This window comes from Lasioglossum baleicum, chromosome 1 (genome assembly GCF_051020765.1).
Source record: "Lasioglossum baleicum chromosome 1, iyLasBale1, whole genome shotgun sequence".
Lineage (NCBI taxonomy): Eukaryota > Metazoa > Arthropoda > Insecta > Hymenoptera > Halictidae > Lasioglossum > Lasioglossum baleicum.
In genome coordinates this window covers 2,069,991-2,209,946 of record NC_134929.1, presented here as the reverse complement: position 1 = coordinate 2,209,946, position 139,956 = coordinate 2,069,991, and the positions used below count along the sequence as shown (strand labels likewise).

The 139,956-nt window shown below is 43.3% G+C and overlaps 3 protein-coding genes and 1 non-coding gene across 4 annotated transcripts; 2 read left to right on the top strand and 2 right to left on the bottom strand.

The window, feature by feature from the left end:
- Positions 1-56,144: 56,144 nt before the first annotated feature.
- On the bottom strand, positions 56,145-56,214 carry Trnar-ucu (transfer RNA arginine (anticodon UCU)). The gene has a single exon. It is a non-coding gene; the product is annotated as a tRNA-Arg (tRNA).
- Positions 56,215-83,788: 27,574 nt separating this feature from the next.
- LOC143211652 (uncharacterized) lies at positions 83,789-87,844 on the top strand. Its single transcript, XM_076429503.1, has 2 exons — positions 83,789-85,184; positions 85,247-87,844. The coding sequence occupies exons 1-2, from the start codon at positions 84,061-84,063 to the stop codon at positions 87,837-87,839; spliced, it is 3,717 nt and encodes a 1,238-aa protein (XP_076285618.1). The 5' UTR covers positions 83,789-84,060; the 3' UTR covers positions 87,840-87,844.
- Positions 87,845-88,728: 884 nt separating this feature from the next.
- LOC143210602 (uncharacterized) lies at positions 88,729-90,702 on the bottom strand. The gene is made up of 4 exons (XM_076427610.1): positions 90,612-90,702; positions 90,016-90,509; positions 89,574-89,850; positions 88,729-88,754 (listed from the first exon to the last, which is right to left on the bottom strand). The coding sequence occupies exons 1-4, from the start codon at positions 90,700-90,702 to the stop codon at positions 88,729-88,731; spliced, it is 888 nt and encodes a 295-aa protein (XP_076283725.1).
- A 10,627-nt stretch (positions 90,703-101,329) lies between these two features.
- LOC143212060 (zinc finger protein 800-like) lies at positions 101,330-105,385 on the top strand. Its single transcript, XM_076430375.1, is given in 4 exon segments — positions 101,330-101,380; positions 101,383-101,788; positions 101,791-102,204; positions 102,207-105,385. Coding segments are annotated over 4 exon segments (1,935 nt in total). The 3' UTR covers positions 103,271-105,385.
- Positions 105,386-139,956: the final 34,571 nt, after the last annotated feature.

Genomic DNA, 139,956 nt, shown 5'->3' with positions numbered 1-139,956 from the left:
GCAACTTTATCCGGTGGTGCACTAGCGTGGTGCGTCCGGCCGTGGAGGAGAATTTCGCCAGCTCCTGCTCCAAAAATTTTTGGAACGGCTCGCGTTCGTCCTCCCTCATTTTCCGGAGTCCCATTTGGAGGCAGGGTTCGGCCAGACAGTTTGCGGCCCAGTTGGCTACCTCTGGAGGCGGTTGGACGGTCACACGGAGCGCGGCGATGGCCTGGATCCCGAGCAGTACGGGTGGGCCCATCTTCGGTAATACGGTGAAGTCTTCGGTGTGGTCGACGTCTCCCACGCGGAATGTTAAACGGATGGTGCCAGACGGGTGCATTTCCGATCCGTCGGCGAGGCAGATCCGTTGATAACCCTCGGCGGTTCGGACCCCTCTTTCCCGGGCCCACTCCAATACTTCCGCGTTGATGCACGAAAGCTGGGCTCCGGTGTCCAGCATGGCATCAATTTCTCGTCCCAGCATGACGATTGGCAGAAGTGGTCGCGGCGTGTAACGGATTGACGGGCCCGAATTTACTAGCGCCGGCTCGGCGATGTCGGGCCCCGCGGTCCGTTTCCCGGTGGATGGCAATCGCGGGTCAACACGTCGTCGCGGCCGCACCGAGAGCAAAACTTTCGGTAAATGTTCCGACACTCAAACCGCTGATGCCCGCGTTGCTTGCATCGCCAGCAGTGTGTGGTCGGGTGATACTGTCCCTCGGGTTGTCCGGAGCGGTCAACTTCGGGCGGAGCGCTGAGTCGCGTGAGTCGCGCCTCGATCGGCTCGGTGACGGCAATGTTCGGTTCGGTGGCCTCCGCGGCGTTGACCGGCACGGCGCGTGACGCGGTCTTCCGTTCGGAGGGAACCTCTTCGGTGTCTTCCTGTTCTATTTGTTGGACGCGTGCCAGGAGGTCTCGAGCACTCTTCACATCTGATCGGTAGATGAGCCTCCTATATTCTGGCCGCATGTTCTCAAATAGCAGATCCGTGCGGTGGTGATCGTCCATGTGTGCGCGTCGCATGAGCATGATGATCGAGCTCATGAACTCGTGGAAGGGCTCGTTGGCGCGCTGTCGACGCATGCGAGCCTCGTTCTCCCGTTGGAATCGTGAGCGATTGGACGCGAATACCTGGGTGAATTCCTCGCAGAACTCTTCCCACGATCTGATCTCGGCCCTACTGTTTCGGTACCATATCTGGGCCGGTCCGCGTAGTAACTCGGGGTCTCCACGTAACAGGTCGGCGTCGGTGAGATCGTACGTCTCCTGGAGCTCGGCCATTCGTTCCAGGAAGGATAGTGGATCCTTTCCATCGGTGATGTTGCCGGATTTGCGTAGTCGGTCGATGCTTCGGTATGGGTCAGCCTTCTCGACGAAGGTTCTTTCGGCGGTCTGGGCTGTAGCAGCCGTTTCGGCGGCGGCCTTGACAGTGACAGCTGTCACTTTCTCGCTGGCGGCCGCCATGTTCCTGGTGCTCACTCCGTCCCTTGGTTCCGTCATTTCGAAGTGCTGCCGTATGTAGTTGGTTAGTCGCTGGCAGAGTTCCTCTGCGGTTCCGTTTGTAGGCAGGTTACTACGTTGTAGTTCGGTAATCAGCTGTTCCTTCGTCAGCCGGATCCGTCTCATTCGGCGGTGGTCCTCGTATAGAAGTCCTGTAGATCACCGCTAGATGGTGGCGTGGTCTCTTGTCACGTCACGCACAATTCACCTTCGCGCCCGTGCGCCCGCGGATTGTTTATAGCACGCGGCGAATTGCGTCTCGGTCAAGGATATCGCGGCAGTCCGTGTAGATTTTCGCCGTTCATCCGTGCCCTGCGCGTGGTCATATTCCGAACCAGTGTATAGGCCTTCCGTTTATCGGCACTAGACGTGCGTCCCCGTCGTTCCGTGGCACTTCGCGCGGTTGCTGGTTGCACTCCGTTTCACTAGATGGCGCGCGGGGCACTGTCTTCACTGTTGAACTTCGGTTGGCGACACTGGAACTCGCGGCGCGCGTGTTTTCGCGGTGAGTTAACCTCCAAGTCCACGTGTCCGGTTAACCTCGAAACTCGCGTCGCGCCACGTGGTTCTTCCGATCGGCACTGTCGCGTGGTTTGTTCGCGGCACTTTTTAGAGTCCCTGTTCGGGCGCCATGTAACGAGTCCGAATCCTCGTCACAACCGGATCTCTCCTTCGTTGCTGAATGGCTCGCCGAGCCAGGGTTCGCGGCGAGGGAAGCGGACGGGAGACGGTAGTTCGGGCGAGGTGTGAAATAAACAGAACACGCGACGTAACTTTTACGTCTCACAGGGCCGCGGGTCGCGAAAATTTCCGATAACGTTCGCGGGTGCACGCACGCGGATTCGCGGTTCGCGGATCTGTCGGTCGACGACGGAAAACGGCCCGTCGCGGCAGGTACGGATTTTCCGCGACGGCTCGTCGACTTACTCGGATACGGGAACCGGCGGCTCGCGGCAACAGGTATTCGGGATCGGTCAGGACGGTTCGTGGGAACGGTGACGGGAACTTCGGCGCGAAGTTAAACGGATTCGTTCGACGGCACGTTGAACGAACGAGGATACAACGGCGCGTTGCAAAAGGTGTCTCGACGGCACGTGGAGACGGCGACGGGAACTTCGGTGCGAAGTTAACGGGTTCGTTCGATGGCACGTGGAACGGGCAAGGATACAACGGCGCGTTGCAAAAGGTGCCTTGACGGCGCGTGGAGACGGCGACGGGAACTTCGGCGCGAAGTTAACGGATTCGTTCGACGGCACGTGGAACGGGCGAGGATACAACGGCGCGTTGCAAAAGGTGTCTCGACGGCACGTGGAGACGGCGACGGGAACTTCGGCGCGAAGTTAACGGATTCGTTCGACGGCACGTGGAACGGGCGAGGATACAACGGCGCGTTGCAAAAGGTGTCTCGACGGCACGTGGAGACGGCGACGGGAACTTCGGCGCGAAGTTGAACGGAAGATTCGTTCGACGGCACGTGGAACGGGCGAGGATACAACGGCGCGTTGCAAAAGGTGTCTCGACGGCACGTGGAGACGGCGACGGGAACTTCGGCGCGAAGTTGAACGGAAGATTCGTTCGACGGCACGTTGAACGGACGGGGATACAACGGCGCGTTGCACGGGGAACAGGAACGGTCGGGATCAGGGTCTTGACGGCTCGTCAGGGTAAGGCGCTTACCAGGGTTCCAGTCGACCAAGCGGCTCGCCTGCTGGACTCGGAAAGAGAGCGTGTCGCCTTCCGCGTTACCTCTTATAGGCAAATTCGGTGATTACTGCGGGGTGCGCGGGTTGCGGTATGTATGCGGCGTCTGTCTCGAGGCGCGAAAACGCGGGAAGGTGCGTAGCGATGTGTCGCGCCTGGTTACGAGGCGTGAAATCGCGCGTTACGGGTTCGGTTTCGGTCGGGATCGTTCGGCGTGCTTCGGCAATACGCGAGTCTTCGCGTTAGTAGCAGAGCTGTACTGAGCCCGCTGTACAGGTCTGCTACAAATTTATTAATTACTGCATCACCTTCATTTTGCAGTATTAAATGTTTTTCAATGAGTTCCTTAATTAATGGTCTTACCATTGAAATTGGAGAGTAACCTCCGCTACAAAAAGGAGGAGTTACAATTTGTAATGGTGTAACAGACCTACATAACGTAGGCCTGTTACGAACAAACCCCTGTCACACCTCCACCGGTTATACACAACGACGCGAATCTAGTAACGTACCACCGGCCTCCTGTCATAACAACAACGCCGCCTGTACCGCACGTACCCCGCACCCAGGCCCATATTCCAACGGGAATCCAAATCAAACTTCCAAAATACCGTTCAGAAGAAGGTATACGTCACCATCAAAATACCGCACCGCACCACCGTCCCTTACCACCGAACCGTTCCTATAAAAGCCGTCGCGAACAGACTAAAATCACCTGAGTCTACCAGTAGCCATCCGGGAATCACCTCGTGCGATATTCCAGTGCTCTGAGTATTCTACCTGTAACCGTTGTCCACGTCTCCGCCGTTATCGGCATCCTGGTTCCGCTGGTACGAGCCGTGCTCTACCTCGAACACCCGGTGCGTCACCGGTCTCTTTCGCTAGGCGCGTCGCCTCCGAGAGTCGACAAACAAGAAGTGGTGTGTCACCCCTTCGGCTTCGTCGAAGAAATCCTGTTGTCCTGTCCGTCCGCTGGTGCGAGCCGTGCTCTACCTCGAACACCCGGTGCGTCACCGGTCACTTTCGCCAGACGCGTCGCCTCCGAGAGCCGACGAACAAGAAGCGGTGCGTCACCCTTTGACTTCGTCGGAGAGCCTCCTGTCCAGTTATCCTGTCGCTCCGCTGGTGCGAGTTGTACTCCACCTCGAACATACCCGGTGCGTCACCGGTATATTTCGTGAGACGCGTCGTCCACGAAAGCGGCCGAACTAGAAGTGGTGCGTCACCCTTCGACGTCGCCTAAGAACCGCCTAGAAAGTCACCCTCGTGAGGCGAGTCGCCCACGAGGCCAGTCGAGCCAGACAAGGTGCGTCACCTTGACCGAACCCCCTGAACGACTGTCCGGAGGAACTTCGATGACTCGTGCGTCACGGACATCGAAGGACCACTACAACCCGGCCTAGGTAGGGAGATCACGACGACAGTCGCGATCTAACCCTACTCCTGTCCATCCTGCCTGCACCCTACGCCTCTTACAGGTAGTACTCTCACGGTCACACGTTTTAAACTCACGGGCACCGTAGCACTATCACCGTGCACTATATCCTGAGGAACCGGATCCTGAGGCACCGTAGCTTACGCGTCCGAAAGGCAGCGAGTATAATTTATTTACCCGCAACCGATTCGTCTCAGTTATTTCACCCGTACCGACTCCGTTCCTCGCGTCGTCACTCCACTTGTCGTTTAGAACCCTGGGTCGGCGAGCTGTTCAACACCAAGGAGCCCGAACGCGAGGAAGCCGAACGACGACGAAACACACCTGTTTCATGGCGCCCGAACAGGGACTGAAGGAAAGGCATCCGCGTCGCGATTAGCGACAATTAGCTTTTCAAAATAAACGATCACCGGTTCAACACGGTAACGCGCGCGTAACCAGAGGACCAGTACGCCGCGTTATATTCCTGAGCCGCGTTGAACCGTGACCGCGCCGGCACACACACGTGTTTCGTACCCCAGACGCCATCTCTGGATGCGCACCGGTATTACCTGCCCCGAGAGTCGAAATTGCGAACACACCGTTGCAAACCCCCGCCGAGGAAATCGGTCAACCACCGGGACTACGGACGAACACCGTCAACAGTGGGCCGATCTGATTAACCTGCAGATCACCGACCTCTTCGACATGACCGAACCGAAGACCCCGCAATTTTTAAACACCATGCAACCAGGCACGTCCCGACAAGCCGACCCAATGGCCGGCACCAGTAGAGCGGCCGCAGAAGAGCAAGAAGACACCGGAAAGAGAATGGACCGGATGCGCAAATGGGGATGCACGACGGACGGCAAGGACCCTTTCCGGTTCCTCGAACGGATAGGGGAACTGGCCCATTCATACCACATCTCCGACGCAGAATTGCTAGAAGGGGTGCCGGAACTTTTGCGAGGAGATGCCCAAGACTGGTACCGGGACAACCGCTACCAGATCAGCACATGGGAGGAATTCACCGCAGACTTCCTGATGATCTACGCCGGTCACAAGACCCCGGTGCAACGAGCACGTGAAGCACGAGCACGCGTACAGAAACCCGGAGAACCGTTCCATGAGTACATGAACGCGCTCACCACTCTCATGAGACGAGCGCTCATCCCGACAGACGAATATTTGGAAACCATATATGAGAACATGTTGCCAGATTACACGGCCATCATCGATCCAGAATCGATTTCCAGCATCCGAGACCTGCTCCGACACGTGCAACGCATCGAGAGAGCCATGGAGCGGAAAAACCAAATGCAACGGACGGCCAGCCGGCCCCTCGCCGCCGCCACCAACGAAAACCGGGACCACACACCAAGCCAGCACCGCACCGAACCAATCGAGGCACGACCAGCCCAAACGAACAACACACCCCGCGGGGAAGGGGACGCCAGCGCAATCCAAGGTGACAATGGCAGCAATTACAGCCGAATGACACACTGCTGGCGGTGTAAACAACGGGGCCACACCCGTTTCGAGTGTAGAAACGCCTACCGGAAATTTTGCTCGCGATGTGGTCGAGACGGAATTCTCACGAAGGAGTGTCATCCACCGGGAAACGACACACGGGGCTCGTCGCGAACGGGCGAACGCCGGCCCCAGACATAAAGTATACGCCCCGCCCCTTCCTACCGATTCGAATATTAGGAAGGGAAATCGACGCCTTGCTCGACACCGGTGCCCAATTGTCTTGTATCAACGCCGAAGCGTACGAATGGGCACTCGAACAAGGCATGCAAGCATCCGAACCAAGCACGCTAATCAGCCTAGCAGACGGCACGAGCATGCAACCCGCCGGCCGCATACGACTATCATTCACCGCACTAGGCACCGAAAACCAGCAGGACTTTACCATACTGCCGAATATGGGTCCGCCAGTATTACTGGGCATTCAAGCTATTGCGGCACTCCGAATGAACCTGAAGCCGCCATACGACATAGCAACCTGGCCCACCGCCTGCTTGTCCGAACCATGCCAGAAAATGGGCCTCCGTGTACCAGATGAAGGTGCCCGCCGACAGTTCGACGACTTCCTACAAGAGGAAATGAAACTGTTTGAAACGGTACCGGGACGAACAAACCTCATCGAGCACCGTATCAAATTACTCGATGAAACACCGCTCAAACAGCGCTACCAACCCAGAAATCCGGCAATGCAAGCGATAATAAACGAGGAAGTTGAGAAAATGCTCAATGACCGAGTAATAGAGCCGTCCAGCAGCCCGTGGAGCTCACCGGTGGTAGTTGTGAAGAAAAAAGACGGAAAGCCCAGGTTCTGCGTCGACTTTCGTCGACTAAACGACCGATCCGAGAAGGACGCGTACCCATTGCCACATATCCAGGCAACTCTCGACAAATTACGAGGGGCGAGGTATTCGACTACCCTCGATCTAAAAAATGGGTATTGGCAGGTCCCACTCGAAGATGCCAGCCGACCGCTCACCGCCTTCACGGTACCGGGAAAGGGTTTATTCCAGTTTCGAGTCATGCCGTTCGGTCTACATTCGGCACCCGCCACATTTCAACGGCTGCTCGACCGAATAATCGGTCCTGAACTCGAACCATACGCGTTCGCATACCTGGATGACATAATCATCGCCAGTAAGACCCTCGAGGAACACCAGCGACATTTACGAGAAGTCTTTCGACGCCTCCGCGCAGCCGGACTCCGCCTGAATCCCGATAAATGTCGGTTCTGCGTTAGCAGCCTCCGCTACCTCGGACACATTGTCGACCAGCAGGGGATACGAACCGACCCAGAGAAAACGAGCGCGATCGCAAAGATAACTGCACCAAAAAACATACGGGAAGTTCGACGTTTTCACGGCATGGCCTCATGGTACTAGCGGTTCGTACCAAACTTTGCGGAAATAGTAGAACCGCTCACGCAGCTTACACGGAAAAACGCAAAGTGGAAATGGACCGAGACCGAGGAGAATGCATTCCAGACACTAAAGGAGAAACTGGTCACCGCACCAGTACTCGCCTGCCCGGATTTCAAACAGCCGTTCACCCTCCAGACCGACGCCAGTGACCACGGCCTGGGAGTCGTGCTCACACAGGGTCCTGCCAACGAGGAAAGAGTTATCGCATATGCCAGCCACACGCTGAGCACCACAGAGCGAAACTACAGCGCAACGGAGAAGGAGTGTCTGGCCGTCGTCTGGGGAATTCGGAAAATGAAACCTTACCTAGAAGGTTACCATTTCACGGTTCTCACAGACCACCAGGCACTTCGTTGGTTGCAACAAATCGACAGTCCAACCGGACGACTGGCGAGATGGGCCCTCGAACTGCAACAGTACGACTTCGACATCCAGTATCGGCCAGGAAAGCTGAACCATGTAGCCGACGCATTATCCCGCATCGAACCTGTACCAGGCGTCAGTCTCCTCCGCACCAAACCGCGTAACGACTCCTGGTACGAGAAGAAGATGGAAACCGTGCAGCACGACCCCGCCTCAGTTCCCGATTTCCGGATTTACGAGGGAAAACTGCAACGACGAATACCGCATCAGCTCGATTACAACGAGCCAGATTCCGGAAACGCATGGAAAATATGCATACCGGCGATCGACCGAGAGGCAGTGCTACGGCAATTTCACGACGACCCCACCGCGGGACATCTAGGAATCGCCAAAACGAGCGTCCGCATTGCCCAGAGGTACCACTGGCCAGGGATGTTCCGAGACATCGCACGACACGTTCGCAGCTGCGTCAGCTGCCAACAATACAAGTCACCGCCTGTACCGCCACCAGGACGCCTCCACGCTAATCCCGGGACACAACCGTGGCACACCGTGTCCGTAGATCTGGTTGGGCCACTGCCGCGATCACGCCGCGGACACATCTGGCTACTCGTCGCACTCGATCGCTTTTCGAAGTGGGTCGAACTTACACCCCTTCGAAAAGCCACCAGCACTGCTGTCGCCGCGGCGATCCAGAAGGATATTATCCTACGTCACGGAGCGCCACAGATCATTATATCCGACAACGGACGCCAATTCATTGGAGAGGCGTTTACCAGTCTACTACAGGCAGCCGGCATCACGCACCGCCGTACACCTCCGTATGCACCACAGTGCAACCCGGTCGAGAGAGCAAACAAAGTCGTGAAAACAATGCTAGCTCAGTACGTCGGGAAAAACCACGACCGCTGGGACGAAAAATTAGACGAGGCAAGGTTTGCCATCAACACCGCATAGCATGAGGCGACCGGATACACGCCGGCATACCTGAACCAAGGCCGAGAGTTAAGAGTACCAGGACAGCAAGCAGCAGACGAGCCAACCGCCACCCCGCACCAACGCTGGAAAAATCTACGAGAAGCCCAGGAACTGGCCAAACTCCACTTAGCGCAAGCCTTCGGCAGACAAGAGAAATATTACAACCTGCGACGCCGCGAGTGGAGACCGGCCATAGGGGATCGCGTTTGGAAAAAGGAACATACACTGTCCGACAAGGGAGCGGGCATAGCTGCTAAGCTAGCCCCAAAATATAGCGGTCCCTATACGGTACAACGCATAATATCGCCAGTTATCGTTGACCTCCAGGACGGAAGGAGAAAATGGATTCGACACATCCATATCCAGGATCTCAAACCGGAACACAGCCCCGAAAACGACGCTCGCCCGGAGAGCACCGAACCGGACGCGCAACCAGATACCCCCGCAGAACAGACCAGGGTACCCGCACCCGCCCCTGCCCCGACGGCTACTCCGGCCCCACGCGGCCGAGGCCGACCCCGGAAAATAATCCAGAGCATTTGTCCAGTTCACAGAACCAGTTCAGTTCACGAGCAGCCAGGCACACACAGCCCAAAGGAGCCGCGAAGCAAGGAACCAGGGAACGAAGGTTTCCCCACACCCACAGACCACCGCGACACACTGACGTCAATACGGTACCAAAGGAAAAACGCGACGTGCCCAACAACGTGGTACCTACTACCAAATGGCCGACGCATTGAGGTACCACTACGGTTGACCACCTCCAAACGCTTCCTGGCGTTTATAGGGGACGAGAGGTGGGTCCTAAAATTCGATCGAGCCGGACGACTGAGGCGATGCCGACAACGAGAGGGGAACAACAACGACGCAGCACCACACTGACACTACATACACACACACCTTTTGTTTCTCTGATACCAACCAGTATTACGAATTTCTTTTGTAACAATGTATACCAAACCTGTTTCTTCTGAATAAATCAGTCTCGCCGCCTTTCGCTCGTCACCCCGAAGAAGGAGGGGGGTGTAACAGACCTACATAACGTAGGCCTGTTACGAACAAACCCCTGTCACACCTCCACCGGTTATACACAACGACGCGAATCTAGTAACGTACCACCGGCCTCCTGTCATAACAACAACACCGCCTGTACCGCACGTACCCCGCACCCAGGCCCATATTCCAACGGGAATCCAAATCAAACTTCCAAAGTACCGTTCAGAAGAAGGTATACGTCACCATCAAAATACCGCACCGCACCACCGTCCCTTACCACCGAACCGTTCCTATAAAAGCCGTCGCGAACAGACTAAAATCACCTGAGTCTACCAGTAGCCATCCGGGAATCACCTCGTGCGATATTCCAGTGCTCTGAGTATTCTACCTGTAACCGTTGTCCACGTCTCCGCCGTTATCGGCATCCTGGTTCCGCTGGTACGAGCCGTGCTCTACCTCGAACACCCGGTGCGTCACCGGTCTCTTTCGCTAGGCGCGTCGCCTCCGAGAGTCGACAAACAAGAAGTGGTGTGTCACCCCTTCGGCTTCGTCGAAGAAATCCTGTTGTCCTGTCCGTCCGCTGGTGCGAGCCGTGCTCCACCTCGAACACCCGGTGCGTCACCGGTCACTTTCGTTAGGCGCGTCGCCTCCGAGAGCCAGCGAACAAGAAGTGGTGCGTCACCCTTTGACTTCGTCGGAGAGCCTCCTGTCCAGTTATCCTGTCGCTCCGCTGGTGCGAGTTGTACTCCACCTCGAACATACCCGGTGCGTCACCGGTATATTTCGTGAGACGCGTCGCCTCCGAGAGCCGACGAACAAGAAGCGGTGCGTCACCCTTTGACTTCGTCGGAGAGCCTCCTGTCCAGTTATCCTGTCGCTCCGCTGGTGCGAGTTGTACTCCACCTCGAACATAACCGGTGCGTCACCGGTATATTTCGTGAGACGCGTCGTCCACGAAATCGGCCGAACTAGAAGTGGTGCGTCACCCTTCGCCGTCGCCTAAGAACCGCCTAGAAAGTCACCCTCGTGAGGCGAGTCGCCCACGAGGCCAGTCGAGCCAGACAAAGTGCGTCACCTTGACCGAACTCCCTGAACGACTGTCCGGAGGAACTTCGATGACCCGTGCGTCACGGACATCGAAGGACCACTACAACCCGGCCTAGGTAGGGAGATCACGACGACAGTCGCGATCTAACCCTACTCCTGTCCATCCTGCCTGCACCCTACGCCTCTTACAGGTAGTACTCTCACGGTCACACGTTTTAAACTCACGGGCACCGTAGCACTATCACCGTGCACTATATCCTGAGGAACCGGATCCTGAGGCACCGTAGCTTACGCGCAACCCGCAACCGACTCGTCTCAGTTATTTCACCCGTACCGACTCCGTTCCTCGCGTCGTCACTCCACTTGTCGTTTAGAACCCTGGGTCGGCGAGCTGTTCAACACCAAGGAGCCCGAACGCGAGGAAGCCGAACGACGACGAAACACACCTGTTTCAATGGTTTCAGGACATTAACTAAAGATTCTATCCCCTTCCACTGACTTTCATTAATTTCTAAACTTTTTGCTATGTTTGTATTAGTGACAGATCGATCTGCAATCGTATTTGAAATAAGGCATCTGTTTATGTATAATCGTTCTAGCATTAAAAAAGTTGAATTCCATCGCGTCGAACAACATTGTAATAAGGTCGACTTTTGCATTTGAAGTTGCTCTTGCTTTTGCTCTAGAGCTTTTTTTGCAACATGCGAATGCTTGAAGTGTCCAACGACTTTACTGCAGTCTCGAATTAGATTTTGAACATTTTCTTCTCTTGGTGCTCTATTAACAGCGAGTTGAAGCGTATGAGCTGCACATGTTATACTGTTTACTTCGACGGTTTCGGATATTACCGAAACTGCATTCACCATGTTTTTTGCGTTGTCTGTAACAATAGTTAAGACTTTTTAAGTTATTCCCCATTCATTAAAAGTGTTTATCAATTCATCAGCAATATTTTTGGATGTGTGTCTTTCCTCCATTTCATGCGTTGTCAATGTATATGATTTTGGACCCCATTCAGAATTAATGATATGTACATTTACTGTAATATACGATTTTTGCTTGATAATGAAGTCCAACAGTCAGTCGAACAAACTACGCTCTTAGACGTACTAAGACTTTCCTTAATTTTTCGATAACCGTAGTTTTTAAAATTCCTAGCCTTTTTTTCATTGCTCCTTCTTGACAAGGTTTATAGCTTGGCTCAACTACACTCATATAATTTCTATAACCGATACTTGAGCAAAATGAAAGGGGGAACTGATTCATTGCTATTAACTTACGAGGAGACTTCGCGTATCGAGAACGCCGGATCGCAACAAGTTTTTGTGTGGACATAGCTTACGCACCCCCATGAACTATCCAATTGGTTTTAGCTGCCAACGCGAACCCGTTTTCGAGAAAATCGATTTTGAAATGCGACATGTGCGTTATATTCCATGAGTGAAAACCTTTTGTCACAGCGGTCGGTGGCCGAGCGGGTTGAGCGAATGTCTGCTACAAGATTGGTCGGCGTTCTTTTTTATTTTTCTACGAGCTCTTCAATTTTTCAAATTTCAATTTCAACATCAATTTCAACTCTTCGATTTCAACTTCAATTTTTCAATTTCATCTTCGACTTCAATTTCCATTTCAACTTTAATTTTTATTATTTTTACAGTGATTTAGTTGCAATTGTTATTTTTATTACACTTTTCATGTCAATTCCACGCGTTCTTCTGATAAAGCTAGGTTTAACTTTGAAAAATTTTAAAAATTGAAGTTGAGATCGAAGAGCTGAAATTGAAAAATTGAAGTAGAAATGGAAATTGGAGTAGAAATTTGAAAAATTGAAGTTAAGATCGAAGAGTTGAAATTGAAGTTGAAATAGAAGAGTAGAAATTGAACTTGAAATTGATGTTGAAATTGAAATTTGAAAAATTGAAGGTTTGAAATTGAAAAATTGAAGTTGAAATTGAAGACTTGAAATTGATGTTGAAATTGAAATTTGAAAAATGGAAGAGCTCGTAGAAAAATAAAAAAGAACGCCGACCAATCTCGTGGCAGATATTCGCTCAACCCGCTCGGCCACCGACCGCTGTGACAAGAGGTTTTCACTCATGGAATATAACGCACATGTCGCATTTCAAAATCGATTTTCTCGAAAACGGGTTCGCGTTGGCGGCTAAAACCAATTGCATAGTTCATGAGGGTGCGTAAGTTATGTCCACACCAAAATGACCGGTTGGTCAAAGTATTTCGGGAGCATGATTGTACATACCGTCTACGTATTCTTGGACATTGCGAATTTCTTGCATCTTCTTCATTACCTTCTTCATTTTGCGTTATTTCATCTCCTGCATTATTGCACTGAATGTTATTCACATCTTTGGCATTTTGTGTGCATTCATTTGAGGGCTTTAAATTATGAATAAATCTTAAATCTTTGCTTATGGATCCGGTAGTTCCACCCATACATGCAAATACACTATTGTCTCGTTCATCACATACGGTACAAATATTAGGTCTATAACTTGAAAACCGGAATTTGACACTAGATGTCGACACTTGTGTATGCGCTGTAGCAAATCATTGACATACACGTCATTTTGAAGCTCTATTCATAACCTACAAAATCAGTCGACAGTGTTTGATTTGCTTGTGCGCATCATATTTTTTTCAATCATGGAAAATTTTGAAAATTGGCGAAAGAAACAGCATTTGCGGGAAGTTTTGCTGAGTCACTTTTTTGCAAAGAAAACTGCAACCGAAAGTCATCGTTTGCTCGTGGAATTGTATGGCGAACATGCTCTTGCGAAAACACAGTGTTTCGAGTGGTTTCAACGCTTTAAAAATGGCGATTTTGACATCAAAGACAAAGAGCGGCCTAGACAGTCGAAAAAGTTTGAAGATGAAGAATTGGAAGCGTTACTCGATCAAGATTCGTGTCGAACACAAGAAGAGCTTGCGGAATCATTGGGCGTGACTCAAGCAGCCATTTCCAAGCGCCTAAAAGCATTGGGACTCATCCAAAAGCAAAGTTATTGGGTGCCATACGAGTTGAAGCCGAGAGACGTGGAAAGGCGATTTTGCATATCTGAAATACTGCTCGAGCGTCATAAAAAGAAGTCGTTTTTGCAACGAATTGTTACTGGCGACGAAAAATGGATTCATTACGACAACCCGAAGCGAAGAAATCGTATGTGAAGACCGGCTAACCAGCTGAGTCGACACCGAAGAAAAATATTCACGCTACCAAGGTACTGCTCTGTATTTGGTGGGACCAGAAGGGAGTTGTGTATTATGAGCTTCTAAAACAGGGTGAAACCATTACTGGAGAGCTGTACCGAAAACAACTAATTCGTTTACAGAGAGCATTGAAGGAAAAACGGCCAGAATGGGAGACCAGACACGAGACATTGATTTTCCAACATGACAATGCTCGGCCACATGTTGCTCAACCCGTTAAAAACTATTTGGAAAATAGCGGATGGGAAGTTGTGCCCCACCCGCCATATAGTCCAGTCTTGGTGCCTTCTGACTACCATTTGTTTCGGTCGATGCAGAATGCACTTTCCGGAATACGCTTCACTTCAGTCCAAGGCATCAAAAATTGGCTTGATTCGTTCTTCGATTCAAAAGATGACCGATTTTTTTGGGATGGCATCCACAAATTGCCAGAAAGATGGGGAAATGTTGTAACTTCCGATGGACAATACTTTGAATAACAGAATTGTACAAGATTTTCTTTAATAAACGCTCAAATTTCCTAAAAAAATTCCGGTTTTCAAGTTATAGACCTAATAGCTTTATCGCCATCACGGTTTGCCTATTGCCACACCCAACTTTTTCTTTTAGACGTTTCTTTAACAATTTGGAATCAATAGGAGCAATACAAGATTGTTCAAATATGAACTGATGCTCGTATATTGACATACGAATATGAACTAAAGTATGCTGTGTTAAACTATTTCCAGAGTGTTACGTCCCGAGTCGGCGATAATCCGACAGAATGCAAGGGGGTGAGGTGGGGACGTAACCGAGTGATTAAACAGGACGATATTCGATCCACGTGGCGCGTACGTCCACGTCTGATCAGGCCCGATACCGGTGTCTGTCGTCGAGAAAAAGGGGGAGGAGACGAAAGTGGAGCGAGACGGACGTCGTCCGTCGCGAACGTCGCGTGTGATTATCGTACAACGCGGCGGCTGTGACAGCTCCCAGCGATCGAAGTATCACTAAGTGGGTGTGTAGTACGGCTCGTCCGAACGCGTGGGTTGTTCGATTCGTGACGGGAAGTTGATCGAGGGGAATTTGTGTTCTCTCGGTACCGAGCACCCTCTGGGCTCAGACGCACGCGATTGAAACACTGACTCAGGGCTGGAGAGAACGATTGTTGGAATATGGGAATATGAGGATTTGATCGGCGAACCGATCGAACACGAACAACCCGATAACGCACCACACACACACACACACGCACTCGCGATCACTTCAACCGGTCACTGGGAGCAGCACTTTAATAATACCACCTTAAAGTAAGAATTCGGCGGGTGGCGTAACGCTCGTAGCGCGGGTCCTCGATACAGATGTCTTCTAACGGAGGGAGACTCGGAACGATTCGGATCGGTATCAATCTCCACGAGGGAGGAGGCGCGGAATCGGTCCGTTCGACGACCATTTCCTCGCGACCCGGAGGGGTTTCGATGCGTTCCGCGTTCACTTGTTCGAGTTGTGGGGGTGTTCCGGTCCTCCGATTATCCGCTATTTTGATCCGACGAAGGAAGGTGACGTCGCGAACGATCCTAGGTCGATTAGCTACTCCGAGCACGGGTTGTACGCGGTGCCCTCGCCTTCGGAGCGGAGCTGTCGCACCAATTTGCCTATCTGATACCTCCTACCGGCGCGACGCGGCATGGATGATATGGAAAAACAGTGTTTTTTCTCCTAGACAAAAAGCTGTGCCACGTATGTTTTCGCCGTGTGTTATTCTTTTAAGATGGGCAAGGACGTCGGTACGGAGTACACTCGTGCTCGCCGGTTGTCATGCCGGCGTCCGCTTGTACCGGTGGCTATCGCGTTGTTACCGTTTTTCTATGTCCGCGCTCGCAGGATATATATATATATATATATATATATATATATATATATATATATATATATATATATATATCCTGCGAGCGCGGACATAGAAAAACGTATATATATTAATATATATATATATACAGGGAGTCCCAAAACCCCTTCGACTTCGGGAAATGGGACGTTCCTTAGGTCATTTGAAGCAACATTTTCCTTTGCACCAATGTCAGCCGGGGCTTTGTTCAGGAGTTATTAACGAAAAACACGGACCAATCAGAGCGCGACCTAGACGGCATCGCGGCGTTACACCACGCTCGTCTCTCGGCGCGCCGCACAGTGTGACGAATGGCCTTTTTAGCTGGACAAAATTCTAAATCGCCTATTTTTCTATATTTATCAATTCATATGTTTACAGTTGTATAAAATATGTATAATTATTAACTTTTTACAACATTTAGTTGGTTTTTGTTAATTAAACAATATATTTTAAGTGATTTATAATTAATTGGTTTAGTATAAGGTTTCAATCTATAAATAATCTGCTGCATATTATTGTTTATTATTTTAATATAATAAAAAATTAAAAATATAATAACAAAAATATAAATAAAACAAAAGAAATAACAGAGATCAAAATGAAAGTATTAAATAGTAGCGTTCGGTTGCTAGAAACTAATAACTTATAAACTAATAACTAAAACTAATAACTTATAAACAAATGTAAATAAAATATATCTAAACGTATTTGTGTTACGACAACTCTTTGGGTTTACAGCAAAATAAAAATAAAAAACAAAATACATAACAGGCAGCAAATATTTTTCACTGTTATAACAGGAGATTGCCTCCTCAGGCAATACATACAACCACATACAACATACATACAACAATATTATACAACTACGTTGTATATTCTTCTTCACAGCTCGAATCTCTATCAGAAGATTCGAGTTCTGATAAAGAATCTGTTTCTGTATCTACATCTTCTATTAATAATTCGAGAACTTCAGGGGACATTGATCTCATTTTTTCTTGTGGGATTCCGCGAAAACTATTTATTAGTGGGTCGGAAGTTATTAAGAGCATTGATATCAAGTCAACATTTGTATTCTCTCTTGACGTTTTTCGTGTATTCTTTTCCCTAAATCTACGACAATCTTTATGTCGCGCTTCTTGCGTCTCCTCTGTCATCTGGCCAATTGGAATAATAAAGGATTTAATTATATCTTCCGCATGATAAAATAATTTGTGTACTGACACCGGCATATTATACCATGAATATAAATTTAGGTATAAATCTTTGGTGGATGAACAAACCTCCGCAAATTTTCCTATATTTATTGCCCGGCCACAGGATAATGTTCGTAATAGTATTCCTAAATTTTTAATTAATCTTCTATCTATTCCGGTTATATCTGAACTTTTTTCAACATGTTTAAAAAATCTTCTGGCTGTATTACCATCGTTGGACGTGCCAAATCCTTGTTTTGGTTTATCTACAATTAAACCCATTTCTTTCCTAAATCTTTGTTGTATTAAACTTTTTCGCTCTTTAAGATCTGCTTTATCCACTTCATTCCTTACTTGCCATTTTTTAATATTTAAACGATAACATATATGTAACAGACATTCGAAAGTACGGATCCATAAATGAAGGGTTGATAACCCAAATTGATAATTTTCAATCTTTATGTTTTCCATTTCAGGCTTATTATTTAAAAATTTCGGTGCCGCTCCGCAGAGGTAACATTTCATGGATGAAGATGTTTCTGTAACAACATTACACACCTTCCCATCTACCATAGTCAGGAAAAATTTATACGTTATTGTTGCTTTCTTTCCATCAATTTCTAATTTTGTTGGGTTTAAATTTTTAATTTTGTAATAGTAGCATACCTATGTATGTACGTATGTGTGTATGTATGCAGGTGTGTAAGAGAGCGCGGGAGTGGAGCCAGAGATTAACGGCTATACACGTGGTCATAAGCCCTCTGTACTAACTTTATATTATATTATATCTATCTTATAATAAAAGTATTAATAAACATTACATGGTGTCAGAAGTGAACGACGTTAACAAAACTAAGAAAAAGTATAATAAGAAGGTCTCGTTAATCGAGGAAAAGAAAGTAAAGAAGAAACATAACCTAAAATATTCAAAGACCACGTGGTAACAATGGATAACTTTAAGCCTCCAGTGGGACTGGATTTGAAAGAAAATGCAGCAAACAACTTAAAGAATTTCAAACAGAGGTTTGAAATATTTATAACAGCAATAAGCGAGAAAGAAATAAAGGAACCTCGCAGAGTGGCAATGCTGTTGAATTGCATTGGAAATGATGCACTGGATGTATTTAACACGTTTGGACTGCAAGCAGATAATCTCACAACTAAATCCATATTTGAAAAGTTTGAAGAATATGTGAAGCCTAGAGTGAACATAGTAATAGAGAGGCATAAATTTCACACAAGGCGTCAACAGGTGAATGAACCATTTGACAGTTTTCTTACTGATCTGAGAAAACTGGGGAAGAGTTGTGAATTTGGAGACCAAGAAGAATCACTCATACGAGACAGAATAGTTATAGCGGTGAGTGATGAGGGTCTACAACAACGTCTCTTAAGAGATCCAAATTTAACATTACTAAAGGCTATAGAAAACTGTAGAGCAGCGGAGATGAGTAAAATACAACAAAAGTCATTAAAGCTTGAATCTACAACAGCAGATGTAGTTAACGTAGATGCTGTTAAAAGGCAGAATACAGTAAATAGTAAATACAAACCTAAAGAAAGTCACCAAAAGAAGCCGTTCAATCAGGAAAGGGTCTATGATTGTAAGAAATGTGGTCGACAACATGCACGAGCCAACTGTCCAGCATATGGCAAGATATGCAAGAAGTGTGGAAAGCAGAATCATTTTGCTGTAGGATGCATGGTCCAGACAAAACCGAGGAACATCAGTGAAGTAACAACGTCAGAGGAAACACAATTCTTTGTGGATTCTATAAACTGTGAGACAGAGACCGGTGTTTGGACTCAACGACTGAAGATAGGTAACACTGTCATAAATTTTAAGTTGGATACAGGAGCGGATTGTAATATTATTCCATGGCGAATATTCAAAGATATACAGTTTAAGGAACAGCCAACCTGGAATCCTGTGATAACGACAGTTGTAAGTTATACCAATGATAAATGTAGGTCATTAGGTACAGTATTAATAGATTGTAAAATAGAGGGTAAGGTATATAAGATTAAGTTTATAGTAATAGATGTCGAAGGCATGTCAATATTAGGCTTGAACACATGTGTAAAGTTACACTTACTCAGTAAAACAGATAATAACAATGTAAGGAAGGTTTGCGATAGAATTCAGCTGATGGAAAATCACAAGACGCGAGAGGAATTTTTGGCGATAAATAAAAAGGCATTCCAAGGAATAGGGAATTATCCAAAAAAGTATGAGATTAATTTAAAAGAAAATGTAAAGCCAGTAGTAAATGCGTGTAGAAGAATACCGTTCAGTATAAAAGATAGGTTAAAAAGTACATTAGATAATCTAGAGAGAAATAGGATTATAGAAAAAGTGAACTATGCAACTGATTGGGTTAATAATGTAGTCATCGTAGAGAAACCAGATGGATCGCTAAGAATTTGTTTAGATCCTATGCAATTAAATAAAAGCATAAAGCAAGAAAAATTTCCAATACCTACAGCTGAGGAACTAAGCAGTAAGTTGACTGGTAAGGAAATTTATACAGTACTAGACATGAAGGATGGGTTCCATCAAATGGTGTTAACAGAAAAGAGTGCAGATATATGTACGTTCATAACACCATTCGGCAAGTATAAATATAAAAGATTACCATTTGGTCTCTCAATAGCACCTGAAGTTTTTCAAAGGGCAAATACTGAAATATTTGGAGATATAGAAAATGTTGGGATCTATATTGATGATTTAATAATAGCAGCAAAAGATGGAAAAGATCATGACAAAATCATGCAACAGGTGCTAGAAAGAGCCAATATGTATAATGTAAAATTTAATGAAAAGAAACTACAATATAGGATGAAAGAGGTTAAGTATTTAGGGTTAGTGTTTAACAAAGAAGGTGTAAGACCTGATAATAGATATGTAGAAGCAATAACTAAGTTGAAAGAACCTAATAATAAGAAGGAATTGTTAAGATTTTTGGGAATGGTTAATTTCTTAGCAAAATTTATTCCCAATGTGTCAGAGATAACAAGTAGACTAAGGGAACTTACAAAGAAAAATATTGACTGGCAATGGGGACAAGAGCATGTTATAGACTTCAACAACATTAAAAGTAAAATTGTAGAAGCACCAACGCTGAAATTGTTTAATAATAAAGTGCCTATAGAAGTACAAGCAGATGCTTCGCAACATGGGTTGGGTGCGTGCCTAATTCAGGAAGGGCAGCCAGTATGTTTTGCATCTAGATGTCTCACTGAGACGGAGCAAAGATACTCACAAATAGAAAAGGAGTGTCTAGCAATCTGTTTTGCAGTGGAAAGGTTTCATCAATTCATATATGGGAACCAAGTTAAAATTCATACAGATCATAAACCTTTGGTATCTATAATAAACAGAAACATACACAAAATAACTCCAAGGTTGCAAAGATTAATTCTCAGGTTGACAAAATATAAAATTGACTTAGAGTACTTGCCTGGAGAAAAAATGTTAATAGCGGATTTATTGTCGAGGTCATATCTAACGGAGACTGAACCAAGCATAGACAGTACCGAAGAGGTGGTACATTCACTAAACACTTACGTTGCAATGAGTAAGTCAAGAATTGAAGAATTTCAAAAGGCTACAATCAATGAGGCCGAGTTAAAAGAAATAATAAACTATTCGTTAAATGGGTGGCCACAGTGCAAACCCAGCTGTAAAATAGTAAGTGATAAGTTTTGGACATTAAGAAATGAGATTACATATCACAAAGGGTTACTATTTCTAAACGATGATAAAATAATAGTTCCTAAGGCACTAAGATTGGAGATGTTAAAGATAGCACATAAACCTCATTTAGGCATTGAAAAAACAAAAAATAGGTTAAGACAAATATTCTATTGGCCCAAGTTAACCCAAGATGTAGGAAATTACATAGCCAAGTGTAGAATATGCGAGAAGTATAGCAGAAATAATATAAAAGAGCCATTAATACCTCATATAGTTCCTACGTTGCCATTTGAGAAAATAGCTATAGATTATTTCAATTATGCAGGAAAAGATTATATTGCACTAATCGATTACTATTCTAAGTGGTTAGAGATAATTAAAACTAAGAGTAAAACGGGGAAAGAGACCATTGAACGACTTAAATGTGTGTTTAGCATGTATGGGATTCCTAGCGAGATAAGATGTGACAATATGCCGTTTAATAGCTGGGATTTTCGACAGTTTGCTAAGGAATGGGGCTTTGAAATTATAACATCTAGTCCATTATATCCAAAATCAAATGGTCTTGCGGAAAAAGCAGTAGGTATAGCTAAAGCATTATTAAAAAAGAGTGAGGAAGAAGGTGATGATATAAACAATGCCTTATTAGAATACAGAAATATGCCAATAGCGGGATTAAGCGTGTCACCAGCGGAGCTTTTGATGTCAAGAAAGTTACGTACTAAGTTGCCAATGGTAAAAAAGTTACTAAAACCAAAGATTCATACTGTAATACATGCGTTAAGAGATAAACAGCGAGTACAAAAAATGTATTATGATCGTGGAGCAAAAGAGAGGAAAAAGTTTAAAATAGGTGATACGGTAATAGTAAGAAATAAGACTGAATGGGAACCAGCGGTGATAACAGAAGTATGCAAAAATCCGAGATCGAACATTTTAAGAAATAAAAGGGGCAATACAATTAGGCGCAATTCGTATTATATTAAAAAGTCTGCAAATAGCGCAATTGATGTCACTGACATTAATATTGAGGACGAGATAACTCTGTGCGAAGGAAAAGACAGCAGTAGTACAAGCGATAATAATAATATAATTACTAGAAGCGGTAGAATTGTAAGAAGACCAGCGTACTTTGGTATTACCTAAGATTAAAGCTAAGGAAGGGAGGTGTAATAGTAGCATACCTATGTATGTACGTATGTGTGTATGTATGCAGGTGTGTAAGAGAGCGCGGGAGTGGAGCCAGAGATTAACGGCTATACACGTGGTCATAAGCCCTCTGTACTAACTTTATATTATATTATATCTATCTTATAATAAAAGTATTAATAAACATTACAAATTTGGTTCTCAAAATGACCTATTTCGCTTTTAATTAAACATTCGCTTTCTTTTTCAAATATAAATTTGTGTGGACGGCAATATCTAGTTGAACCAGGGGTTGGATTGTTCCAGACTGAATGTATTTCATTTGATAATTTGATCGGTACAAAAGATATTAAAAATAAAAATTCGTCATTTCCTTCAGTGGACATAAATTTTTGTTTATAAGCGCTGTGCCCTGCGCTCCCATCACATCCCCATTTACAAACCAACTCTAAATTATCTTCATTTTTGAATATATTTTTATGACAATTTAATAACCGGGTTATCCAAAGATCGAATCCTATTTGTAAGGGAACTTCTGCACTTATTTCCGTTAAAATGATAGTGTTTGCAGGCGGTAGACAATTATTTTTGGCTTCTCGCACTTTAAAATAGGACGGATATATTTTATGTCCGCAACGTAAACTTTTTTTTCTATGTAATCTATATGAAGATACAGTACTTTTTGTATCTATAAAAAATGCTAAAGCCTCTTCCGGGGTCATTGATCGTTGCTCTATATTTTTGTTCCTTAAATATTTTAACTCTTGTGTAATATATGAAGCATTACCTACTACACTTGCAACACTTCTTTCTCCTTCTTTTCGTAAAGCGATTTCAGCAGCAAAAGTTAGTTCACCCGCAGAATTTTCTTTGACGAGTGTCGATATCCTACGCTTTTTAGTTTTATTCGAAGCGTCTTCGAAAGATTTCGTTGGCCTTCCAGAAGAGCTTGAGGTTGAAGGTGTTGCAATGTTTGCATCAAGTACACCTTCAAATAAAATAAAATTTTCCTCCTGAAGCCAGTCCGAATTTTTTTCCAGGAAATATTCTTTTTGTCGCCTACATTTGTTCCAGCGATCTCTTACTCGGCTTACTATTTTAGATATATTATCCCTTATTTTAAGGATAACTGTACTTGATGCATCAACACAGCCAATTTTGTGTAAAATTGTTTGGCACAATTGATCGAAATCATTTCGATTTCGAAAAGATGTCCAAATTTCACAAAATTCCATCCTTGCGATAGTGACTAAAAATAATAATAAAATATACCCATTAGAACTAAAGAATCACTAAATCTCAACCGAAAAATTAACATTAATTGAATTACAGAATGGACTAGAGTATTATACTTTCTAAAAAATAAAACTTGTACAATACGTAATTACCTCGATTCATTTTAACGGTCAAAGTGTCCTTTCAGTTTTTTTCCTTACGTTGTTTATACCAATTTGTTTAGATTAATCTAAAAATTTGTATTTCCTGTTTAAACTTTTAATAATTTTTATAAAGCATAAAATGTTTTGATTCAACGTACCTGATTACATCCAAGTAAGATTTTGGTATAATGTTATCACTTTATAGTGATAACGTAACAAATACAACAATAACAATAAACACAGTAATAATAACAATAACAATAAAAAACAACAACAACAACAATAAAAATAACGAAACTGAAAGATATATGAAACACGCAAGGGAGATGTAGACTGCACGCTGATCGCTCTGAGACTGAAGAAACGAATTTTCATAGGAAGAAAGTTCGGAGGAAAACCTGACGATAGTATCATTGTATATTCCTTAAATATACAATGAACGAAACCAATCCATAGGTTTCAACGAGTAGACTAAACAAACCGCTAAGTGGCGACCGCATCGGCTGCGTTCGGAACGCGCGCCCGGCCCGGGCTGTGATTGTCACGAGCGTGAACGTAAAACGACGTAACTTCATCGTAAAAATTAGTATGCTATAGCAACGCATAGCAATTTTATTTTGGTACTACAATAAACTAGAGAATCTCTACTTTATAATAATGTAAAAATTATCGCGTGGGGCGACGTGGGGCATATACTAATTCATTGACAAAGAGGAGTAACATGGGCGTTTCTGTGGAAAAATAAGTACCGTCTTTGACACTTAATTTACAAAAATAGAGGAATGTTATCGATAATTTGGAATTACTAAAGTGAAAATACATGTTTTGAGATGCTATATCCATTATACATAGGAAATTTAAATACTCCTTCGTACATTTTAACATATTTCTAGCGCGTATGACAATGTGCCCATTCATTTATAGGTTAGGCGTCCGCCTTTGAGGTGAAGTTTACACGCTCTGTAAACATACAACAAAAGAATTGTAAGTTTTAATATTCAAGGGTTTTAATACATGGTTATTTTAGATAATATTGGCACAGTTAGTTTTTGTTTATTTGAAAGTTAATTTTGTCCAGCTAAAAAGGCCATCCGTCACACTGTGCGCCGGGCTGAACGTGCCATCGCGCGTCTAGGTAATGCGCTGATTAGTCCGTGTTTTTCGTTAATAACTCCTAAACAAAGCCCCGGCTGACATTGGTGCAAAGGAAAATGTTGCTTCAAATGACGTAAGGAACCTCCCATTTCCCGGAGTCGAAGGGGTTTTGGGACACCCTGTATATTGTCACGTCGTCTATCGTTTCTTACCGAAACGGTAGCGACACCGGGTATTTACAAGCGATGCCGCTGGGCCACGTTCGGCCGCGCGAAACGTGGTCCATCCGGGACAAAAATTGTACGCAGGCTCGTCGTCTCTCGAGATCTTTCACGTAAAGTTCGGGCGCCAGGCACGGAAGGTGCCACGCTAAATTCGCAAGTGCGAACACTTCGAGAGACAATCGTACGAGCCTGCGACAATCGATATTACACGAAGATGATATGCTACTGGTCGCAGGATTCTACGCGGGTCGAACACGAGGCATTCCCCGCGGCGGGAAGGTTTCTCACGCAATAAACACTCTCGTACGATCTTGGTTAACAAAATTTATTGTTCCGATGTTACACCAACGTTGCCGGCAGCGACCGGCAGCGTTTCGAGGTTAACCGACGCGTAACAGGTGATCGGCAACGACAACTCGTTGTACGTGCGCTTCGACCTTTTCTGGTCCTTTTCTTTACGTTACGAATCCGGCAGCAACGTGATTTTAATGTCGGCGCACGCGATCTTCGCGTTCTACGCCCGGACTCGGGTGGAATACGCGTTATAACACTCTTCTCGTTGGCAGAACGAATCGCGGAAATACGGCGAGAGCACGTGGTGGCGTCGCACCGTGGGTCGACTCGAGGTTAGCGTGAATTCTACAACGACGCACGAATCTCACTAAAAGAATGGTGGCTCGTCTCCACTAACTCCGTCACCGCGCGTGTCGAGGTCCGGAAAGCGCGGATCCCTACATCTGACCTCTCTATTGAGACGGACACCCGCTAAATTTATTTTGTTCGCACGTCCGTTGACCGACGGGTTCCTCCCGTTCGCGAATTGAATCTATTATTCCACAAATACCGGCAGCTACGAAGCCACGTCGGTGATTCGGCGACGCGACCGCGGACACGACACGCTTACCGAGCCAACGCGAGAAAGATCACTTCACGAAATTAGATCTGACAAAAGCTTACCCAGGGCAATGATGGATGTTCGCACGTTCTCGTCCCTCAATCCGGCAGCTCGCTTCGCAGTAACACAAAGTATTTCAGTTATTACGCAACAATTAAGATCTCGAATACGCGACTTGTCTTTAATCAGAGCCAACGAAGAAGTGATCCTTCGCTGTGTGTCTCGGCAGTGATGCCAGAATCATGGGTCGTGGGTTTTTCCCCCTCCGCTCGCTCAGTCGACTCGACCCCCCACTCTGACGCACCGTCGTCGCCAGGTTGCTTCTACTGCGCACGCGCTACACGAACGTATCTCTACTCTGTCCGTGTGAGCAGTGCTTCGATTGAGCCCAACTTTTTTGATACGATGGATGGCCGCTAGAGGCGCTGCACGGAAAAACAGTTACGTATCTACTATTGGGTAACAGAGCGGCCAGAGCCCTGCGGGGCTGCAATATAACTATATTGGCGTAATGTAACGAAATAATCTTACCGGACAAAAAGACTCCAGGACGTGTCCTACGAGTTACAAAATATACACAAATACACTTGTTATACATTCATTTTTCGGAATCAAATCATATAAATTTTTTAAAATTCTGCGGGGTGCTCAAGGAACCCCATTTCATCTACCCAATAGTAGATACGTTACTGTTTTTCCGCGCAGCGCCTCTAGCGGCCATCTATCGTATCAAAAAAGTTGGGCTCAATCGAAGCACTGCGTGTGAGTGCCTGTTCGATTGCACGCGCGCTACAGACACCAGCGTACCTCTACTATGTCCGTATGCGCTGCTTGTGCGCTTGCGCCAGCCACAATCTATGTTTAGCACTCTCCATCCACATCCACGCCTGCTTGACGGAAACGAAACTGATTCTGAAATTCGGCCGTCGAGCCGTCGAGCGTATCAATCGCAATCTGGAGCTAGCCTTCGAGTCCCCGCGAGCAGCGATTTTTATTTTTATTTTTCATTACTTTTTTAATTACATTTTCTAACCTTCCAAAAAGTTTAAATATATATTATATGTATATTCGTAAGTTTGAACCCTTTATCTCAACCAGGAGGGTAGTGAAAGGGTAAAAACTAATTATTGGTTTTTCCCACATTTTCCCTATTTAATGGTATACTTAAAAATTCTAGAAAAATTCTACAAAATTGTAGATATTATTCCTTATGATTGTGAATTTTTTCAGATTTTTTGCAAATAGTAAGTATGAAAAATCGTATAGCCGGATAAGATGGTCAAAAGTGCTCATCCAAATTAATTTTTAATCACACCATGTTCAATAAAAAATTACGAAAAAATTCATGAACATTCTGCCTAATAGCATACACGCGATTGAGACCATTTTCAAACTTTTTGGTTGTAAATAGCCAATTTTATATCGAAGTTTTCAGTTGATCACGTTTATATTATGATGTTAGTGTTTTTCAGATTTTTCGGATTATGCAAACATATGCAAAAAAATTGAAAATCTCCAAACATTCGAAGAAAATGCATACTTCGTATTGAATTTGTAGAGATACCAGTTTTATAAAAATTCAGTAGTCGGATATTATTGAAATAATTGTCCTTATAAATTGTATCGATGTTAAAAAGATCAAAATCAATTTTGTCGATGTTTCAATACTTTTTTGTAGATGTATTATGCAATCTTGCGTAGGGATTTGTGTGTGGTCAATTGTACAGGTTAGGATAGTAACTCTACGTGATATCGGTGGATATCTCTCTCTCTCTCTCTCTCTCTCTCTCTCTCTCTATATATATATATATATATACATATATATATATATATATATACACAGGGTGTCCCAAAATTCGTGAAAATCCCGAAAGGGGGTGGTTCCTGAGACCATTCTAAGAGACATTTTCCTTTGCACCAATGTCAACTGCGGCTTTGTTTAGGAGTTATTAACGAAAAACACGGACCAATCAGAGCGCGCCCTGGCCCGGCGCGCCACGCCGCGCCGGCAAGCGAGTGTCGGTGGTACGCCGCGACATCGCAACGAACAAGAGTTTCTCGATAATGTGAACCCTCTCCGATTTTGATGAGCTTTGGATATGTTGTCAAGACCATGATTCTGAACAACATTTCTCTTTAGACTTTTTGGCGATCGGCTTTAGTTTACGAGATAAGTAACTTGGAATTGTAAATCGATCGATGTACTATCTGAACTATCTCCTCTCCGATTTCGATGCGCTTTGGATACGTTGTCAAGACCATGATTCTGAACAACATTTCTCTTTAGACTTTTTGGCAATCGGCTTTAGTTTACGAGATAATCGTAAAAAAAGAGAAGAAGTAGAAACTGATTGAATTAAAAACTCACGTATTCAGCCGTAAATCCATTTGCTGCTTCGAAATGTGTGTCACTGGGTCACTCGGTGACGAACTGCACAGATGTCTTCAGGTACACGCCAGTACCGAAAGCCAAGGGACGTACGGCCAGGTCGACGAACTGCACAGCCGGTGGTAGAAGGCCTAAGGGATGCGCGGTCAAGTCGACGATCCAGAATTTAACTTTCACTTTCGAATCGATAAATAATTCGTATGTTTATTTTACACAGATGCCTTGAAATTTTTCCACACTCACAATCACTGTTCACATTTGTCAACACATAGTTATGCACTAATAATAATTGCCATATCCCTTGTACTGCTGCACAAATCACAACAATCAGGTAATGCAATCACTAGACTGCGCATTTCATGCATTTGTAGCAAATATGAGTAGGTGCATTTTAATACAGTAGAGAGATTAAAATAATTTCAAAGCACCATAGTATTATTTTCAACTTCTTAAAATGATCACAGTAAGAATCAAATATCTGTCTGGCTCCCCTGTCCCTTGTAATAGCGGCAGCCAACATTCATTTTGCATAAAGATTCGCAGTCTAGTGATTAGTTTAAATATCACTATCAAAAACACAGCTAATAGCAACCGTTAGCTTTGAATTGACAAGTCTTTGGAGATGTTCTCTCTACCGCGGCTCGAACGACACTGATTTTCCTCAAGATTTTTCTAAAGAATTTAGGAAGGGCATTTAGAGTGTCGAAATTCGAAATGCACGCTGTAGCACGAGAACGACGGGACGGTTAGACGAAAAACAGAATGCGAGAAGGACCGCTGTAAGCTTTGTGGCAAACACATGTTTAGTTTTTCCTGCAGGTTGGTACGTAGAGTCGATGGGTAACTGTTCGAAAACGTCATCCGTCCTTTTACCCAGCAAGGGGTAAAAATGTCAGGTCACCGTAGCATCCCTATTGTCCTATACCTTCCTTAAGAAACTTTCTAAAAGAAGGACAGACGACGTTTTCGAACGGTTACCCATCGACTCTGCGTACCAATCTACAGGAAAACCTAAACATGTGATTGCCATAAGTCTTAAAGCGGTCCTTCTCGTATCCTGTTTTTCGTCCAACCATCCCGTCGTTCTCGTGCTACAGCGTGCATTTCGAATTTCGACACTCTAAATGCCCTTCCTAAATTCTTTAGAAAAATCTTGCGGAAAATCAGTGTCGTTCGAGCCGCGGTAGAGAGAACATCTCCAAAGACTTGTAAATTCAAAGCTAACGGTTGCTATTAGCTGTGTTTTTGATAGTGATATTTAAACTAATCACTAGACTGCGAATCTTTATGCAAAATGAATGTTGGCTGCCGCTATTACAAGGGACAGGAGCCAGACAGATATTTGATTCTTACTGTGATCATTTTAAGAATTTGAAAATAATACATTGGTGTTTTGAAATTATTTTAATCTCTCTACTGTATTAAAATGCACCTACTCATGTTTGCTACAAATGCATGAATTCCGCAGTCTAGTGATTGCATTACCTGATTGTTGTGATTTGTGCAGCAGTACAAGGGATATGGCAATTATTATTAGTGCATAACTATGTGTTGACAAATGTGAACAGTGATTGTGAGTGTGGAAAAATTTCAAGGCATCTGTGTAAAATAAACATACGAATTATTTATCGATTCGAAAGTGAAAGTTAAATTCTGGATCGTCGACTTGACCGCGCATCCCTTAGGCCTTCTACCACCGGCTGTGCAGTTCGTCGACCTGGCCGTACGTCCCTTGGCTTTCGGTACTGCCGTGTACCTGAAGACATCTGTGCAGTTCGTCACCGAGTGACCCAGTGACACACATTTCGAAGCAGCAAATGGATTTACGGCTGAATACGTGAGTTTTTAATTCAATCAGTTTCTGCTTCTTCTCTTTTTTTACGATTATCTCGTAAACTAAAACCGATCGCCAAAAAGTCTAAAGAGAAATGTTGTTCAGAATCATGGTCTGGACAACGTATCCAAAGCTCATCGAAATCGGAGAGGATTCACATTATCGAGAAACTCTTGTTCGTTGCGATGTCACGGCGTACCACCGACACTCGCTTACCGGCGCGGCGCGGCGCGGCGGGCCAGGACGCGCTCTGATTGGTCCGTGTTTTTCGTTAATAACTCCTAAACAAAGCCGCAGTTGACATTGGTGCAAAGGAAAATGTCTCTTAGAATGGTCTCAGGGACCACCCCCTTTCGGGATTTTCACGAATTTTGGGACACCCTGTATATATATACAGGGTGTCGCAAGACCCCTTCGACTCCGGGAAATGGGAGGTTCCTTAGGTCATTTGAAGCAACATTTTCCTTTGCACCAATGTCAGCCGGGGCTTTGTTTAGGAGTTATTAACGAAAAACACGGACCAATCAGAGCGCGACCTAGACGCGCGATGGCACGTTCAGCCCGGCGCGCTGGGAGACGAGCGCGGTGTAACGCCGCGATGCCGCAACGAACAAGTTTCTCGAGATTATGTGAATCTTCCCCGATTTGGATGAGCTTTGGATATGTTGTCAAGACCATGATTCTGAACAACATTTCCCTTTACAGTTTTTGTCGGCCGGCTTTAGTTTACGCGATAAATGTAAAAACTTGTAATTGTAAATCGATCGATTGTACTATCTTCTACCCGATTTGGATGAGCTTTGAATATGCTGTCAAGACCATGATTCTGAACAACATTTCCCTTTACAGTTTTTGACGGTCGCGGAAGAACTTTACTTGTCAATTCATATGGGTGGATCTCTTTACCCGACTTACGGCAACGTTACCCGAACGAGAGAAGAAGCAGAAACTGATTGAATTGAAAACTCACTTATTCAGCCGTAAATCCATTTGCTGTCTTCGAAATGTGTGTCACTGGGTCACTCGGTGACGAACTGCACAGATGTCTTCAGGTATACGACAGTACCGAAAGCTAAGGGACGTACGGTCAGGTAAACGAACTGCACAGGTGGTGGTAGATAGCAGGTATACGACAGCCCGAGGGATGTGCGATCAAATCAACGAGATCCGGATTTTTCACTTTCACTTTCACACAGATGCCATGAAATTTTTCCACACTTAATAATTGTTCCAAATAATTGTGAGTGATCAATTCGTCAATTTTGAAGGATTTTAGTGCATCGACTGTCGCCTTGAAATGTTCCCAGTGCTAAAACGTACAGTGAGAAGTGAAAGAAAAATTCGGGATGTTCTTCTTTTAGAAAGTTTACGTTCGCTAGTGATCATGTTATCTGATTGTTGTGATGTGTGCTGCAATACAAATGATATTGCAATTGTTTGTGGAATTGTGGTATTGCAATTAAGTGTGGAAAAATTTCATGGCATCTGTGTGAAAGTGAAAGTGAAAAGTCCGGATCTCGTTGATTTGATCGCACACCCCTCGGGCTGTCGTATACCTGCTATCTACCACCACCTGTGCAGTTCGTTCACCTGACTGTACGTCCCTTAGCTTTCGGTACTGTCGTATACCTGAAGACATCTGTGCAGTTCGTCACCGAGTGACCCAGTGACACACATTTCGAAGCAGCAAATGGATTTACGGCTGAATAAGTGAGTTTTCAATTCAATCAGTTTCTGCTTCTTCTCTCGTTCGGGTAACGTTGCCGTAAGTCGGGTAAAAAGATCCACCCATATGAATTGACAAGTAAAGTTCTTCCGCGACCGTCAAAAACTGTAAAGGGAAATGTTGTTCAGAATCATGGTCTTGACAACATATCCAAAGCTCATCCAAATCGGGTAGAAGATAGTACAATCGATCGATTTACAAGTACAAGTTTTTACATTTATCGCGTAAACTAAAGCCGGCCGACAAAAACTGTAAAGGGAAATGTTGTTCAGAATCATGGTCTTGACAACATATCCAAAGCTCATCCAAATCGGGGAAGATTCACATAATCTCGAGAAACTCTTGTTCGTTGCGGCATCGCGGCGTTACACCGCGCTCGTCTCCCAGCGCGCCGGGCTGAACGTGCCATCGCGCGTCTAGGTCGCGCTCTGATTGGTCCGTGTTTTTCGTTAATAACTACTAAACAAAGCCCCGGCTGACATTGGTGCAAAGGAAAATGTTGCTTCAAATGACCTAAGGAACCTCCCATTTCCCGGAGTCGAAGGGGTCTTGGGATACCCTGTATAAAGATTGCGAATTGAAATATTGTTAAGGAAGCGAGCGAGAAACAGTGAGAGCGAATGAGGAACAGATTGCATACTTTAACAATTCTAATATCTGTATAATAATATATGTAAATAATAATATTTATATAATAATATTTGTAGGATTCTTGAGGAATGGGGTCGGTCTTCCATTAATGCCTTTTAATGGCTAAAATACTATATTTCACTAAATACATAGTTAGACGCTCGCTGTTACGCTATTCACTCTCTAAACGCGCTCGGACCAACTCTGCCTCGCCCGCCGAACTTCCACGCTTTATAACTTTCACCCCCTTGCATTCATCTCGCTTGCACTCATCTCGCTTGCACTCTGTCTCTCACATTCTTCCCTATCGCTCAGTTCTAAACACTTTTCGTTCACGCCTTCTCAGTCACTCGAGTTTTCCAAACATACCGGCACCGGTCCGTCTGCGTCGCAACATGATCCGGTCGCCCGCACGCACGCACAACGAACCATTCATCCTACATATTTTTATTTTAATTGTTAAAGCATACAATCTGTTGCTCATTCTCTCTCACTGTGTTTCTCGCTCACTCGCACTCTTTCTCTCTTTCTATACAATTTCGACTCGCAGTACTCGCTCTGATCCGCGGCCGTGACCTACTTCGCATATATAAACATACGTACGAATCAGCTGCTCAGGGCTCAGATATGCAGTTCGCGGTCTCGCACCTTCGTCTCTTTCTCTCTCTCACACATTCACGCTCTCACTCTTTCGTACACACTCGCTAGGCTAGGGCATTCACCTGTTAGCTGTTTATTGTTTCGGCGATCCGCAAGTAACATCCTATCGTTTAACGGTTTTGCATCCCTACAATTGAATATTGTTATATTCAGAAAAATATTGTTCAGTCTTAATAATGCTGTGAAATTGAGCGTCTTCTCCGTTGTCGAACGTTCGAGACAAAAACATGTAAACAGACAACGGACCGAGGATAGCGAGTGGCGAGCGAATGCGTTGACGGTTTGTTGATGTTTTTTTCGCGCGTACAAATTCGACGCGTGAGTGTGTATGTGTGCGAGTGCGCGGCCGCAGGAGTTTGGTTGAGGCGTCCTAGACGCCAGTCTTACGTTGGTCGAACTCGGCAACGGAACATTTTGATCCTCAATAAAGATTTATCCATATTTGTATTCGTAATAGTATTTTATTTGATAATCCAGTTCATTTTGGTTCTAATTGAACAAATGCAATATGAAATATTTTATTCGGTTCTGTCATTCTGTATTCCGTATTGTGTTCGGCCTTATATATTTATTATTTAAGTAGTTATTTATTGTTATTTATAATTTAAATAATTTCTAAATAAATACATTTTTATAATTTGTTTTTAAATTCATTATTCTAGTTTGGCTAGAGGAAGTTGCTTCGGACGATTCGAAATGCTTCTGTCAAGGCTGCAACAAGATCTTCGATTGCCGGCTTACAGAAATACACAGCATTCGTCCAGGCAGGCTCATCTTATCTTTTTTTCCCAATTATCCTTTAGGTTGTCGGTCGTTGGTTCGCGTTCTCAAAAATTCCACTGCTGCTGGCACACGCGCGATTTGAGACAGTCTTCTGCTTTTCTATAATTAAAAACAAAATATTAACAGACGATTAAATTTATGATTGCAAAGTACGGAATAAAATATTAATGTAACTGCACACTTATCTTTTTTTCCAAATTATCCTTTAGGTTGTCGGTCGTTGGTTCGCGTTCTCAAAAATTCCGCTGCTGCTGGCACACGCACGATTTGAGACAGTCTTGTGCTTTTCTATAATTAAAAAAACAATATTAACAATGTTCTTCGTTCAATGTTCTTTGTTCCTATATTTGAAGAAGAATTAAACATAATAAAAATTGTAATTCTGATTGCATTTTTGGCGATACAATATAGGTATTAACGTTACTTACCTTTTTTATCGGCGTAATATATAAATAAAAATAAACTATATAAATAAAATATATATTAAAATATTATAATTATACTATTATACATTACATTACACAATTATACATTACTATAAATTAAATAACTATAATATAATTATATAAATAAAATGAACTCCTAGTAAATATGAAAACTGGCTGTTTTAATGAGAAAATGTACCCAACAAGGCAGACGAAACTATAAACAATTTTACAAGTCCGTACACGCGTGCAAAGTTAACTGCCGAAAACATTGTGAACGCGACGAACTTGCATACAAATTCTCTCCCGATATCAGTTCTAAATGTCTATCGTCAATAGACATGGTGCGACTAGACTCCTGTCTAGCTTTGAGAGATGTGCGCACCACACAAATGGAATTTAACAGGTCGGTGCCTATTTTATTCCGTTTTTTCGATTTGATGTCGGGAAGCAGAGAAAATACTCTTTCGGCCTCGGCCTTTGAGTGGGGTAGACATCGAACAATATTTAAAATAGAAGACAGAATTGGGAATCGAAGAACTTTGTGGGGGTTTTCTAATTTGACGATGTCTACACCCACATATTGTCGAAGGACAACTTCGCCCATTGGTCCCTCTGCGACCGCGAAGTGCCATAATACAAAAAGTCCCACTCTTTTTGTAATTCGGAGCAATTGAAATTTCCCAATTTATTGGCAACAGCTTCGAGATCTTGAAAAGTAAGATCTCTGTTGCCATTAAAAAGGGAATTACACGGTCTGAATAAAAAAACATCGTCGTGAGGAAGACGATTTTTGATTTCATTGCTTAGGGTGACCAAAAACCCTAAACAATTTTCCCGGAAGGAGTCTACCTCAACTTCCGACATCATCCCCTGAACTATTGCTTCTTCCAAGTCCTCTTCGCATTTCGAACCAAGATACACTTGGTTTAGTGGAACTTGGTTCGTTTTAAGGGAAAAATTAATCTCCCTTATTAAATCGAAGTGCTGCAGAAGAGCAGGTTTTAAAAACCTGCTTAGGAACATTCGAAGCAGCCTTTTCGAATAAGGCTGCAACTCCTGTATCAATGTTCTTCTACCTTGGAAGATGGCACTATATCCATTGAGAATGTGAAGGGCATCTTCCAAAAAATGGAAATACCCTTTTATCTCAGGTTTACCAAGAAGACGAAACAATGTCTTGGCTGTTTCTGAGTTCTCCGAAAAGGAATGCTCATTAAAGAAATTAAATACATCGTCCCAAACATCTAAAAGTCGTGTCACGCTTCGGTGCCTGCAATGCCACCGTGTTTCTGACAACTTTAAGAGCTTCAAAGGACGGTTGTCAAAACTCTCCTGAAATTGCCGAAAAATAGCAGCCCGTCTGGGGCTGCTATTTACAAAAGAAGCGAGGCCTCGAGGTAAATCGTCGCATTCCTTTGGTAACATAGCACAAGCAGCACTGGCCGCCAATGCTAGGGAATGACATACGCACGGCAATGTAACGACTCGGGGATTCTTTTCAAGCAACTTTGACTTGAAGGAAGAAAATTTCCCAGTCATAACGGCAGCATTATCGCAACTAAGAGCCGCGATATTATTCATCGGAATCTGCATCCTCAGCATTTCATTTTTGAAAGCTGCGAAAAGCTTCCCCGCTGAACAGTCGCTGGCACATCTAAATGGATTAGTTGCAATAATTCTGTCGTTACAGTCAAACGACGTGGCTCAACATAGCGAATCGCTAATGTCAACCATTTGTCGTTTGTCGAGTCAGAGGTCTCATCCTCGTGGATCGAAAATTTACAATGTCGTGCGTCGTCGACAATGCGTTGGGTTTTACGAACGCACAGCACATTCGTTATTATCTTACTGCACTTTGTGCGGCCCACTTTCATGCCCTGCAAGACTTCAGGCTCCTTGCCTATATCCTGCATAAGGGCGAGGAGATGAGAGGCGATGGAGAGAGGAACATTATTCTCGGCGAAGAAAGCCGCGTACCTAATTTCGGCGATTTTGATTTTATCGCCGAGCGAAGAACTACCTCCCTCGTCAAACGCTTCGGACTGATCGCATTCTTCGGCAGGCTCCTCAAGATCGACGATATTGTCTTGAGTGACATTATCATGAAGCAATTGCTTCATATTTTCCACATGAGCCTGCCTGGACGAATGCCTGCGTATTTCTGTAAGCCCGCAATCGAAGATCTTGTTGCAGGCTTTACAGAAGCATTTCGAATCGTCCGAAGCAACTTCCTCTAACCAAACCTTCAGTGATTCGTCAGCGTCATACCAATGACGCTGAAACCTCTTTTTGTGCCTTTTAATGGGTACACTTGTCATTATTTACCTAAGTACCTACAGCCAGACTCTTTAAAAACCCTAATATATATACAACTAATGGAATAAAGTATCTAATACACAACACAACACTACACTTATTAAACTAACACTTATTATAAAATTATTAAAATTAACTTATTATAAAACAGTACACACAAAATATCATAAACGTTCGTAGCACGTGGACCGTTCTGACCGTTGATGTGTCAAGATCGCGCGGGATATAGTCACGCCGTCACGCGCAGGGATTCTAACCCGACGCCTAACCCTAACCCAAACCCGGTTAACCAAGGAAGGTTACTGTAATCCGCTGTAACCCATACTATCCTCGAGGGAACGGTTCTCAAATCTTAGAGAGAGCAGGTTAACCCGCTCGGAGCGGGTTACTCACTATTAAATAGAGATTCACGGAATATAACCCGAATCGTAAAGTATTTATAGCTAACGTATTATAAATAAACAGGTTCAGGTAATAATCATATTGAAAAGAGCTTTTTAAATTAGATTATTAGATAATAACAATAATTTTCAAAATTAAAGATCGAATTCGTTTGTCCAAAGTATTATGATGTCATCTATAATGTCACTATTTAAACGTGAACACACAATAAAAACAATCTGAATAAATATAAATGTTTTCAACACAACGTGTGAACACAACGTGTGAAATAAGAATGGGATGGATGGGCAATCCATAACAATAAAAAATCGAAAAACAGTTGATAAATCTTTTCTTCGTTTCGTTTTCCGTTCCGCGTCAAACAATTGCCAACCGACGCTCCAACAACGATACCATAATACCAGGCATTCTTGGCTCATTATTGCCTTATTATATATGTATACATATACGTTCCTTCCGAAACACACAACATTCATACTCTTCATAATTACCTAAAATACAAATTTCTTTACCAAATTTCTTTATCAATAATAAGTTGTCCTCATATTATTTAAAATCGATTCGTAGATAAATTCAACTGATTGGCACCAAAGCATAATTATAAATAAGAAAAGAAGTTCAAACTTTGCGTACTCAAAACCCGCTCTTAGTGTGGGTTACAGTGTTTCATGGGTTACCAAAAACCGAAACCGATTCGGGTTACGGTTTCCAACCGTAACCCGCTCTTACCCGGTTAACCGGGTTACAGTTGGCCATCTAGTAACCGGTTACCGAAGCTACGCGGGTTACAGCGGGTTATTGAGAACCGAATCCGATTCGGGTTAGGTTTTTGATCCCTGGTCACGCGCATCATCGATACGCCACCGATGCACTTGTTTCTTGACGTAGGAGGTTTGTTATACGCAGGTGCATAGAAAAAGGGGCGATGAATAGGATATTTGGCGCATCTAATCGCGCATCTCGTCGGGCACCATATCTGTCGATGACGGACATTGTGTCTCTTATCTCGTTATTTATTGTAATTTATAAACAATTGTAAACAATATTTGTAAACAGTTTTTAAATAAATAAATTTTTATAAGGTATAGAAATTTGTTTCTATATTCATATTATTTTAATTATTATTTCAATAATAATTTATTGTTTAAATAAACATTATTATGGGAATAATAAATGGAATAATGAATATAAAAACAAATTATAAAAATGTATTTATTTAGAAATTATTTAAATTATAAATAACAATAAATGACTACTTAAATAATAAATATATAAGGCCGAACACAATACGGAATACAGAATGACAGAACCGTAACCGATATAATCCAGAACCGATATTGTCCTAACAGTTATAACATCATTTCGGTTCTTCTAATTAACTGTTTCAATCACACCCGATTTATAACAGTTTGAAAAAGTTATTTTCACTTTCACAACCGTTTCAATCCCTGATTTATACACAAGTTCGTCGCGTTCACAAAGTTTTAAACAATTACCTTTGCACGCGTTTACGCGAACTTGTGAGGTCATTTATTCCTCATTTATTACACCTTGGTAGGTACATTTTGCAATTAACCAACAGCCACAAACGTATTTCCAGTTTTCTTTATCGCGTTTCTAACATTTCTTTTATTAGGAATTATATTTATTGATAAAAAAATAAGTATACCTTAATATTTATATTGTGTCCTATAATATTGCAATTAGACTTGAACGTTGGGAGTTATGCTTATATATTGAAATATAACTGAATAAAATATTTCATATTGCATTATTAAGACTGAACAATATTTTTCTGAATATAACAATATTCAATTGTAGGGGGGCAAAACCGTTAAACGATAGGATGTTACTCGCGGATCGCCGAAACAATAAACAGCTAACAGGTGAATGCCCTAGCGAGTGTGTGAGAAAGAGTGAGAGCGTGAATGTGAGAGAGAGAGAAAGAGACGAAGGTGCGAGACCGCGAACTGCATATCTGAGCCCTGAGCAGCTGATTCGTACGTATGTTTATATATGCGAGGTAGGTCACGGCCGCGGATCAGAGCGAGTACTGCGAGTACTGCGAGTCGAGATTGTATAGAAAGAGAGAAAGAGTGCGAGTGAGCGAGAAACACAGTGAGAGAGAATGAGCAACAGATTGTATGCTTTAACAATTAAAATAAAAATATTATTATATAAATATTATTATTTATACAGGGTGTCCCAAAATTCGTGAAAATCCCGAAAGGGGGTGGTCCCTGAGACCATTCTAAGAGACATTTTCCTTTGCACCAATGTCAACTGTGGCTTTGTTTAGGAGTTATTAACGAAAAACACGGACCAATCAGAGCGCGTCCTGGCCCGCCGCGCCGGTAAGCGAGTGTCGGTGGTACGCCGTGACATCCGATGCATTTCCAGAGTCTGTTTCGCAAAATTTATTAGCTGTGGTATATTTTCTAATTTTTGATTGACAAATCGATCTTCTACCCCACAGTGGAAGTTTAATTTATTTATATTGGGTCACGCGGGAATGGGTAGAGGCTAGAGAAAAAGGGGTAAGGGTGATTGTAGGGGGGGATTTTAATGCAAGAACGGGAAGGGAAGGGGGAGAGGTCTTAGAAGAAGGAGGGGGGAGAGGGTTAAGAAGTTCTAAGGACCTAATAGTTAATGGGGATGGGAGGAGACTGTGTAACTACATAGAAGAAAGGGGGTGGGGAATTATGAACGGGAATATAAAGGGGGTTGAGGAAGGGGAGTGGACGTACGTAGGGGCGAGAAGGAACTCGGTGATTGATTACGTGCTGGGGAATGAGGATACAAGGGAAGGTGTGGGAAAGGTAGAGATTGGGGATAAGATAGACTCAGATCATATGCCTGTAATAGTATGGGTAAAGGGGGAGATGGGAGGGAAAAAAGGGAGGAAGGGAGGAGGGAAAAGAAGAATGGTGGGGAGGTGGTCGGAAGAAGCAGGGGAGGAATTTAGGGAAAAATTTGCAGCTAGAGCAAGTGGAGGGGATGGGTCGCAGGAAGACTGGGAAGGGCTGAAAGGGAAAATAATGGAAGTTATAGGGGAAATGGGGAAAAATGAAAAAATAAAGAGAAAAAGATGGTGGGATGAGGAATGTAGAGTAGGAAAAAAGTTAGCGAGGGAGGAGTTAAGAAAGTGGAGAAAGGAAGGAGGGGATGGATTAGCCTTTAGGGAGAAGAAAAGGGAATACCAGAAATTGTGCGAGGAGAGGAAGAAAAAAGAGAGGGAAAAATGGGAAAAAGAAGTAGAGGGGATAAAAACGGAGAGTCAGGTGTGGAAGGTTGTAAATAGGGAAAGAAAAAGAAGATCGAGGATAGACGAAAGAATAAGGATGGAAGAGTGGGAACAATATTTTAGGGATTTGCTGGGAGGGGTAGAAGGGAGGGTGGGAAAGTTAGGAAAAAGTAGAAGAGAGGGGGATGAAGAGAAAGATTTAGAAATAGGGGAAATCATAAGGGTGGTAAAAGGGCTGAAGGATGGGAAAGCGGCGGGTGGAGACGGGATTCCAAATGAGATATGGAAGCATGGGGGATCGGAAGTGCAGGAGGAGCTATGGAGGATCTGCAATTGGGTGTGGAGGGGAGGGGGTTGGCCGGAGGATTGGGCGGAGGGGGTGGTGGTACCAATCGCAAAAAAAGGGGATAGTAGAAAGGTGGGGAACTATAGAGGAGTAACATTGACGCAGACAGCATATAAGATTTACGCGGCAGTATTAGCGGAGAGGGTGAGGGAGGAAGTGGAGAGAAAGGGGCTGTTGCCGACAAGCCAAACAGGATTTAGAAAAGGCCTAGGGTGTATAGATAACATCTATGTGTTAAACTATCTTATAAACAGGCAGGTGAGGAGGAAAGAAAGGAGGATAGTAATTATGTTTGTAGATCTGAAGGCGGCGTTTGACTCGGTAGACAGGGATGTATTATTAGAAGCGATGAGGAAAAGGGGAGTGAGGGAAGGGCTAGTGGAAAGATGTGAGGAGGTTCTGAGAGAAACAAAAAGTAAATTAAGAGTGGGGAAGAAGAAGGGGAATGTTTCTGGACAGAAAGAGGGGTTAGGCAGGGCTGCCCACTAAGCCCCTTGTTATTCACATTAATGCTGGCGGATATAGATGAGGAGCTTGAGAGGGGAGGTTGGGGAGGGATCAAAGTGGGGGGTAGAAAGATTCGTACGCTATCATATGCAGACGATATAGCCATGTTAGCAGAGGAGGAGGACGGGATGAGGGGAATGATGGGGGTATTAGAAAGGTACCTAGAGGGGAAAAAGCTACAGCTTAACGCGGACAAGTCAAAGGTGATGAGGTGTAGGGTGGGAGGGGGGAGATGGAAGAAGGTTTCATGGAGGTGGAATGGGAAGGTAATTGAGGAAGTAGGGGAGTACAATTATTTAGGGTACACGATCACGAGGGATGGGGGGCAGAAGGCGCATGTACAGGATAGACTAAGAAAGGGGGTGGCGGTTATGGGACAGGTCTGGGGGATAGGGAAGAGGAAGTTTGGTAAAGATTGGGGTAGAAGAGTGTGGCTGTTTGACAAACTGGTATGGTCGGTAGTTAGCTACGGAGTAGAAATATGGGGTTGGAAAGAGAGAGAATGAATAGAGAAGCTACAGGAAAGGTATTTGAAATGGGTTTTAGGGGTAGGTAGGTTTACGCCAGGATATATGGTTAGGGAAGAGTTACAAAGGGAATTGTTGAGGGGGAGGGCTGGGTTAAGAGCATGGGGGTATGAGAAGAAGTTAGGGGAGGGTAAAGGGGGGGAGTTAGCACGGTTATGTTGAGAAGAGATAAGGAGAAGGGTTGGGAGGGGAGGGATAAGGAATGGGTGGGAAAGGGAGAGAGAGGAATTTATAAGGGGGCAAGGGTGGTCGTTGGAGGAATGGAATGAAATAGTAGAGGGGAGGAATGAGTCAGTTAGTGGAGAGATAATAAATAGAGAGGGGAAAAGGCAAAGAAAGGATAGGTGGGAGAAAATAGAAAACTCGAAGTCGAACAAGTGGTATGGGTGGGTAAAGGGGGAGGGGCTGCCGGGGTATTTAAAGAAAGGGTGGGGTGAGAGTAGGTGGCAGAGGGTGGCAAGGTACAGGTTAGGGAATGAGATGATGGGTGAGAGATATTGGATGGATGAAGACAGAAGAAAATGTAGAGTGTGTGGATGGGAAAACGAAACGTGGGAGCATGTGTGGGAAGTATGTATGAGGATGGATGACAGTAAAGGATGGCAGGAGAGTATGTGGGAAATGTTGGAAGATGAAGGAGGAGGGGAGGAATGGATGAGGATGATAGATGATTGGAGAATGGGAATGAATGAGAAGAGTGGGAGTGGAAGTGAGCAACCGGGAAAGGGAGTCCACGGCTAGGGAAGGGGGGTTGAGAAGGGCTACGGGAACGAGGTTCTGGGGGAAAAGGGGTGAGTTAGCGGATATGATAGCTCAATGTAAGCGTGTCTCTCTCTCTCTCTCTCTCTCTCTCTCTAGAGTAATTTAGGTTAAGATTAGTTGATAAGTTAGGTTTAAGTAATTAGTAATTAAGTATTAAGTTTGTATGAGCGTTGTTATAATGGAGGCAGTATGTAAATTTGTAACCCCAAGGGGATCAAATAAAGTTATTATTATATTGGGCCACGCTTGCTGGAAGCGTTTAAAAATTGGCACGTTTGGACCCGTAGACTGGGACATCTTCTTCTCAAAAACCGCTCTTCAAACTATTTCGTACATATGGTGTCTGCACGGAAGATATAGCAAGTACCGTCCGATTACGTGCTCTAAAATTACACACTGTTCAATGCCAATGTAGCTAAACTGTCACTTTAGGCTTCTTAAAGTCTTGTTTCAGTACAGGTATAAATAAAATGTAATACATGGAAATGTTTAAATATCTCTGTTATTTGTGATTGTACGAAAAAATGTCAGAGGAGAAATTTGCATTGTTCAATAAGGTAAATATAATGGCAAAATAAAAAATTTGTTGGAAATCATATTTTTGAAATTTCGAGGTCATTGTTATTATTATTTAAAGGAAGTCATATAATTTTTCCATATTCATATTTAGAAAAAAAAGACAAATCCAACGATGTGCCATGTTCCATAGTTGAGGTGAATTTCACAATTTTCAAAATTTTCAGTCGCTTTGAGGCACGTGATCCTTTTTTTCGATCGATCTCAAACTTCGCACAAATTTTTTTCTCACCTAAAGGAACAATTATGGGGGGTGCGGTGCATTTAATTCGTTGGTCAAAAAATATGGACCACCCTAATGCATGACTCTGTAAACTCGTAGTGCGTGTGTATGATATTGTAAATAGTGCTAGAGCGTTTATTCCAGTATACTAAGTACGGTGTTATGAACAATTATAGTACAGGATAAGGATTTGTGGATATTTGTGAGAAGAATTTAAAAGTGAAAGGGCATTGACCCCTTCTACTCGATAATTCCATAGGGCGGATATTAGAAATGCCCTTGTGGATTTTAACAAGTAGGTAGGTTCAATGTCGTCCACCGATTTTTTAAACATTTTCACCTCGCTGGGGCCCCAAATGAGAACCAAGGTATGCATGCGTTTGTCACTTGATACGAGACTGTCGCGCGCCTGTCTGACGTACGCAACGTATACTTTTGTTAGAAGTGTTGCAGCATTTTAGGCGGATTTTTAATTGTTAATAACTAAATAACGAAGCCGAAATCGCAATTTTTTTATTCTTCATTTTCGTCTTATATTATCGTCGAGAACCACCCCTTAAATTTTCTCCCACCTGTAGGTAAACACCCTGTATACACACACACACACACACGTGCGCGCTCATGTGATTATATATGTATATATATATATGTACACATATGTACAAGGTGATTTTGCTTGTTCGCGCGAATCTGGAATGAAACGGCGCACGACTTTAAAATATACCTGAGGATTCGCTTGATTGCGCGAATCAGAATCAAAACGTCGCACGACGTTACAAGAGCATATTTAGAAAACACACGCTCGCATCATAATAAATGAAGACAACAAACACCCGGACACAAGACCGCTGTGCATTTGTTATTATGCACGTAATTATTCAAGCACATTCATTTATTACATTTATTATATTATACAGGTTGTCCCATTTGGGTACAGCCGGATAAGACAGTAAAAAATGCCCTTGAACCGAATTTTATCGACGACGTGCCATTCGATAGAGCACCATGAAAAAACATACTGTGCAAAATTTCAACCCTGTATCTCGATCAGGAGGGTAGTTATGGGGTAAAATCGAAAAATCAGTTTTTGGCCTATTTTCCCTAGTGAATGACGTTTAGAAATTCTGAAAAAAATCAGACACATGTCAAGAACCCAAATACATACTTTGCAATTAGTTTCAGATTTTTAAAATGGAAATCTTGCTCGTAAAAAATCAAAAACCTCAAAAAAATCGAAAAAATGCAGATTTCACATGGAAGTTGTAGAGTGTCCACATTTATATTTTTACAGTAGCAGTATATTGTGATAAGTATTGTTCATGAATTTTTTCAGATTTTTCGGTTTGGTGCGCCGTTGTTAAAAAAAAATAAAAACCGATTTTTTCAACGTTTGTTCCGCGAAGATGTTACGGATGACGAACAGGTGTTCAATATCATCTCTGGCAGGAACCGTCCTAGATAAACGACCCTAGATAAATCTACATAACTGTTTAGGTTAGTTTAGGGCCCAAACGTACGCACGACCAACTGGTCGTTGACAAAATACGAATGTTCACTTGAAGGGTACTGACAAGTACCACCCGTCATTGCAGGGCTATATAAGCCCTTACATTTCTACTCTCGTGGGCTAGTACTGTGGTAATCACGAATAGTGTCGCGTCGTGCTGTATCTCGGAAGTCAACTACCAGTGAGATCGGACGTTCGTTCCTTTTGAATCAAAGTTTAACCGTACAGATTCCGCGAGTTCGGTCTAAAATCTGTTAGGCAGTGACAAGGTTGCTCCGAGTCCCCCGCATTGCCAGTGCGTCAACACCGTGCGTCTTAGCTTAGGTAATATCACCTTCCAATTTCTTTCCTATTCTAAATTCAGGTCATTCGCGACACAAATACACTTGTAGAACGAAACTCTATAGTAAGAATATATTTGTCTTCTTTGATAATTATCTCAAATTCATTAAACCCATAATTATCGTCCAATATCCTAACCAAGTAATTGAACGTCCCCACATGATTCAATCTTACCGCTCGGATTGTATCAATTAAATTATACTAGTTACGAGGCTTACTAATTATCCTAGCAATTCCCTGATTAACCATCAGGTTCTTTCGCGACATTCCTATTGTCCGAACAGAGATTTATCCAACCTAGCGGCTCCCCAGTTTTGCATTGGGTTCGTCCGCATCCTAACAGCTCCCTGATGTCGCATCAGGTTCGTCTGTGCTATTATACAACCTCCTAGCAGCTCCCCGGTTTTGCATCGGGTTCGTCTGCGTTTGACTCCATTCCTAGAGGCTCCCTGACTTCGCGTCAGGTTCGTCCTCGCTGTCAATAATCCTAGCGGCTCCCCAATTTCGCATTGGGTTCGTCCGCGTTCCTTAACTAACAAATTTATATCATATTCCTAGGGTAATAACTAGAGATCTCGATTTCACGTGTATCTGAAATACACGTGTACACGTGTAGTTCGGATGTTCGTGTTGAAGTTCGTGTATATTCGTTACACGTGTACACGTGAATTTTCAATACACGTTCAGATTCGTGATCTCTAGTAATAACCCTTCGCCGGCCACTCGTGCTGCTCGCGGCCCTAGCTCGTAACAAAGAACTAAGCTAACCTTAAAATTGTTACGTTCTATTTATTCTGTAAGTCTATCAGGCTCTGATAAACCTTGAGCATTCTACAGAAGTAATTAAAAAATGAAATCAACTTAATTAATATTTCTACAGTATAAACATTACATTGTAGCCATAGCGGTAGGGATTAACAGGATGTGCTGGACAAATATATTTATTTTGGATTAGGAGTATAGGTACAGGAAGATGAAGTATATATAATAATCCAATTGCTCGAATTACACAGAATATGTAAACTCTCTCTCTCTCATCCTTTCTCTCACAAACGTCTAGAAGATGCTCTGTCCTCTCTCGCTCGACAAGGCGTCCAGGTATTATCGCCGTACTCTCCTTGACGAGACAAGCGGCCAGGAACACACTCTCTCTCTCTCTCTCTCTCTCTCTCTCTCTCTCTCTCTCTCTCAAACGACTATAAGGTGCTCTGTCCTCTCTCGCTCGACAAGGCGTCCAGGTATTATCGCCGTACTCTTCTTGACGAGACGAGCGGCCAGGAACACTCTCTCAACCTCTCTCGCTCAAACGTCCAAAAGGTACTCTGTCCTCTCTCGCTCGACAAGGCGTCCAGGTATTATCGCCGTACTCTCCATGTCGAACGAGCGACCAGGAACAGACTCCCGTCCTCTCCCGTTCTCCCGGCAGGCGTCCAGGTATTATCGCCGTACTCTCCTGCCGGGGCGCTACTGCTAACCAAGAGCGGCCGTGGTCCTTACCTCGTCCTCTCTCTCGGAATAGCAAAATAGGCCGAGTCCCTCCGTGAACCCTCTATTTATATAAATCCGTTACTATCCGCGTACGTGAAATCAACAGCGGCCGTTAAGCGCGATTCGTCTTTTCGCGCGCTCCCCTTACGTCGCTACCTCACGTCGGTCGTCTACAAACTATGCTTCTAGAAGCTTTTAGAAGCTAGTCGATTCTAAATTTCTTCTAGAATATTCTATACATGCTACAATCTCCTCCTCTGGACACGAAATCGCCCCGATGAGTAGTCCAGGATCTTAACAAGTGACGTCGTCGGAACTAGGACCGGCTTCGTCCTCCCTCCTTCGCTTTCGTGGTCGTCCGAGCCTGCGGATGGGTACCACGGGTGCAGGTACCTGGTCCCGTTCTCCAGTGTAAGGGTGTAGTGCTGAGGTGTGATAAACTCCAATTATCACCGGCGTGTCGTCTCTGGTTTGCATCTCGTAACTGCTCGCTCCGATACGCCGCTTCACAGCATACGGTCCGTCTCGTCTCGGCGCCAATTTAGACGAGTAATGATGGTGTCGTTTGCTCAGCGTGTGGGTGGTTACCCAGACAAGGTCACCGGGCTGGTAGTCTGGACCTTCGCGTCGCCGTTGATCCGCATACTGTTTTGGACGATCCTGTCGATCCTCCTGCGTCAGTTGCGCTACTCGCAAGGTATCTGCCAAGGCGAGCAGTTTCGATGTGACTTCTGGCAAGAAGTTTTCTCCGTGAACGATCGCCCTCAGGTCACGACCCGTGTCATCTGGGGTCCTCAACTCTCGTCCAAAGGTGAGATAGGCTGCCGTGTATCCCGTTGTCTCGCATTTCACCGAATTCATGGCGAAACGTATTGCGGGAAGTTTGTCGTCCCAGGATGTGTGATCGTTTCGCACATAGATTCCGAGCTGCGCTTTGAGGTCCCGGTTTTTCCTCTCCACTGGATTTGCCTCCGGATGATATACAGGGATGAAGGATTGTTGGATTCCCAAGCAATGGGAAACTTGCTGCATGACGCCGCTTATAAACTGCGTGCCATTGTCGCTGATAATTCGGCGGGGTAGTCCAAATCGTAAAAACACCTCTGTTGCTTGCTGCAACGGGAATATCTCCACCCATCGGGAAGCGGTGTCTTCGATGATCAGTATCCAGTGGTTGCCCTTCTTCGTAGCTGGTAGAGGTCCGAAAAGGTCCAAGGCCAGTACCTCAAATCGACGTTGCATCATAGGTGTTTGAAGCAAGCCGGCTGGTTTAACGTTACTGGCCTTATAACGTTGACATTCGATGCAGGACCGGACGTATTCTGCGATTTCCTTGGACATCCTTGGCCAGAAGTATCGGCTTATTATTCGGTGTAGAGTGTGTTGGATTCCATAATGTCCGGCAGTGGGGTCATCATGGTAGGACCGCAGGATGCCTTGTCTTTCGTGTACTGGTATGACCAGTTGTGCTTCTTCGGAATCCACGTTCGAGGCGTGCCGGTATAACACACCATCGTGTAGGAGATAGCCTCGAGTGGTCCATTTCCTCATTTCGTCGTCGTTGTCTGTAGATTCCAGGGCCTCGATGATCTCCTTCAGGTTGTCATCCTTGAGCTGCTGATCCCTGGTTTCGGTAGGACTACGTGTTGGCATGTCGACGACGAGGCCGGCAAGATCCGTCCTTTCCTGATCATCCCATGGTTCTGTTGGAAGTCTCGAGAGCATATCTGCCACCACATTGCAGCGCCCGGGAATGTACTCGATTTTCGGACAGTAGGGTTGCAGTAGTAGTGCCCACCGCGCCAATCGTCCGGTTGGTGACTTCAGTGTCATCAACCATTTCAAGGGCTGATGATCGGAGGCGATCGTGACGTTCGTTCCCTCGATGTAGCCACGGAACTTGTCTACTGCCCAAACTACGGCGAGTGCTTCTCGTTCCGTGGTCGAATAATTCTTTTCTGCTGGCGACAGCAAGCGACTGGCATACTCCACTGGATGCTCGGTGTCCATAGCGTAGCTGCTGGCATCAGTTCGAAGTATGTACGGTCTAGTCTCATCAGCCGTCTGCAAAATTGGTGCGTTCGTCAGGGCCCTCTTCAAACCCCTGAACGCCTGCTGCTGTGGTGAAGCCCATTCCCAGGTAACCTTTTTCCGTGTTAATCGTGTAAGTGGCTCTGCGATACTGGCGAAGTTCGGTACAAATCGACGATACCAGGAACAAGTCTGCAAAAATGATATTAGTTGTTTTAGATTCGCCGGCGCCTTCATATCCAGTATGGCTTTCGTTTTGTCGGGATCCGGTTGTATTCCTCGTGATGTAAGGACGTGGCCCAAATATTTGATATTTTGGCAACAGAATCGACACTTCTCACGGTTCATCCGAAGTCCGAATTTCTGGAGCCTGGTGCATACAGCTTTCAGATCCTCTATGTGTTCTTCGAAAGTTGACGAGAGTACCAGTACATCATCCAGGTATACCAGTATGTTTCGGAGTCCGAGACCCGACTTCAAACGATCCATCAGTCGCTGGAACGTTGCTGGGGCATTCTTCAACCCGAAAGGCATGCGTTTGAATCGGTAGACTCCGAACGGAGTTGTGAATGCCGTCTTATCCCGATCCTCGGTCCGTACGCCGATCTGCCAGTAACCTGACTGTAAATCCAGGGCGGACATATAGGCTGTTTTCTTGGCCGCATGTAGTAGATCGTCGATTCTTGGTAGCGGGTACGAATCGCCGACTGTTATGGCGTTTAGGCGTCGATAGTCGACGCATACTCGAATACCACCGTTTTTCTTTGGTACCAAGACGACTGGTGCGGCCCAGGGTGATTCGCATTCCTCAACGATGTCGCCGGCCAGCACCTTATTCAGTTCTTCCTGTAGCAGCTCCCTTTTTGCAGGTGGTAGGCGGTAGGGTGGAACTGCGATCGAGGGATGGTCACCGGTGTCTATCCGGTGAATTGCCTCAGCTGTCGGTGGTCCTGAACCTCGACGCCGGCAATATCTGTTCGAATCGGCTGGCAGTGCCGTAGACATCGTTCGAACAGTCTTTCGATGCCAGACCATTCAGTTTTTGCCTCTGTTCGATTGTGTTTTGGTGGGCGTTTTATCGGACTCAGCAAAGGTGGTGGTGGTGTCAGGAATTCCTCATCTATTTCTTCCAGATACTCTTGCAACCGTTTCGGCTTCTGCGCGGTTGACGGTACAATTTCTGGAGTTGCCCTGTTCTCCAATCCTCCGATTTCGTCCTGAAAATCGAATCCTTCGTCTAGATTTTCTACGAAATGCCAACTTCGTTGTGGGGTGTTGATGACAATTTCCGCGTCTTCCAAGAAATCCATTCCTAATAGTGTGCGGTCGTCCTTGCTGCCGGAGAGGACGATGAACTGAGTCGTGATTTTCCGTCCTTCCAGGTGGACCTCAACTTTAGTGATCATGAATGCATTCGAGGATTTCCATCTGCCAGGGCGACTTGCATGAACTTCTTTTCAAATTTCAACCCCTTCCCTTTTAGAATTGTTACCAGACTCTGGCTGGCTACACAGCATTTCGCTCCGGTATCCAGATAAGCGAGTCCCTTTTCGCCTTCAATAGTCACCGTTACCGTTGGTCGTGGTCTGGGTTGTGTTGTAATGTTGACGGAGCAGAAAGCGGCTGGGGTTGATGTTGTTGCAGTCGTTTTGTTGCATTCAGGACATTTTGCACGTACGACTCCTGGCTTTCCGCTGCCATAGCACTTCAGAGGTGGTCTCGTAGTCGTATATGCTGTTTCCGTATGGTTATGTCTCGCAGGTGCCAAGAACGTCCTGTGTTTGCATTCCTGGCTGTTATGCCCGAATTTACGACAGACCCCGCAGCGTGGCCGTTCTTTCCATCGTGGATCGGGTCCTTCTTTCAAAGATCGGGTTTCCGGATACTTTGGCGACTCTTGTTTTGGGGCTTCTTTCTCCAACGCCTCGACTCTCCGTGCGCGCTTCACGAGGTCCGTGAATGTCTTCACAGAATCTCGTGAAATTCGATCTCGCAGATGAAAGCGCAGGAGCCCATACAACATGTCTATTTGAACCTCCTCTGTTGGTAGCGTCGCACAGTGGGGTATTTCGCTGAAAAACGGGAATAAAATATTGTAGCGTTATCTATGGGCTCACGGTCACAAATAAGTAGGTCGTTGGATTCGTCTTGACGCCAGCTATAAGATTATGAAATAAAAATTGTACTTTAACATTTAAAAAATCAAAATAATTCTTATTTTTTGGCGAAAAAATTTTTTTTTTGAAATTTTAAATATATAATTTTGTACTTGTTTCAATACTGTTCAACTTTTATTGGAACCATTTTCTCGTCAGATTATCCGAACTCTTGAAAAGTTGTGATAATGGAATGCTTTGATTACTATGTACTGAGTTGAGATAGGTGTACAAACTCTTCACAGATTTTATTCTGTTATCATCTAAATTAGTATTGTTATTAATATTTCAACATTACCAATCATTCTGTAAGTTTTTTTTCAATTTCAAAACTTTATTGACGATTTTGGTATACAATTGAGCTGAATTGAGCACTCCTTCTGGTACCATTACATTCTATAAAGCTTTGCAATCATAGTCCAACAAAAAAATCTTCCGAATTTTTCCGAATTCGAGAGTTATAACTAATTTAAGTAGAAATGAGCATGGAAAGTCGCAGCGTACGCGTAGTACACCTGCACCGCAAACTCTCGCGGTCGAACGCGTTCGCCCGATTCTCTTGTTTACATTGTTGCTGCAAAGAAGCCTTCGATTCAATCGTTTCCTTGCAGTATTCAGTCAAAACGGTTTGGAACGCTTCCACCGATAATTACGTTGAAATGGTGTAATTTTTTATTTTAATAATATCAAATATGTTGATCACGTAACTTTTTAATAAGTAAATATATGTTTTAAGAAATTTTTAAACTCTTACTATTAATTTTCTTCAGTAAACATATCCTAAGTTTCTTCTTCAGACGATGATATCTCCTCTTCGGTTTCATCTGCTCGAGATGTATGCACAAGAGGAAGGAGTAAATCCAGAGACTCTTTTAAAAACGGTAATGTTTTTTTTCTTTGACTTGGTCTCATGCTTGATATGAGAGGGTCAGAAGTAAGAAGAAGTCTATTGATGACGTCCGTATTACAAGCTGTTCTTGAGGACAGGCAATCGAAGGCTTCTTTGCAGCAACAATGTAAACAAGAGAATCGGGCGAACGCGTTCGACCGCGAGAGTTTGCGGTGCAGGTGTACTACGCGTACGCTGCGACTTTCCATGCTCATTTCTACTTAAATTAGTTATAACTCTCGAATTCGGAAAAATTCGGAAGATTTTTTTGTTGGACTATGATTGCAAAGCTTTATAGAATGTAATGGTACCAGAAGGAGTGCTCAATTCAGCTCAATTGTATACCAAAATCGTCAATAAAGTTTTGAAATTGAAAAAAAACTTACAGAATGATTGGTAATGTTGAAATATTAATAACAATACTAATTTAGATGATAACAGAATAAAATCTGTGAAGAGTTTGTACACCTATCTCAACTCAGTACATAGTAATCAAAGCATTCAATTATCACTACTTTTCAAGAGTTCGGATAATCTGACGAGAAAATGGTTCCAATAAAAGTTGAACAGTATTGAAACATGTACAAAATTATATATTTAAAATTTCAAAAAAAAATTTTTTTCGCCGAAAAATAAGAATTATTTTGATTTTTTAAATGTTAAAGTACAATTTTTATTTCGTAATCTTATAGCTGGCGTCAAGACGAATCCAACGACCTATTTATTTGTGACCGTGAGCCCATAAATAACGCTACAATATTTTATTCCCGTTTTTCAGCGAAATTCCCCACTGTGCGGCGGTAGTTCTGCAAGGATTGCCCGTTTTTTGCTGATAAATATATCAGTTGCCGTCCTAGCGTCCTGTGGCTCGCGGAATATTTCTCGATATACTTGGTACGCAGGTTTTCGGGGGGCAAAGGTAGCACGGATGAGGTCGGTTGTCTCTTTCCAAGTAGTCACGGTGGTTTTGACACCTCTCCACCATGTGGCTGCATGTCCTTCGAGGAGAAGGGGTAGTCCTCGAATCGCATTTTCATTGGTGATATGTTCGATGTCTTTAAAGATGGAGGCCGTCGATACAAAGTCAACGACTTTTGCATAATCGTGACAACCGTCGAAGCGCGCTGTGCATTTTGCGAAGCTTCTTTCTTTTATAGACTTTGTTTGCTGGATGGTTTCCAGGACTTGGGAGAACTGGGAACCGGACAGCTGGAACGTGGATGATGACAGGTCATCAGGTTGGGATAGGTCGTGGTCCGAGGCCCCACGTTGGGCGCCAAATTTGTAGACATAGCGATAGGGATTAACAGGATATGCTGGACAAATAAATTTATTTTGGATTAGGAATATAGGTACAGGAAGGTGAAGTATATAAAATAATTCAATTGCTCGAATTACACAGAATATGTAAACTCTCTCTCTCTCATCCTTTCTCTCACAAACGTCTAGAAGATGCTCTGTCCTCTCTCGCTCGACAAGGCGTCCAGGTATTATCGCCGTACTCTCCTTGACGAGACAAGCGGCCAGGAACACACTCTCAACCTCTCTCTCTCTCTCTCTCTCTCTCTCTCTCTCTCTCTCTCTCTCTCTCTCTCTCTCTCTCTCTCTCTCTCTCTCTCTCTCAAACGTCCAAAAGGTACTCTGTCCTCTCTCGCTCGACAAGGCGTCCAGGTATTATGGCCGTACTCTCCTTGTCGAGACGAGCGGCCAGGAATACTCTCTCGTTCCCTCTCGGCAGGCGTTCAGGTATTGTCGCCGTACTCTCCTGCCGAGGCCTGGGCGGCCAGGAGTTGACCCGTTCTCTCTCGTTCGACAGGCGTCCAGGTATTATCGCCGTACTCTCCATGTCGAACGAGCGACCAGGAACAGACTCCCGTCCTCTCCCGTTCTCCCGGCAGGCGTCCAGGTATTATCGCCGTACTCTCCTGCCGGGGCGCTACTGCTAACCAAGAGCGGCCGTGGTCCTTATCTCGTCCTCTCTCTCGGAATAGCAAAATAGGCCGAGTCCCTCCGTGAACCCTCTATTTATATAAATCCGTTACTATCCGCGTACGTGAAATCAACAGCGGTCGTTAAGCGCGATTCGTCTTTTCGCGCGCTCCCCTTACGTCGCTACCTCACGTCGGTCGTCTACAAACTATGCTTCTAGAAGCTTTTAGAAGCTTGTCGATTCTAAATTTCTTCTAGAATATTCTATACATGCTACAACATTTTGAAATATCAATCACGTTTCCAACAGTTCAGTTGGCTCAGCGTTCGATTGTGGACCGGCCTATACTGAAATTCTGGAAGCGGCCTTTCGCAGCTATTACCTTGATTTTTCTGTTGAAATTTCGCAACAGATAGTTCGTGCATTCAATTTTCCTCACACGCACCATGTCTCTCCATACTCTCTATCCAGTATCGTTTTGTATACGCTGCTACCGCCATCGGCAACTAATATCGAGTATATTAGGCCGTGCATTTGTACGCTACGTTTAAATCTTTCTACGGTTGCAGCGCTTTCCATCTCTGTCGAATTTTGATGGTGATTCCAATTCTTGAAACAACGATGGTCGCGTGGCTCTTCTTTCTTCTTTGCCTCCGTTTGGCAAATGATGCAGAACTTGTTCTTCACACCGATGTACAGTGGGATATCCAATGATAGCTCCTACTCCAGACAGGGAATTGTAGTATCCGCCACGGTATGATCTCTTCATCCAGCTGCCATCTGCGACTACAGCAATCGTCGGTAGATTACAGCCCGGATCACTGTCGTCTCTTGCAATGTCTAATGCCAGCCAACACCTCGAGTAGAGATGGTAACGGGTTCACTCGATGTACAGTTCTGCACGTTTTGAAGCGTCAGCTCTGCTCGATTATCAAGAAGGTATTTCGAATAAAAATTTTTTAAATCAGCATCTGCTGTCTTCTGACTTTCTGTTCTGCGCTTCTCCTCGAAACGTTTCTTGTCGCGCGCACGATTGCTACGGGACCGTGTAGTGCCCTTTGATGACACAGGCTTCACACTAGTCTCCTCACTCGTGTTGGTAATGGTTTTATTTTCAGTAGACATCTTAAGACGTGACTGAAGCTCTTCGGAAATCCAGAAGAAATTGCACAATGGCTAATGCTTTTTCTTCTTTCCCAGCAGCTTCCATCTCTTGTTGCGCAGCCTCTTCAAAGGCATCGATTATTTCGTCTTCACAGTTTATCTACATCTTCTTAGACATGCACGACACACTATCAATTTCTTCATTATTGTATTCAAAAACTCTTTCGTTTCGTAATTACGTTCATGCCACATTACGTTCATGTCTTCTAGTTGATTGTATCCGCCTCCTGTCAGCATTGTTGCGGCAACTGTGCTGCGGTTGATATCCATGGCGTCATCTTTTTGTGGCAGACATCGTATACGTCCGGCGTGGTTGCACATCTGGCATTGTACCCGATACGTTTTCTCCAAACCGTTCTGTTCATATCCTGCTATCTCGAAATGTTCAGTACCGCAATCCATTATCGAATGTTCTCCAAGCTTTTTTATCTGACGGAAAACATACGAAAAATCGACGATGTCTAGTCCGTGACAAATTCGTCCTTTCACCGGTTGCGGTGCGGGAGTTTCCACCACCCAGGTGTCGTTAAGAATCTGAGAGTCATCTGGACTTCGTCTGCATCGTTGTTTAGTTCCGAACGCATACCTAAACTTGTCAGTAGCCCGTTGTTTCGCTGCCTTGCCAGGTCGTTTTCTCGTGGAGGATCGCGATGTCTGGATCGGCTACTCCTCACTAGTACCTTTTTTTTTGCCGTGTGAAAATGCATTACGCATACGCTGGCACCCTGGGGGGAAACTGGGGTTATGTGGGGCTCCCTCAGGGAGGGGGTTGCCGAGCTGACAAAGCTCGCCGATCCCTTCCCCCAGATACCCACTAAAAACACACGACCACCTAAGCTAATTAGGAGGTGCCCGGATCTAGCGAAAACTCAACGGGTCACCTCCTAGCTTTAAAAAGCATCCCAAGGGGAGGGGTTAGCTCCCCGCATACCTACTCCCTAACCGGACCCCGAGCGGAGGGTTCCGGTGTCCCCATCCCTGGAGCCTTCGAATCGGTCTTCCCGAGCCCCAGCTCGGTCCACCCGCAGCCTCCGTGCCCCGCTCGGAGCGGGGGACCCGTGGGTCCCGGCCCCGGCCAGGGCAAGATGGCGCCGACACCGGCGAGGAAGGGTCGTCGAAGGCGTCTCCGTACGCCCCGACCCTCCCTACCCCACCTCCCACGCGCCATCCATCAGAACACGTCTCCGACGGTGGCCGACACCCCAACGCGTAGACAGATGCCTCGGGGTGTCGGTTCTAACTCGTGGGGACTTTGACTCTCCCCCTAGTGTACACCATAAATAAAATAGTTAACATTATAGTTAACCTATTTCCATTTACTAATTGTAAGTTTTTGGAGGAAGTCTTACCACTTCTGTAGTATCCCATATTTAACTGTGGTCAAACTATGGATAAACTATGGAGTTAATGTTAAAGATGGGTGAGGAAAACAATCTCACAGTGGCTTATTTGCCAACAACACGCGGTGAACCAGGGGCGGCCACCCATCCAAGTGCTGATCACGCTCGACGCCGTTTAACTTCGGTGATCGCACGAGGACCGATTCTTGCGGCGAGGCAATGGCTCCTCGCCAGAATAAATTAGTAAGATGATGGTTGTGAAAAACACCTGCATCCCACACCATAAACCATCCCTTGTGGGGATCGAACCCACGACCTTTGAATTAGAAGTCCAACGCGCTATCCTCTGCGCCAAATCCTCACTAGTACCTGCTTCAGTTTTATCTGTAACTTGAGACGGTTGGAAACAGTTATGATATCGATTCTGGTTCTTGGAACAGTTATGAGAACCGAAAAAATTTTATAACAGTTATGAGAATATCGGCTCTGGCTTATATCACTGCGTCATCTTTTCTTTAAGCTTCTTAAATTGTTCCATCAGTTCTTTGATACCCTCGGCTTTCCTTTTTGTCATTTCTCCCTTAATTACTATTATTTAAATCTCACTCTAATGACGTGTTGCTCCTAGCGAACAGCGAAAATGAATGATAAACGACGGCCGTCCGCAATGCAAATGCAGCGAGCGGCCGGGGTTTTTGTTTTCACTATAAAGGCGCTGTTAATCCTGGGGGCGAAAGGGGGACTACATCCATAATCTCGAGAACGAGGCGAATGAAATATAATTCAATTTGAATAGAGGATCAAAATTAATTTCAACAGTAAATGAATAACCTTGATGTCTATCGCACGGCACGAATTTAAATACAATTAAGTACGTATTTCGTCACGGCCACTGTTGGGCAATTAATAAATAATTATTTAAATAAAAATTTAATAAATAAAAAGTTATTTATTATTTGAGCAAGTCTAAATGAATCATTTAAAATAATACAGTTAACTGCTATTTATGAATACAATTTCAATTATTATTTGTATTGACAAATAATAAATTAAATTGAATGTTTGTATAGGCCGCTAGGCCCGAAGGTTTCACACCATCGCTAGTGAAGATATGGCCTAAATAGGTAATTTCCTTACAGAGGAACCAACACTTATCCGTCTGAAGGTTTAAACCGGCGTTTTGTAATCGTGCTAATAAATTCCGTAATTTTAGGGTGTGTTGCTCGAGGGAGTCGGCATAGATGACAATGTCATCCATGTATACAAAGAGTTCCACTCCCTGCAGGCCGGATAATACTAGATCCATAGTCCTTTGAAACGTGGCCGGAGCGTTTTTTTAACCCAAATGGCATTCTATTAAATTCATAATGACCGAAGGGAGTCGAAAATGCGGCCTCTGCTTTAGCCTTTTCATTAATTGGAATTTGATGCAAACCAGAAGCTAAATCTACTGTACTAAAGTATTTTGCTCCACCAAGTTGATTTAGTATGTCGGTAATGTTAGGAAGCGGGTACGCATCACTGATAGTTTCTTCGTTTAGCTTACGGTAATTAATTACCATGCGCCAACGAGCTTTGCCGGAAGAATCAGGCTTTTTGGGAACGATCCAGACCGGCGAATTATATGGAGACATTGAGGGTTGAATTATTTGATCTTTAAGTAGACTGTCCACCTGTTTAGTTATTTCGTCTTTATGGGCAGGAGGGAACCTATATCGTTTAGTATTAATGGGCTTTTCACGAGCTGTTATTATAGCACGTTCAGCCGCATTAGTGCAACTTAACTTATCCCCAGGGAGATGAAATTGGTATGGGAAATCGCCTATTATTTCTAAGATACTATCCTTTTCTACCTCGTTTAAATGATTTAAATAGAGGCCTTTGAGTAATTCGGCAATTCTTCGAGCATGGGCCCTAGATTTTTCCGTATCGGGGTCTCCTTTCCGAGCAGATCGCGGAGATAGGGACACGATATCGAAATCCTCTAATTCTGCGGGGGGTAATTTAAGGGAAACATGGCCAGGAGTAGTATTGATAGCGAAAATGGACGGGCCCGACCACTGGCGGTATACCTGAAAAGGTTGCTATAGCAGACAAAAACTTATTATTTGATTTCCACCTCAATCCAAACTGGAGGGTTATTGTTGCTCGCTCGCTTCGCTCGCTCGCGAGTAGGGTTGTTTTTGCTCGCTCGCTTCGCGAGCTCGCGGATAGGACTGCTCTTGCGAAAGGGTTAGTGGTACGCATGGCTAGTAGTACCTATAGCTATTAATGTTTTTTTTTTATTTGGTGTGTGACTCTCCACGAGCCACACAGAGAACTTCCCGATTCGTTAGTTGCAGTATATTATTATCATCATTAAGTGTACGTTTTAAGAAGATTATACGTTTTCAGGGAAATTCAATAGTTTTCTACTTATCAAAATGTTTGCTGTATGGCGTCGCATTAAACGAACATCGTAGGCTCGTTGCACGCTTGGTTCCTTGTTATAGCATACTAATGTTGCAAAATAAATTGTCTTAATTAGTTTTTCGCAAACGATACAACTTCTCATTATCCGGGTTTGCAGTATTGATCTTGGTTTTCTTCGATACTGTTAATTGAAATTGTCCCAAAATATATAAACCGCTCAATTTTGAAACTCTGCTCAGTGCTACATACAACATTTGTAAAGTTCGTTTTTGTGATGTTTTAAAATTCAAACATACTTTTCTCGTATGTTTGTCCCTGACTTTTATGAATCGTAATCGCTTCAGCTGGAACCACTGGAAATTGACTACGTGTGATTTGATATTTTTCCTCACTCGACATATTTACTTGATTCGATATTTTTATTATTGGTGTAAAATTTTGATCAATATTGGCATTTTTCATGTAATCACGATAACGAGTTCTTACTTTCACTCCTACTCTGGCCAATTGAAAATCTAACCACAATATAGACGAAATTTTAGTATTTTCTTGAAAAGTAATAAATTTTAATATGCAGCATGTGTGTGTGTGTGTGTGTGTGTGTGTGTGTGTGTGTGCGTGCGTGCGTGCGTGCGTGCGTGCGTGCGTGCGTGTATGTGTGTGTGTGTGTGTGTGCTCCATTAACCAATCCGTTTTCAACATCAATGTTATTAATAATTATCATATAGTTTAAATTAATTTTCAATTTAATCTCTGTTAATGATTCGTTTTGAACTGATTGTTTTTTTAAAGATTGTAATATACAATTTTTTTGTACTTTCATCGATATTCTTTGAAAATGTATTCTTGGGAGTAGTGATGATTAACTCACTCTTGCATTGGGATAATTTTCGATTATTGTAAGCGGAAACATTAGCGTAAGGTACAAAAAAAATTTTTTTAAAGTAAAAAAATTTTTTTAAATTTAAAAAAAATGAAAAAAAATTTTTTTGTGTAATTACGTTTGTTTCTTCGGTGGAAACTTTCCGTTCTCTCGTATAAATTGCATTGTTGAATGAACTCCTTTCGGAAAAAACTAAAAAAACTAAAAAACTACTTGACCAAAATGGACCAAAATCTAATCAGCTCTAAGTTACAGCAGGGCACATCGATTCCATCATTCAAGAATGAATGAATGAAAACGTTAACGAAAAATTTGATACCGTAGAAACAGACGTACGGCGCACGCACACGCGCACGCGCGCGCGCGCACACACACACACACACACACACACACACACACACGAACATTTTGCTGAAAATAGTCTAAAATGACTGCAATGACCATGAAACGTGAAGATCTGCTAAAAAATCGATTTTCGATTTTCGGGGTCATTACAATAACTTCCCTATAAAATCGGGAAGTTAATAAGAAATAATCTTTTATTTGCAAATAAAACTTAATAATTTATTTCAATAAAAAGTTTAGTTATTATTTGCAACTAAAATAACACGTTTATTTATTATTTAAAATAAAATTTGCCCGACACTGGTCACGACGCAGGAGTAAATCCGGATTATGTAGTAGTATATAGATTTATTTTTTGCCTTTCGGCCTCAAAATGGGGTTACATGTGTTTGTGTGTCTGGGTTAGCTTATTGTGGTTTCAATTAGTCTTCCTCCTTCCTCTTGGTCTTCTTCCCTTCTCCTTTTTTCAAGTACCGTACGCATCCACCCGGTTCCTACTTCTTCTCCCTTTAGTATCTCTCTTAACGTTAAGTTTCCTCTTGTCAGCTGTTTGCATTCTCTAATCATGTGGTCCAGCGTTTCTCTTTCCCCTTTACATAATCTGCATACTGTCTCATTTTCTTCCTTCCAGTATTTGTTTCCCCGTTCTTCGTTTCCACATCTGAACCTTGCGATCATGCTTTGGTCTCTTCCTTTGTAATCTTTATTTACATAAATCATCAGGGTGACCAACCCAATTCAATCTATACACTCTTGCTCAAACGACGAACGAACAAACACCCCTTCATCCGCCAACTCGGCTATCGAACGCTTATTATGAACATTCTGTAAACCGGTGAAACCGGCATCAAAAGCTCTTTTTGTGTCACTGAGCGAATTGAACGCTACAGAATGACTCTCCAACCTTCCTCGCTCCATCTTTCTATCCGGCAGATCAAGAGATGTCAAAATCTGCCGCATCCAAGTATCAATCCCCGGGGCATTAAGCCTTATATAGAACTCTTCCGGGAACCGCACCGTTCGCGAGAAGGGGGCCGACCTCCGCATCTCAAAATACGCCGAATGCTCTCTCTCTCTCTCTCTCTCTCTCTCTCTCTCTCTTTCTCTTCCAGTTGAAGGTGTGATGGAAGCTCCTCAATTATACAGTCAAATGGATTTTGAAACATGGAAGCTGTTGTAACTGAAGTATAAGTTCAGAAAATATATCCCGCGCGTATTTTTTTGGGAATGGAGATTTCGCTAATATTCGGAATCCTTTACAGCAGGAAAAATGGTCAAATTTGTTCAATGTTATTTGCGTGTCAAACAATACAAATTTTTGGCGATATGCCTTATGATGGAAATATTACGCATATGGGTGCTGTTTTCCCCTGTAATTTTAAATTAAATTCGTTGAGATATCCCACGACGTCTGTGGCAAGGGCTAACTTCCATAGCCATTCGCTGTTCAATAATGGAGGTTGCGGGCAATTTTTCTCATTTAAAAAAAAATAAAAAAAATGTCTGACTTCTCCCAGTTCGAAAAATCACAACAAAACTTTTCCATTGCTGAGCCATCGAACAGCCATATGATAAGGCAAGTCCGGATATTCAGCTTCGTTCTTCAATAAACATTCACGAAACTGGCGATGGCTAAGTCCACGAGAGCGAATGAAGTTCACTATTGAAACAACTGGTCCAATGACACACGACAGATTGAGGTTCCCCACAAAGAGCTTGCTGGTGAATAATACAATGAATTACCGGTGGTTTTGTACATTTGGCACCTTCAAAAGCTTTAAAAATCTGTCCAACTAACCCTTTCCTCGTTCCACACATATTTTTCTAACAGTTGTTCTCGCCGAAAGACTGACAGATCGAAACACATCTATTTTTCTGGGCACATTTCTTCGGCTGCTACAAGCAAGCATGATTTAATTAATTCACAATCGGTATATGGTTTTCCCTTCGTGGCTAATAAATGAGCTATTCGAAAGCTGACTTTAGCTACTGCTTCACTATCATTTTTTTCTATTTTTACGAATAAATTGCGTTGTGATGACGCACCCTGTTTTAAACTCTCCGAGAGAGCGAGCGGCTCGACAACTCCCTCCTCGGTTCACCCCACCACACGACATAACAAAAGGAAAAAAGGGAAGGGAAGGGGAGAGAAGGAGAAAGGAAAAAAAACCCCCTTCCCCCCGAGGCTCCCACCTGACCCACCGTCGATTTACTCCTCTTTCAAAACTCGGAGAGAGTTATCGAATACGGCCCCCCTCGCCTGCCCCCGAACATTGACCAAGACATTAACATACTTACCTCGAATAGCGAAATAGGAAAAGTAAGGAAAAGGGAAGGGGGTGCGAAAAACAGACACGCCACCTCCCCCCCTAATACGATACATTCACACGGCCCTACACTCATCAAACAAATAACTCCCTGAACCTTCATAGCACACCGTAGCACAAAACTAACACACGCGTGTCCAGCGCTCACCCCCTGCTCGCGTACCGTACGAAACAGAGCTCTGGGATGAATATTGCAATTATCAAAACGTAAGACACCTCCTGTAACAAAAGAAACAGATGGCACACATCACCCATAGACGCGACCTAGACAACGAAACTCTGATACAACATAACGTATAAGAGATAAACGGCAATAAAACAAACGTACATCCACGCGAGATAAGCGACCTTTCGGAGCAAGCGCTCACCACTCCAATAGGAACGCGACCAGGGAGGAGCATACGGGACACGCGATGGCGTATAGAAAATGGACATACAGCACAATCGCAACCGCTACACATAAACATTACAATACACATGAGTCTAACGACACAACATATACGAACAACTCGACTAAACAAAATAATAAGACACAAAATACAGATGCATGCGTAACGCACAGGCATAGAAACAAATACATGAACACGTCTACTCATCACTTCCGAAACATTACATTGCCCGCGCTAGGCAATACGCGAGGATAGGAGGGGGAGGGGGCGGGCAGACAAGCGAACCTAACAATGCAGACTAGAACATCACCTAGCAAATCGCAAACCAATTAGGAACACCCTGATTTAACTAACTCAACAATCTAACACCAACAATAGAGGACAGGTGGGAAACAGACATAGGGATTGCCACAGTTAAAATAAACACAAGAACCAACTAAAACAGTACACGGGTAACCTGGAGGGCAACACCCAAACATATCTACAGGAAAATGATAGGACACAGGACAAATCAAAACAAATTAGCCCTAATCGACAAAACAGAGACCGCTCTTAGCCTACAAGTATACAGGGTGTCTCAAAATTAGGTCCGGAGCCGAAAATGGGAGGTTCCTGGGATCATTTCAAGCGACATTTTCCTTTGAAAAAATGTCGTCCGCGGCTTCGTTAACGAGTTATTAACGAAAAACACGGACCAATCAGAGCGCGAGCTAGACGCGTGCAGCCCGGCGCGCCGGCAGCCGAGTGTCGGTGGCACGCCGCGATGTCGTAACGAACAAAAGTTTCTCGATGATGTGAATCCTCGCCAATTTCGATAAGCTTTGGATATGTTGTCAATACCATGATTCTGAACAACATTTCCCTTTACAGTTTCTGTCGATCGGCTTTAGTTTACGATATTATTGTAAAAATTTGTAATTGTAAATCGATCGATGTACTATTTCCTATCCGATTTCGATAATCTTTGGATATGTTGTCAATACCATGATTCTGAACAACATTTCCCTTTACAGTTTCTGACGATCGGCTTTAGTTTACGATATTATTGCAAAAATTTGTAATCGTAAATCGATTGATGTACTATTTCCTGTCCGATTTCGATAAGCTTTGGATATGTAGTCAAGACCATGATTCTGAACAACATTTCCCTTGACGGTTTTCGTCGGTCGGCTTTAGTTTACGATATTATTGTAAAAATTTGTAATTGTAAATTGATCGATGTACATACTATCTCCTCGCCGATTTCGATGAGCTTTATTTCAAAGGAAAAAGATATTTAAAACATCGAATTTATAACATATTTCAAAGTCATCGAAATCGGTATGAGGACCCACATCATCGGCAACTTTACCCGAACGATAGAAGAAGCACAAACTTATTGAATTAAAAACTCACTTATTCAGCCGTAAATCCATTTGACTACCACATACAACCACCACACTTTTACATAATCTTCGAATCTGTGTTTTCGAGAATCATATGATTCTCGAAAAATCAATGCCATATGATTCTCGAAAAATCAATATCTCCTTGGGAACGATTTCATTTGTTTTAAACGACGCCTTCATCGAATACATTGTACGCTGGGAGAGCACAGTTTCGCGCGGCATCGCGAAGAGCATCGAACTCTTTCCGCGTCGGAGTAAGTAATTTCGTTCGATATCGATACGAGTTATAAAAGTGTGCTACGAGTTCAACAATTATGTAAAAGTGTGATGGTTATATGTGGTAGTCAAATGGATTTACGGCTGAATAAGTGAGTTTTTAATTCAATAAGTTTGTGCTTCTTCTATCGTTCGGGTAAAGTTGCCGATGATGTGGGTCCTCACCGATTTCGATGACTTTGAAATATGTTATAAATTCGATGTTTTAAATATCTTTTTCCTTTGAAATGAAGCTCATCGACATCGGCGAGGAGATAGTATGTACATCGATCAATTTACAATTACAAATTTTTACAATAATATCGTAAACTAAAGCCGACCGACAAAAACCGTCAAGGGAAATGTTGTTCAGAATCATGGTCTTGACAACATATCCAAATATTATCGAAATCGGATAGGAAATAGTACATCGATCGATTTACAATTACAAATTTTTACAATAATATCGTAAACTAAAGCCGATCGACAGAAACCGTCAAGGGAAATGTTGTTCAGAATCATGGTCTTGACAACATATCCAAATATTATCGAAATCGGATAGGAAATAGTACATCGATCGATTTACAATTACAAATTTTTACAATAATGTCGTAAACTAAAGCCGATCGACAGAAACTGTAAAGGGAAATGTTGTTCAGAACCATGGTATTGACAACATATCCAAAGCTTGTCGAAATTGGCGAGGATTCACATCATCGAGAAACTTTTGTTCGTTACGACATCGCGGCGTGCCACCGACACTCGGCTGCCGGCGCGCCGGGCTGCACGCGTCTAGCTCGCGCTCTGATTGGTCCGTGTTTTTCGTTAATAACTCGTTAACGAAGCCGCGGACGACATTTTTTCAAAGGAAAATGTCGCTTGAAATGATCTCAGGAACCTCCCATTTTCGGCTCCGGACCTAATTTTGAGACACCCTGTATATTCCCACATTACAGATGTCAACCCCCATAGAAAACAGTATAACACCCACAGACGAAAATCATAACGAACTAGAGGAACTATTTTCCCTGATAGGCGAAACTAACTCAGAAGAAGAGATAGACCCGATAATATATGAAAAACCGAAGAACACAGACACCCTAGGAATAGTATTAGAAGGATTTCCACACTCGCATCTAAATAAAAGAGCGGTCAACTTCATTCTCAATCTACTAATGGAATGGTCACTAGAATCTAATATAAGAATAGACATAAAATATTGGCAACTCAAAAGAGGAGGTCTTCTGATACAAACACTGGAAGAGGTCACGGGCATAAAAGAATGGGTGACAGAAAGGAAATGGCAGGGGAAACATCTGAGACTCATAGACCCGGAAAAACTGAAAAAGAGACCCACACTCACAGCCTGGTGCTCAAATCAATACGCCAGACCAGAACTCATCAAAAGGCTTCTGATTAGGGAACACCCAAAAGATGACTATGGGTCTTGGGAAACCCTCCACAAAGGCGAACCACAGGAACAGGGCATAGCTTTTCGAATCACTACATCAAACAAATGTCTAAACGCAATAAAAAACAAAGGCATGAGGATCAATATCGGTCTCAAACTAACGGAGATAATATTCACAGTCTCGAGAGAAGAAACTGAATAAAGCATGGAATATGGGCACTGACTTATCAAAGATAAGAGAACCCGGGGGACCGAGTAAAAAAAAAATATATATATATAAAAAAAATTTTTTTCCATACCTTATACTCACAAGACTCATACTCATTCAAAAAAAGAACAAACACGGTTGCGGTCCACGGCACGGGGCGGGGTGGAGCCCCTTGCATCCCCCCAGAAGGGGAAGGACAGGAGCCTGTGTTTCATGCACAAACATCAACGAGTACAAGACATTCCAGTACCCAAAAAGGGGACATGGAAATACAACAGGCAACACGAGTATGTGAGAGGGCAAGCAACAGCCACGCGCACCCACACATATAAATCACGGGACAGCCTATTACGGCACACTCCCTCCCTGCCACCAGCCCGAATACAAAAACGCCACCATCACCAGCCGCTCTATGACAAAGGACGTCCGGGGACAAAGGGGACGAGATAAAAGGGGACCCGAATCCACAGGTGGCTACAGCTACCGAGGCACGCGCTGCCCACGCGACCATACCCCACTCCACCTCCCACTAGGCACAATAAGAACCCCGCGGCAAAGTCACGGGTCGGGAAGAAATCAGAAATCAGATATACAGGGTGTCCCAAAATTCGTGAAAATCCCGAAAGGGGGTGGTCCCTGAGACCATTCTAAGAGACATTTTCCTTTGCACCAATGTCAACTGCGGCTTTGTTTAGGAGTTATTAACGAAAAACACGGACCAATCAGAGCGCGTCCTGGCCCGCCGCGCCGCGCCGCGCCGGTAAGCGAGTGTCGGTGGTACGCCGTGACATCGCAACGAACAAGAGTTTCTCGATAATGTGAATCCTCTCCGATTTCGATGAGCTTTGGATACGTTGTCCAGACCATGATTCTGAACAACATTTCTCTTTAGACTTTTTGGCGATCGGCTTTAGTTTACGAGATAATCGTAAAAAAAGAGAAGAAGCAGAAACTGATTGAATTAAAAACTCACGTATTCAGCCGTAAATCCATTTGTTGCTTCGAAATGTGTGTCACTGGGTCACTCGGTGACGAACTGCACAGATGTCTTCAGGTACACGGCAGTACCGAAAGCCAAGGGACGTACGGCCAGGTCGACGAGCTGCACAGCCGGTGGTAGAAGGCCTAAGGGATGCGCGGTCAAGTCGACGATCCAGAATTTAACTTTCACTTTCGAATCGATAAATAATTCGTATGTTTATTTTACACAGATGCCTTGAAATTTTTCCACACTCACAATCACTGTTCACATTTGTCAACACATAGTTATGCACTAATAATAATTGCCATATCCCTTGTACTGCTGCACAAATCACAACAATCAGGTAATGCAATCACTAGACTGCGGATTTCATGCATTTGTAGCAAATATGAGTAGGTGCATTTTAATACAGTAGAGAGATTAAAATAATTTCAAAGCATCATAGTATTATTTTCAACTTCTTAAAATGATCACAGTAAGAATCAAATATCTGTCTGGCTCCCCTGTCCCTTGTAATAGCGGCAGCCAACATTCATTTTGCATAAAGATTCGCAGTCTAGTGATTAGTTTAAATATCACAGTCAAAAAAACAGCTAATACATAGCAACCGTTAGCTTTGAATTTACAAGTCTTTGGAGATGTTCTCTCTACCGCGGCTCGAACGACACTGATTTTCCGCAAGATTTTTCTAAAGAATTTAGGAAGGGCATTTAGAGTGTCGAAATTCGAAATGCACGCTGTAGCACGAGAACGACGGGACGGTTGGACGAAAAACAGGATACGAGAAGGACCGCTTTAAGACTTATGGCAATCACATGTTTAGGTTTTCCTGTAGATTGGTACGCAGAGTCGATGGGTAACCGTTCGAAAACGTCGTCTGTCCTTCTTTTAGAAAGTTTCTTAAGGAAGGTATAGGACAATAGGGATGCTACGCTGACCTGACATTTTTACCCCTTGCTGGGTAAAAGGACGGATGACGTTTTCGAACAGTTACCCATCGACTCTACGTACCAACCTGCAGGAAAAACTAAACATGTGTTTGCTACAAAGCTTACAGCGGTCCTTCTCGCATCCTGTTTTTCGTCTAACCGTCCCGTCGTTTTCGTTCTTCAGCGTGCATTTCGAATTTCGACACTCTAAATGCCCTTCCTAAATTCTTTAGAAAAATCTTGCGGAAAATCAGAGTCGTTCGAGCCGCGGTAGAGAGAACATCTCCAAAGACTTGTCAATTCAAAGCTAACGGTTGCTATTAGCTGTTTTTTTATAGTGATATTTAAACTAATCACTAGACTGCGAATGTTTATGCAAAATGAATGTTGGCTGCCGCTATTACAAGGGACAGGAGCCAGACAGATATTTGATTCTTACTGTGATCATTTTAAGAATTTGAAAATAATACATTGGTGTTTTGAAATTATTTTAATCTCTCTACTGTCTTAAAATGCACCTACTCATGTTTGCTACAAACGCATAAAATCCGCAGTCTAGTGATTGCATTACCTGATTGTTGTGATTTGTGCAGCAGTACAAGGGATATGGCAATTATTATTAGTGCATCACTATGTGTTGACAAATGTGAACAGTGATTGTGAGTGTGGAAAAATTTTGAGGCATCTGTGTGAAATAAACATACGAATTATTTATCGATTCGAAAGTGAAAGTGAAATTCTGGATCGTCGACTTGACCGCGCATCCCTTAGGCCTTCTACCACCAGCTGTGCAGTTCGTCGACCTGGCCGTACGTCCCTTGGCTTTCGTTACTACCGTGTACCTGAAGACATCTGTGCAGTTCGTCACCGAGTGTCCCAGTGACACACATTTCGAAGCAGCAAATGGATTTACGACTGAATACGTGAGTTTTTAGTTCAATCAGTTTCTGCTTCTTCTCTTTTTTTACGATTATCTCGTAAACTAAAGCCGATCGCCAAAAAGTCTAAAGAGAAATGTTGTTCAGAATCATGGTCTTGACAACGTATCCAAAGCTCATCGAAATCGGAGAGGATTCACATTATCGAGAAACTCTTGTTCGTTGCGATGTCACGGCGTACCACCGACACTCGCTTGCCGGCGTGGCGCGGCGCGGCGGGCCAGGGCGCGCTCTGATTGGTCCGTGTTTTTCGTTAATAACTCCTAAACAAAGCCGCAGTTGACATTGGTGCAAAGGAAAATGTCTCTTAGAATGGTCTCAGGAACCACCCCCTTTCGGGATTTTCACGAATTTTGGGACACCCTGTATAGACAAACCAACGAGAGTTACCAATATTAGTAAAACAATTATAGATCTAGTTTTTGCGAATAAAGAAATAAATGTAGAAGTAAATTACGAACCCAAGATAACGGACCATGCGTGGATAAAAGTCGTCGTAAATACAAACAAGATTGTAGATAAGTATAAAGAATTCAGTGGAAGGGATTACAATAGTTATAATGCGGTTGAATTTGTTAAGCTAGGGGCGAGTAACCTTGAAACAGGGCAAGAGTTAGATATTAATATAAGAGCAAGGAAACTAATCAATAGTATTGTTGATGCGCTAGATATCTCGGCACCTAAGAAAATTTTTAGAATACCGAAAATATGGGAAGGGAAAAAATGGTATTCAAAGGAAATAGAAGAGTTAGCGACTAAAAGAGATGAGGCATATAAAAAAGCACGGTACGATAACACGGAACAAAACTGGCAACAATTTAAAATTGAAAGAAACGCAGTAGTAAATTTAATTAGAACAAAGAAAAAAGAATACTATGAAAGCATGATTGATCATAACAGAGGCAATCCCACAACAATGTGGAAAACATTAAAAGAAATTATTAAAGGAGGACCAATAGGCGCGAAAGATGTAGAAAACATAGATTTTGAGATATTAGACAATAATATGGAGTGCGGTTTAGCTGATAAATTTAATTTATATTATATACAGAGTATTCAAGACGTAATAAAATCTATAGATCGAAATTATACAACAAGCCCAAATAAGAGAACTATTTATTATATTGAAAAGAAGGGAGAGTTGGAAAAACTTGAGCCAATTACGACGGAACAGTTAGGCGCAATCATTAGGGAATTACCAAAAAAGAAACGCACAGAAGAAGGAATAACCAGCGATATATTAAGAACGGCGTTTAGTGCGATAGGTAAAGAATATTGTGATATAATAAATAAGTCTCTGAGTGAGGGTTGTTTTTTGAAAGAGTGGAAAACATCCACGATAATTCCAATACCAAAAGTAGTTAAACCAAAGAGAGCAAGTGACTATAGGCCTATTAATATACTACCAATATATGAAAAGGTATTAGAAATAATAGTGAAAAATCAAATTGATGATTACTTGGAAAGTAATAATATCTTAACGGAACATCAATCGGGCTTCAGAAAAAATTATTCGTGTGAAACAGCAATTCAAACAGTTATAGATGAATGGAAATTGTCTATTAGTGAGCGGCAAATAGTAGGAGTTATTTTTGTAGACCTTAAACGGGCATTCGAGACAATCGATAGAGATAGATTATTAGAGAAACTATATCAGTATGGTATTACAGGAACGGCTCTAGAATGGTTTAGGTCTTACTTAAAAGATAGAATGCAGCAAGTTCGATTGAATAATGGATGGTCTAAGATACTGACAACGGAATATGGAGTGCCACAGGGTTCGGTATTGGGCCCATTGTTGTTTATAATATATATGAATGACCTTGTTAAATTTTGTTCCGAAGTGTGTAATCTAAAAATGTTTGCAGACGATACCCTAATATATGTAACAGGAGAGAGTAGTGCGGAGGTTGAGAGTAAATTGAATATTGCATTTAGCATAGTGGAGTCATGGATGAATACAAATAAACTGAAGTTGAATGCGGGGAAAACGAAATATATGTTAGTTAGAAGTATAAGAAAAGAATTGAGAGGCAATACTATTGTGAGATGCATGGATGGAAAGGAAATTGAGCGAGTAGAAATAATAAAGTACCTAGGTGTAATTATTGATGACAGACTCAGATTCAACGGTCATTGTGATTATATGTTAAAGAAAATAGGGAAAAAAATAAGTTTTTTAAATAGAATAGGGAATGATATCTCGGCTTACACTAGATGTACGATATATAAGACAATTATAGCTCCTCACTTTGAGTACTGTGCGACACTACTAATCGATATGGGAGAGACACAGTTAAGTAGGCTCCAAAAAGCGCAAAACAGAGCAATGAGAGTCATATTGCAGTGTGACAGACGTACAAGGATTAATTGTATGCTCCAAACGCTGCAATTCATGAGTATAAGACAAAGGCTGTACTACAATATGTGCATATTTATTTTTAAGATCTTAAATAATATGATGCCTGTACAATTTAGTAATAGACTTAGAATAGTAGGCGATGAAAGTGCAATACAAACACGACAAGCGGGGAATATTGCGGTTGAATTTCGTAAAACGAGAAGTGCCCAAAAAAGTGTATTCTATGAAGGAATATTAATGTATAATGCACTACCTGACGAAGTAAAATGCTGCGATAATTTAGACGTATTTAAGAGAATGTTAAAGGAATTCGTTACAACAAATGTAATGTAATATCAATGTAATACAAAATAGCTGAGAAAGCTAATAAATAATCAATCAAATCTCTCTCTCTCTCTCTCTCTCTCTCTCTCTCTCTCTCTCTCGCTCCCTCCCTCCCTCCCTCCATCCCTCCCCCCATGGAGAGTGAGCAGACGCTGCTCGTCACCAAAAGGTTGGTACATTTCAGGTCGACCAAACACACACTTAATACAACCGCAATCACATTCATCCTTCGCACAAACGTCACAACTGACACACCGTGACTCACCGATACAAAAGCGAGAGAACTCGTGCTCAAGCTTCACCTCGCTCACACGAGAGTAACGGAAGAAACAAGCGACCTCACCAAAATCGTCAGTCGTACCCAAACACGCACACTTCCACAAGAGAGTTTTGTTGTTATAACAGCGTAAGCAGTAACAATCACACTACCCTCGCGAACAACTCACGCAACGATCACACAGCGACACAGTCTCATTCACTCGGAAAAGACGCAGCAAATCACACTGAATGCACTCGCACAAACAGTGATGTAAACAAACTTAACCTTCGGTTAACACACAAAAAAAAAAGATAAATAGCCAGAATGGATGTCCACTCGATATACTTCAAACAAACGCGCTAGTGGACCATTTTTTCGCAACTCTACTCTACAAAGTGGACATTATACATTTCAAAACAATGCGAGCGGTGCATTATCTATCGTGACGCTAATCTATTTTATTAAAAATGGAGAACTACCGGGCACTTTCGTTTCCTTTTTCGCAACTCAAAATGGAAACGCGATAGTAGCCGATTAAATTTATGGGGAGGAACCAACCCGAATCATTCTTACGCACCGCTAATCTACAAATAATAAATAACACATATCTCGATGAAAACGCGGGCAGTGCATCATTTGTCGCGACGCTAATTTATTCAATTCGGTATAGAAAACGCTCCCGTGCACTTTAATTTCTTTTTACGCAATTCTAAGGGGAAAGCAATGGCTACGAGTGAATACTCAATAGTGGCAGCCACACCGACTGCGAGTAATCAGGAGCAGTCATATCAGGGCGCAGTGCGGCATTTTATTTATCGCAACTTCTAGTATTTGCATATTGGAAAACTTTAACATTAAACGATTCGATTCAATTCTGCGAATTCTCACTGTATACGCGAAAAGGAGACTACACTTTGCGTCTTCGAATTATTCTTCGACAAAATAAATTATTCGGAGATTGAAGCAACCAGTTTTGCATGGCGCGGTGAACTAAATTCATCGACAAAGCTACTGCATGAAACGTAAAGATACCTCGTCTTTTACTTTGCGGACCGACAAGGCGTTCGATACGCTTTACATACACATCGTGTATGTCTACTAACGCGTTTGAACCACTACGTTGTGGGGGATTAGCCCAAAAATATACATTCTGGTGAAACGCATTGGTACGTTCCCTGCATTTAGCGCTCACACACCATTATATGGCTTGTCACGCCGGCTGCTTCTTCGCCAGGCATGCACAGCTCTTTGCTCTCAGAGCAGCTCCCGTGCTCCCAACTTGCTCCCCGTATGCTCTCAGAGCAGATCGGACGTATGGAAGGGGAACCCACTAAGCGTGACTTGTAAACAGAGCACGAGAGAAGACGAGTGGGAGGGGCGTGGGGAAGTGGAGAGCGCGCCTGAGTGGTCAGACTACAACAACGTAGACGCCGCCCCCACTCTCATACGCTCTTCTTCTCGTCTTCTCTCGTGCTCCGTTTACAATTGGTGGGTTCCCCTTCCATACGTCCGAGCAAGGTCACTTCTCCGACCCTGCTCAGGAGCAGGGTCGATTGCTCCTGCTCCCAAATCGTCCACCTGTGCATGCCTGTTCTTCGCGAACGAAAAGGCAGCCGGACAAAGGTCGCGCGAAACGTGGTCCTCCCGGGACAAACAATCACTCGCGGATTCAGAATAGATCTCAATTCTAAAGATAGATAAATTCACGTTGCCGTGCCACGCGAAAACTCTCAAATGCTTAGGAATGACCGCGAAACGAATCCGAATCCGCGAGGACTGCGCAATAGCCAAGGATAGCCGCGAATCGGTCCAGGATTCCACGTGGGAAAAAAGGACGGGGCATTCCCCGTGACGGGAACGATTCTCGCAGGCAGAATAAGCTAGAATCAATTGGGCAAATAATAATCGTTTATTCCGAACGATAGCTGTCGATACAAGCCACCGGTGGAAACCGCCGGCAGTCAAAAGATTTTCCGGCGCGACGGCGATAATATTCGGCGGATGTTCGGCCGGTCGCGCGTAGCCTATTCTAATTCGCGTCGAGCTCGGCAGTCATAGGACTCCGCGTGAAAAATACAAGCCTCGAGGGGACAATTTCTGCCGATCTCCGGTAGAATACGCCTCTCTTTACAGTGGGACTAGGTGAGGACGAACTAGGTCGCGACAAGAAAGAAAGGGGTACGTCGCGTCGGCCCACCGTGGAACGTCTCGACCCACGGCCTGGCGTTCCTCTCGGGAGAGCTCGTCCCGGTCGTGGGACCCGCCACGGACACGTGGTACGCGACACGAGGTTATGGACGCGTCGAATACGCCCCGAGCCAACACTAACAGTTACAGACTTAATGGCGCCATTGCAGGTATAGTAGGCGCAGTCCCATTGAAATACACAGAAGAAACCCATAACGGGGACGGAGCGATGGCGCAGGTAGGCAGTGGAGCCGTCTAGTGGGCAAAGACCTTTAATTGTGCAACAGACCTGTACCACGCAGGCCTGTTACTAAGCGAAACGCGAACCGAACCGAGCCGAAGGAAGCCGAACGGGACCGAGACTATCCGTCTATCACTTCTCGGACCGAACCGCCGTATCCCCGTCACTGCGCCGAGACGGACCGCGCCGCGTTACCCCCGCGCCTAGGAATCAATCCGCGAATCACCGCACCTCGATAACCACTAACCGAGAACTATAAAGGCCGCCACGGCCAGAGCTCACTATGGTTATTATGCTTAAGACACTTACAGGTAAGGATCGCTCCTGTCACTAGCACCATAGTAAGTATATCCACTTTCATACTGGTCCTAGGTTTTTCCCACGCTGTCGACGACGAGCTGACTTCGCGTAGCGAACACCTCGAAGCCGGCCCGTGAGAACCCGATTCCCAGAGCACGGCGCGTCGCCACTCTTACAGCCACGGTGTGTCACCAGCTGTATCCTGTTCCCACAACATGGCGTATCACCACTCTCCTAAACGCTGAATCACTCACACCGCCGAGCACCAAGTCCACGATCGCGGCAGCGACGCGTTCGAATATTATATCGAGATCCACCATGACGATAGAAAGACCGCGAACGTCGTAATCTCACACCTCGCGTCCGGGAATCTCGCGACCGCGATACCGAAAACTTACTGGCAGCGAGCGCGCGTTACCATGAATTGCACGTGTCGTTATTTCAACCCCGACGCACCACGTCCTTCCTCATCCCGATCGTTCTCCTCGCCGTTTTCGAATCCTGGCGCGGCGAGCTAACCAGCAACGGGGAGAATCCGCCGCGATACCGAGCGACACCGGAAACCGGACTTGTTACAATCGAAATAACGAAATCCTGGCCGGCACTTACCAATCGGTAGATGATCTCCTTCCGATTATGGCGGCCGACGCAAAAATACTACATCGTATGAACGCGATTATAGCGGCGGAACGTAACTACGACGCTTGGCATCCTGTTCCTAGTGACCTAATTCGAGCTGGCTCGGGAACGCGGAAGCGAGGCGTCCCCCTATTTCCTAATCTGTCTGCTCTGCCGCGACGCTTGGGCCAGTCGCGTGGTTCCTCGCAGCCGGGACGAATCTAGTAACTTCGGTCCCGGGCCTCCGGTAATTGATCAATTCCCCGGGGCGGCGTTCTATACAGGGTGTCCCAAAATTTGTGAAAATCCCGAAAGGGGGTGGTTCCTGAGACCATTTCAAGCGACATTTTCCTTTGCAAAAATGTTATCCGCGGCTTTGTTTAGGAGTTATTAACGAAAAACACGGACCAATCAGACCGCGACCTAGACGCGAGTTGGCACAGTCGGCCCGCCGCGCCAACTGTCGATTGGCCGACTGTGCCAACTAGCGTCTAGGTCGCGCTCTGATTGGTCCGTGTTTTTCGTTAATAACTCCTAAACAAAGCCGCGGATAACATTTTTGCAAAGGAAAATTTCGCTTGAAATGGTCTCAGGAACCACCCCCTTTCGGGATTTTCACGAATTTTGGGACACCCTGTATAATGCTGCGAGATCGGTAAGGGTGGATCCGAGCCATTCCGGGGTTGTACTCGCGGCATATTGTTGGGATTTTACTGGGATGTATCTGTGGAACAGATGTTGAACACAAAAACTTTATTGTGGTTGGCGAAACAGTTAACAGTACGACGACGACGTGTAACGGACGAAGTATAGTGGTACGAAAATACGAAGTACGTAGTGCGAATTACAAGAGCCGGATGAGAGAGACGCACACGCAAGAACGGAAGAGCTCCGCTAGGCTCAAGGCCTATACACAACGCGTGGCCTCTCTGCGTACGCGCGACGCTCGCGTGACTCACTCACATGAAAACATGGTGAGATGCTTCAGGCATAATTTCGTCTCGAAATTTTCAATACCCTCCCTGCTTGAACATCTCACGTTTTTACATATTCGCGCGCTTGCACATTCCGTGACAATTACAAAGAAAAAGAAAACGGCTTCTCGGAAAAGCGTTCGTGAAAATATCAGCACGCTGTTCCTCTGAGGAAATGTATTGAACAGTCAAATCACCCGCTTCCACTCTTTCTCGAATGTAATGGAATTTTATGTCGATATGCTTGGTGCGTTTGTGAAATTCTGGATTTTTAACTAGTCTAATTGCGCTCTGGTTATCTAAATACAAAATTGTCGGAGAATCCCCAAGACTGCATAAATCCCGCAATACCTTTCTCATCCAAACGGCCTCTTTTGCGGCAGTCGCTGCCGCTACATATTCGGCTTCAGTGGTGCTTAGTGTGACAATTTTTTGTCTCTGGCACGCCCATGTCACCACTCCTCCACATAAAAAGTATGCAAAACCCGAAATAGAACGTCTAGTGTCGACATCGGCCGCGTAATCGGAATCAGAATAACCGACGAAATCCATTTCTTTTCCATTCGCTTGATACAAAATTCCGAGATCAAGAGAACCCGATACATACATGAGTATTCTCTTGACTGCTTGCCAGTGAGAGTTATCATAACCGTTCAAAAACTTACTGACATTGTTCACCGCGAACGCGATATCTGGACGCGACACGACCGTTAAAAACATCCGAGAACCGACCGCCTCGCGAAAAGGCACATCTCGGAGCGTTCGCTTATTCTCGCTCACTGCACACAATCTCGCATTCGGATCCGCAGGTAAACACACAGGCTTCTCACCCTTCATACAAAATTTCTCGACGATCTTTGTCGCATACGCCGTTTGATGAATGAACAATTTCTTTCTTACACGATCTCGCTCGATCTGCACACCAATGAAACAGCATGAATCTCCCACTTTCATTTCAAATGACTCACTCAATGCATTCATTACATGTTTTAGCGCGACTTGTGACTTTGAGGCCACGAGCCCATCATCCACGAAAATCGCAAGAATCACTTCTTCACCGTCAACTGAACCTCGGAAAATACACTTTTCACTTTCACATTGATACAGGCCGAGCTTCAAGAGGACGTCATTAAACTTCTCGTTCCAGCATCGCGCTGCTTGCTTCAGCCCATACCACGACTTCATTAGACGGCACACCACTGGTCCATTCGCTGTGATGTTCAAACCTTCGGGGACCTCCATGAAAATTTCTTCCTTCAGGTCGCTTGAATCGAGAGGTCTCATATCGGAACTTCTTTTCTCAAGTGTCCAGGTTTCGTTAACCTCGTGAGATTTTAGCTCTTCGGCGATGGCTTCCTTCCACTAATCCGAGTCTTGACCCGTAACTGCTTCACGATACGTTAGCGGCACGTAATCAACGAAATTTGCTTGGTATCTTCGCGCTTTAGGAATCGACTCGCGATCTCGGAGACCATATGGGCCAATACGAATCGTGTTGTCCCGCGGTGTTGTCACATCATCTTCTTCCTCTCTTTCCTGAGACTGGACCTCCTCTTGTGCGATGTTCGGAGCATGCGATGGCAGCTCAATCTCGCTATTCACACCATCCGATGCACACTTCGTTTCGGCTACACTCTCGTCGAATGTGACGTCTCTAGACACTGTTACTGATCTCGTTACCAAGTCGAAAATGCGGTAATTTTCGGATGAATCCTGGTACCCGACGAAAATACCCTTCTTTGACTTCGCATCAAATTTTCGACGGAACTGTTTCGGAACATGGACGAACGCTGTGCAACCAAAAACTTTCAAATGTTGCACGTTGGGCTTCACGCCCTCCCATAATTCCAGTGGTGTCTTCTCGGGATTCACTCTCGACACAATCCTATTTTGCAGATAAACTGCCGTGTTAACCGCTTCTGCCCAAAGAAAATTTGGCAATTTCTTTGCTTGTAGCATCGTACGAGCAGCTTCGACGATTGTACGATTCGCTCGTTCTGCTTTCCCGTTTTGCTCGGGTGCGTACGGAGCAGAATTTGTCAAGGTTATTCCTCTGTCCACGAGGAAACTCTTCACGTTTGCATTGACGTACTCGGTACCATTATCACAATGGATTCTCTTAATTGCTCGACCGAACTTGTTCTGCACCAACTTTGCGAATTCCTTAAGTTTTTCGCTCACTTGAGACTTGGATCTGATGAAATAAACAGTTCTGTAATTTGATGCTTTGTCGATGAACGTGAGGAAGTATTTAGCTCCACCCGGTGTTTGCACAGACATTGGTCCGCACACGTCCGAGTGAAAACATTCACCAACTTGCCACGTTTTCTCTCCATTCGAATCTCTCGAAGGCATCCGACGAGACTTTCCAAGTTGACACGCCTCACAGAAAAAATCATCAATGTCTGTGAGTTTCACGCCCGAAACTAACTGTTTTATCACCATGTCTCGAAGAGTTTGCTTATTCACATGCCCGAGTCTCTCGTGCCACAGTCTGAGACTGCGAACTGGCACAGTGACATTTGCTTCGACCACGTCACGGCAGCCTGTTGGAATCACGACGAAAAGCATTCGGTAAACCTTGTTCGATTGTTTGTGTCCTTCAGCAAGGACTCTTCCGTTTTTCGCGAACCACACGCGATCGTTTGAAAACGTAACCTCAAAACCTTTCGCGGTACACATACCGATTGAGAATAAATTCTTCCGGAATTTGGGAACATAAAGCACGCCTTCAATCACTGAAGAATGCCAAACGCCGTTCACAAGTTTTCTTATGTTGATCGAGCCGACACCATGAACGCTGCAAGCACCGTTGTCGCCGAGTATCATTTGTTCCCCAACAGATGGTGTAAAAGACGCGAACCATTCTCGCCTATGCGTGATGTGTCTTGATGCGCCACTGTCAGAGAGCCATACGTCATCCTCGTTCATTTCCATGATTGGCTCCGAACTTATCGGCGGACTCGAATCAACGTCCATCTTGGATGCCACGAACGCACAATCCCCGGATGAATCACTCTTCTTTTCAGTTTCGTCTTCCTTTTTCGGCATTCCTAAGCAAAATGTCCTCTTTTGTGGCAGAAAAAGCACTCCATATTTGCCTTGTTGCCTTTTTCTCTGGCTTGAACTTTGTTCTCCTTCCTCTTGGCGTGAGACTCTCTCTCCTTTGTCGCAGCAGCGGCGAGCGCCGTCACGGCCTCGTCATCCATAGCGTTTCTCGCTTCTTCTTTGATAAGCCATTCCTTCAGATTACTAATCGTTTGCCGTCGAGGATCAACGCTGTCCCACGCAGTCCTGAGAGCATTATATCTTGGGGGAAGACTTGCCAGAATTTTCGCCATTATCGCAATGTCCGAAACTGGTTCACCTATGTCGGCCAGTTGGGCCGCCATGTTCTGAATCCTGGCCACGTGTTGCACGACGGAATCATTTGCCTCCATCTTGCATTCGTGATCTCTCTAAGTCAGGATCAATTTATTTGTCTCTGATTTCTGCTCGTATATCGCGGATAGTTTGTTCCACATTTCACGCGCACTTTTGCATGTTAAGAGGCTTTGCATGTGTGCCGGTTCCAGAGCTGAAGAAATCAGAAACATGGCTTTTGCATCATCCTTGCACCACACTTTCAATTGATCACCGCCGATCGCCGACGGCTTGATTCGCACCCCATTTACAACGTCGTCGATACCGCACGCGATGAATATCGCATTCATCTGAAATTTCTAGATCAGGAAATTCTTTCCGTTGAACTTCTCAACGTTTCGCGTGGAGAACGCCTCCGACATTTTATCGCGAACGAATAGAAAGTTCTGAAACGCACTGATTTCTGATATACCGAATCACACGGTTTTTCGAATCGCACGGTTTTCTGAATCGCACGGTTTACCGAAACGCACGGTTTGCCGAATCACACGGTTTTAACGCCACCCGTACACGTGTTCCTAACGTGTGTGCCTCGCGCGCGTACACGTTTTAATCTCAGTCCACAGAAATTGCGTTTTCTGGGCCCATAACCTGTTGGGATTTTACTGGGATGTATCTGTGGAACAGATGTTGAACACAAAAACTTTATTGTGGTTGGCGAAACAGTTAACAGTACGACGACGACGTGTAACGGACGAAGTATAGTGGTACGAAAATACGAAGTACGTAGTGCGAATTACAAGAGGCGAATGAGAGAGATGCACACGCAAGAACGGAAGAGCTCCGCTAGGCTCAAGGCCTATACACAACGCGTGGCCTCTCTGCGTACGCGCGACGCTCGCGTGACTCACTCACATGAAAACATGGTGAGATGCTTTAGGCATAATTTCGTCTCGAAATTTTCAATACATATCCGGATGAGAGGTCGACGAGGTTGGGCAGTCAGACATCCCTAATTCTCAATATCCTCGTCGATGTCTCCGGGTTGGTGAATTCTGGCTCGGTCCAATCCCCGCTGTCTTCTACTCGAACGACGTCTCGCGATAGGTTCTCCGAGCGCCTCTGCTCGAGGTTTCTCGCCAATTAGCGGCAGGAGATAGGTACCGGGCCTCTCACGGAATCCAGCTAGTCCTGAACTTCGTGCCGTGGCCAGCGGCGCGACATTCAAACGCGATAATTTCTTTTCCGCTGGGACTCTGACGTCTCCAGGGAGATCGATCGCAACAGCTCTTTCGATTCGGCACTGCCCGGAAGTGACCCGGTCTCTGGTGAAGGATTCGAACAGACGTTGGCAAAACCTGCCACGTCACAGGCTAAAGGCTCACGTCGCTACGTTCAGGTAAACTGCAGTGATTTTCGTAAGTCACGCCCCAACACCATGGCTTGCACCGCATTAGATGCTAATACAATGGTCACCATGACATTGTCGCGCATACCGCCACAGGTGACGTAACTTAATACGTCTTCTTTTTGCGTACGGTATTGTCAAACGACAGCGGAAACACTTGTTGCATTGCTGGAACGGCAAACGGGTCGTGTGTTATGGCACACCGCGAGGAGTTGGCCGTAGTTAACGTGTACCGTGATTTTTCGCCAACTGCTTATATGGCAACCTGGCATCAGAACGTACCAATACGTTTTTCTTTTCTACGTAGTGGTCCGGCGGTGGGCGTATGCTCCACATTTTTACGGTATCAAAGAAACTAAAGTAATATCCAAATACATTTGGATATCCAAAAGTGTCTCTGAAACTTAAATGTTCAATGCTCTGTGCTGCAATGTCACTACTCTACTCTAATACGAGGTCGCGACTCTTATAATTGAATTTGATCTTTTAGGCGTTTTCCAATATGCGCGTACTTTCATCGCGTCTCAAGACAACGCGTTGGTACTTTTCGCGACACTAAGGCAATCGCGACTGTTGTAATTTTAGGTTAAGAAGTTTTGGTTTGTGAAACACACTTGATATATTTGAAGGAACACATACATTTTATGTTGAACAGAAAAAGATTTTGTCGTCAAAGAGACGAACCTCAATATAACTCAATATAACTTTTCTTGTATAACATTTCGAACAATCGTGCGTTCTTTTCTCACACGCGCTTCTACGCAACTCTTTTATATCACGCATTTCTGAGAACGAGTAATCTTTGCTCACTGGATGGCGCCACGAGTATTGGAGATCGGTAACATAGAAAATTCATGATATATATTTACCTCTTACATTCAACAGCGACAACCAATTGTCGCAACGCTAATTCGTAACGCAGAGATGGTGTTTCGCGGTCTATTAATTTATTCGCGGCATGCATTACAAATGGCAAAGTGTACTAGTGGAGAGGACCCGGTTCCTTCACTATCCCTCTTTGCCATTGTCGAAAACAGTAGTTAATCAAATCCTAGTCTAATCGAAATGAAGTAGAGACGAGGCGAGATAGCTGGTGACTGGGTTTTCAAGCCCATAGGATCAACCCCGGATCCAAACGCAATGACACCATCCGCCTGCCTGGACGTCGTAACGCCAGGACAGACGTCCTCTCCGCTCACAGCGTTATTCCAAGTCGCGAGTATACGCCCCAGGAGCTGGTCGCTTTGAGTATAGACCGAAGCCGCCTAGTAACGCTGGCTTTGTCAGCCAGAGATGCTGCCACGCGGTCACGTGCTGCGAGGTCTCGCTTACTTGAAGAGTATGTAGGTGCGAACCTCCACTAATCTTGCTCCAGATATTCCCTGCATCAATTTCGATTTCCTCAAATCCTACGCTAATTCAACGCGTTGTGATTCTCTCGCAACTCGACTCGAAATTGCTAATGCCTACACCGCACCCGGCAGCCGTAATCAACTGCGACCACTTTTGCAGTGTATCGTTGCAGTTGAAGTATGGGCGCCCGAAATGTCGAAAGACTCGAACGCAAACGCGATCCTTTGGCCACGCAACACTAATTCAATGAACTGAGATTCAAAAAACTACTTTACATTTTATGCAAGTCAATTATACAAACTTTAAACTGTCATAAAATTTCTATTTCTTAGATATTGCTTCAAGTAGCAATCACAATGAAACGTAATTCGAAGCGCGACTATTTCATTCGCAACGCTACACTCCAATATAGATTGTTTAGAGTTAATGGAAAGTTAATAGAGTTTCAATATAGATTGTGTTTAAAGTTAATGGAGATCGCGAGTATCTCCGCAACGCTAAATTTGAACTCTGCTCGAAATCGACTAATGCAATACGCGTGGTTTTGTTCGCAACGCTACTGCAAATCGCGGACGTGCACATCTCAGCTGATCATTGGGGCGGCGAGGTCTACCCATGTGTACAGGGTGTCACTAAATTATGTCACGGCCACCATAGCGTGATTCTACACCTACGATTTGGTAAAATTGACCTTGACCTTGAAAATCAAGGTAAAAAAAACAAAAAATTTTTTTTGTTTAATCGTGTTCCACTAGTCATAAGGACCAACTTTGTGAAAGGAACTATGGGTCGCATCTCAACCATTCTCTTAAAAACTGATGTTGTCTTATAATTTTTGCAGCTTCTTTGTTTGCAAAATTTTTACATTCAGCAATGATACACAAGTAAATAGCGTACTAATCTCGTTGCTTAAGTGAACCGCAGGCTGCAGGCCAACATTTCAGATCAGGTGAACAATTGCTGGCGACTAAAATGGTGTAAAAAAAACATTTCCTTAAGGAATGCCGTGAAATTTGTGCGACAATTAACATTTTTGCATGACATAAACATAACTTCTAAGAGACTTACTCTATTCGGTTTATGTTCCTGCTCTGCACCCGCAAAATCCCACCATTAGTTCGAATTATTCGAAGAAGTATAAATCGAAGAATACACTCCCGCAAACGAACTGCAATGTTTCTGCGAATTTTCTCACCAAGATTGGGAATTGATCGAAGATAGTTAAAAACTTCTTCAATCCGATGTTTTAATTGATAAACTGATATGAACTGTTGACCTGAGCGATAAACAATAGTAGGATATATAGGGGGGTTCTAATTCACTTCCCAATTCAGGCGGTTCTGAGGAACTTTCCAATTCACGGGAGAGCGGTACCGCATTGCACAAGCATTACGTCATCTAGGCCAAGGACAAAGCTGTTAGGCACCGCCCCCTTCTTTCTGACGTCATCTAGGCCAAGGACAAAGCTGTTAGGCACCGCCCCCTTCTTTCTTACGTCATCTAGGCCAAGGACAGAGCTGCTGAGTCATCACTTAATGGTATTGCACAAGCATTACGTCATCTAGGCCAAGGACAAAGCTGTTAGGCACCGCCCCCTTCTTTCTGACGTCATCTAGGCCAAGGACAGAGCTGCTGAGTCATCACTTAAGGGGTGGTACCGCAGAGCGGTATTGCGCAAGCATATATTACATCATATTTTATTGCATCATATTTTTTCGCGGGGAGGGGGGGACAATCCCTATGAAAGATGATACTCCTTTGGTATTGCACAAGCATTACGTCATCTAGGCCAAGGACAAAGCTGTTAGGCACCGCCCCCTTCTTTCTGACGTCATCTAGGCCAAGGACAGAGCTGCTGAGTCATCACTTAATGGTATTGCACAAGCATTACGTCATCTAGGCCAAGGACAGAGCTTTTAGGCAACGCCCCCTCCTTTCTTACGTCATCTAGGCCAAGGACAGAGCTGTTAGGCACCGCCCCCTTCTTTCTGACGTCATCTAGGCCAAGGACAGAGCTCCTGAGTCATACCCCCCCCCTTCTTTCTTACGTCATCTAGGCCAAGGACAAAGCTGTTAGGCACCGCCCCCTTCTTTCTTACGTCATCTAGACATCACCCTTATCTCTAAGGGTAGCAATGAATAAATAGGACACGATGGAATGTGAATTGTAGTCTTTGCAAACGTTTCATCGTTGCAAACGTTTGCCGTGACAAAAAAAAGTTATTTAATATTCATAGTTAAAAACGGTGCCACCGTTACATTGCAAAGTGCAATTATATTTTGAGAACTGGAAATTAACAAATTAAAGTTGAAAGGAATATTTTTGTCGACAACTGTGCGGTAGCAAGATGATTGAAACGTGGAAAAAAATGTTGAGGTGTTTGACAAGCATGTCAATGCTGCTGAAAACTATGGATGAGTATCACGAATGGCATCGCTCGTACATCGAGTCTCTGCAATGCTGCATCAATTATCTATCCAGTGCAAAGGATGAATTGTCGGGGAGCATGAAATCTAGTTTAACATCAACTATGTGTCGTATGAAAACTTTGAACGTTTCATTGCACAAACGTATTTCCTCGCCACACACCGGTAGAGGTTTATATGATCGCGGCGGTGCGAGAGCCTCGACGCTCCGTTGCGAAAATGTCGAGTCGGCGTTTAAAAGTCGCATATCGACTGGCATCGTTATCAACGTGGAACATATCGATCCTAAACAATTTTTACAACATGCAAAACGAATGGTTACAGGACGCGTTACAGAATTTTTAAACGTGCATTCATCGCTGAAAGCTAGCGTGACGTTGGAGGCAGAATTCATGCAACACACCAACGAGGTTTCCGTGAAAAGTTTCGGCACGCGAAACGTTGCATTGTTTCGGACAAGCAATCTACGACAGTGGTATCAGAGAGACATTGTGCCAACGCTTTTGACATCGTTGGAAGAGTTTCAAGAGCGAGACAGCGGGTGGGCACTGTCGAAGATACTGCATTTGATTGTGAACTTTAGCAAATACCAGCCATTGCAAGCCGGCTGCATCACTGAAACCTACTTGCCTCGAACGATACAGTTGAAAAGAGCGGTCGTGGACGTGAATAGCAAGGATGAGGCATGCTTTTTTTGGGCGGTCGTGGTGGGTCTCTATCCGGCCAAGACAAATCCATCGCGTTTATCATCATATCCACACTACAAAACAGTGCTTCAAACCGAAGGTTTTCAATCACCCATGCTATTCAAAGACATTCGAAAATTTGAACGAAAAAACGATGTTTCCATAAACGTGTTCGAATGGGTGCGCAAGAAATGTGTAACACTTCATTTGACTGAGAAGAAACGGAGAAGACATATCAATTTGCTGTTTATCCAGAATGCTGCAAAGACGCACGGCCATTTCGCATGTATACGAAATTTGCCAAGATTGGTTTCATCACAGCTTAGCAAGCATAAGTGCACGAAGCATATTTGTGATCGGTAAGTTGCACGTTTTTTTGTTTTTTAAATTCTTTGAAGCAAGAAAAGTTTTCTTCCCACAGGTGCCTGCAATATTTCCCTACGCCGGAGAGATTAAACATTCATACAATCGACTGTGAACGAATGAATGATTGTGCTCTGACGCTTCCAACGAGCGAAGATAAGTGGTTGCACTTTAAAAACTTTCTAAACAAAGAACAGGCACCGTTCATTATCTATGCTGACTTGGAGTGTCTGCTGCTGCCTGAGGAACAGGAGGGAGAAGACCGTGCAGCACGCGTACAATATCAACAACACCACGCGTTTAGTATAGGATACTATATTCATTGTCGCTACGATGAATCGCTGTGCGAGTATCAGGTTTATCGTGATAAAGCGGGATGCACTGCATGGTTTGCAAACAGGTTGCACGAGCTGAGTCAGAAATTACAGCCGCTATTTGATAAAACGGTGCCGATGAATTCACTAACTGAAGCAGAAAAATTAAATTTTCGTACAGCCACACATTGTCATGTCTGCGAGAAAACGTTTGAGGAAAACGATATACGAGTGCGTGATCATTGTCATTTCACGGGCGCATATCGTGGTCCAGCTCATAACGAATGCAATTTAAGCTATCAATCTTCGTACGTGATACCAGTGGTTTTCCATAATTTATCAGGCTACGATGCACATTTCATCATAAAAGAATTAGCAAATTCGTTTGAGGGACGGATAGACGTATTACCATTGACGAAAGAGAAGTATATCTCATTCACGAAAAACGTTTCCATCGGGAGACAGCCGGGTGAAGAACGAAAGTATGTAAAGTTCTTAAAATTTCGCTTCATCGACTCATTCAAGTTCTTGAACTCAAGTCTGGACAAGCTGTCATCGTATTTAAACAAAAATAAATTCCGCATCGTACGAGGTGAATTTACACATCTTTCTAACGATGATTTCAACCTGTTGACTAGAAAAGGCGTGTTTCCATACGACTATCTGGCATCATACGATAAATTAAATGATACATGTTTACCGCCGCGCGAAGCATTTTACAATCGGTTAAATGGTAGCGAGATATCCGACGTCGATTACCTTCATGCAAATACTGTTTGGTCGCGTTTCACCATACAAACGCTAGGAGAGTACAGTGATTTATATCTAAAATTGGATGTATTGTTGTTGGCAGATGTTTTCGAAAATTTTCGCGATGACTGTCTCGAGAATTATAAGCTTGATCCAGCACATTATTTCACGCTCCCCGGTTTCGCGTGGGATGTGATGTTGAAAATGACGAAGATTGAATTGGAGTTGTTCACCGACGTCGATATGCTTTTGTTCGTGGAGCGAGGAATACGTGGTGGATTGAGCCAATGTTCTCACAGATATGCATATGCAAACAACAAATATTTGTCTACGCACGATTCGAGTAAACCATCCACCTACTTAATGTATTTTGACGTGAATAATTTGTATGGTTGGGCCATGTCGCAACCTCTACCGCACAGAGACTTTCGATGGGTGGAGGATATTGATAATTTCAACGTTGAATCCATTCCAATCGATAGCCCTGTAGGATACATTTTGGAGGTTGATTTAGAGTATCCACGCGAAATTCACGATGCTCACGCAGATCTTCCATTTTGTCCAAGTCACGATGCAGCAACCAGCTCGAGTCAAAGAAAGTTGCTGGCAACACTTCGCAATAAGGAGCGATATGTTATACATTATCGATACCTCCAGCAAAGTTTAAAACATAATCTGAAATTGAAGAAAATTCATCGAATTCTAGAGTTTCAACAGTCACGATGGTTGCATGAATATATCGACTTGAATACAAAATTACGCACCAACGCAACCAACGATTTTTCAAAGAATTTGTTCAAATTAATGAACAATGCTGTGTTTGGAAAAACGATGGAGAACGTTCGAAATCATGCGATCGTGAAATTACTTTCTCGATGGAATGGTAGACACGGAGTTGAACGATTGATAGCTAGACCAAATTTTCACAGTTATACAGTGTTTTCTAAAGACTTCGTCGCAATTCAGATGAAAAAGCTGCTCGTTAAATTTTACAAGCCCATCTACGTAGGCATGTCCATATTGGATATATCAAAATTTCATTTATACACTTTTCATTACGAGTACATGTATCCAAAATTCCAGCAAAATTGTAAGATTTTATACACGGACACGGATAGTCTGATATATGAAATCACTTGCGATGACGCGTATGAGACATTGGTGAAACGTGATATCCATCGATATGACACCAGTAATTATACAGTGAACAACGTTTACGGTGTTCCGATTGCAAACAAGAAACAGCTCGGATTGATGAAGGATGAAAATGGCGGTAAAATCATGACAGAGTTCGTAGGACTTCGTTCGAAAATGTATGCGCTTCGCGTGCATGATGATTGTGAAACCAAAAAGATCAAAGGCATTAGGACAAACGTTACCGCTCGAGATATAAGTTTCGAAGACTATGTCGAATGTCTTAATAATCATACGGAAAAGAGTGTTAGCAGTAATTGTATAGCGTCTGTACGACATCAGGTGTATTCGATGTCGGAAATAAAATTAGCATTGAGCCCGTACGACGATAAGCGATATATTTGTAATAATTTGATTAATACTCTTCCTTGGGGGCATTACAGTATCGATTGAGAAATTTTATCTATGAAAAGAAAAAAAGTATGGAGACGCATCCTATGAAAACATTATATTCTATGCGCTTCAGATTGGGAAGTAGGAGGTTTGTTTTGTAAATAAAAAAATACATCTTAATTCAAAATGCTTTTTATTATAAAATAATTTTATTACATTAAGTAGGATTGAGTAGTAGATTGAGAAGTATGAGGGATTGTTTTTAAATAAATCATAATTTTAAAAAAATGATTTTTATTATAAAAAATTTTTTACATTTTTGAAATTTTTAAAACATTACTTCAAAATATTGACTGGGTTGAGGGATTCCTTTTTTTATGATACCAATTATTGCTCATTGATGTCCTGCAAAGAAAAAAAGTTTTTTAATATTAATCATTTTTTTTTATTAATAAATATAAAAATTATTTTTAAGTGTTAATTATTAATAAATATAAAAATTGGTAACTTACGCACCATATCTAATGGAATATCAATTGTGGCAAACGCGTCCCATTCATCAGCACTATGCCTCACGGCATACTGCCATCCCCTGATGAACGCTGTTCGCTCCTCCTCCGTGTTGAAAATCTGTAATAATATTTATTAATTAAAATATCTTTAATAAAATATTATTTATTTCTTTATACTTACCATCAACTCCAAATACCCACTGAGCGAAACTTCAGCCTCAATAATTAGGTATAACATCTTGAAATGTGCTTGGACATTGCCAACACCCATTGTTTTATACAAGTACCCCCTCCGGAAAAAGATGCAATGAAATCTCGTGAGATTAGAAAAGACGTTTCGTTGCAGTAGATAATGAAATCTGTACTCGCGAAATTCAATCAGTGCTAATCGAGAGAACTGATGTGACCAGATGTTTTGGCCTGGTAACTCCAAACCGTTAAAGAACGCCACTACTACAGCTTGCTAGATTAGAAAAGTCTCATAGAGGAAAGACAAAATTCCTCAGACTTTACAAGTCAACATCAACCGCGAAAGGATGCTGTTACAGATTATAAAACGCTCCTCTTACAATGATATGGATAAGAACCGTAAAACATCTGGGGCACAATTCCACATGCGGCAAAAAGATAAGGGGGAAACTCTATACCACTCTGAAAAAAAAAGTGAAGTAGAAATTCTCTCGGTGATGTAGGATTGTGTTCAGATGTTTCCCCAGCTTGACAACTCGGCATCAGCAGCGAAATAATGCTGTTACAGATTATGAAACGCACCTCTTGCAATGATATGAATAAGAATCATGAAGCACGTTCGAGGGTACAATCCTACATGCGGTAAAAAGATAAGGGGGAAACTCTATACCACTCTGAAAAAGTGGAGTAGAAACTCTCTCGAGGGGTGGTACAGCGCTATTGCAAGGATGAGGATTGTTTTTTAAATAAAAAATCATTCACATAATTTTTTATTTGATAAAGTATATATTTTTTGTACAAGCGTTTTTTAAGTAATTTTTTGAACAATGTTCGTTAGTGGATTGTATTCCATGATACGGTCATGTATTATTAAGCAGTAGGCTGTTGTCGATGGGGGGGACGTCGGTTCGACATTCAAATTCAATTCGCACGTCAACCGTAGCATTTTTTAACACTTCGTTTTGTCGAGAACAATCGAGAACGACGAGTGGACCGTATTGCAAGAAATCCGTGACATCGAGTAGCGCTTCACCGTTTCCATAGTATGATTCTTGGAATTTTGCATACATGTCATAGAGCAACGCGTATTTACCTTTCTCGAAATCGATATTTAGATCATCGTATGGATAGGTTTCCGAGTTCAAGTAAAGTCGAATATTTGTCAATGCACAATGATCGAATCGTGTAGCCGTTTTCATTAAGTTGTTCTTTCGATTGGTTTGCAAAGCGAATATCACGTATCGCGGTTTTTCCATTTGTAGAGCCGTTTTTATCGCCCATGTATGCTTCGTAGTTGTGTGTAGTAGAGGATATTCGTACAGATCCCACGATCGAAAGGTCATGTCGATTGGTCTGTCGCTGTCTAAAATCTGTAGCATGGACAGCTTATGTACTTCATCCAATGTGACGTGAGGCATTCGCCATTGAATTTTGTATAGATTCAGAATAGGTTTCGCGTTGTTGGAAGGACTGTACAACGCATTCGCGTCGGTACGCGAGCGAATCAAAATTAATTCGTGCCGAGCATTTATCACGATGCGTTTGTAGTCTTCGCAGAAGCCTAATAAAACACTCATAGGTACGCAAAAGTTGAAATATATTGCAGCCGTGGCCGTTGCAGTCTGCTTCTGTCCATCATCACCATACAGCCAACCAGCGTTGGACAATGCGCTGCTTCTCGTTCTAGACAGACTCACATAATTCTTCAAAGTTGTCGTCGCGCCAGGATTTCTGGACCGATCAATTTCCACTCCATTCAATTCATAGCGTATTTCCTCAAACATAAACGCAACAGTATTGTTCTCGAGAGTTACCGTATCGATGTGGGATTCTCCTTCAACCGGTAATTCGAGTTTTCCTGGTAAACTAAGTTTTCCCTCAACGTATAGGAAGCTTTTACATGGGAGCGTGTATAGGTCTTGTTGTTGAATGGGTATCCTTATCTCATCGCTGTTTTCAAACGTTGTGTTAGCATACGGATTGTATGTGTGCAGCTCAATCTTCGTTATACGATTGTCGAAGATTGGCGCTTCGGAGATGTTCAAAATGTCATCAAACATGATCTTTCACTTTTTAACAATAAAGCCCAAAGATTGTAGATACTTTGCGTTTTTCACAGTTAATTTCTTACGAATCGTCAACCTTTTTTCTGCGGTTAGTTTCTTGCTGTTGTTACCGATGCTGTTGTTCAATGTATGGAATACCGTATTATGAATTAGCATTGCTTCGTCGCGCGTGTAGTCGCACCGTGATTTCTTCACCTCGAAAATCAATCAAACGTCCGGATTGATCAACTATGCGAATGGTTAAATCGTCAATTACTCGTGCAACGATTGGAAGGTAAATGACTCGCGCAGGCGTTTCCGACAATTTATATCCTGGTGGTACCTGAGGCGCGAACTCATGTATCGTGTGAACGAGTTTACCATTGTCGTACGATCCGGTGGTTATGTTACATTCCACTCGTACGATATTCACGCTGATGATATTCACTGGTGTGTTCGATGTATGCCACACGTTTGGTGGTAAAACATGATCTATGGAAAATCCTAGGATGGATCCCACGTTGCCAGGCTTTGCAAAGTTTATTTGATAGTTGTTTTTAATTTCACTTTTCATGGTGTTGTTGTTCGCCCGTAAGACCAGCGGATATTCTGAGGCGGCAGTCTCATCGACATTTTTTGGAGGATATCGCGCGCATATTTCACGCCTCAAGTACGCGTTGATTGCATCCAATTCGTATGAACCGTCGGGGATGATGATCTCCTCATCTTTTTCACCGAAGTAGAATCTATTGTTTCCAATGTTGGCGCTGATGTTCGGTATCGTATAATAAGTTTGCAAATCGAGCAATCCCAGCTCATATTCGCCATTGCTCAGATCTATGGGGGGAAAGTACTTTGATGATAGTATGCTGCTTCTTCCCGACAATGTAAACGTAAATGACTTTTTCGCATACATCGTGTAGAGAGACTCTTTCCAGGGTCTTTTATTCTCGGAGAAATTTCGCACACAATTGACCACACACGCTTTCGTCGTAGTTTTGAAAACGTTCGTGGTTATATAAGATCGCCACGTTCGCGCCGAAATAGTGAATCAACTCAATCGGCGGTTGAAGATTTCCAAAACTATCAAAGTATTTGACACGCGAGCCGTGTTTTATATAGGCGACCCAGTGCGTTCCCGGTCCACGACTATTATCTAGATTGACTATACCTCGCTCGTTTACCCACGCACGCAGCGGTAAATCGTCACGCATAAAAACTCCACGAAAATACGGTAATCCTTTACACATGACCATCAATTCGATATCTGTCGTCGTGTTGTCCTTCTTCGTTGTTTTTTTTTTTCCTTCAAACCTTTTCCATGCTTATACGGTGCGAGATGTATCCCACGACCCTCCATGGCTCGATTGTGTCGCTCCGCTTCTTGTAATTGTTTCTTAGCAGCTTTTGCAGCGTTTATAGCTTTGACTACCCCCGCGGCACCACCCGTCAATGCGCCTATAGCCGACAAAGCGGGTAACAGCAACGGTAGAAAACCACCACGTTTGGCGATCGGGAGAATTCGTTTAGTTGTTTTTTTTTTCTTTTCACCTTTTTTCTTTATCAAACCCATGCCCAATTTCGTTTTAGCTTTCATGGCTGCCAACACTGCAGTCGCGGACACCTTCTCTCCCAAAGTTGCGTCTCCGGACGTTATCCGATGCAGTGCTCGATCAGCCAAAACGTGATCGGCCTTGTGACGATTTTCAAGATCTTTGTATCGCGAATACGCTATATCGTGCTCTCGACAGGCTGTATCCAACGGATTGATTCCTCGATCCCCACGAGCTAATCGCGCAGTCAGTTTCGTACCAGGACCGCAGAATTGATATCCAGGTATATGCAATTCAAACGGTAGCGCGTTTATAGCTCTGTTTAAAAACCCCTTGCCCGTATGCGAACCGAGTGAATGATGATTCATAAGCTATTTTGCCTACTATCTCTTTTAAAAAGAACACGTTCGGGGGAGGGGAGTGACTAATACCTACGGTGTTCGAGCTCTCATATAAATACTACCTCCCCTCCCTCATCGAATCAATCAAATCATGCATTTTGTAAGGCAATCTTTGGATATTCGTGTTCCAACGTGTCGCGCGTTCGACGATTGTGACGAGACGATGCGAAAACATGGATCATTGTTACCAGGCAATGTACGATGTGTCATAAGCGGTCCGTCAGGATGCGGTAAAACAAACGTTATGATCAGCCTGCTGGAGAGTGCGAACGGACTACGATTTGCAAACGTTTATGTATACTCAAAATCGCTGAATCAGCCAAAATATCAATACTTGAGCAAACTGTTCTCATCCGTGGGGAAGGATGTAGGCTACTTCGCGTTCACAGACAACGCTGACGTAATACCCCCCGCAGAGGTACGGCCCGATTCGATATTTATCTTCGACGATGTGGCGTGTGACGAGCAGGATATCATGAGAGAGTATTTTGCGATGGGTAGACATTCACACGTCGATTGCTTCTACTTGGGTCAGTCGTATGCGAGAATACCTAAACATTTAATTCGTGACAATGCCAATCTACTGGTTTTGTTCAAACAGGATACCATGAACTTGCGTCACATTCATCAGGATCATGTAAATACCGATATGTCGTTTGAAACGTTTAGCGCGTTATGTGTAAATTGTTGGCGAAAGAAGTATGGATTTCTCGTAATCGATAAAGACAGTCCTACAAATCGCGGTCGTTACAGACGTGGATTTAACGAGTTTGTCATACTGTAACGAGTACAGTTGCTCGGTAAGGGTGGTTGGTGCTGTATCGTGGGCTGTAAATCTCTCTTGCGCTTCCAATATGTCAGCTCAAAAGGAAAAGAACGAAAAGCTGCGAGCTTCAGTCGTGAATGAAATAGCGAAGACCAGTGATACCATACGTAAAAAGTATTTAGCGTTGAAAGTTGGGAAAATGATGGCCGAGACGAATTTGCGAACAACTTTACAGCCGATCGTCGAACCGTTGAAACAGCTAGTTCAAAATACATCTACTGTTGAACCGGATAGTGACACCACGTTCTCGGATATTAAGGAAACACCACCACCGTCTCCCATACAAAAAAAAAGAAGATTCTCAGATATTAGGGGAACGACGCCATCATCATCTATGAAAAAAAGAAGAAGAATAAAGAAGAAAAAGAATGTTGAAGTAACGCTCGCTGACGATGAGATCGAGTCAACGATGTCGCAACAGGATACTTTCGAATCACCGAGCACGGTATCTTTGGAATCTTCAATGCGTAATATTTTTGAAAATCCAGAAACTCATCGAGAGGAAAATCAACATCTAACCGAGAATTTCGGACCTTTGGCGCGTGAATATTTAGAAAAATTTTTTACCGGATCAATGAAAAATTCCGACAACGTGTTCGGGGTATATTTCCAGGACAATAAACTGATGTTGGGAAATTCAGCGTTTGAAGTGAACAGCAATGACGATATCATCATTAACGGAGTAAGGTATGAGGGGACTCATGGTCTTTATGAATTAATATTCAACAGAGTACCCGACAAGCAGTTGTACACCGAGGATGATAAGAATGTGTACAAAAGAATTCTCATTCTCACGCAAGCGCATCGACGTGGGAATCAGCTAAAGGGAAACAAAGGTTATAAGTATAAGAAAATTATAGGACCGATGTTTTCGTCACGTGGTGGGAAGGGGATACAACTTCCAACTTCTATGCGTGTGACTAACAATCCGATTGATTACGTGCATTGGGATGATCCAAACGAACTCGTCGATCGTGTGAAATTGTTAACCGCTTCGAAGAATGCCGGACATTCCAACCATAACAATGAAATAATGTCAATAATCGAAGAACTTCGTGAAGCCGGTATAATTATAAATTAAAGCGCGTGCATTCATTGAGTTAGTGATGAATGAAATGTCAATTGGTACAGCTCGATAGAATGCGCATTCGTCTTAATTGTTGTAAAACGAATCAAACAATATCCTCGGGGGAGGACAACGGTGAAAGCTGGAACTTGAGATTTCAAAGTCTATGGATAAAACTGGATGAGATATTTCAACGAATACTGTGGATTGAAGAGCAGGTCAAACAGTTGTATGAGTTGACGATAAGTGAAGAAAAAGACTAGCTTGAAACAATGTCTATCGACAAATTTGGTATGGTGTTTCGCGAAGCGAACAAACCCGAGTCAAATGTTTCTTCGATTTTCTATCCCGGCGTTTTTAAAAGTTATGTGCATGATAATGCTATATGTTTAAATGATGACGCTAAATTGTATGATGCGAAAGGTATGAGGATCGGACGCGTGGCGAATCCTGAAGCAAACGATCATGTTGCAACCAAAGTATACGTGGACACGCTTAACGTGAAGCTTGAGTCCGAGATTGTGAAGAAACTGGTCAAAGAACTGAAAACCGCTAAAGAGACGATAAAGTCTGAAATATTAGCTGAACAGAATGAAAAACTGATCAAAGACCTGAAAACCATTAAAGAAACGATAAAGTCTGAAATACTGGCTATGATACAAGGCATTCGATATGATGTAAATGAAAATATGAAATCAACTGATATCAATGAGACCTTGAAGGAGAAAGTAAAAAGAAGACGAGTTTGAAATATTGACAAGAAACGTGTCGACGGTCCTTGAGGTGAATCCATGGATAGCAATCATCATACATGAACATACTGTACAAGATGTATCTGTACCTGTTCCTGTACCTGTCTGTAGCTGTTCCTGTACCTGTCTGTAGCTGTTCCTATACCTGTCTGTAGTTGTTCCTGTACCTGTCTGTACCTGTCCATACCTGTCTGTAGCTGTTCCTGTACCTGTCTGTAGCTGTTCATGTACCTGTCTGTAGCTGTTCTTGTACCTGTCCATACCTGTCTGTAGCTGTTCATGTACCTGTCTATTCCTGTCTGTAGCTGTTCCTATACTGTCTGTAGCTGTACCTGTACCTGTTCATGTACCTGTCTGTAGCTGTTCCTGTACCTGTCTGTACCTGTCTGTACCTGTCTGTAGCTGTATCTGTACCTGTCTGTACCTGTACCTGTATTATCAATATTAAGTAGCATTTATCGAGTCATCAAGTTATCATAAAAATCATCAACCTTGAGAGAAAAAATGAGGGGATGGAAATATAACTGAAGATTTTTAAGAAAAGTATATATGAGGTAAAGACTCTATTGAAAAGCAAGTTGAGTAGCGACAGCAAGAGACGATACGCGTAGCTTTCAACGAGTTGGATAGCTGAATCAGTCATCGCTTCAATAGTTGGATTGAAAAGTGAATAATCGGTTAATGAGAGAGCGCTACAAGAACGATGATGAGTAAAGAAAACGTGGTGGAAGAACTGCATGCTCCGGCGAGACGTTTTTACCCGCGTAGACGTGTAATCGTGCGAGGATTCGATGATCTTTGGCAAGCCGATATCGTTGAAGTTCAAAAATATGCACGAGATAATGGAGGGCATCGATATATTCTCACGATAATCGATGTATTTAGCAAATATGCATGGACGGTTCCTTTGAAGAGTAAAAATGCGAGCGACGTGTGCAAAGCTTTCGCGTCAGCGTTGAAGAAAGATGGTAGAGTCCCGAATAACTTGCAGACCGACATGGGGAAAGAATTCTACAATACAACGTTTCAAGATTATCTAAAGAGTCGTAACATACATCATTATTCTACATTTAGCACTATGAAAGCTTCCGTCGTGGAACGTTTCAATCGCACGCTGAAGAATAGCATGTGGAAATTTTTCTCGTTGAGTGGAAAATATCGCTGGATCGATGCGCTTACCACGTTGACTGAGGGCTACAATAATCGAAAACATCGTACAATCCGCATGCGACCTGTCGACGTGAGCCGTAAAAATGCTGGACACCTTCTGTCCACCGTGTACAGCAACGTGAAGATTGCTGGTCCTGCCAAATTCAAGGTCGATGATCGTGTGCGTGTCAGCAAGTTTAAAACCTTATTCAACAAAGGATACACGCCAAACTGGTCAACTGAAATATTCAAGATTATCGCGGTAAAACGAACGAATCCTGTCACATATCTCTTGGTCGACTCTACGAACAAACCTATCGCCGGAGGATTTTATGAACATGAGATACGTGCGGCAAAATATCCTGACATATACTTAGTTGAAAAAATATTACGCAGAAAAGGAAATAAAGTATATGTGAAATGGCTGGGAATGGATGCGTCACATAATTCGTGGATATCTAAAACGAATATACTTTAATTATATTTTTTCTACTTGTATTTTTTAGTTATGATAATTAATTTTTGTAAAACGACTATACTTATTATATTGTGATAATTCTGCTTCATTTCTCTGTAGGAATTGTATGTAATGTTGTAATAAAAAAAAGTATAAAAGAGGTATTCTTGAATAATTTTATTTTTAAAATAATGTATTGTTACAAAAGACAATTTTCACACAACATTAATATTTTAACCTATCCGTTTTTTGTGCCTCGACTGCAATGATATTAGTGCATGAAGCCACCAGTTCACAATCAATCAATGAACTTTGATAAAAAAATTCGCTCTCGACAATCGCTTTCACGATATTTTTCGCGTTGGTATCCCTCACCACAATGACAAAATTCATAAATTTATCGGTAATCGTGGGAACATTGCCGATCAGCCATGAATACATGTTGTGTATGCAGAATTCGAGATTGTATAAGTTACGCATAGTTTTTTCCGTGATGTATAGAGCTGTGAACTGATTCGACAATTTCACTAGATTCATACCATTGAGATTAACTATTTGCAATGTTAAATCATCACTCATTTTTTTACACTGTTTCTGCATAGAAAGTAAATTGGAAATACACTCCTTCGTGCGCAACAACTCTGTCCATGCATCCCGGGAAAATGTGATCTCGTTACCACGGTTATCCCCCATAGTTAGTTCCACACAAATATCATCGCCAACGTGTACACCAATTTCGAGATATTTAAAATAATTGCCAGCTATGGAATATCTTCGACTCAAGATTCTGTGCAAACTACTCGATGATTGTGAAATGGAGTCGCTGTTGTCAAAACTCCTGCAACAGTTTTTTTTTTTTTAAAGAATTAGATGTTTTTCAAATTTTTTTTTTCACAAGTTTTTCATCTTTCTACTTACATATTATTTAGTCTCCTCGTTTTGTGTGACTCCTCGATGCTTGAATGATCACATTCAGTGAGCGGATGATTGTTGTAATACATCATGCTTTTTTCGTGTTGATTGTCTCGATCTGAAGCGCAACGCTTGGAATACAATGTTCTTATAGGATGCATTGGCCCCCACCTTTTTACATTTTCTTAGAAAAGGGGCGGTGCCTAACAGCTTTGTCCTTGGCCTAGATGACGTAAGAAAGAAGGGGGTATGACTCAGCAGCTTTGTCCTTGACCTAGATGACGTAAGAAAGAAGGGGGCGGTGCCTAACAGCTCTGTCCTTGGTCTAGATGACGTAATGCTTGTGCAATACCATTAAGTGATGACTCAGCAGCTCTGTCCTTGGCCTAGATGACCGAATGCTTGTGCAATACCAAAGGAGTATAATCTTTCGAATATCAAATAACTTTTTTGTCACGGCAAATGTTTGCAACGATGGAACGTTTGCAAAGACTACAATTCATATTTCATCGTGTCCTATTTATTCATTGCTACCCTTAAAGATAAGGGTGATGTCTAGATGACGTAAGAAAGAAGGGGGGTATGACTCAGTAGCTTTGTCCTTGGCCTAGATGACGTAAGAAAGAAGGGGGTATGACTCAGCAGCTCTGTCCTTGGCCTAGATGACGTCAGAAAGAAGGGGGCGGTGCCTAACAGCTTTGTCCTTGGCCTAGATGACGTAATGCTTGTGCAATACCATTAAGTGATGACTCAGCAGCTCTGTCCTTGGCCTAGATGACGTCAGAAAGAAGGGGGCGGTGCCTAACAGCTTTGTCCTTGGCCTACATGACGTCAGAAAGAAGGGGGCGGTGCCTAACAGCTTTGTCCTTGGCCTAGATGACGTAATGCTTGTGCAATGCGGTACCGCTCTCCCGTGAATTGGAAAGTTCCTCAGAACCGCCTGAATTGGGAAGTGAATTAGAACCCCCCTATATATCCTACTAACAATACCTTTCACTGAACCCCAAAGGACGAAATCGAGTGGTGTTAAATCTGGTGATCGTGGAGGCCATACGTGTGGTGCAGGTCTACGTCCTATCCACCGTGATCCAAATATATTATTTAAACATTGGCGAACCGGTTGACTATAATGAGGAGGAGCACCAGCATGTGTGAAATAGACGGAATGTGACGCCTATGTCGTGGTATAATTTGTCGCAGCTCACTTAAGAAACGAGATCGGAGAAAGTGCAAATATGTTGCACTTGTCATCCGTGTAGGTAAATAAATTGAGTCAATAATATAGTTTCCAATTATTCCTGCCCATACGTTTGTAACGGATATAGGTCGGGAGATAGTGCCGGCTCAGTCGGTCGCCAAGGTCCCTCGGCCACGAATGAAATACCACAGGTGTAGGCAAATAAACAGTGTTTATTCTTGTCCTCCTTAAATCTATAGAACAATGCTTGCCCCCGCTGGGCCAACGTACAACTAACGCGGTGTGAATCGAATGACCCGAAGGTCCGGCGCTCGCAACTTATTACTATCGGCGTGGTCTCGGTGACACCTAAGCTAAACGCAGTAATCCTACTCTAAGCGCGGTGCGTGGTCCGGTGACCCTAAACTAAGCGCGGAGTCGCGAAGAGATCGCCGGTGACGGTGACGGTGACGGTGACGGTGATCGGGATACAGTAAGTGCGGTGCGGATCTACCTTTATTCAAGGGCGTTGGCCACAAGCGTCGAGGTAGGCGGAAAGGTACTCCCGGGGCGTGGGCCACGGGGATCGGAGGTGCAAGCGTATAGGGGCGTTGGCCACGAATACGGTTTGCCAGGTCGGCGTATATCCTAGAGCGCTTGCCACAAGGATCGGAGAGCGCGAGTGTATAGGGGCGTTGGCCACGAATACTTCTCGCCAGGTCAGAAGGATTCCAAAGGAGTTTGCCACAAGGAATGGCGGATCGTAGGATCGGTGATAGCGGTAGGCGGTCTAGAGGAAAGCCTCGTAGTTGCGTCAGACTGCGTTCCTGGAGTAGCCACTAGTAACGATCGTTCACTGCTCAGAGTTCCCGACTGATTCTCTCTGGGTCCGCGGCGCGTAGTTATACCCTCGCGGGTACAGTTTCTCTCGCGAGAAACCGCGGATCCGCGGTGGCCATCTCGCGGCCGTCGCCGCGGTACTCGCTAGAACCCGTGTGTGCCTGCGGTGGCCATCGCGCGGTCGCTGCTACGGCCTTCCCGGTCGGCACCGCGGTACTTGCGAGAAACCGTGTGTGCTCGCGGCTGCCCTCTCGCGGTGATCGCGAGCCGGAGAGAGAGAGAGGAGTCTCGCGCCTCCGGTATATTCATTACACGTTAATGGAGAACCGTCCTTGATTAAATCTTTGAACCATTCCGGGTGGATTTCTATAATACCAAATCCTGGCATTTTGTTGATTAAGGATGCTACTACTTATCGCGTGGTGTAGTTCGATTTTCCGCTTGACCCTTATTTTTTGAGACAAATTGAAGAATATCATCAAAAATTGGTGCAAACGGAATCGCGAAATCGGACCGTTACATGGCGCCCGAACAGGGACCTGAGAAAAGAATGCGGTCAGCGTCGCACTAAAGTATGCCGATCAATTATTGCGTGCGAAATCAATGTAAAAAATTTTTTCTTTCCTTTCCGTTACATACTATTGTGTGAACTTCCGCTGCGAGCGTCCCAAGAGCGAAATTTTTTCCTTTTATTTTGTAATTAGTTTATTCTAGTACGAGCATAATCAAGCGATTTCTTGTTCCTTTTTTCGGCTATACCGTAGCAAGCTTAATCGAACGACTTCCTTTTTCGGCTTTACCGTTGCGAGCGAATCTTTTTCTTCCCGCTGGAATACATTACGCGTCACCATGGGGGGTCTCGTGGATGTACCGCCTGAAGATGGACAGCTCATCAGCGAGTTAAACACGTTTGGAATCGGTACGGAAAGGGATCGTAGTCCAGACGCGACAAAGGCTGGTAGCCTACGTGCGCTGAAATCCTGAAACATTCGCCGATAAGCCCGAAGACGAACCATGGTATCAGGTGGAAGCCGACCAAACGAAGGGTCTGGCCAGTTCCCATAATCAGTTGGCAGCAGGACTCTTCTTTTTGGACCTGATGCGAAAGTAGAATTGTCATTTCGTCGGACGCGATCCACATGTATTTCTTCAGCGTCCACGAGCTCCAGAAGGCCTATCGATTAACAACGGACTACCGGATGCTGGAGCGATTTCCCAAGCTGCTAAGGGGGGACGCACAGCTCTGGTACCGGTGCGTCAGACCGTCCATCACCCCTTGGTCCAACCTGCAGGAACGGCTCCGGGGATATTACCTGTCACCAGGGGAGCAACGCCACCTCGACCGACAGATCGTTGACCGATACCAAGGTCCAAATGAGCCGATACGCGCCTACATAACCGTCATGACAACCTTGCTGCGGAGAACGGAGGGTATTCTCCCGAACGATAGTTGGACGCTCTGTATTACCATATGCGGGACGTGCTCTAGCTGCGGAAAAATGGAGGTTGTAGCCCGATCGAGATCGTGAATCCATGTCGGCCGAGAAGAACTAATTTGTGTGATTTTTCCGTGAAGAAATCGACTTCCAACACGCCCACCTGATTCTTGATTTCTTGTTTTTCTCATATTCACGAAATTTTCCAAGTGAAAATCGTTTTTTACGGAGTAAAATGCAGGAGAGACATTCTGACAAGATAGTAAATTGGATGCATAATACTTGCAGAAAATGAGAGGAAAATCAAGGAAAGCAAAAGCGAAGACCAAAAAGCCAAATGGTAAATTTGGAAAGGTGAAATTTGCTTCAAAAGAGGTAGCACCTGCCAATCCGGATTTGTCACAACTGCATCAGCAAATAGACACAAGCGTGTCGTCTTTATACTGCCTGACAAGAGTTTTGGAAAATAGTAGCGACGAGGTCAAATCAATTCTGGCATACGAATGTGACTTGGTATACGAGTGCCGTGTATGCAGAAGTCTCTTTAGGTGCCTTGTCAATCTCATTTCACACAAACGCATATATTGCAAAGAGAAATTTGATGTTACATTTTGTAGAAGATCTTCCGAGAATCATGACAGTGTTCTCACAAGTTAACCAAATATACAAATACCAGAAACTAAGCTTCAGGAACCTTCGGGAATGATCTGAGACGCCAAGTTTCTAAAGAAGAGCAAAAGAAAGATCTCATCTCCATTGTAAATATGCTGCAAAAAAAGCAGAAAGAAAGTTTACACGACAACATTGAGCATGTGTGTTTGGAAGCTGTGCAATCAAACTCATTTGCAGTTTACCAGACAGTTGAACCAGTGGTTTCAACTCAGAATCATGTAGATCTTATGAAGACACAGGTAACAGAGCTGAGGAACATGATTAACGAGCATACCGCAGTGTTAGGTCCAGATGGACTGGTTTTACAGTCCAAACATGATTCAAGTAATGGTAGCAATGAAGAGCCAGCAAGTATTTCTGAAGTTGAGCTCACCTGTTCTATATGTAATGCAAAATTTTCAACAAAAGAAACATTGGGGGTACACACAAGGACATTACATAATCTCACAGATTATGCTACCCTTGTCCGTACTGTTCTAGTACGTTTGCGAACACATGGAGTGTTTATCGTCACTTGTTCAAGGTTCATAGGAAAACCAACGAAGACGTAAGAAAGCTCAGATCCCAGATACAAGAGGCAGCTTTTATTAAGGACACGACTGGTGCAGAAGATTTGCAGAAGAAACAAGCTAGTAAATCATTAACGACTAGTATGTCACGAGTCAATGAAACACAGGAGTGGATGGATCATTTAGAATCTGACACAGAACTGCAAAGATGTGGAGATTGTGGGAAACGGTTCGATAGGAAAGCAGCATTATCTGCACACTCACAATATTGCCAAAGGCGCGTTGCAGCCTGTGAAAGTACAACAAACAAAGTGTCACCAGAACGAGTTTCCAGTGAGACCGTAGTCAGTTCTACTTCTACGGAGATCAACAATACCAATGAGACATCCATACGAGTTGAAGCTGTGGCTACTTTGAGTAAAGCAGACTGGGAGATGTTACAAGATGGGAAATTAATTGCTGAGAATGGGATCCATGAAAATGCAACAGCTCCAGTGAATGGAGTACAGGAAATTGTTGCGAAAGATAATTTGCCTGCTGTGAATACTGTCCCTGAATCTTTAGAAATTGTTTATGCTAATATAAACAAGCATAAAAATAGTGTAGGTAGTAAGAAAAGAAAGAATAAAGACAGTACGAAGAGAATAAATCCTGACGAAGATAATGTTGAGAAAATGGATCATACATTGATAATGGAAAAGAAAATAGCTGCACTAGTGAGTTTCCAGAAACTGCAATGCCTTCCATGTAAACGAAAGTTCACCTCTGTGACTAATCTAAGAAGAAACGCTGCCATACATGTAGGCTGGAACCGTTACCGGTGCAAGATTTGTAACTTCAAGTGTTTCGTTAAATGTGATTGTGTGGCACATTGTAATAAAATGCACAATGCTCAGAATAATCGTGCTGTTATAGAAGATATGATAAGTCAAATCTCAGATGACAATGTTGTGTCTGAACAGGAAATAGTTTTAGAAGGGAAGTGCTCTAGCTAAAGATCAGAAGGAGCGACTTCACAGACATCTAGCAATTAATACAACATGTCGGAGAGGTTGAGGAGATACTCCGCAGAATGCATAGCGGAACGTCCTCGAGCACAGTCAACCGTCAACCAACTCGCAGGACCGCGCTAGCTGCCATCAGCCCGTACAACCGGAGCACGCATTGTTGGCGGTGCAATCAGCCAGTAACTCTCCCTGCAACTCGCACTTCAACTGCACGAATGAGACCGTAAAGTTCTGCTCGTTATGTGGCAGAGAGAACGTGCTGACGCGCGACCGTGCCCACGTGAGCACCAGGGTAACTGGTCTCTGGGGAAACTCAGGGGAACCGCCCCAAGATCTCCGATAACCGGATCTATGCAGCTGTCACTGTCGGCAATTAGTGTACCAGAGCCCTCGTCGATCCAGGGTCGGTCTATTCATACGTAAATACCATCATGGCCCGACAAAGTCAGACACTCATATGGACTGCAGCATTTCCAGAACCGGAATCATCAACGGCATCCCGAATACTGTAATCCAGGAAAGATGCCTGTACCATCACATGCTACACACTCTCGACTTCGACGACCATCCAGCACCGGACGAGTGGAAACTGCGCGTAGTCACATGCGACCGCCCTCGCGTCCTCTGCGAATCCCACGACGATTCGACCGCTGGCCACCTGGGGATCGCAAAAACTCCTCTCTGCCGCTTGTACTACTGGCACGGAATGCTCCGCGACGGTCCGAACCTGCGAGAGCTGCCAAAAACACAAGGCTCTCCAACAGTTACCAGCCGGCCTGATGCATGCCACACCTGTTGACCAGCCATAGGAGATGCTTTACGCCGACCTAGTAGGGCCATTGCCACGATCCAGTGCGTGCAACACCACCCTGCTCATAATCCAAGATCGGTGCAGAAAATGGATCGAACTACGGCCCCTGAAGAAGGCCCACCGGATCGGCCATCACACGAGTCATCCGAGAACTCGTAGTCGTGCGCCATGGTTGTTCGAGGGAGCTCGTTACCGACAACGGCCGTCAATTCATCGGAAACCAAGTCGAGCATGCGCTCTAAGAATGGGGTGTCAAACACCGACGCACACCACCTTACGCTTCCCAGTGCAACCCGGTCGAGCGCGTAAACAAGGTCGTCAATACCATGATTAGCCAGTATACCGGCCGATGACAAGAAGCCTGGGATCTGTACTGCCCCGAGGTGGCATTCGCCTACAACATGGCCGACCACAGCGCCATAGGATACTGGCCTGCGTATTTCAACACAGGGAGAGGGAGCACTTCCCGCCAGGGAGCCTACGATACTAGTCCGGTCGCTGAACAATTACATTTTGGGGCACCGTCTACGCTACGAGAAGCACGAGTGCTGGCTCGATGGAACGCGGCGCGCAGCTTCCAGAACCAGCGGAATCAGTACGACAAGCATCGACAAAACTGGGAATCGAGCTTCGGAGCACTCGTGCTCAAGCGAAGTCACATCCTCTGCGACAAAAAAACGGTTCGGAATACAAAACTATCCGAAAAGTACAGCGGCCTGTTTACAGTATACCGCAGAGTGTCACCGGTCATCTTCGATCTCCGCGACGGAAGACGAAAACTAAAAAATGCTATGCACGTTCACGTCCGTGGCTCCGACCAACCAGAAGCGGCTGAAACCAGCAGGAAGGAACGAGCAGCAGCCACCCGCCAGCAGATCAGTACTGATCAGGATGGTACGCCGATGGGAAGAAGCAGCCGGCGCACAGTGGGGTATTTGGCCTGCTTAGCGCGCCAAAACTATTGCGACGTTATTAATAGTGTGAAGGTCATACTATTATATATCGTTGAATTCGTCTTAACACCAGCTACAACACTATCAAATCAAAAATACAACTTAATGTTTAAAAAATCGAAGCAACCTTGTTTTTTTGTTTTAAACAAAATTTTTTCGAAGTTTTATATATTGAAGTTTATATTGAGGTTAATACTGTTAAACTTTTGTTTCAAACATTTTTTCGTAAAAAAAAAATATATTATAAATATTAATTAATTTTTATTAATTTTTTTAATAATATAAATTAATATTCTACAATAATGACTTTCATTTTCCTTCATTTACTTCCAAGTATGTATCACCTACAGCTCAGTTATTTCATCATTATCAGTCATATGATATACGGTCGGTTCATGCCATACTGATCTAAATCGCATAAAAAGGATTGTATAAAGCAATGTCTAATGATTAACCACGCAAAATATTAAAGATGTGTTATGCTGAGAAAAAAAGTTATTACATGATATATATTAATTTTCTGAAAAAAAATTATATCACTTTTGATTGTTTATTCTATCAAAACCACCGAAGAGTATAAAACAAAAAGCAGTAAAATTACTCTATAAACCTTCCTTTACATCCTAGGTATGTTTTTATCTCGATTTGATACACTAAACTTGTGAGAAAGATCATTTCTTTAACACAAGTTTTTCCATGCTTCTCTCGGTCACGAGAATATGTTACTTTCAAGTATCTATAGGTTACTAAATAGTACCGTTTATGGAAAAATATTATTGTAGATTACTTGCATATATATTCAGGTACATGGGTAAAAAGTTTTAGTCATTTTGAACAAAGTAAAAATTTCGACTTTTGGCGCGCTAAACAGGCCAAATACCGCACTGTGCGGCGAGATGGAAACGTTCCTTCAACAACTAGAGGAGGGCTATCGGAGGTACGGGGACAACGTCCACGTAGAGCCCCCCCTCCCCCCTAACCACCAGGACCGCGCCAGCCAACACAGCCACGGTTAACAACGCCACCAGCTTGTCCGCCGCAGTTTCAAGAGCAATACCCGGAACGAAGACGGCCTGGCCCAGGATGCAGGCCCATTGCCAGGCCGATAGCGACCATATACCGAGCCGCCAACCATGGCTTAACGTAAGGGGCAACCACGCCATCTGCGCCCCATCGTATCGCGATCCTCCCTCACCGTCCCGAGCGCCGTACCATCGCGATCGCATAATCGGTCAAGTCTCCCCATGGTGTCTCGCTTCGGTAGAAAGAGAGGGATACGGCGAGGTAATGATCCGTCGCGAGCCGCGTCTAAGCGAGTGCGATTTTTTTTAGACAGGTTGAGTCCTGTGTTATTAATCTGGAGATTTTTGCGTAAAAGTTTCCCAGAGCTTTATTGCTCTCTACACTTTTGTAGTAATTATATACATATAAGATTTGATCCTGTGGGCTCAGTTTAGCCTTAGGTAACATTGAATTATTATTAGCAAGAAAATTTTCAAATAACTTGCTATGCTCTATGAACCATACTAATAGTTTCGCCATGAGAAGTTTGATATTGCTGCGATGAATGAGAAGCAGCCTTGACTTTGAAAGCAGTATATATAGGGTGTCCCAAAACCCCTTCGACTCCGGGAAATGGGAGGTTCCTTAGGTCATTTGAAGCAACATTTTCCTTTGCACCAATGTCAGCCGGGGCTTTGTTTAGGAGTTATTAACGAAAAACACGGACCAATCAGAGCGCGACCTAGACGCGCGATGGCACGTTCAGCCCGGCGCGCCGAGAGACGAGCGTGGTGTAACGCCGCGATGCCGCACTGAATTACGATATATTTCCCGAGCTAAAGAGTAATTTCCCGCTGCCTCGTCAATAGCTCGAAGCATCACTCGAATATTTCGGCAACGGAACATTCTTCAGTGATTCTCAACAAGACACTAACGATAAGCGATTGATTGATCACTATTACGGTATCTATGTGCGATAATAATCCGTTCGCGATTTGATCGCTGTTTACATTCGATACACATGCAAATGTAAACACATGGTAACAGTGAAATCTCTCCAGCAGTTTAGTTAAACTTTAACTTTGTTTCCCGTCGTCCTGTTTCCCGATGTGTAGATAAATGACGAATTATTACTTTCTGGTTGTGAAACTACTGATCAACTCGCTGAAAATCTCGCCGATCTGGAACTTCTGCTAGACGTAGTAGACTTCCGATACATTTCCCACTGCGTCCTTAAAACATCTTTTCTATGAAAGCTTTGAAAATATTAGAATAAAGTGAGTTTAAGAATGATCGAACATTTAACATTGCTTTTTGAGAGAACGATTGACTTCCAACCTATGGTTCCTTTGACACTTTTTATCCTCTCGATGAGTAGAATACAATGCAATCATAAAAAAATTTGACCTTCAGAACCTTAAAAAAGTCGGTCAAGGACAATTTTGCGGGAAGTTTTTTTAACAGATCTTCACAGATCATGAGGTGTAGAATCACGCTATGGTGGTCGTGACACATAATTTTCATACACCCTGTACCTACGTCCTAAGTTTGTGGGAAAAGTGGTGAGGAACTATTACGACTATTACTGGCAGGAAAGTACCGGAAAAGTTCAGAAGTTCATAACAAGTCGTTAAGGGGGCCGTCTCCTAGCAGATGACGGTCGCGCGTGAACACTCACACATCGCTAGAGTACACTCACACACCGCTAGACCACGTATACGTACGCGAGAATTGCTAGGATCAGGGAAATGCGTTCTGATTTCTCGATAATGCACAGACGGGGGTTTTTATTAGTCAAAATCGCTAGATAAAAGATCAATCTAGTGCGCTGTTTGCTTCAAAAGTCGTTCTTTTATGTTTCCGAGCAATGATTTTGCAATATTCGGCTGCATGTTGCCCGTCGCATGTTGCCCGTTAGATGGCGCTGCAGTCACGCCGGCGTACTAGCCTCTCCGACGGGCAACATGCAGGCGAATATTGCAAAATCATTGCTCGGAAACGTAAAAGAACGACTTTTGAAGCAAACAGCAAACGGCCCCGTACCGTTAGAATAAGCTGCGTTCAAATGATGATCTGCCGCTGCCGCCGCGTCATGAAACACCGTCTGCTGCCGTCCACCCGCGGGAATATAGAATTAATCGAGTTTTACCCGATTTCGGCTTTTGTTTATTTTATCTTTGCTCTTGCGCAGACCCTGGAGTGCTCAAGCATCCATGCGAGAGGACATCGCAAAATCGGACCGTTACCCAGTGACTTCGGTCTTGAAACCGCCTTTCTGAACGCTCGAATATCTCGTGTTTTAGATTTTTTTATTTAAGGGTGGAAAAATTGCTCGAGCGAGAGTGTGGTGGCACACTCACACACTGCTAGCCACATATACATACGTATACGAGGATTGCAAGGATCCGGGCAGGTTTAATCCCGTTTCGCTAATAGAAAGTTGGGGCTATTCCGTAGTCACAATGGCTAGACAAAAGATCAATCTACCGCGGAAGCTTCCCAAGGTGGCCTACTTTTACGTTTTCGAAAAATAGTAACATTCGGCAGCATGATGTCTGTCCAGGAGGCTGTGCACGCCGGCTTGACTAGCTGCACCGCGGCGCACTCGCACACAAACACGCTCGGGCAGCGTTTACGTGTGCCTAGGAGGGTTGCAAGGGTACTGTTCGTAAACTTCAGGACGAACATCCGGCTTTTCCACGTTTGGACCATAATCTTCATCAGGTCCACGACTCATGCCAGAATATCTCGATTTACGAACAGCGAGACCTGATTCTTTTGCTACGCGCAAACGTTCGTGCCGTTTTGCCTGTCCGGCAATATTTCTTTTTTCCAGCACGGTTTCACGTGCTGGGGGCTCTTTACCTTTGAATATAATTTTTAAGATCTTCGTCGGCTGTCTTCTGACTTTCGACACTTCGCTTCTCTTCTAACCGTTTTCTACCACGCGTACTGGTACTACGAGACTTTGGAGCGCCTTTAGATGAAGTGGGCTTAGCTCCATGCTCTTCACTCGTACTGGTATTAGTATTTTTATTTTCCGCGGACATTTCTGCTGGCTGAAGGTCGTCGGAAATCCAGAAGAAATTGCGAGCGCTCCTTACCTAATGCGTGACAAGCACTGCTTATCGGTGCGGAACTATTGCTTTGCACGACTGATGCTTTTACACGCGTTTGGTAAGAGCCTCTTTGCGCTAAATGCGTACGTTCGCCGACAATTAGCTTGCAAATAATGGCATTACGACTTTCAACAGAATTGCTGGTATAATTGTGGAGCAAACTCTCCGCATTTTGTTCCATGCGTTGTATTGCATATTCCAATTTTCCATATATCCCTGCCGTTTGTAATGTGGGGACAAGATTTGCCTCGTTTTCTTTTGGAACTCCGTTACAAAAATACGGGGCGCCACACAGTGGGGAAAAGTGACTTACCTCGCTTCAAAAAGGAATAACTTTTGATAGAAATGAGGTAGAGTGATGAATTTTTTAAAAAATTAAAGTTGAAAGTTTGCAGAATATGGGAAAAATAGGGAGATTACGGTATGAACGGTTTTTAACATTGAGAAAATTCGTTAAACTTTCACAATTTCCAGAAAATCTGGTTTCTGCGTTACCACGGGCAGAAAAAAATTTTTTAATTTTTGCTATATATCATTTCCCGTAGATTTTTTAACGCTGATTTCAAATCTGAGATACGATCTCTTCATCCATGAATCATCTGTTATCACATGTATATGCGGAATACCGTCAATGACATCACCTCTCTCCATTGCTAATTGTCTTTCCACTTCGCCAGCCGCTCGGATTTCTGCTCCTGCGGCACTTGCGAAAGCTTCGGACGCTTCCTTTTCATACTCTACATACGTTTTACGGCACATGCATGAAACATCCACAGCAGCCAGAAATTGTTCTAACTGCGTGTTACCGGTCCCTGTCAATAAAAAAAAAACACTTGATAAAAGATACGTATAATATAATCATCTCGGTGATTTTAGAACCACCTTTGTAACACATAACACAAATATCAGAACAAGATATGAAATATGGTTAATAACATACAAAAAACAGTATGAAACTGAAACGACTAAGTTATAATGTTAAATGTGAGAGTAACTGATATGGGAGGTATACCCAATATTAGACCCCAGGTGGTGGGAGAGTTTCTTGCACTGGAGGAACATTTACAGTGAGTCTTGGTAACAGTACCAAATTTCCCAAAGCCGCATCATCAGTGGAGATGATAGTGGAGGTGGTATATTTAATGCATTGGAGGGCATTGGTGTTAGTGGTACTTGTACTTGTGCTGCATGCATGTGCCGCATGACAGTCGCGAATCCTTTGCAAGTAACGGACCGCCCCTCCACTAAACTGTTCAACATCTCCTCACGAGAAATAATACTTGCATCGGCTGGTAAATGTCTTGCCTGTCGTGGCCAAGCTGATCTCACAAGATCTAGTATTGCTCTAGCATTCACCCTAGCTTCCTCTCCTTCTTGATTCATCTCTGGCAAATCACCTACGGCATTGCCTTGAGGAACTTCCCTAGAATATTTGAAAAACTGTCCACCAATTTCAGCAAATACCATGTCAGGTTGATTTTCTCGCCGTTTATATTAGGTTGGGGAAAAAGTAATCCATTATTTTTACCTTTATTTCAAGACTTTATTAACTTCCCGATTTTATAGGGAAGTTATTGTAATGACCTCGAAAATCGATTTTTTAGCAGATCTTTACGTTTTCATGGTCATTGGAGTCATTTTAGACTATTTTTATCAAAATGTTCGCGCGCGCGTGTGTGTGCGTGTGTGCGTGTGCGTATGTCTGTTCCTATGGTATCAAATTTTTCAGAATGATGAATGATGCAATCGATGTGCCCCGTCGTAACTTACAATTAGAGCTGATTAGATTATAGTCCATTTTGGTCCAGTAGTTTTTTAGTTTTTTTATTTTTTTTCGAGAGAAGTTCATTCAACAATGCAATTTATACGAGAGGACGGAAAGTTTCCACCGAAGAAACAAACGTAATTACACCAAAATTTTTTTCATTTTTTCAAAATTAAAAAATAAATTTTTTTCATTTAAAAAAAATTTTTTTTTTGTACCTTATGCTAATGTTTCGGCTTACAATAATCGAAAATTATCCCAATGCAAGAGTGAGTTAATAATCTCTACTTCCAAGAATACATTTTCAAAGAATATCGATGAAAGTACAAAAAAAATTTATATTACAATCTTTAAAAAAACAATCAGTTCAAAACGAATTATTAACTGAGATTAAATTGAAAATTAATATAAACTATATGATAATTATTAATCACATTAATGTTGAAAACGGATTGGTTAATGGAGCACACACACATGCGGAATATTAAAATTTATTACTTTTCAAGAAAATACTAAAATTCCGTCTATATTGTGGTTAGATTTTCAATTGGCCAAAGTAGGAGTGAAAGTAAGAACTCGTTATCGTGATTATATGAAAAATGCAAATATTGATCAAAATTTAACACCAATAATAAAAATCTCGAATCAAGTAAATATGTCGAGAGAGGAATAATATCAAATCACACGTAGTCAATTTCCAGTGGTTCCTGCTGAAGCGATTACGATTCATAAATGTTTTTACAAATGTTGTATGTAGAACAGAGCAGAGTTTCAAAATTGAGCAGTTTATATATTTTGGGACAATTTAAATTAACAGTATCGAAGAAAACCAAGATCAATACTGCAAACCCGGATAATGAGGAGTTGTATCGTTTGCGAAAAACTAATTAAGACAATTTATTTTGCAACATTAGTATGCTATAACAAGGAACCAAGCGAGCAACGAGCCTACGATGTTGGTTTGATGCGACGCCATATAGCAAACATTTTGGTAAGTAGAAAACTATTGAATTTCCCTCAAAACGTATAATCTCATTAAAACGTACTGAAATTAATGATAATAATATACTGCAACTAACGAATCGGGAAGTTCTTTGTGTGGCTCTTGGAGAGTCACACACCAAATAAAAAACATGAATAGCTGCAGGCCCTACTAGCCATGCGTACCACTAACACTCTCGCAAGAGCAGTCCTACCCGCGAGCAAAAACAACCCTACTCGCGAGCGAGCGAAGCGAGCTAGCAACAATAACCCTCTAGTTTAACATGGTTCGGATTGTCCGATTTGGGTCAAATATGCGCCATTCTGTTCGATAATTTGTTGCCATTTTAAAGGTATTTCATAATGCCTCTCTCATAGGAGCTCTGGTCCCTATTGGCGAGAAACTCAATTGTCCAGTAATGCTAGCTCCGTTGTTACATTTTCATTGGATAGTTCAAATAGACGCGCAGTTAATGATTTTACGTGGGGCTCAGATAGCACACACATTGTATTGGCCTGACCACGATACCCACCACAAATGCTGCATCTTTGATGAGCTCTTTCTTTATATAGGTACACAGAAAGTCTAGGTCAGCATATTTGCGTATGTTGATCGTTGGTCGAATTAATGAACAATATGGATTCCTAAGGAGATCACGGGCTTGTTGAAGGGCTGCTACAAAATTTGTTCTAGGAACTCCACGTTCAATAAGGATGTCTTCGTCAAAATAACTGAGCTTTGAGACTACGTCAGCTATTGTTGTTAAGCAAGTGACATTCGTGTTTGCAGCCTGCTCGATTACCCATGTCAGAGACAGCCCCTCAGGGATATTTAATTGTGATCAGGCTGTCACTAACTGCCGGTAGGCGTCTTCCCACTCCAGGTTAAGAGCCTGAGATATATGCCACCCAGGCTGGTGTGACGTTAGTCTCCTTAACCAGTGTTACTAAATAGCAGAATATCGCTCCTGCTATCATACCCCGGGCCTTGTCAGGGTTCTACACTGCTTTACCTTCATAAAATCCCAATGCTGTTGTATGAGGTATATTTACTCAAGCGTGGGTAACATTTTCTATGAACATCAAAATTGATGTTAGCAAGCTCGACACAATGAATGGTAGTAATGGAGAGGGCCCTCCAAGCTCTGATAGCCTCAGGCTGTGCAAAGAAGTTGCTAGGGATTAAATGTCCTCTCAAAAGATAAAAGTTGAAAGTCTGCAGACTTACCTGTTCATCGCCAGGAACGTCTGCTTGTGTGTCGATGATGTTCATTAGCGCAGCGTTAGAATTATGACATCTTCTTACTATCTCATTAACCAAGGATCTCAAATTGTTAACAGCAGGAGGGTGTTGGATTAACAAGTTAGCAATCCTAGTTCTAGCTGAGTCTCTATCGTTCAAAGGACTCCTTTCTTTGGCTGCAGAAATACCAGCTAGCTCTCCGTAGCCACGAGCTAACAGATGATCTCTATCTCTCACTCCTCCTCCCACTCCCCATCTACTAGCCAAGGCTTCAGCTATTAGTGGCCTTGACAACCATGTAATGTATTGTGAGCTTTGAGCTCTAAACTCTGCTGCTAAGACATCCTCTGTTGCTATTATCAATAGAGGGAGCATGGATTCTGTCGATGATGTCATGATTCGAGAGAAGTTGGATATCACTGAGGGTACACCACTTGCCCTGGCTTGTGCCATTCTCAACGACAAACCTCTACGTTCCATTCTCACACCGGGAATCTATAACAAGTCAACACAATCCATCAAAACAAATAAATCAAATGGATTTTTTTAAAAAACCTAAAGATCTTTACTTTTGTTTATGTTTTCATTCCCTGTCAATATAGCACCAAAAACGGCACTTGTATTGACATCCAATATTTTGTCATCTGTCGGTTCGCTCCAGAAACTATCTTGGAAACGACACATGCGACATTCGACGAAATACTGCGTCTTGAGACCGTGACGAATCATTTCCGTTACAACAAGATCAGCGAAGTGGCATTCATTCAACCAATGCTTGGACATTCTTTGCAATTCTGCAAAAACATGCGAAAAACATGCATCGGTTACTAAGCGTAACTCAGCACCGGTACGGCGATGAACCAGTAGAGTGGCTTTCGAAAAATCCTGCTTGGTTTTGTCGAAGGCCTGCTCGGCTTCGCGAGACCATACGATCTCCCTCCTATCATTCTTTTTAAAATCTTTGAAATATGCATACAAAGGAGCCTGCATGGAAGCTGTCGTAGGAAGATTCCTGTAGTAAAAATTTACCATCCCCAAAAAGCGTCGCAACTCGACTATGGTTTTGGGCTTAGCAAAATCTAGAATGGTTTCAACCTTGCTGGCCAAAGGGCGAATGCCCTCAGCATTGATGGTATACCCAATGAACTCAAGCTCCTGAGGTGCAAAATTGCATTTGTCAACATTGAGGCAAAGGTGATATTCCTTCAACCTCTGAAAAATAATCCGTAGATGCTCGATGTGCTCCTCCAGAGTGGAAGAAGCCACGAGTATGTCGTCTATGTATAAGAAGACGACTGATCATGGGGGACAAGAAGGCTCTGGGCCACACTACCTCTTTGCCCGTCACATCCTGGGAACTCACTAGCTCTCTCCCAAACCCTTTGTGGAAGAGCTCAATTCTTACTGTTGGGTATGTGGCTGCTATCCGAGGTAAAGTCACCACATTGCTGTCAAGCTGGGTTCCAGGATTGTGGCAATGGCATACTTCTCCTTCAGGTATTTTATCAACTCATGCATAGCTTTACAGGATTTCTTCGCAATCTTTTCATAAGTAGCTCCTCTGCTCATGAACATCAGGCACAGGTATTGGATGTCCACGCTGAATTCCATATTGTTAGACAGCACCACTTCCTGAACAGCTGTACCAACTTTAACTTCTATGGTTGACTGCCATAGATTCTCCTTGTCTGCCAGGATCTCATTCCTAACCCTGGTGTGAGCTTCCACCATTGTACGAAGTATCACTTTCGGGTGAAAGCCCTCATACCGCATAATCTCCTGCATTGCCCTCAGCACTCTAGTCTCTGTCTGGTTAGTACTGGGAACGCCTTGTATAAGTCTAATGACGAGAAGATCTTTTTACCCGCCAAATTATTACAACAATCATATAAATGGGGCGTCGGATACTTATACGGAATGGTGACAGCATTCAATTGTCTATAATCACCACAGACCCGCCACGACCCATCTTTCTTCTGCGCCATGTGCATCGGACTAGCCCAAGGGCTGCCTGAGGGTCTGCAAATGCCGGCTTCGCACCATTGTTTGAATTCTTGCTTCGCAGCAAAGAGTCTGTCCAGCGCTAAGCGACGTTCAAGCACAGTACAATCGTTATTATACAGAGTGTTTCGTTTATCTTTGAAATTTAGAAATTCGTTGGACAATGTAATCGTCTGATTGCCCACCGTCACACAACTGATTGTAAAATGCTTCGTGCGGCGGCAAACACGCATCGTTTAATTTATCGTACGACGTCAGATAGTCGTACAGAAACACACCTTTTCTGGTGAAAAGATCGAAATCGTTGTCGGCGAGATGCGCAAATTGAGCTCGTACAACGCGTAATTTACTTTTGCCCAACTACGACGACAGCTTGTCCTGACTCGAATTCAAGAACTTGAACGAATCGATAAATCGAAACTTCAACAACTTCGCGCGATTTTTCTTTCCCCGTTCTTATTCTCGACCGAGAATTTTTATTCCGTGAACGAGATTTACTTCTCTTTTGTCAACGGCAACACCTCTATCCTCCCCTGAAACGCGTTTGCCAATTCCTTGATGATGAAATGCGCGTCGTAACCGGACAAATTGTGAAAAACCACCGGTATCACGTACGACGATTGACAGTCCAAATTACAATCGTCGTTCTCCGGATCGCGATACGTCCCTGTAAAATTTTTCGTACATTTATTTCCACCATCACTGACTTTCCAACAGCAGGTCCAATTCCTTTTTCCGCGGGTTTTTGCGCTTACGCTCAGCTGCCGTGGGAATGGGTGGGGGAGGAGAAATTGAACAGGAAGGGGAAACGGCAGGGATAGGAGAAAGGGGGCGGGATGAGGATGGGACAACAGGAAGGGGCGGAGAAGGGGCAACAGGATGGATAGGAGAAAGGGGAAGAAAGGAGAGAAATTAATATTTCCCAACTTTGTTCAAGCAAAAAGCGACCCATTTCATAAATGTCAAACATAAAACTAACTTTCTGTCACATCGGAAATGTCATCAAACCTTCCAACCTCAAAATAACCTATAGTTCCAATTCCAAACGTTAAATGGCCCACCCTGTAGGATCCTCTTTGGCCGAGATTGAGTCTCTTTCCGCCTGTGGACTTCGCGATGATGGCATTGATACTCTCCACCGCGTTTTTGGTGCTCCGATAAAAAAGGCTTCTAGAGTGTGACGCCACCGACCGGACGATTTCCTGTATCTGTCGATACACTCCCATTCTTGATAACTCGGCAACAATGTTGACTTCTACTTCTTTCGGAGTTCCATCGCAGAAATATCTTATTGTGTTGCACTGTTTGTGTTCTCCGAAAACGTGGCTGGGCACATTCGTGATGTCTTCAAACAAGCGTTTAATTTTCTCTGTCGTTGGAAAATTCTCATTCGACCTGTATTCAGCAGCTTTCGTAATTCCCGTGCGCATCCGCCGAATATTATTTTCTACGGCTTTCCTGTAGTAGCCGGACTCAGTCGTCTTCGCAACATCTTTCATCTTGTTGCAGAAGTTGCGCAACAAATGGTTTGTGCACTCGATCTTCTTCACGCGGATCCGCGTTCTGTGTGGATCGCAGTTCAAAATTCTCTTGTACAGAACTGCTGTCGCCGTCAGCGATCAGTGTTGAATAAACTAATCCGCGTTGAAATCTTCTGCGATGGCGTTGCACTCCATTCTTGTCGATGTCTGGTTTCTGCCCCAATTTTTAAAGCATTTGCTTGCGGCGCTTCTGTTTCCTTTTTCGCCGCAATATAGCAAATGCGGCAGTCTAGATTCTTCACTCCGCCGAATAGCACCTTCTTGGTATGATAGCCAGTTATCACGCCGACGTCGAGTCGTACTCTCCTGTTCGGTACGACCTCTTCAACCAGCTCCCGTCAGCCACGACGGGAATGTGTGGAGTTCCATCTGATAGCACATCGCCTCTTCCCATGGCTAGCTTTCGTTCTTCTTCGGCCGCTGCCAACATTTCTTCTTCGGCACAAACTAAGAGTTTGTCCACGACCCTGTCGCGAGCTTTACGGTATTGTCTCTTCGTCACGTTGATGGCTGCCAAAAATTCCTCCATTTGTGCGTATCCGCCTCCGGTGGTCATTATTCCGGCGGCTGCACCTAGGTTGATGTCTATACTATCAACAGGCTGGCTATGGACTTCGCCTGTATACTTGCACACCTTACATTCTAAAACCAGGGTCATCTTCAGACCCAATCACTTCGTGACGGGAAGAAGGTGAAATCATTCTGATCTAAACTCAAATCATTTCTAAAAATTATTAGTTGGCTTCGAAAAGACTTAACATGAGCATATAACTGACAAATGCTCTGCTCGGGTTTCATGTACCCTGTACATTATTCATATAAAAAATATACAAAGGGTATAGCCGGACAAGATAGTGAAAAATGCCCTTGATCCGAATTTTATCGACGATGTGCCATTCGATAGAGCACCAAGAAAAAACATACCGTGCAAAATTTCAACCCTGTATCTCGATCGGGAGGGTAGTATGGGGTAAAATCGAAAAATAAGTTTTTGGCCTATTTTCCCTAGTTAATCACGTTTAAAAATTCTGAAAAAAATCTGATACATGTCAAGAACCCAAATACATACTTTGCAATTGGTTTCAGATTTTTAAAATGGAAATCCTGCTTGTAAAAAATCAAAAACCTCAAAAAAATCGAAAAAATGCAGATTTCACATGGAAGTTCTAGAGTGTCCACATTTATATTTTTACAGTAGCAGTATATTGTTATAAGTATTGTTCATGAATTTTTCAGATTTTTCGGTTTGGTGCGCTGTTGTTAAAAAAAATAAAAACCGATTTTTCGACGTTTTTTCCGCGAAGAACTAAGCTAACCTAAAAATTGTTACGTTCTATTTATTCTGTAAGTCTATCAGGCTCTGATAAACCTTGAACATTGTACAGAAGTAATTAAAAAATGAAATCAACTCAATTAATATTTCTACAGTATAAACATTACATTTAGAAATATCAATCACGTTTCCAACAGCTCAGTTAGCTCAGCGCGTTAGGCGTTCGACTGTGGACCGTCCTATACTAGGTTCGCGCCCGTCGTAGGTCTACGTTTTTTATTTCATCAATTCTCTTCTTTTTTTATTTCTAACTTCACACTAGTCAAGGATATTTTTGTAGAATTTTTTAAAAGCAATAATGAAATATTTAAAAAGTATTTTAAGGTAAAATACACCAAATACAGTAGTTGTGTCTAACAGAGTCGTAAGGCGAGTAAAGAAAAGAAAAGGTAAACGTATAAAGGTAAAAAAAGGTAAAAGTTAATGAAACATCAAAAGTTTGTCATTCTAAATATGCTTTTATAGATCCGTTAGTTTACTTTGACAAGTATCGGAACATCTGCTTTCACTGTGAAATATTTCATTAGCAACCCTGAGTGGTACATACACAACAATTGCTGTTCCGCATAAGAGACGAGGTTCCAAATTGAATGCCTCAAAAGAAGTAAACAACAATAGAGCCATTTCTACAACTTGAATTTCTTTCTTTTCTCTATAACAAAGTATTTAAAACTCGAAGCCACATAAATGGAATTACTGCTGAAAATGTCGAGTACTGCCAGAAGTTCCTCCAATTTTCAACATAAATAAATCTTTCAATTCATCGATAAAATAAAATATGCTTTGCAGAAAACACGATAAAATGAAACTGAGATAATTAAGATCCGCACAACCTATGTATTATAATTTTTTTGCGAATTTCACCTTGAAATATTTTTTGAATATGTAGATATTGCTTCTAAAAGAAATCTACAAACACACCATTGATAATTACATAGTTAGACATAAAACAAAAGAATTAATCAAGTAAAAAAAATGTATACGTATGCCGGGAGCGAACCTAGTATAAGCAGATCAACAGTCGAACGCCTAACGCGCCGAGTTAACTGAGCTGTTGGAAACGTGATTGATATTTCTAAATGTAATGTTTATACTGTAGAAATATTAATTGAGTTGTTTTCATTTTTTAATTACTTCTGTACAATGCTCAAGGTTTATCAGAGCCTGATAGACTTACAGAATAAATAGAACGTAATAATTTTTAGGTTAGCTTAGTTCTTCGCGGAAAAAACGCCAAAAAAATTATTTTTTTTAACAACGGCGCACCAACCCAAGAAATTGAAAAAATTCATGAACAATACTTATAACAATATACTGCTACTGTAAAAATATAAATGTTGTCACTCTAAAACTTCCATGTGAAATCTGCATTTTTTCGATTTTTTTGAGGTTTTTGATTATTACAAGCAGGATTTTCATTTTAAAAATCTGAAACCAATTGCAAAGTATGTATTTGGGTTCTTGACATGTCAGATTTTTTTCAAAATTTTTAAACGTCATTAACTAGGGAAAATAGGCAAAAAACTGATTTTTCGATTTTACCCCATAACTACCCTCCCGATCGAGATAAAGGGTTGAAATTTTGCGTAGTATGTTTTTTGCATATTCTGTAGCATGCTAGATGACCACATGGAACGCAAACTTGTGTTGCTTTCTTAACAAAGCAGATTGTGCAATACCCTTCCTTATATGTTCTCTAATATCTTCTTTTCCATTATTATTATCATTACTGGCTTTGTTTTCCGTTTTATCATACCAAAAGCTATCTTCAAGGATTTCATATATGTATGCATCATCTGGAAGAATATAAATTTGATTATTAATATGTAGTATACAGGCTGTCCCACTCAATTGGGATGGATTATATTGAGAACTAGCTTCCCCCGCCACGCGTTGCTGTAGCACAGTATTTTTTAAAAGCATGTACATACTTACTGAACGTGTTTGTGATAATATATTTTTCTTTCGTTCTAACTCTGTCTCTCTCTGTCTCTCTCTCTGTCTGTCTCTCCCTCTCTCTCTCTCTCTCTCTCTCTCTCTCTCTCTCTCTTTCTGTCTCTCTGTCTCTCTCTATCTATGTATGGAAGGTTTTAGAGCAAACAGCATTCGAAAAAGTCCATTCGATCAAAAGTTATAAGCAGAAACGTGCCCCCCCTCTCTCTCTCTCTCTCTCTCTCTCTCTCTCTCTCTCTTTCTCTCCCTGACTCTCTCTCTCTATCGCTGTCTCTGGAAGGTTTTAGAGCAAACCGCATTCGAAAAAGTCCATTCGATCAAAAGTTATAAGCAGAAACGTGCCCAAAGAGGGGGAAAATAGGTTATTACGTCACAACTTTTGAACCAATGGGCTTTTTCGAATGCTCTTTGCTCTTAAACCTTCTCGGAGCAAAGCCGCGTCTAGCGGTCCAAACCCCAGCTTTCTACGTTGAGCCGTTCTCAAGTGATGCCGTTACAAACATACAGACAGACACGATTTTATTATATATAGAGAAGAGATAGAGATAGAGATGGCGAGTGCTATAAAAATTTGATACAGTAAAGAATTGGTAATTATTTATAAAGAGGTATATACTCCTCCTAATATACTCCTCCTCGATTTTACGCTTCGTGCAGTTCATATTCATACGGTATATGTCCGAGGACGGCGATGATTCGAACACTAGCTTATACGCTGGATCATGCCATTGTGTATATCTGAACCAAAGAGGAATTTCTGTTTCTCTGTCTGAAGCATAGAGTTAAAGTGTAATGAGTTCATAGCACGGTGTGTTAGACAGGTGTTACGACCTCTGTAAGGTCGACGTTTTCTGATAATTAGCTCTCACTTCTTTGTAGCCGTCACTTCAGTACGTAGCAGGTAGTTCCTGCGTCATTCCTGCGTCGTTTCTTCGTGGCCTTGAAAAGGGCCGATTAAAAAGGGAGGAGGCTGATATTGCGTCAAATGTTGGAGGTCCTGAAAAGGGCCGATTAAAAGGAAAGGAGTGGTGTTGCGTTACGTATTGGGGGCCCTCAAAAGGGCCGATTAGAATTGTTGCCGTAATTCATCGCAGGAGCGGTTCGAAGTGGTCGCCATTCACTTGAACGCAAAGTTCGACTCGCTGGATCGTTTGTCGAGCAACTTTTTGAAGGGTGGTCTGGCTGATGTCCGCGATGGCACCGAGAACTAGTGCCACCATTTCTTCCGGTGTGGCAACCGGCTGCTTGTACACGTTTTCCTGAAATGACATTTATAAAAGAAAAACAAAATGTAAGTTAACACGTGTACAATAATGACTGAAAAATACATGAAAGTTGAAATTACCTCCAAATAGCCCCACACGAAAAAATCCAGCGGATTGTGGTCAAGTGGCCGCGGGGGCCACGCAACAGGACCACCGCGGCCGATCCACTTGTCCTGGTAGGCTTCGTCCTTGCGCATGACGGACCGTCCATTTGGAAATACATGTTCTGCCGGAACGCATAAGGGTGCGTCGGAGCAAAACTAGCGCCATCATAAGCGTCAGTCGGTGTAGAGGTAAACTACAGGTGCTGGAATGTGGTGCCTCTATCGGCGTAGAGGTGAACTACAGGAGGTAAAGTGGTGCCTCTATCGGCGTAGGGGTGAACTACAGGAAGAAGTAGGACGAGGATAGAAAGATCCTTGTCTCTCGTGCAGGGCTGTGACAGCGAGGGAGATATGTCGCTCGCAGGAAAGCCAAAGACAGAGATATAACCAAGCAGCTTCATTTCTCGATCCCGCGGGTAAGCCGCATTTAGCGAAGAAGCAATATTATTTGATGCTCTTTGTGTTGAAATATTCTCTGAATTATCGCGGGGTCCCGTACAGAGCCCTTTTTTGGGAGAAGTGTACAGAAAAAAATGTATTCTATAAAAACGTACGTTATTATTGTTTATAAAGTTTCAAGAGATAAGTTGCAAAAAAAAGGCTATTCGATCATAGGTCACTAAAGACTACAAAATATTTAAAGAACGAACGCATTACCGAATTTTTTTTATTTTTTCTTTTTGTTTTTTTAAGGATGAAGGAGAAAAATACATTTAAGTACACCCCAGAAGGGGGTAGTGTGGGACTCAGGAGATCAAGATGGACGGATCTCCCACTACCCACTAAAAAACCTTCTTCACCCGGGACACTCAATGGAGTGCCTTTCTAATCAAAAAGTTTATTCAACGATATATCTGAATAGAAATCTATTTATTTAACGGTTCAATGAAACTTTTCTTCTTTTAGCCTCCTGTGCTTCAATTACGTACTGCGGGTCCCGAATGTCCAAATCTCTAGAATGTCTGCTATCAACTATTTCGGGAACCATGCTGTCTTCATAAAAGCGTCGGAGCGGTTGTAACATATTAACCAACCAAAATTCATCATCACGCTCAACAGTCGTGTACTTAATTCCAAGAGGCGTCCAGACTGCAAAGATGCAACACCTCTTTTGCGTCACATGCAGTTGCCCTTGTACTTGATAATAGTGAGAGTGATTTACGTTTAAACGAATGTCGTCGTGTTTGTCGAAAAATCTATGGACATCACCAACTTTTTGCCGAATTGCATCATCAGGAGTCATATTGCGCGCCGCGTAAGGGCATTTAATTTCAACGATTTTATCGTCGTCAGTAATGCCATCAGGCGACGCGCCAAAATATGGGAATTCCTGATCAATGAATAATCCACATTCTTGGCTTGAACAGGACAAGACCTCTGCCAATTTAGCTCGTGCCACTCATTCTTTCTCTTTACCCCACTGAGTAGCGGGGCAGTTTAAGGGTTTACGGTAAAGAATATCATGAACCAGACTTTTGCGCGAAGTTGCATCTTTCTTGGAGCAAAGTTTTTTGAAATTCGAAACAGTCAGCAGGTGCCTACGTGTCTTATGCCACAGCGGGCTTGCATGCTGCTTCCGCGTATCCTGCTCGATTATTCGCCACGTCTGCTGGTTGTCTCGCAACTTTCGGTAATGAACGGACTTTAGCTGTTCCAACTTTTCAGGATCAACATCAGGCTGTTCCGCGTTTGGACCATAATCTTTATCAGGTCCATTCTTGCCAGAATATCTTGATCGACGAATTCTTTGACCCGATTCTTTTGCTACGCAGAAACGTTCATGACGTTTTGCCTGTGCGGCAATATTTCTATTTTCCAGCACGTTTACACGTGCTGGGGCCTCTTTACCTAATGCGTGACAAACACTCCTCATCGGTGTGAAAGTATTACATTGCACGACGGATGCTTGTACACTAGGGTTAGGGTGTCCCTTAAAAGACAAAAGTGCGATAAAATGTTAGGACATCCTCTAATTTTTTTCCTTTTCATGTTCTAAGTAAGTGTGTAAAATATTAGCCTCATCGGATTATTCTAAACCCTGCCTCAAGAGGCTCAAAGTTAGGATATTCTGTAAAATTTAAAAATATTTAGTATGTTTGTCGTTTTGAGTGAAAAACTGCTTACAATAGATAAGTATCACAATAACAGAATATAATCACACAATTTATTTATATAATACAATGTTTAAACAGAAAAAAGGTTGGTTGAAAATGAATTTTTGGTCAATGTTTGCATTGGCATAGTTCTCCGTGTATGTTGACTGACCAAGAGAAGGTTCTGAAAGTTTTCTTCGCTTTTTACTTCGCCTAAATATTGTCCCGTTAAGCTCACAGCTCTTTCAGCGGCATCATTTGTAACTGGAAACTTCCGGAAAAAATCTCGGGCTTCCTGAAAGTCCTTACAATCATTCCAGTCCACTGGGTTTAAATTTAAAAAGTCATAGGACAAGTCAAATCTCCGGAAAGTTTCTAGGGACTTATGCGAAATAAAGTCGCTGATGCCTTTACGTAGGAAATGAACTACGTCTTCTTGATTTAGGGACAAACGTTTGTACCCAATAGAGAGGGAGTTATGACCATCAGCCATTTCAGAACGTAGGACTGCAGCCATTTTGCGTCTATGTTCCAGAGGAACAGCATCATCTAGTAGGGCCACCACGGACCACTCAGGTGTCAGATACCATAGATGGCCACAAAACTTTTTCACGGCCACGTCCGAAATTTTTTTATTGACACTCGCATAGTCATAAAGTTGTTTCAAAAATTGAAGGTCATGGTACGGAAAGGCTTATACTCCCATTTTTCTCGCGTATTTTGTGCTGCAACAATCTCAGCACTTGAAGACGTGATGGTAATTTCGTGCCAAGTATATCTTCATCACTGTGACCAATCAAATAGATAGGCTTCCTGAGATGGACGTTACTCATTTTCACAAATCAAAACTATTTCCGTAAAAAGCAATTTCGCTCGTGCTGAAGGCTCGCGTAGAAGTGATAGACACTCGCGTTTCGCCGTCGAATGTCGCATTTGACTGTTTTTTAAACAAATGCACTCGAAACCGATTTTCGAGTGTTTCTCTATAATGCCATGATGCATAGCGAATTTAATTTCGCATTATATTATATAACGACCGAACTAACCGATACGGTTACTAACATAAGTTATTTGGCCTACTCGCGGGTTAAATATCAGTAAGTTATCGGTAAGATATCGATAATACATAGATAGTTTCAACTCTAATTCCATCATACATGTGTTGACACACTTGCCCTGTTTGTCATAAGGTTGCATATTTAAAAAACAGTTACCTACCAGAGCGTAGTATCATTCCTAACTTTGAGCCTCTTGAGGCAGGGTTTAGAATAATCCGATGAGGCTAATATTTTACACACTTACTTAGAACATGAAAAGGAAAAAAATTAGACACCCTAACTAGGGTGGCCCTTATTTTTTGACCAACGAATTTTTTTCTCGACGCCCCCCAGAATGGTTCCTTTTGGTGAGAAAAAAATTTGTGCAAAATTTGAGATCGATCGGAAAAAAGGATCACGTGGCGCATTTAAATTGAAAATTTTGAAAATTTTGAAATTCATCGTAACTATAAAGTATTATATATCGTTGGATTTTTAATTTTTTTCTAAATAAGAATATGGTAAAATTATATAAGCTTAATTTAAAAAAAAATAACGATGACCTTGAAATTTCGAAAATTTGATTTTTAAAAAAAAATTTTTTTTGCCATTATATTTACCATATTGAACAGTGCAACTTTCTCCTCTGACATTTTTTCGTATAACCACAAATAACAGATATTTAAACATATCCATTTATTACCTATGACCGAATATAATTTATTACGTTACCTCCAGATGTACCCCGTGGACCTTAACTCCACTTTTTTACAATTTTACCTATCTTGAAATTCGTAGGCGCACACCCGGGAAACAGATGTAAACCCTCGTTATAAAATTTATAACCACCCGTACTTAAACTCCCACTCCTATTCCTACTCCTATCCTTACAAGTTTTTCCACCAATAACTTTCAACTCCATCAACCGATCATCACGCTTTTTCAAACAAACGACATCCACACCGAAGTAAGATTTAGATGTATCAGAGAACCACCGATTAGATCTGTCTGAGCTAACGAATTGCAATCATCAGTATCGAGTAAGCGAACATACAACCTCAAGTGTTGTCTTTGATCAACTATCACCTCAACTTACAAAATTGGACTCGCGATCATCGTCGTTCAATCCAGATTCGGCAGACGCGAGACGTTACATTGAGAAGCCTAATGGAGCGTAGAAGTTGCGAAAACTGTTCTTATTAGAACATGATGAAAATCAGATAATTGACGCTAAGTTGCCATCGAAACGACAAGTTTTAGGAGTGCTATTTTATAATTTGCGGAAAGTGAAATTGAACCTTCAGTGTAGTGCACAGCTTGTTGTTAAAGAAGTGGAAGTGTTGTGGGAAAAGGCCAGAATTCCAGTTCAGTTAAACAGTCGCTGCGTCGAGAAGTTGGAGTCATTATACCACAAGTGGAAGGTCTTCCAAAAGAGTTGTAAACGACGATCCCAGATACAAGATCAACAGGAACAAGAGTTTCTTGATCAATTAGTGACCTTTTAGTAGCGGCGATTATTATAAAAAATTTGTCATTTTACCAACTAATGTGGTCGATCACATGCAAGAGGACATTTCAGGTTTTATATCAGACGAAAGTCGAAAATTTTGTAGCAGATTTAATATATTGACAGAATTTTTAAAAAAAGATCCAATAGTTTGGCAAGATGAAGAATCTTACAAACTAGATTTAGATATAGTTAAGGCTTTACCTGTGGTCAATGATTCGGCAGAAAGAGCCGTTAAGCTAATGCAGGATTATAATCAATTTTTAGCTCACAATGAGGAAGAAAAGCAGTTGGTACTGCAAATGGTAAAAGATTACCGCCAGCAATATCCTGACGCAACGAAAACGATAATAACGAAAAACATGTAAATCGAACGTCGAGGGTCCGCAGCACAGGCGATCCACACAGCTCCCTCTCTCGCAGGAAAAACCCAGAGGGATAGCGTCATAAAATACGCTGGCAGCGCGGGTCCTTACAGCCACTTCGGGTCTGAGGACCCGTTCTTCCAGTGACTGTTGTCAAGTTTGGATTCTCTCTCTAGGTTTTGTATTGTTTGTCTGTTTATTTAATAAAATGCATTCTTGGCGAGCGGCTTCACCGTTGATCGGCGTATAATTTGGTGACCCGCTCTGTCCTTCCCATCCTAAAAGCGGATAGTCTTACATTAGAATACAAGAAATAGTTCCTTATTAATATATTCTGTAGAATATATTCAAAATATTCATTCACATATATAGTACAATACAAAATTACATATCTCTGTTATTTGTGGTTATACGAAAAAATGTCAGAGGAAAAAGTTGCACTGTTCAATATGGTAAATATAATGGCACAAAAAAAGTTTTTTTTGAAAATCAAATTTTCGAAATTTCAAGGTCATCATTATTTTTTTTCAATTAAGGTCATATAATTTTTCCATATTCTTATTTAGAAAAAAATTACAAATCCAACGATATATAATACTTCATAGTTACGATGAATTTCAAAATTTTCAATTTAAATGCGCCACGTGATCCTTTTTTCCGATCGATCTCAAACTTTGCACAAAATTTTTTTCACCAAAAGGAACCATTCTGGGGGGGCGTCGTGCTTTGTATCTCGACAAAAATTTTTCACCAAGTACAGCTTAGGGCCACCCTATTGTACACGCGTTTGGTAAGAGCCTCTTTGTCCTAAATGCGAACGTTTGCCGTTGAGAAAGAATAGGAATGGTGGACGAGACGTATAAGAACTAGATCACTGGCACTTTAGTTGTAGTTACAAAGACAACAGTCAGAATATCCTTTATTAAAAAACTTATAGAACTAAACCAACACCACTTAAACTAATTGAACTAAAGAAAGGTAATTCACAGAAGCAAGGTTTTAAGTAAGCCAAAGCATAGGCGAAGACCAGAGAAGCGCAATGATCTTTTTTTGTACCGAGCAACGTTCGTTTCGAGCAAGCAACTCTCACGTTTTGAAGTTAACTGACTTCTCGGGCGATCAGCGGTTTCCTCGAAATCAGATCGGTGAGGGGGGAGAGGTGAAGAGGAACCGATATTGTCGCGAGTTGTTATGTGGATTGGGTTAACCCCGTCACCTCTCTCGTCTCTGGCCTAGGCGAGCTCACGTGCCGCCGTTTCGCTCGCGTGATCCACAACATTCCGCCCGCCTTGGTTGATTGATGTAACGAATCAACAAACTTCCAAAAATAAAATTTTCTTAAAGATCAACGGTCTCAGTAACGGCTGGAAGGAGGCAAATTTTCGCAATAGGCCGAGTAAGTACTGACGTGGCAGTGCGCACGGTTACGACTCGGACGAGTCCATCGGCACCGGCATGAACTTGCTCGACTCTCCCCAACGGCCATCGTGTAGGTGCAGTAGCTTCATTTAGAATGAGGCACAAGTCCCCAGGCTTTAAGTTAGGCTGCTCCTTCGTCCATTTCGTCCTTTCCTGCAAGGTTTGCAAATACTCGAAGGACCAGCGTTCCCAGAAGTGATCTCGTTGTTGCTGAATCATTTGCCAACGTTTTAACCTCGAGGATCGAATATCCGTCAGCGATGGTTCCGGAATAGCCGTTAGGGGAGAGCCTATTAGAAAGTGGGCTGGGGTCAAGGCGGTGAGATCGGTAGGCTCATCAGTTAAAGGAGTAATTGGTCGAGAGTTTAGGCAGGTTTCTATTTGAGTTAATAGAGTCGACATCTCCTCAAAAGTGAGGACAGTCTCACCTATTACGCGACGAAGATGGTACTTCACCGACTTGACCGCAGCCTCCCAGATTCCTCCGAAATGCGGAGCAGCAGGAGGGTTGAATATCCAGTTAGTCACGGATTCAGCTAACGCTTGTCGAGTTTTTTTCATGTCGTCATTGGCTGCGTTGAGCATTTGACGCAACTCTTTATCACCACCGACAAAGGTTGTGCCGCAATCGCTACGAATAGAGGCGCAGACTCCCCGACGAGACACAAAGCGACGATAAGCAGCGATGGAAGCGTCGGAAGAATAATCGGAGACTAACTCGAGATGTACAGAACGGGTTGCGAGGCATACAAAAACTGCAACGTAGGACTTACATGTCCGCCAAGAAGTTTGCAAATAAGAGCATTAGAACTTTCAGCAGCATTGCTGGTATAATTGTATAGCAAACTTTCCGCATTTTGTTTGACGCGTTGCATTGCAATTTCTATTTTTTCATATATCCCTGCCACTTGTAATTGGGGAACAAGATTTGTCTCGTTTTCTTTTGGACGTCCGTCACAAAAGTACGAGGCGCAATTTTGATGTTCACCAAATACATGGCTGGGTGCATTGTCAATATCTCTCATTAAACCAGCAATTTTGTCTCCCCATTCTACTGTACTGTTACGGTGAAACTCAGCAGCCTTCGTAACAGCGTTTCGAAGTTTCATTACACTAAAGGAGGGATTTTTATCGATCGCAATTAATGTTTAAATAATAGTAATATTTTTCGCGGCGCTATACGATTCGATCAAATTCTACACTGAATAGCTATGTTTGTAAGGCACAAAACGAACCATTAGAGAATGCACGTTCGTTGATAAGGCGTATAAGCCTTATCACGTTGAGCTGCTCTAGTGCTTCGTTGTTGAACCCGTCGATCTTCGGCAGTCTTCGGCGTTTTCTCGCGGCGTCGATCCACTCGTTGCTTTGACTTTTCCTTTTCCTTTTCTTTAGCAATTTCGGGTGGGATGGGCTCATAATAAAAGTATTTCGAGGAGTTTATCGCATGAAGTGAGCGAAGATCACCATCATCCTCGAAACCATCAACATGCCTGTGATGTTTAACAGTAACAAATGGAGGCGATATCGTTACAACTTAACGCGTTTATTTAGAAGTTATTGAGAATGATATATTACAATGATGATAGCCAGGCTTTCTCCAAGAGAGACTCGAGCGAACTGCCGAATTCTCGCATACCGCACTCTCGCGTCCAGCTCACTCGTGTTTACCCACGTAACCTACACACACACGCACACACATAATCACGCATACACTTACACGCATACTATGTACGTGTTCAATACACTACAATGCCATGGTACATCATGCTCGTAGTACAGTTTGGGCTGCTCCACTTGAGCTCTCCTGTTGTTATGCACTACTTCCGGTCGCTGGACAATTACATTGTCTTCAGTCATAGGTGGAATTGAGAGGTAATCTTCCTCATCATCAGACTGAAATTCAGAACTACGTGCAACGAGTTTTGAATACTCATTGACAACATTATATCCATGAACTTTACATAATGAAATCAAATCAGTAGGATCATGTAGTTCCTCATAAAGCACGAATAATATAGTACGATCGCCGGACGTGAACGCTGATGCAACCATTTTGGTCAGAACGGTAATGGTATACATTATAAGATTGGTAAGATTAAAACAAGTCACTACAGAAAAACAACATGCATATAGATAAATGTATAGTTCTAAGCTATAGCGACAGAGGGTCTGCATTCAGGATACCAAAATCGAGTCGAAAACGTTATCAAGTTTCACATCCGAATCGAAACGTTTTATGCCTTACAAACATAGCTATTTAGTGTAGAATTTGATCGAACCGTAGCGCCGCGAAAAATATTAGTATTATTTTTCATTACCCTGTTGTTCTTAACAAATTTTTTCAATTTTGAGTATTTTCGACCAGCAACATTAGGCGCATCTCGTATTTTATTTGCCATATTGCGGAGAAGATGATTTACACATTCAATCTTCTGCACATCAGTCTCCTCGTATGGTGGGAAATCCCTCAATTTTTTTAATACATTGCTGTCGCCATCGCCAATGTATTGACTATATATTAATCCATGTATGTCTTTACTATGGCGGAAGCCTTCGAGGATGATGTCACTTTCCATACCGGTGGAGCTCTGATTGACTACCCAGTTCTTATAACACACATGTTCTTTTGGCGTCGTATTAATATTTGCTGCTCTTGCACAGACACAGCAATATTTGTTACGTACACCAACGAACAATATTTTTCCTGTATACTTACCTATGATAAGAGCCATTCCGGATGAAGAATCGTAACTAGTGCCATACGATCTCTTCATCCATGAACCGTCTGTTGTCACAGCAGTGCATCCAAAACCGTTAATGACATCACCTCTCTCGATTGCTAATTGTTTTTCCTCTTTACCAGCCGCTTCCATTACTGCTTGTAAGGCTTTTGCGAAACCTTCGGACGCTTTCTTTGCGTGCTCTCTATACAGGGTGTCCCAAAACCCCTTCGACTCCGGGAAATGGGAGGTTCCTTAGGTCATTTGAAGCAACATTTTCCTTTGCACCAATGTCAGCCGGGGCTTTGTTTAGAAGTTATTAACGAAAAACACGGACCAATCAGAGCGCGACCTAGACGCGCGATGGCACGTTCAGTCCAGCGCGCCAGGAGACGAGCGTGGTGTAACGCCGCGATGCCGTAACGAACAAGAGTTTCTCGAGATTATGTGAATCCTCCCCGATTTGGATGAACTTTGGATATGTTGTCAAGACCATGATTCTGAACAACATTTCCCTTTACAGTTTTTGTCGGCCGGCTTTAGTTTACGAGATACATACATAATTGTAAAAATTTGTAATTGTAAATCGATCGATAGTACTATCTTCTACCCGATTTGGATGAGCTTTGGATATGTTGTCAAGACCATGATTCTGAACAACATTACCCTTTACAGTTTTTGTCGGTTGCGGAAGAACTTTACTTGTCAATTCATATGGGTGTATCTTTTTACCCGACTTACGGCAACGTTACCCGAACGAGAGAAGAAGCAGAAACTGGTTGTATTGAAAACTCACTTATTCAGCCGTAAATCCATTTGCTGCTTCGAAATGTGTGTCACTGGGTCACTCGGTGACGAACTGTACAGATGTCTTCAGGTATACGACAGTACCGAAAGCCAAGGGACGTACGGCCAGGTCGACGAAGTGCACAGCCGGTGGTAGAAGGCCTAAAGGATGCGCGGTCAAGTCGACGATCCAGAATTTCACTTTCACTTTCGAATCGATAAATAATTCGTACGTTTATTTCACACAGATGCCTAGAAATTTTTCCACACTCACAATCACTGTTCACATTTGTCACCACATAGTTATGCACTAATAATAATTGCATAAACTAATTAAACGATTATTTAATCTAATCACTAGACTGCGGATCTTTATGTAAAATGAAAGTTGGCTGCCGCTATTACAAGGGACAGGAGCCAGACAGATATTTGATTCTTACTGTGATCATTTTAAGCAGTTGAAAATAATACATTGGTGTTTTGAAATTATTTTAATCTCTCTACTGTATTAAAATGCACCTACTCATGTTTGCTACAAACGCATAAAATCCGCAGTCTAGTGATTGCATTACCTGATTGTTGTGATTTGTGCAGCAGTACAAGGGATATGGCAATTATTATTAGTGCATCACTATGTGTTGACAAATGTGAACAGTGATTGTGAGTGTGGAAAAATTTTGAGGCATCTGTGTGAAATAAACATACGAATTATTTATCGATTCGAAAGTGAAAGTGAAATTCTGGATCGTCGACTTGACCGCGCATCCTTTAGGCCTTCTACCACCGGCTGTGCACTTCGTCGACCTGGCCGTACGTCCCTTGGCTTTCGGTACTGTCGTATACCTGAAGACATCTGTACAGTTCGTCACCGAGTGACCCAGTGACACACATTTCGAAGCAGCAAATGGATTTACGGCTGAATAAGTGAGTTTTCAATACAACCAGTTTCTGCTTCTTCTCTCGTTCGGGTAACGTTGCCGTAAGTCGGGTAAAAAGATACACCCATATGAATTGACAAGTAAAGTTCTTCCGCGACCGACAAAAAGTCTAAAGGAAATGTTGTTCAGAATCATGGTCTTGACAACATATCCAAAGCTCATCCAAATCGGGGAGGATCCACATAATCTCGAGAAACTCTTGTGCATTACGGCATCGCGGCGTTACACCACGCTCGTCTCCCGGCGCGCTGGACTGAACGTGCCATCGCGCGTCTAGGTCGCGCTCTGATTGGTCCGTGTTTTTCGTTAATAACTCCTAAACAAAGCCCCGGCTGACATTGGTGCAAAGGAAAATGTTGCTTCAAATGACCTAAGGAACCTCCCATTTCCCGGAGTCGAAGGGGTTTTGGGACACCCTGTATATGTTTTACTACTCATACTTGGAATATTCATAGAAGCCATAAGTTGATCTAACTGCTTATGACCGGTCCCTGTCAATATAGTACCGCAAACGGCACTTGTATTGATATCTAATATGTTGTCGTCTGTCGGTTCGCTCCAAAAACTATCTTTGAAATGACACATACGACATGTGACAAAATATTTCGTCTTGAGACCGTAACGAATCGTTTTCGTTGTTACAAGATCTTTGAACCGGCATCTATCGGACGAATGCTCAGAGAGTCTTTGGAATTCTGCTTGAACATGTTTAAAGCTCATGATGCTCCATCCACTGATCTCGGCAGAACGTAAACGATCTACGTCCATGTTTCCATCTTCGTGCAAAACGATATTTTCGATATCTCCGTCCGTATCGTCTTGCATTTCCGATGCTGCGTTCCCTACCGTGCATAGATCTACAATAGTTGCAGGTAACATAGCAGATACTGATTGTAATGGCGGCACATCTCCTTCATCCGCAGAAACATGCGTTGCTGAACTTGCATTTTCTACAATGCTTAGTTCGTTGATTGCAACTATGCAATGGAACAACATTTACCCCTATCACTTTTTTTGTTTCGGCCTTGATTTCCAGATAATTGCAAAAAACCATCATTTTTTGAGTTTACATAAAATTAAATATCTCAGGACTCCAATGATGAATCTTGATGGTTTTTCATTTGTTTAGTTTAAAATAAGTAGGGGCATCTTTTTTATTAAATAAACTTTTTGGTATTACCTTCGGGCAATGGTTTTTTTTACGTGGGGCACACCGTGGAGCCTGAAAGAAATAAGTTGGAAAAATTAATTCATGAGAAACTTTTATTTCAAGACCAAAAATAATACAAATTAATTTGCAAAAATTCGCATATTTGCAAAGGGCATAGCCGGATAAGATAGTCAAAAATGCCCTTGAGCCGAATTTTATCGACGATGTGCCATTCGATAGAGCACCAAGAAAAAACGTACTGTGCAAAATTTCAACCCTGTATCTCGATCGGGAGGGTAGTTATGGGGTAAAAACGAAAAATCAGTTTTTGGCCTATTTTCCCTAGTTAATGACGTTTAAAAATTCTGAAAAAAATCTGTCACATGTCAAAAACCCAAATACATACTTTGCAATTGGTTTCAGATTTTTAAAATGGAAATCCTGCTTGTAAAAAATCAAAAACCTCAAAAAAATCGAAAAAATGCAGATTTCACATGGAAGTTCTAGAGTGTCCACATTTATATTTTTACAGTAGCAGTATATTGTTATAAGTATTGTTCATGAATTTTTCAGATTTTTCGGTTTGGTGCGCTGTTGTTAAAAAAAATAAAAACCGATTTTTCGACGTTTTTTCCGCGAAGAACTAAGCTAACCTAAAAATTGTTACGTTCTATTTATTCTGTAAGTCTATCAGGCTCTGATAAACCTTGAACATTGTACAGAAGTAATTAAAAAATGAAATCAACTCAATTAATATTTCTACAGTATAAACATTACATTTAGAAATATCAATCACGTTTCCAACAGCTCAGTTAGCTCAGCGCGTTAGGCGTTCGACTGTGGACCGTCCTATACTAGGTTCGCGCCCGTCGTAGGTCTACGTTTTTTATTTCATCAATTCTCTTCTTTTTTTATTTCTAACTTCACACTAGTCAAGGATATTTTTGTAGAATTTTTTAAAAGCAATAATGAAATATTTAAAAAGTATTTTAAGGTAAAATACACCAAATACAGTAGTTGTGTCTAACAGAGTCGTAAGGCGAGTAAAGAAAAGAAAAGGTAAACGTATAAAGGTAAAAAAAGGTAAAAGTTAATGAAACATCAAAAGTTTGTCATTCTAAATATGCTTTTATAGATCCGTTAGTTTACTTTGACAAGTATCGGAACATCTGCTTTCACTGTGAAATATTTCATTAGCAACCCTGAGTGGTACATACACAACAATTGCTGTTCCGCATAAGAGACGAGGTTCCAAATTGAATGCCTCAAAAGAAGTAATCAACAATAGAGCCATTTCTACAACTTGAATTTCTTTCTTTTCTCTATAACAAAGAATTTAAAACTCGAAGACACATAAATGGAACTACTGCTGAAAATGTCGAGTACTGCCAGAAGTTCCTCCAATTTTCAACATAAATAAATCTTTCAATTCATCGATAAAATAAAATATGCTTTGGAGAAAACACGATAAAATGAAACTGAGATAATTAAGATCCGCACAACCTATGTATTATAATTTTTTTGCGAATTTCACCTTGAAATATTTTTTGAATATGTAGATATTGCTTCTAAAAGAAATCTACAAACACACCATTGATTATTATACAGGGTGTCTCAAAATTAGGTCCGGAGCCGAAAATGGGAGGTTCCTGAGATCATTTCAAGCGACATTTTCCTTTGAAAAAATGTCGTCCGCGGCTTCGTTAACGAGTTATTAACGAAAAACACGGACCAATCAGAGCGCGAGCTAGACGCGTGCAGCCCAGCGCGCCGGCAGCCGAGTGTCGGTGGCACGCCGCGATGTCGTAACGAACAAAAGTTTCTCGATGATGTGAATCCTCGCCAATTTCGATAAGCTTTGGATATGTTGTCAATACCATGATTCTGAACAACATTTCCCTTTACAGTTTCTGTCGATCGGCTTTAGTTTACGATATTATTGTAAAAATTTGTAATTGTAAATCGATCGATGTACTATTTCCTATCCGATTTCGATAATCTTTGGATATGTTGTCAATACCATGATTCTGAACAACATTTCCCTTTACAGTTTCTGTCAATCGGCTTTAGTTTACGATATTATTGTAAAAATTTGTAATTGTAAATCGATCGATGTACTATTTCCTATCCGATTTCGATAATCTTTGGATATGTTGTCAAGACCATGATTCTGAACAACATTTCCCTATACGGTTCTTGTAAAAATTTGTAATTGTAAATCGATCAATGTACATACTATCTCCTCGCCGATTTCGATGAGCTTTATTTCAAAGGACAAAGATATTTAAAACATCGAATTTATAACATATTTCAAAGTCATCGAAATCTGTGAGGACCCACATCATCGGCAACTTTACCCGAATGATAGAAGAAGCACAAACTTATTGAATTAAAAACTCACTTATTCAGCCGTAAATCCATTTGACTACCACATCATATGATTCTCGAAAAATCAATATCTCCTTGGGAACGATTTCATTTGTTTTAAACGACGCCTTCACCGAATACTATTGTACCCTGGGAGAGCACAGTTTCGCGCGGCATCGCGAAGAGCATCGAACTCTTTCCGCATCGGAGTAAGTAATTTCGTTCGATATCGATACGAGTTATAAAAGTGTGCTACGAGTTCAACAATTATGTAAAAGTGTGGTGGTTGTATGTGGTAGTCAAATGGATTTAGGGCTGAATAAGTGAGTTTTTAATTCAATAAGTTTGTGCTTCTCCTAACGTTCGGGTAAAGTTGCCGATGATGTGGGTCCTCACCGAATTCGATGACTTTGAAATATGTTATAAATTCGATGTTTTAAATATCTTTTTCCTTTGAAATAAAGCTCATCGAAATCGGCAAGGAGATAGTATGTACATCGATCGATTTACAATTACAAATTTTTACAATAATATCGTAAACTAAAGCCGACCGACAAAAATCGTATAGGGAAATGTTGTTCAGAATCATGGTCTTGACAACATATCCAAAGATTATCGAAATCGGATAGGAAATAGTACATCGATCGATTTACAATTACAAATTTTTACAATAATATCGTAAACTAAAGCCGATTGACAGAAACTGTAAAGGGAAATGTTGTTCAGAATCATGGTATTGACAACATATCCAAAGATTATCGAAATCGGATAGGAAATAGTACATCGATCGATTTACAATTACAAATTTTTACAATAATATCGTAAACTAAAGCCGATCGACAGAAACTGTAAAGGGAAATGTTGTTCAGAATCATGGTATTGACAACATATCCAAAGCTTATCGAAATTGGCGAGGATTCACATCATCGAGAAACTTTTGTTCGTTACGACATCGCGGCGTGCCACCGACACTCGGCTGCCGGCGCGCCGGGCTGCACGCGTCTAGCTCGCGCTCTGATTGGTCCGTGTTTTTCGTTAATAACTCGTTAACGAAGCCGCGGACGACATTTTTTCAAAGGAAAATGTCGCTTGAAATGATCCCAAGAACCTCCCATTTTCGGATCCGGACCTAATTTTGAGACACCCTGTATAGTTGGACATAAAAAAAAAGAATTAATCAAGTAAAAAAGATGTATACCTATGCCGGGAGCGAACCTAGTATAAGCAGATCAACAGTCGAACGCCTAACACGCTGAGCGAACTGAGCTGTTGGAAACGTGATTGATATTTCTAGATGTAATTTTCATACTGTAGAAATATTAATTGAGTTGATTTCATTTTTTAATTACTTCTGTACAATGCTCAAGGTTTATCAGAGCCTGATAGACTTATAGAATAAATAGAACGTAACAATTTTAAGGTTAGCTTAGTTCTTCGCGGAAAAAAGTCGAAAAAATCGGTTTTTATTTTTTTTAACAACGGCGCACCAAACCAAAAAAACTGAAAAAATTCATGAACAATACTTATAACAATATACTGCTACTGTAAAAATATAAATGTTGTCACTCTAGAACTTCCATGTAAAATCTGCATTTTTTCGATTTTTTTGAGGTTTTTGATTTTTTACAAGCAGGATTTTCATTTTAAAAATCTGAAACCAATTGCAAAGTATGTATTTGGGTTCTTGACATGTCAGATTTTTTTCAAAATTTTTAAACGTCATTAACTAGGGAAAATAGGCAAAAAACTGATTTTTCGATTTTACCCCATAACTACCCTCCCGATCGAGATAAAGGGTTGAAATTTTGCACAGTATGTTTTTTCTTGTGGTGCTCTATCGAATGACACATCGTCGATAAAATTCGCGGTTCAAGAGCATTTTTTACTATCTTATCCGGCTATACCCTTTTTATGTTAATAAATTCTGTTGGATTAAGCGGTAAATATTTCTGGAGTAGAGATATTGAACAGAAAACACGAGGTTAACTTGTAACATCCTGGTTTCCTCCGGCATCGTCCTTGTCATGTCGGAGACTCCCTCTTTGTTCTTATAGCTCGCCGCTCCAGAGTTCGATGTTCAACGAGAGGAAAAATGTCGATAGGGAACTGGACGTGGTACGCGGGTTTCAAAATAACGACACAGGCGATTTCACTGACATGCTCGCTACCGGCGAGTTCGCGAACGCGGCTTTCGGGTTTCGGTCTTCGCAAACAATCACTCGGTGACCGCGACTTTCCGGTACGGTGACGCGTAACTTTCTCGGACGCGGAGATCGCGGTCTTCAGGTACGGAGACGCGTAACTTTCTCGAGCGCGTCGCGAACGTGTTTCGAGACAGGAAAACGGATAACTAGGACGGTAGGAAAATCCCTGCCCGCGAGTCAGATCGGTCGGATATTCGACGTGGCGGTTCGCCATACGCCATAATCCTCTCGGGCGTCCGTTCGGCAGCTGGAACCACCGCATCTCTCCGTCTCTGTGGCGGCCTTGGTAAAGGATGGGCGGGAGGGCCCTCGGTGCCTGTTGCCAGGGTGTCACTGGGTGTCCATTGTTCCCTGGCCTCTCCTCCGTCGGGACCTCCGGGAAGGTGGTTCCGGCTGGCGGCTGGTAATGCCGGCTCCTCCGCGTGTCCCTCCTACCGCTACTTGGCGTGGCGGTGGCCTCCAGCGGCGTTGGTGGTGGCAGTGCCGCTTTCTGTCGCCATTCGGAGACAGGCCACTTCTCTGGATTCGGCCTGTACGCCTGGCGGTGGTGGCGGAGTGGTGGCGTCCTGGGCGCGATGGAAAGGCGCTCCAGCTCGCGCCAAATCGGGACCGGGAGATCTACTGGGCCTGGTGGCAACTTCCTCGGGTCCGGTCTCGTACAGATCGTCGCTGGTTTGTTGTAGCGTGCCCCGAACAACGGGCCCTCTCGGGTTGGTGGTGGCGCCTCGACCGGGAGTGCTGGTGGTGGCGGCGGCGGTGCCATGACGGTGGCCGTGCTGCCCGGCGTGTCCTCCGACCAATGCGTCAGCGGCGGTGGTGCGGCTCTTCTTCGCCGGCCTCGTGTTCGGCTTCCTCTTCTTCGTGGTCTCCACTGGTGGCCACCATGACGACGTGGTCGGTGGTGCTGGTAGGGTCACGAAAGGTTCGTGCCCTGCCAGGATCCGGTGCTCCTCGATCGTCAGGGTTTTGTCCGACCCTACGGACGAGCCGCTCGCGTCGGAGCCCGACCGTGGTCGGATCTGCCCTCGTACCTCCGTTGGCCACCAGGTAACTGGCCGTATCACCCGGGTGTCGTCCGTCTCCATGGCCTGGTCGTCGCCTGGCGTGCCGGTGAAACCGACCGTCGCTGTGGCGATGCCTCCCTGCGGTCGTCCCGAGGTTACGACCGGCCTTAGTCGTGTGGCGTTCCTGGCAGTCACCATTTCCAGGGATGCCGTCTCGGTGCCGGTGGTCGATGTGGCTGGTGCCGTCGTCGTCGCTGTGTCTAGCGGTGTCGCGACCACGACTGGCAGTGTCGGGGTCACGTCAGGTACCACTGGTGCCGCCGGGGGCGGCATCGAAGCCGCATCGGGTGGTGCCTGGCCTGGAACCGGCGATATTGGCGCTGCGTCGGGTGTCGTCTGGGCCATGTCCTGTAGCGGCTGGGCCGAGGCCGGCGGCGTCAGGGTTGCGACAGGCGACGTCTGGGCAGCATCAGGCGGTGCCACGGCTGCGTCCAGCAGCATTGGTTGCGGAGCTAGGTGTTCCGGAGTGGCTGGCGTCCGTGGACGGCTGTCGTCGTCACCCATGACGGCGTACAGCGCGTGCAGTTCCGCATAAAAATCGTCCTCCATGACGTCCGGCTGCTTCGTCCTTTCGTCTGCTGGCCTATGACAAACATCAACACTCCCTATTACTTTCCTCGGTCGACCGCGTCGACGTGTGGTCGGGGTGGCCGTGGTGATATCCGTCGGCACCCTGTTCTGCTCCGCGGAGGCAGGTGACCGTGGGCTATCATCGGCTCCCCCATCGTGACCTTCTGAGCCCCCATTGGGTTCAGTTTCGGGCTTGAGGTCCTGCACATGTATGTGCCGGATCCAGCGCCGACTTGTGTCGCGTAGGTCAACGATTACTGGTGATACGATCCGCCCGACTGTATAAGGGCCGCTGTATTTCGGCGCTAGCTTGGCTGCAATACCCGCTCCTTTATCGGACAGAGTGTGTTCCTTTTTCCACACCGTGTCTCCGACCGCCG

Excerpts from the sequence above, each read along its gene's own strand:
- LOC143210602 (XM_076427610.1), bottom strand. The coding sequence starts at position 90,702 with ATGCTAATTCATAATACGGTATTCCATACATTGAACAACAGCATCGGT. Across the intron at positions 89,851-90,015 it reads GCGAAGACTACAAACGCATC|ATTTTAGACAGCGACAGACC; the intron begins GTGATAAATGCT and ends TCCATGCTACAG. Across the intron at positions 88,755-89,573 it reads AAATATCGATTTCGAGAAAG|CAAGCTGTAGTAGTGGCGTT; the intron begins GTAAATACGCGT and ends TTTCTAATCTAG.
- LOC143211652 (XM_076429503.1), top strand. The coding sequence starts at position 84,061 with ATGATTGAAACGTGGAAAAAAATGTTGAGGTGTTTGACAAGCATGTCA. Across the intron at positions 85,185-85,246 it reads ACGAAGCATATTTGTGATCG|GTGCCTGCAATATTTCCCTA; the intron begins GTAAGTTGCACG and ends TTCTTCCCACAG.